The sequence below is a fragment of the Gymnodraco acuticeps genome, unplaced genomic scaffold, assembly GCF_902827175.1.
Source record: "Gymnodraco acuticeps unplaced genomic scaffold, fGymAcu1.1, whole genome shotgun sequence".
NCBI lineage: Eukaryota > Metazoa > Chordata > Actinopteri > Perciformes > Bathydraconidae > Gymnodraco > Gymnodraco acuticeps.
The window spans coordinates 1737176-1881354 of NW_022990583.1; the positions used below are offsets into that span (position 1 = coordinate 1737176).

The 144179-nt window shown below is 41.1% G+C and overlaps 4 protein-coding genes and 1 long non-coding RNA gene across 10 annotated transcripts in view; 2 read left to right on the forward strand and 3 right to left on the reverse strand.

Moving 5' to 3' along the window:
- Positions 1 to 6159: 6159 nt before the first annotated feature.
- On the reverse strand, positions 6160 to 16690 carry LOC117554075. 2 transcript variants are annotated; one of them, XM_034228310.1, is made up of 4 exons: positions 16567 to 16676; positions 9099 to 9407; positions 7299 to 8931; positions 6160 to 7121 (listed from the first exon to the last, which is right to left on the reverse strand). In XM_034228310.1, exons 2-4 carry the CDS (start codon positions 9224 to 9226, stop codon positions 6768 to 6770), a joined length of 2115 nt encoding a protein of 704 aa, XP_034084201.1. In that variant the 5' UTR covers positions 9227 to 9407; positions 16567 to 16676; the 3' UTR covers positions 6160 to 6767. The 2 variants fall into 2 exon arrangements, with proteins under 2 accessions (XP_034084201.1, XP_034084202.1); XM_034228311.1 differs by lacking the exon at positions 9099 to 9407 and having other exon boundaries at positions 16567 to 16690.
- LOC117554076 (rap guanine nucleotide exchange factor 5-like) lies at positions 16348 to 47967 on the forward strand. 3 transcript variants are annotated; one of them, XM_034228312.1, is made up of 18 exons: positions 16348 to 19602; positions 24925 to 25064; positions 25754 to 25854; positions 36055 to 36133; positions 36533 to 36677; positions 36763 to 36860; positions 39550 to 39580; positions 39801 to 39879; positions 40988 to 41137; positions 41716 to 41813; positions 42331 to 42453; positions 42902 to 43080; positions 43266 to 43356; positions 43446 to 43496; positions 43777 to 43864; positions 44019 to 44083; positions 44188 to 44242; positions 44631 to 47967. In XM_034228312.1, the coding sequence occupies exons 1-18, from the start codon at positions 19423 to 19425 to the stop codon at positions 44747 to 44749; spliced, it is 1872 nt and encodes a 623-aa protein (XP_034084203.1). In that variant the 5' UTR covers positions 16348 to 19422; the 3' UTR covers positions 44750 to 47967. The 3 variants fall into 3 exon arrangements, with proteins under 3 accessions (XP_034084203.1, XP_034084205.1, XP_034084206.1); XM_034228314.1 differs by lacking the exon at positions 16348 to 19602 and adding an exon at positions 22077 to 22106; XM_034228315.1 differs by lacking the exons at positions 16348 to 19602; positions 24925 to 25064; positions 25754 to 25854 and adding an exon at positions 33647 to 33691.
- Positions 31193 to 32108, reverse strand: LOC117554077. Its single transcript, XR_004570217.1, has 4 exons — positions 31862 to 32108; positions 31620 to 31684; positions 31455 to 31515; positions 31193 to 31241 (listed from the first exon to the last, which is right to left on the reverse strand). It is a non-coding gene; the product is annotated as an uncharacterized LOC117554077 (long non-coding RNA).
- Positions 47968 to 51879: 3912 nt separating the features above from the next.
- On the reverse strand, positions 51880 to 94822 carry LOC117554078 (dynein heavy chain 11, axonemal). Of its 3 annotated transcripts, none has more exons than XR_004570219.1 (83): positions 94448 to 94822; positions 94108 to 94251; positions 93774 to 93967; positions 93496 to 93685; positions 93298 to 93397; positions 92938 to 93149; positions 92524 to 92745; positions 92275 to 92442; positions 92049 to 92165; positions 91802 to 91939; positions 91590 to 91705; positions 91241 to 91436; positions 90872 to 90976; positions 90348 to 90743; positions 88876 to 89208; positions 88501 to 88755; positions 88243 to 88412; positions 87938 to 88160; positions 87690 to 87806; positions 87505 to 87591; positions 87261 to 87419; positions 86955 to 87038; positions 86667 to 86825; positions 86442 to 86564; positions 85907 to 86029; positions 85139 to 85363; positions 84967 to 85058; positions 84753 to 84879; positions 84505 to 84657; positions 84188 to 84421; positions 83168 to 83299; positions 82650 to 82810; positions 82369 to 82525; positions 82111 to 82256; positions 81613 to 81729; positions 81389 to 81527; positions 81121 to 81213; positions 80835 to 81029; positions 80670 to 80747; positions 80447 to 80579; positions 80193 to 80320; positions 79742 to 79890; positions 79119 to 79269; positions 78889 to 79020; positions 78196 to 78369; positions 77400 to 77604; positions 76956 to 77121; positions 76720 to 76822; positions 76084 to 76323; positions 75852 to 76001; positions 75532 to 75725; positions 74763 to 74925; positions 74210 to 74333; positions 73894 to 74036; positions 72757 to 72918; positions 70490 to 70723; positions 70183 to 70329; positions 69952 to 70065; positions 69720 to 69863; positions 68738 to 68920; positions 68517 to 68618; positions 68273 to 68407; positions 66841 to 67014; positions 66469 to 66704; positions 65729 to 65851; positions 62999 to 63203; positions 62693 to 62857; positions 62340 to 62480; positions 61632 to 61802; positions 61077 to 61199; positions 60591 to 60784; positions 60365 to 60513; positions 60158 to 60285; positions 59620 to 59847; positions 59332 to 59523; positions 58186 to 58314; positions 56759 to 57001; positions 56491 to 56673; positions 56292 to 56407; positions 55725 to 55837; positions 55486 to 55626; positions 54461 to 54838; positions 51880 to 52093 (listed from the first exon to the last, which is right to left on the reverse strand). XR_004570219.1 is itself a non-coding variant. In XM_034228316.1 (82 exons), exons 1-82 carry the CDS (start codon positions 94661 to 94663, stop codon positions 54591 to 54593), a joined length of 13386 nt encoding a protein of 4461 aa, XP_034084207.1. In that variant the 3' UTR covers positions 54393 to 54590. The 3 variants fall into 3 exon arrangements, 1 of the variants encoding a protein (XP_034084207.1); XR_004570218.1 differs by having other exon boundaries at positions 75840 to 76001; positions 94448 to 94663; XM_034228316.1 differs by lacking the exon at positions 51880 to 52093 and having other exon boundaries at positions 54393 to 54838; positions 75840 to 76001; positions 94448 to 94663.
- Positions 94823 to 142898: 48076 nt separating this feature from the next.
- Positions 142899 to 144179, forward strand: part of sp8b (sp8 transcription factor b) — a 5413-nt gene continuing 4132 nt past the window's right edge. The window contains exon 1 of the mRNA XM_034228177.1: positions 142899 to 143132. The gene's annotated coding sequence lies outside the window, so the exon portion shown is untranslated. The remainder of the gene's footprint in view (positions 143133 to 144179) is intronic.

The window sequence follows — 144179 nt, forward strand, 5'->3', positions numbered from 1 at the left end:
TGAAGTGAATTACCTACCCCACCTTTACCATTTCACAGCCAAGTAAAGTAGTAGCCATATGTAAATGTAGTGTACTTTTGTCACCAGTAGAGGTCAATGTGATATTAAATGGACTTCACCACCATGCCAATTACGGAAAGCTTTAGGGTTTTTTGCATTTATTCCGCATAAATAAAACATAATACACCCACAGTGTCTTACACCATATCGTAATCCTCAGATGTTCTATAAATAGTCATCACCATCATAAAGTAATTATGAAACTGATGCCTAGTATCATCCAGAGGAGGACATATGAGGACATGGGAGGGTGGGCAGAATAATGGAAACACAAGAGGGAAACCTTCCAGAATTGAAAGACATGTAAATCCAGTCCGCACTCCAGAGATTCTCATTTAGAGTGTGAAACATCACTATAATGTAAGCTCATCTTAATCAAATGTTCCGTATCCAGACACACATGTATCATTGAGCATCAATAACAGACAAAAGTATGCACAAGAAGGCAGTCAATGATTGGTACCCGCAATTTCTTCCACGATGATAAATCCCTATCCAATTGCAGGTCTAATTTGATCAACTAAATGTAGGTTTTAATGGTGCTATCACAATCGCTGTCAGTGGGTAGTTACCTTGGTAATGATCAGCAGCCATGAGTAGGCTGGTAAAGGCAACTTTCCAAGGAGAGCTGTTGTTGGAGTGGGAGGCTGTTTTACAGGAAACACCACTGAGTGAAAACCTGATGAACATCTATCTTGAAAAAAAAAAAAAAACTAAAGTAAAAAAAGGCAAGGCAATTTTATTTATATAGCACTTTTCAGCACGTGGCGATTCAAATTGCTTTACAGATTAAAAGCAAAATACATTTAAGAACAAATACAGCATAAATACATTATTAAAAAGGCATTTAAAAACAGCCATAATAAGCAAAGGTAATGAAATAAATGAAATAATAAACACAGCAGCAGGTCCAGAATACATGACTAAAAATGCGTACTGTAGTGTGAGTATGGGCAGCTCAATTAAAAGCAGCGGCAAATAGGTGCATTTTTTGTCGGGATTTAAAAATAGGTATTGTTTCGGCGGACGTGCATGATTTAGGCAGTTTGTTCCAAATTGTTGGGGCATAATAACTAAAAGCTGCTTTTCCATGTTTAGTGGTTATTCTCGGAACAGAGAGCAGACCCGACCCAGAATACATGAGACTCCTGGATGCTTCATAGTGATGGAGTAGGTCGTCTATATACCTCGGTCCTAAGCCATTTATTGATTTAAAAACTAGCAGTAGTATTTTAAAATCAATTATTTGGCAGACTGGAAGCCAGTGTAATGATCTCAGAACCGGAGTGATGTGATCCACTTTTCTAGTGTCAGAGAGTACTCGAGCAGCAGCGTTCTGAATCAGCTGCAGCTTTCTGATAGATTTTTTAGTGAGCCCTGTGAATACACTATTGCAGTAGTCGAGTCATCTGAAAATAAAAGCATGGACAAGTTTTTCTAAATCCTGTTGCGACATTAGTTTTTTAATCTTTGATATATTCTTCAGGTGGTAGTATGCAGACCTAATAACTGTTGTAATGTGACTGTTAAAATTCAGGTCTGAGTCCATCAATACATTCAGATGTCTTGCTTTGTGAGTTACTTTGTAGTCTGCCGACTGAAGCTCTGCGATTACTTTTAATCGGTCCTTCTTTGCTCCAAAAACAATGATCTCAGTTTTTTGTTTGTTCAGTTGGAGAAAGTTATGAGTCATCCAGTCAGTGATGTGCTTAATGTACTTGCTCAGTGTTCTAATCGGAGAGAGTAGTCTCCCGCTGTAATTTTAAAATAAATCTGGGTGTCGTCTGCATAGATGTGATAGCTTAGATCGCTCTTTTTAATAATTTCAGCCAGAGGTAGCATATAAATATTAAAAAGCAAAGGTCCTAAGATGGAGCCTTGAGGAACCCCGCATGACATATTTATCAGGGTTGATTTGTAATTGCCTATTGAGACAAAGTTTGTTCTGTCCTTCAAGTAGGAGCTAAACCAGTTTAGAGCTGTTGCTCGCACGCAAAACAGTTGTGTGATTAAAACAATGATTTATTTGAAGATTTTCAGTCTGGCTTTAGAACACATCATAGCACAGAGACAGCTCTGGTTAAAGTCACAAATGACATTCTAATAGCCTCTGACAAGGGACTTGTCTCTATTCTTGTTTTGCTCGATCTCAGTGCTGCATTTGATACTATCGATCATAATATCTTATTGCAAATACTAGAGCACTTAGTTGGTATACAGGGAACTGCTTTAGGCTGGTTTAGGTCCTATCTATCTGAACGCTCTCAGTTTGTACGTGTCAATGATGAATCTTCCACGCAAACCAAAGTTAGCCATGGAGTGCCACAGGGCTCAGTGCTCGGACCTATTTTGTTCACATTATATATGCTTCCGTTAGGCAATATTATAAGGAATCATTCTGTACATTTTCATTGTTATGCGGATGATACTCAACTATATTTATCAATCAAGCCTGATGAAATTAATCATCTAAATAAAATTCAAGACTTAAAAACGTGGATGACCTTAAACTTTTTGATGTTAAACACGACCAAAACTGAAGTTATTGTACTTGGCCCGAAGAATCTACGAAACAAATTATCTAAAGATATACTAACTATGGATGGCATTAATTTGGCCTCCAGTGAGACTGTAAGGAATCTTGGTGTTATATTTGATCAGGATTTATCCTTTAACGCCCACATAAAATCAATTTCAAGGACCGCCTACTTCCATCTACGTAACATTGCAAAAATCAGGCATATCTTGCCTCAAAACGATGCAGAGAAACTAGTCCATGCATTTGTTACTTCAAGGCTGGATTATTGTAACTCTTTATTATCAGGGTGTACCAAGAAGTCAGTCAAGTTGCTTCAGCTGATTCAAAATGCTGCAGCTCGTGTACTAACCAGAGTTAGGAAAAGGGACCACATTACTCCTGTTCTGGCTGCCTTACACTGGCTCCCTATAGAACACAGGATAGAATTTAAAATTCTTCTTCTCGCCTACAAAGCCCTTAATGGGCAGGCGCCATCTTACCTTAAAGAACTCATTATACCCTACTGTCCTACTAGGGCATTGCGTTCCAAGAATGCAGGGTTGTTGGTTGTTCTTAGAGTCTCTAAAAGTACAATGGGAGCCAGAGCCTTTTCTTATCAAGCTCCACATTTGTGGAATCAGTTTCCAGTTTGTGTTCGGGCGGCAGACACCCTATCCGTTTTTAAGAGTGCGCTTAAGACCTTCCTTTTTGATAAAGCTTATAGTTAGGGCTGATTAGATTCAGCCCCTAGTTTTGCTGATATGCTTAGTTTGTCGGGGGACATCTTACTTCTTCCTTCTCTCTGTCTATACCTGTATACTCTCATGTTCCGATTAACCCAGCTTCCCCACATTTCTTTCTTTTTGGTGTCTATATACGCTGGGATCCGGAGTCATGGATGATCCTGCGGTCCTGTGTCCTGGATCGCGAGCCCTGGATCTTGAGTCGTGGCTGTGGTCCTGGATCATAGGCCCTGGATGGATATCCTCGTGGATTCATCTTCCTATTATACACACATGCATTTCCAAACATTTGGACTACCTATGCTGCAAATGTATTATCTTTTCAATTTACACACGGCATCTATTGCACGTCTGTCCGTCCTGGGAGAGGGATCCCTCCTCTGTTGCTCTCCCTGAGGTTTCTCCCATTTTTCCCTTTAAACTGTGGGTTTTCTTCGGAAGTTTTTCCTTGTACGATGTGAGGGTCTAAGGACAGAGGGTGTCATATTGTCATACTGATATTTTGTACAAACTGTGAAGTCCACTGAGACAAATGTAACATTTGTGATATTGGGCTATATAAATAAACATTGATTGATTGATGATTGATTGCTGAAACTCCCACCCAGTTTTCAAGACGGTCTAGCAATATGTTGTGGTCAACAGTATCAAAGGCAGCTCTGAGATCTAATAATACTAACACTGATATTCTGCCACTGTCTGTGTTCAAATGGATGTAATTTAAGACCTTAACAAGTGAAGTCTCAGTGCTGTGGTTAGGTCTAAAGCCCGACTGAAACACATAAAAACCGTCAGTTAAAAACATGAAATTACTCAACTGTTGAAAAACTGCTTTTTCAATCAATTTGCTTACAAAGGGAAGGTTTGATATTGGCCTGTAATTATTCATTATGGTTTTGTCTAGGTTATGCTTTTTTAGGAGCGGTTTAATTATTCCAGTTTTCAGGGCCTGTGGAAATACACCTGATTGAAGAGACTTGTTTACTATGTGTAGTATACAGTGGGGCAAAAAAGTATTTAGTCAGCCACCAATTGTGCAAGTTCTCCCACTTAAAAAGATGAGAGAGGCCTGTAATTTTCATCCTAGGTACACTTCAACTATGAGAGACAGAATGGGGGGAAAGAATCCAGGAAATCACATTGTAGGATTTTTAATGAATTAATTGGTAAATTCCTCGGTAAAATAAGTATTTGGTCACCTACAAACAAACAAGATTTCTGGCTCTCACAGACCTGTAACTTTTTCTTTAAGAGCCTCCTCTGTCCTCCACTTGTTAACTGTATTAATGGCACCTGTTTGAACTCGTTATCAGTATAAAAGACACCTGTCCACAACCTCAAACAGTCACACTCCAAACTCAGAAAATAAAGACTGTCGTGCCTTTTTTATTTCCTGATTATAGAAACCGAGTTTCTCTTTATATAGGCTACTGTATTTCCAAGTGAACCTGGAGATTTGTTTTTCTCCACCTGCGTTCAGCTTTTCTGCACTCAGTTGTTGCTGTTCTCACAGTCATGGCTTTTCTCCATGGAGATATTTTCTTGCCAGATACTTCCTTTATTTTAATGGGAGCGATGGTATCCATGACATTTGTTATTTTAGAATTAAAATGATCAACTAGCTAATTTACTGAGAAGTTAGCATGGGCAAGTGAGGGAGTAAAAATCTGGGCAAACATTTCCTCTGCATTTTCAGTTAAGTGACGTCTAGTGGTTACCTCTTTCTTAACAATTGTATGGACGGTAATAGAGCTCTCAAAGAAAACACAAGAATGGTCGGAGAGCGCAACATCAGTCACCACAAGCTTAGAGATCCTTTGATACAATTAAGTCCAGGGTGTGCCCCTTATTGTGAGTCAGTCCAAAATTGTCGATAACACAAAACAGTTCTTTAGCCCCTCTTTCCTCAGGGTTGTCAACATGGATATTAAAATCGCCAACAATGATTAGACGGTCAAAGCAACTCGGTAAAATCATCAAAAAAGCTTGCACAGTATTTGGGTGGTCTGTAGATGTTTAGGAAAAGAGCTCGAAAGGAGCATTTCAACTGAAGGGCCACATATTCAAAAGAAGCAAAGTTTCCATACATAGTCTGCTTGCATTGAAATAAGTCATTAAACAAAATAGCTACTCCACCCCCTTTCTTATGTAGTCTTGCCTGACTCATAGAATTAAAGTTGGGAGGAGTTGATTCTATAAGAACAGCTGTGCTATCATAAAACTGTTGTACGCTTTCAAACAGTCTGTAGTTATGTTTTAACCAGTTGTTCTATATTCTCCTTGCAGGTGCAACTATGTGGCTTGTATCCTGGATTATATGTTTAAGTCATGGATGTTTAAAGTTCATATTTGGGTCAATATCACCATACGGTGCATTTGAGACTTCCCCATTTCCAAAAAAAAAGCTGAGATTTTCCATTGAACTTCATATTCATTGTATTAAGTATATGTTATGCTGTTAGAAATGGATGTTGGTCAAGCTCCCACACTTTTTATAAATTAACAGCAAGCAGACAATGTACATGCAAACAGCACAATGAATCCACCCTGTCATCGACACATTCAAAGTAGAGTAAATACATTGTAAACACATAGTGATTATAAAATGTACATTTTCAGAAAGCAATTTAGTCCCTTTCTCAACAATATATTTTAGTTAATGGAAAAAGTATTTGGATAATAATGAAATTATGGCAAACTATTTGTTTCTCTATAAAATCTGCGAGAGTTGCACTTTATTTTCTAAATAAAATCTAACAACAAAGTTATCTGGTTAAACTTTCAAACAATACTATTTGGCCCTCATTTGTTAGAAAGGAATCACACAAAAGGTTTTGGTAACTTTGGTAAAATATTTAGTTTATTTTCATAAAACATGAAAATGACAGGGTGGACAATGACATGACAGGGTGGACCTTGGGCATGACAGGGTGGACACATTGTGAAATGTCATTGAATGGCCTCATAAATGCAATACATCTAAAGGAAATGATGTAAAAGAAAATGTCAGAGGTCCTATCCCATGTAGGGGGAAATTACCAGTTGAACAGACTGGTTTTGATCCACTCTACCTGCATGCGGCCACTGAATAAAGAACATTAATGTGGCCTTCTTGTGTTAAATTCTGTACATCATTCTGCACAGTGAAAGTCAAACATTCAACTGTAGAACAAGAAAAAAACAATTTTTAAGTGGAGAACAGTTGATTTAAAAAAGAAAAAAAAGCATGTTACAGAGAGATCAATTAGACGCGTCTCCAAAACAGTCTCTCCCTTTCTGCAGAGACATGGCTCATTTCTGTAGTTGCTCTTCCACATACTTCCAAGCAGACGCTTCAATTTGTACTGAGCGCTTGTTCAGAGCCTGTGGTTCTGGTATTAGGCAAAGTATTTGCCAGTCATAGTACCAACATATGTCCTCCCGGGGACTTGGCCAATGGAACTTGTTTATGCCATTGCGGTGCATACACTTAACTTCACACTGTGCCCTTCTGCATCCATGATGAAACCTGGGTATGCTTCATTGTCGTAATTAACGACGCACCACTCTCCAATGTGCTTCACCTCAATCATTGCTGGTCTCCTAGGGTTATCTGGTGCCTTTCCACTTGCTGGGGACTCATCAGATGAAACAGGAACATCAGCTAGAGTGACCTCTTGAAGGTTAAAGCAGGGGCAGTCCAAAACACCTTCCTCCCTTTTACACAGGCATGAAATGTCTCGGTATTTCATCTGGCCGGGTGTCAGACTGATAGCTTGGTGGATTCTTAGAGTGCCTTTTACCGCAGCTATTGCAGGTACCTATAGTGAGAGGGGGGGAGGGAATCAAACATTAATACACTTTATTTAACCACAACACATGAAAGGATCAGATTTGACAAAGGTAGTCTGTAATCTGGACGGGAGAGGGGGGACAGGGACCTGAAACCGAGGGAGAAGGACTATGGGGTGAATTGGATAACGGACTATAGCTTTTACCTGAGCCTTTGATTCAATATCCCTCTCTGGGACGAAGAACAACTCAACAGATGTGTCCAGGCTTTTCAGCTTGTCATACAAGCTCTGGGCATCAGGGATGTCTCCTCCATGGGCCATAATTCGGTCTGCTGACCTCTTGAGGGCCCCACCAACACCGTCTGGTGCCCCCTTCCCATGACTAGCCTCAAAGAAATTCCACGTTATTTCTTTGAAGCCATACTTGTAGGGTTCAGTTGAGAGGTAGAAGAAATTTCCCTTTTGTCGATACTGTGTTGCAGGCCCGTCGCTGAAAAAATGAAGTATGCTGACTTGAGGGTGTCGTTCTCTCACTACCTTCAGAATTGGATCAAGGTGGGCCCAGATGGCCACAGGGTCGTGTCTTCTGGAGGGTGATATGGAGCAGAAAGTGTGCGGCGCTTGTCCACCAGCGGTGTAGAGCACTCCAGTGTGCAGATTGGCCTGCTGGTGTGAGCCTCCAAAATGCACAGATTGTATTTCTTGGCTGTACTTGCACGAGTAATTTTCGCTAAAATCTATATGCAAAAGGGACTCGTTGTGCTTCAGGCTCCTCCTGAGCTCCCTGTAGGCATTAAACTGCCATTTAATGTTGAAGACATGGCGTTTAAAATGGAGAAGCCTCTCCTGGAAATCTGTGTTAAGGTCGTGCTGCGTTGTTGTTATCTCCCTTTTCACTGTGATTGTTGACACCTTCTCATCCTTCGTGATCTTCTCTGTCATCCACTGAGATAAACGAATGTTCTCTTCCCCAGGAATTTTCAGCATCGGGTGACAAGTTAGGAGGCATTCACTGCACTCACCGTAAGCACAGACCTTGGCTTTCGGGTCGCACATGGTTGCTTCAGACATTTCCTCAATGTTTCTTGAGGACAGCAACCCTTGGCTCTGCAAGGCATTGGCCATGAATTGCAAGTTCTCATGTTTTTTGCAGAGACATGTGTCACGGTCAGAGGAAGAGGGGGTTACCACCCAAAAGGGTCTGAGACGGCAAAAGGATGTGTATGACACCTGGCCAATGTGCTCAGAGAGAAACTTCCTATGCAAGTTCTTCCTTGTATCGGTAAGCAACCTCCTCTGCATCTTTTTCTTCAGCAGTGTGACTGTTTGTTTGCGGCCGGTCGTCATTCGACTAACATCATCTCGTAGAAAAAACGATGTAACGTTCTTCCTCAACTCATTTCGACTGACGCACCTCCTCCCATGGTTGGTAAGATCCACAGGATACTTTGCTCTCTTGTTAGAGTAGCCAAAAGCAGTCTGTGCATGCTTTTGGAGCTTGTACTTCTTCTGAATGTTTCCACTGATCACTTTTGCTATCAACTGCTTATCTCTGTTTGGTTTTGCATTTTCATATTTTCTTTTAATATCTTCAATCAGGGATGTATGGAAAATAAGAGCTCTTTTGATGGGTGAATTCACTTTGTTACGTCCCAACAAATCATTGACTTTTGAACGTGGTGATTTAGACAAACTTCCTTTCTTGGACCTATGGAGCCTCTTCTTATATTTCTCAGTTTTAGTTTTCTCTTTTGCGAGCTGTGCCTCCAATATTTCAATCTGATCTTTCAGTTTCCTCTTCGACCTTCTTCGAGCACTTGCCCCTAGACGCTGTTGCCTGAAACACAAAATATTTGTATATTATTATATATGGATTTTTAGTAAGATTTTAATGAGTTAGTTTATCAATATGTTGTTTTATGGGGACATAAATAGTTGATAATTGTCCTTCAAATACATCTAAACTTTCTAATAAGTCATCAGCTAAACTTCCAATGATCTAACCTGGAAATCCCTGGCTCAGGCTGATTCTCAGGAGTTGCAGGGGAGTCTGGTGGTCTGGTGGTGTCTCTGACTGTAGCAAAGCACTGGCCCTGTCTCTGGCTCTGTCTCGACTTTTTGCCTCTCTCCATTTCTTTCTTTTTGCCCTCTTCGCTCTCTCACTAAGCTCATTGACACCCTTCTTCGTTCCAGTCTCTCTGTCTTTTTTCCATTTGTCCCTCTCTTTCTCAAGGTACTTTCTTCTTCTGTCCGGGTCAGCATCACGACGTTCCCGATATCTCCTCGCTATCTCATCTCCTTTTGAGCTCATTCCTTGAAAAAGACAATTCAAAATGTTCCCTTACACACTTTAATTGGCGGTCCAGGTAAACTCGACTTGCTTTATCAAACTAGGCTTGCTGATACCGAAATTGCCAAAAAAAGTCCATATTGTCCACTCCTACTATGTATAGCATGGACTGTTATAAAATGTGTGTAATAGCTATTATAATATTACACACATGTATTAGCATGTGGCATAAACTATGTGCATGTCCTTCCTATCACGAACCATGTCCACCCTGTCATGGAAGGCTTGCTGACAGGGTGGACAATGACAGGGTGGACATTTTTGGCTAATATTAGCATTTAATGAGCACATGGTGGACCTTCAGCTAGCAACAGGATTCAGTTAGCAAGGTGACTGTGTACTGTTTAACAAATATAGTTCGAATTTCTGAAATGTTTTTATATTAATTGAAATGTAACTATGACAGAGTGGACATGTTAAGCTTGACAACATCCAACTACACACATAATATTATTAAAATCACGAAATATAAGTGTACATACTTACTCTGCAACTAGCCAATGTCTCAGCCTCCACTGAAGAAAGACAAAATGGTGGTAGTGATGTCACTGAAAACTATAGGTTACTTACGTAACCCCAGTTCTCAGAGTAACATGAAGTGAGATGTCTCACTATGGGATGCGCCTCATCGCGGAGCAAACAGAAGCATCAATCTCATTACGCCAATCCTGATTGGCTGGAGATCTTGACGTCAGCGTCAGGGAAATCACCCCCTATAAGTAGCTTGCGCCACAACGCATGCGCCATTCAAAATAAGCACCTCTTCTCGCTTCACCATAGCAAGGAGGGCCGTCTGGTGAGACATCTCACTTCATGTTACTCTGAGAACTGGGGTTACGTAAGTAACCTATAGTTCTCATTCATAACACTCCGTTCGATGTCTCACTATGGGAAATTGTAGTTCCCGTATTGCCAGACGAGCTTATCTCGAAAATCACCAAACCAACCAGAACTTAACAGGTAGAGCTCTGACTCAACCAGGTGCCCAGCACTGCTTGAGTCACACTGGGAGCAGAACGTCCAGCCTGTTAGGAGGCAGACAAAAGTGAGCGGCGAGGACCAGCTCGCCGCTGCACCAATGTCTTTGATGGGAGACATCCTGGACAGAGTCCAGAATGCAGCCAGACTCTGAGTCGAAAGAGCTCGCGGACCCGAGGGTGCCTGCGAACTCTGACTCGTATGAGCCCCAAAGCAATTGCTTCCACAGATCAGTGGGAGAGCCGTTGCTTAGTAACAGGCTTGCCCTTATAAGGGTTAGCCCAGGACACAAGGGGTTGGTCATTATGACAAAGCACCCTTGATCTGTCCCTGTACGTGCGTGAAGCACGGGCTGGACACGGCAAATCCGGCCGCTGTTCCCCAGAGGAATACAGTGGCGGGGAGGATGCCTTAATGTCAAATGTGGTACCCGAACCGACCGCCTTAAGATAAAGGCAGGGTCAGGCTTCAACCACACTCTGTTTGCCCTGGGGCAAACTGAGTGCATGAAAACTGTACAGATAGTGCATGAGTGCCACTGGCTCGCTTGGCAGCTGCCAGGGTCAGCGTCATGTCACACTCTATTTAGATTGTACCACTCACGGGCCAGGCCCATAGAGCCAAGCGCTCTGGGTGTGGGTGAAAGATCGCCCCCCCCGCTTGGGACAGTATGTCCCTGCGTAGTGGGAGCTGCCATGGCTGCCCGCACAGCAGCTGATATATCTCCGCTAGCCAGTACATAGCTGGCCAGTGCGGAGCTATCAGGATAAGTGTGTGGCGTTGCTCTCTCACTCTGGCCAGAGTTGGGGGTATCAGAGCCAGGGGTGGGAACGCGTACAGAAGGCCCGGGGGCCAATTGTGCGCGAGTGCATCCACGCCTAACGGTGCATTTAGATCGCGCATCGAAAAGAACAGCTGACACTGAGCGTTGTCTTTCGATGCGAACAGATCCACCGCGGCTCTGCCGTAACGCACCCACAGCTGGCTCACAATCCTTGGATGTAGAGTCCAGTCTGCATAAAGTGGTATACCTCTGGACAGTAGATCTGCCCCGAGGTTCCTCACTCCCGGTACGTGCGTCGCTCTCAGAGAGAGGAGACGCCTACCGCTCCATAGGATAAGTTTGCGCGCCAGTGTGTGTAACTGGAGAGAACGCAAACCCCCATGGCGGTTAATATACGATATTGTGGTCGTATTATCTGTCCTCACGAGGACGTGATGTCCCCTGAGGAAAGGCAGAAAGCGTTTTAGGGTGAGAAACACCGCTAAAAGCTCCAGGTAATTTATCCAGAGACCCCTCACCGGGCGACCTTCATAAATACCTCCCCAACCTGTCAGACATGCGTCCGTGGTGACCACTTTCCGTGAAAGGACAGCACCCATAGGCACACCTCGTACTAGAAAAGTCGGGTGCAGCCAGTGGCGCAGTGCCATTACGCATTTCACAGTAACCATCACACTCCGCGCGCCATGGCGCGCGGAGTTTAGTTTTAGGGCGGCCACCCAGCGCTGAAACTCCCTCATGTGTAAGCGTCCCAGTCGTACGACCAGGATGGCTGACGCCATGAGCCCCAGCAATCGCAGGCATGATCTGAAGAGAACATGTTTGCGCAGCTGGAAAAGAGCGAGACAAGCTCTGAAAGCTTTCACTCTATCCGCTGACAAGCGAGCTGAAAAGGGCACCGAGTTCAGGTGTAAACCCAGGAAGAGTATAGTCTGCGCGGGGCACAACATGCTCTTCTCTGTGTTTATTATGAAACCCAGGTTGAGCAGGTGCTTTACGAGGACATTCGTCTGCGTAACAGCCTCCTGCTCCGACTGTGCGAGAAGCAGCCAGTCGTCCAGGTAGGTCGCCAGGCGAATACCCTGTTGTCTTAACAGGGATATCGCGGCTTCCGTACATCGTACAAACACCCTTGGACTGAGAGACAGACCGAAGGGGAGTACTCTGTATTCATAACAGATCCCCTGAAATGCGAATCTCAGATATTTCCTGTGTGGGTAATATACTGGGATGTGAAAATACGCATCTTTCAGGTCGACTGATGTGAACCAGTCGTCTTGTCGCACGAGCCGCAGAAGAGATGTGTGAGTGAGCATTCTGAACTTATATCTTCTTAGATATTTGTTCAGAGCCCTCAAATCAAGTATTGGCCGAATTCCGTTCCCTCCCCGTTTGGGAACGAGGAAGTACTTAGAATAGAAGCCGCCCTGACTCTGCTCGGCGGGTACAATAGATATAGCCCTCTTTTCTAGGAGAGAGAGAATCTCTTTCTCCAGAATATGGGCTGACTCTCCTCGGGCCTGCGAATGCAGAATGCCCGAGAAGCGAGGGGGGGTGACAGCGAATTGGAGTCTGTAGCCCCGTGTTACTGTCTTGAAAACCCAAGCAGATGATGTGAGCATCTTCCACTGCATGCTCCTTAGAGCCAGTGGAGATGTCACATCTCTTCCCCTCTGAGTCTCTATTTGTTGTGTTATGGGGCCCTCTAGTGTCTGAACACAGTGGTGCCCCCTTTCGACAATCCCCACCGACACTGCGCATGCGCATGACGGTGGTGCCTTAACAACCCCAGCCGGCACTGCGTATGCGCGTGGCGGTGGTGCTTTTAAAAACCCCAGCCGGCACTGCGCATGCGCGTGACGGTGGTGCCTTCACAGACCCGCCTGTAATCCGCCTTTTGAGAGATGCCGTAGCTGCTCTCAGAAGGGGAACAGTTGACGGGCTGTTTATTGTTTTTCTTTTCATTTTTCCGAGCTGCGCCCTTGGCTCGAAGCCTGGATGCGACAGCGAAAAATGATTTGTGACAGAAAAATCAATAAGTGTGTGACATGTGTTTATGCGGACTTGAGGATGGTGTTGAGGCATCTCTCGAGGCGGCGGGAACACATTTAGAGCTGGGGAACCGTAGACTTCCAGCTCTGTCACAGAGGGGAGAAGGAGGGGCTGTCGCGCCGCTTGCTTCTTCTTCCTCGACTGCTGGCCGAAATTCTGGGTTGGCTGAGCCTGGGCTGCAGCCGGAACCGGAGATTTTCTAGGCCAGCTCGCCCTCGTCCCCTGCCTGGGCTGGGGACTCGGGGCGGACTGCGACCTCTGCGCTTTCGGTATTTTTAACCGAGCAGGGTTCGCAGCTTGGACGAAGGGCTGCCGCTGCGAAGGCAGCGGCTGGGCCCTTCGAGGGAGGCAGAGGTGGAGGGCCTCGTCCTCCTTCTTTTTCGACTCGCATCTGCTTTGCATGGAGGCAAGAGCGGAGCCGAAAATCCCCTCGGGAACGATGGGCATGTCAAGCACATCCTCCTTTTCCCGGTCTGGGAGATTGGTGAGGTTGAGCCATCTAGCTCTTTCCTGCACCACCATGATCCCCATTGTTTTGCCCGTGGCCTGGACGGCGCAGCGTTGGACACGGAGACAAATGTCTGTGACCGCGGCCAACTCGTCCAGAACGGCCGGTCCAGGATTACTCGACATATCCTCACAGAGCTCCGCTTGGTATGCGGTTAGCAGTGAGGAAACGTTCAGAGCCCTGGCGGACAACGCTGCTGCTCTGTAGGACCGTTCCGTCATGGTTGACTGGAAACGATCCACCTTCGCTGGCAGCGTTGGGTTCCTGCCTGGTGACGGGCCCATCCTCGGTAGGAGGTGGGTTGCCACCAGCAGTTCCATCGGCGGTATGCGGAGCAGGCCGAGCCTCTCCATACCGTCGCAGTCTAGGGAGGAGGCACCCTGGATTGGGGCCTTGTTGGTAAAGGGTCGGTCCCTCCACGAGACCGACACCTCATCCAACATCTCCGGGAAGACCGGGAGGAGTTGCCTCCTTGTCCTCGTTGCTTGGGGAGAATGTTTCCCCTCGTAACGGGACCTGGCGGTCTCCTTGGCCCTTTCGGGCCACGGGATGTCTAGCCTGGACGCAGTGCGCTGACACGCGGCCTGCAGGTCACTGCTCAGACAGGGCGAAGCTGGTGTGCTATCGCCCGGGAGAGCAGCCATCGCTCCCGGCTTTGCCGTTTGAGCCGATGACATGAAGATATATTCTTCTTGCTCATCCGAATCAGACAGGAGGGACTCAGAGGCGTCCTCTTTGTCCCCCATGTAGTCTAATTCCAGGACATTCCCCGCGGGTGAGACCATGGTGAGGTCTCGCCGGGAGCTCCCGCCTGGTGAAGCGTGGGGCTCCGTTCCCGCGTCTCTTGCCGCCACCGGGTCCCGGCCCGACACGGCGTGGGATCCCGGTTCCGCAGCTGCCGCTGTTAGTGAGCCCCAGACCGACATAGTGAGGGGCTCAGTCTCTGCAGCAGACGCCCCCGTGTCTTGATTGCCAAACGGCGAATCAGTGGACATGAGGGAGTCCTGTTCCAACAAGCTAGCTTGTTGTGCTAGCCGTCGGTGGAGGCTCTTTCGGATGAAAAGGGCGCAATGCCCGCACGACCCGGGGTTGTCGTTAGCCTCCTGGGCGTGTTTCAGCCCGAGCAGACCTGGTGTGAGTTTGTGCCTGCTATCTTCAACCCGCAGCCGCATGACCGAGCCTTCGAGTCCCTGACTCCTCTGGTGTGAGGGGGAGAGGCGTCCATCTTGTTCGCCTCGTGGCGTGGAGAGGACCCGCTCGTAACAGGTACGTCGTTGAGAGAAAAAGTGTTACCAACCCGTCCTTAATCCGGAGAAAAAGGGGACGGTGTGGGTCCTTTGTTCTCAAAGAATATTGACTGGTGTGTCAATATACTTCTAATCCTTTTCTCCTCCGTGAGAGAGAAAAAGAAAAGCGTCCTCGCTACCGTGGTGTCGGTAGTAAGGGGAAGCTAGCTAGCAACGGGTGCGTAGCTAGCTTGAGAAAAATCAAAACCTTACCTTACTTTCCGGGGAAAGAACGGCGAGGTCGATTTTAATAACTGGCGTTAGTATTACCGTCTTCTTGCGAAGCAGAAGGAGTAGCCGGCGAGCGCCCGTCGACCGAAATGGTTATATTTGGGTTCAGTCTGTGGACCGTTAAGCTTGTCCGGCTACTATAGAGATGTGCTCTGAAGCGAGAAGAGGTGTTTGAATGGCGCATGCGTTGTGGCGCAAGCTACTTATAGGGGGTGATTTCCCTGACGCTGACGTCAAGATCTCCAGCCAATCAGGATTGGCGTAATGAGATTGATGCTTCTGTTTGCTCCGCGATGAGGCGCATCCCATAGTGAGACATCGAACGGAGTGTTATGAATGAGAACATCAGATGTTTTTCTATGGGGCAGTTTCCCCATAATGACAGGGTGGACAGGAAATGTCAAGGACACATGCAAAATGTTCAATATTATTATGAAAATAGAATATACATGATCAAAATGACTTGTTTTATCAAATAACTCGTTGTGGACAATAAAACCATATTTTTATTTTTTTTATTTAGTATCATTTAACCATGTATTACACACACTGTAGTTAGCAGAGCAGTGCGTGGGACATGCCAAAATCACGTACATCCAATTAAAAAATACGGTATAAAAGGAAGGAAACACATTTCAAGAGACTTATCATTGTACTGATATGTGTGTCAATGTTTGGCCATTTATAATAAGACCTCAGAGTTTCATTATTCTGCTACATTTTCATGATAACTTTCGTGATTCTGATGGGGACACCAAAGTTACTTTATAGTGATATTGACCCATTGGTTTAATATTAGTTTACTTTTCATTAATGAAGTATGACGCTGCGCTGTCAGTAGGCTACACTTGTCCCTGTTTGTGATTGGTCAAATGTAGCTAACCCCGCCCCTTTCACGTGAACGCGCTCTCAGCTGGAGAGAGAAACCCTGGCTTGATTTACCGAGTTGATAACCAGCGTCGTTGGACCGCTTTCTCGTTTGTTAGGGTTAGTTAAGATAACTCAAACATATCCAGGGTCTGTTGAACTGGCTTCGTAGTACAGGGCACAGGTGGCTGCATAGCATCGTTAATGAGAAAGACACAAACATTATACATTAGGCTATATTTTTATTTTACCAGGATGCAGCGTCAATGTCCAGGTGTGACGCATGCTACCACTGTCTGCTACTCTCTGCTAATGCTAACGCTAGCTTAGCATGGTTCTAATGAACTTACTAGTCAACTAGGCCTACATCAGTCACAGGGACAGGGATAACGATTTTCTCAAAAGCCAAGACTTACCAATTTTTTGCGTTCATATAACCGTCATTGTTCTTCATGGATCCTTGTTGGAAACGATAATCCGGCTGTTAAACAGTTAGGAGTATAATGTGTTTACCTGAGTGTCAAAGACGATAACCGGAAGTGACATTCGTTTTGATTTTTTTAAAATAATCGTTTGTAAACAAAGAAAACAATTTATGTTAAGTCTATGGTTGGCACAAGATGCATTGATGATACTGAGGTGATACATTTCCAAATGCATCAACAATTTACTGTTATGTAGATTTTGAATATACAAATATTCAGTGAATGGCAGAACATTACACCACGTGAAATAGGATAATTTGTTGGAATGCTAGTTTTTAGACTGCTTTAGTTTAATGCAGGCTATTCTGTCAATAAATGCATGTCCTTGCCTCATATAAAAATAGTCTAAATATATAGGAACCAGGTTAAAACCATATTGTATTTATTGTGTTGTAGATGAAATGTTCCTGATTTAAATTGGATAAGGAATTTGAATAATCTAAAAATGGCAGTTAGTGTGTTGTTGTGACTTTTTATAGTGCGTCTTCTTAAAGTAGGGATTATTAGTTACCTATAACTTTAAAAACACAGATGTTCCTGTAGGAGACAGCATGCTTTTATGTTTTAATACTCATGTGGTCCCTACAAATTAACTTCCAAGTCTGAAAGGAAGCTCATGTATCACTTTTCTGTTTTTGCCTAATTTAATTTGTGCTTTAGTAATGTATAAATCCAGAAAACAAGGATTCTAGTCATAATTCATACACATGTGGTGATTTCATTGTTTCTGGTGTTGAGTAACTTCTTTCATTTTTTGAGATTGTGCAGTTGTTTAATATATGTACGTGTCTGGGTGTTATTTTGTAAAGTGTGTACTGCAACAGGCTCAGTAGAGTTTCATCAGTGTTTCCCTCTATTGCCGTGCCACAGGCCTACAGTAACCATGTACCTCCCCATGGAAGTCCCTGGTTAAAGACGGCTGTGTTTGAGCGAGCTTGCTAAAAAGTCTGACTGTAGGCATTCTCACTTTGCAATTCATTTACTTGAGAAACTGGGTCAGTGGTAGCACATTAAAGCTAGAGTTGTCTTCCTGGCGTTGTCTCACTAAGGAACAGAGAAGGAAAGAAGATTGTTTTTTAGAAATTCAAGGCCAACAATTTCCTTTGCATAGTGAAAAGGTATAGAATATCCTTCTGCCTGTATACAGTAAGATATAGGACAGTGGCTAGGTCTACAAGCTACAAATGTTACAAAAGACAATGATGTGGTAAAATGAATTTCATTTCTCAATGAAGTCAGTTTTGTATAACCAATAAGCTGAGGATTATTCTAAGCCTATTTTATTAGGCTGTTGAAGTAGCAAAGGATGAAGAGGCTTTATCAGTGCATTTTGAATATAGAGACCCCAGCTGTAATGAATAATTGCCAAAAAAGAATTTAGGGATTTTATTATTTAACTGAAATTATGAATGCAAATAGTGCATATGAGGGCAATGGGCATTTTCCCAATCAGATAAGAGCAAAGTAGAATTATGGGTCTTAACCTCACATGAAAAAGACGCACCACCTAGAGATGTGGGACCTTTTCTCATTCTGCAGTTTGCTGTGTCAGCAGTTTAGACCAGCAGCACAATTGAAAGGCTTTAGAAGGACCCAGTCAAGCATCACACTGCTGTGCTGACAGAGGGGAAAAGATATAACGCTAACAGATAAAGTCTTCATAGGAAGGATTAATGTCCTTGCTTTACCTTCATCAATATGTGTAGGATCACGCTGGTGACAATCTTCATTTAATTAGCAAGTGTCTGACAAGTCGGTGATCTTTAATAAGAAGAGACGCTTTGTGCACAACGCAGATTAGATACAACAGTAAGGGGACAGCTCAACAAAGCTTTACTATAGCATCACTAGGAATAAAATAAAAACTCCATTGGTACCTTACCTTCAAGGCTAAATGTAGCTGTGTTATTCTGCTGAAATAGAGTTTCAATGAATTGGTTAGTTGATCAGCTAAAGGAAACAGCAGCTATTTGATTAGGGAATTAATCAATTTTTTAACATCAAGAATAATTTGGTTCCACCTTTTTAAATGTGACATTTAACTGTGGTGGGTTGACCTAATTAATAAATTAGTCTGGGTTCGTATTTCTGGAAGATATAAGCAGTGTAATACAATTGTTGTATTCGGGATTGTTAGAAACGTTATTTTGATCTCTCTGTTTGTACACACAAACTGAAAGATTGACATTAAAGTTGACTTTGACATGCCTTGATATTTGGGAGCCTTTAATGGACACTTTTTCTGACATTTTAAAGACTGAAAACAGAACAGTAATGTATTGTTTTAGTGCTTGTGCCTGAGTGACCTAAAACCTCCTCACACGTCATACGTCTCCACCCTAACAAGTGTTTGACCTTCCAATGTAATGTCCCTCCCTGCCCAATCCTGAATCTACACTCTCCCCTTTGCTTTCGTGAGATTGTGAAACTTCCTTTTTTGGGCAGTCCAGCTCACCAGATGTTTCCTGAGTCCACTGTGTTCATAACTCACTCCCCTCCCCAGCAGTGAAAAACAAGGGAAGGACAGAGAGAGGGGATCTGTCATTTAGTGAAGCCAAGCACAGAGAGATACCTGGATACCTTTTCTGCGTGTGCCTCTCAGCTACAGCGACCGGGATTGACTTTGGCTGCAATGACATTAGAACTCACCTGGACAGCATACACAGAAACATAAATACACACATTTTTTGGCTCTACACTCTACTATTTTTCAGAGTAGTTAGAGCTCAGAGACAGGAGCCCTACTGTTTTTTTCTCTGGTGTGCAGCCTGTAGTAGGTCGCCGGCGATGTCGTGGGACTGTGGCCTGAAGTACATGTTCTCCGCATCCCCTGCACTGCAGCCGGGGAGCATGTGTATCCTGCATGATAAGGAGGATCTGTCCCGACTGGAGATGGTCCAGAGACTGGCCAAGGATGGCTGCCGCTTCCTGCAGAACCACAGCAAGGGCCCGGAGAGGACAAGTGAGGTGAGATACACAACAATCCTGCTGCATTCAGAATGTACCTTTCTCATGTATAGCTATCTTTGGCTTTGTTACCGTGAGAAAAATCTGACAAACTGCTTATCTTCTTAGTCCTCTTCATGTCATTATTAACACTGAATTAGCATGCTTCATCCTTAAATATTCCGTGACATCATCCCTTTTTTACTTAGTGTGGTGTTTATGCTGCTGTTCTGTGAGCATCCCATTCCCAAGCATTGTTTCTCACACTCCCTGCAGTGTTCCATCCATCAAACCACTTTTAATTTGTTGTCTGTTTTTATTGGCCTCCATACATTCCTATAGTGTCTCTGCTTTCTCTGAAGATGTATGTTGTCATTAAGATTCTCTCCAGACTACAAAAATCCTTTATTCAAATGAATATACCAAAAAAAAGTCTACTGCAGACTACTGCAATAAACTGTATATAGAATACTTCATTACAGAATATTGCATAGTAGATTGTGTTCATATGCATACAATTGACTTACCAGATGCACTGTATCCATTCAATTCAACATTGGCTTGGCCTTTCACAGTTGCACTGTCATTACAGACACTTTACATACTTTCAGAGTGCAATTTGTCTCTATCAGTATGGCAGCATCCTTGAAAACGTAAGTTCAGGTACTGAATGTTCAGTTCAGCCTGCACAGTTTAAAAAAACATTACATCACCTGCCAGTTGGCTGCCTAGGACACTTGTGATTGGCTGACCTCAGGGTGGGCTCAGCTTCTCCCTTCCTGCCAGCTGTGTCTGTGTGCTGAACTGAGCAACAATGGCAGGAAAAGTTGACGCAAGTTGCCAGACCACCATGCCAAGACATTGTGTGGATTTAGGGTGGATTCCAGTACATTGGGTCTCTGACCTTTCCACAAGGCTAGATCTTCTTATCAATGTTCTTATTGCATATAGCAACCTTTTGTTTAGACTTATAGTAGACACTGCCAATCTGCATATGATCAAATGCTAGTGCTACATAATGCAACAATCTGATTTACCTTTTTTGTTTTAGAAACATGTATTGTGCCAAGTTTTTCATACTGTGAATACAAAGCAGTACACCAATGACATGTATGAGTCACTTATGTAATGTTAGTGGTAATGGCCAGATAAGCTGACTTTTAATACTTGACATCAAATAGAAATATTTAGATGATGTGAGAGTATATCCTGGTGTTTCTAGATTATAAAATGGTTTAAAGTAATCCAATGATGCTACAATGCATGTGACTCATATAAATATCTAAACCCAGACCTTAAAGAGCTTAGAAGTCAGTTAATCCCAGCTGGTGGAAAGAGGGATGCTTAATATACGGTAGACTGCACAACTGTTAAAATGTGTGAGAGATTCTGGGCGCAGGAACATCATGATTGTTACGCTATGTCCTTAAATATGAAAAAAGAACATGAACATTCATTATTAATTTTGCTGCAAAATCCCGTTGGGTTTAAATGTTAAAGATACCAGTTTTGACTTTAGGAATCACTTGTTCTTTTCTCATATTAAATTACCACTGTATTCAATTATTCAGGGGTAGTTACTGGAGTTGTGCGTGATCATCTGTTGCGCATTTTTCTTACACCCAACTAGTGCTGCATACCTGGACTCACATTCAGGTTCAGGTCCGGACTCAAGTCCAGAGGTTCAGGTTCAGGTCCGGATTTATAAGTCCGGACCTGAACCCATGGCTTGTGTCAAGTTGTGTGAGTAACTAAAACTTATTGTGAGCTAATTATCAATTGAAAATGAACTCATAATCAACTCAAATTCAAACTCATCAGGTTTATTGTGCTCCCTTCCAACTTGTGTCTACATTTCTCTACAAAGTACAAATGTAAAAAAAACACTTTTTGCCACTTAGTCTACAAATGACTTATGACAGCAACTACAGTGAACTACTACAAAGTTCAAACATTTATTTCATTTACCAAACTAAAGTAACCAAACAGTCCCTGAGCTGACTGAGCCTAAATCCCTAAAACGTTGCTGAAAGGTAGAGTTTAGAGTAGACTATACGCATTACACTGTCTGTTACACACCTACTATACAGTATAGGCTACACTGTAGTGACTGACTGTACAGTCAGTGTACTGTACTGTCTGTACACCATGTATTTTCTACAACTCTACATGTGTACATTATACAGTGTATACTACATACATAGTGATGTACATACATACTTTTAGAAATTAAAATCAATGTTGATATGGCGTAATTTTGAATTAAATACACTATTTAATTTAAATCAGTTTTATTCTGAAAAAAACCGGAAGGTCACACTATTAACTTAATACTTTTATTCTGAAAATTCTTCACTTCCGGTTAGCATTAGCATGTGGCGAAATGCTACGTTTTCAAACCGTGAATCGAAGGTGAAATGACATGTGATGTTGTACACTGAGCACACTGGGATTAGCACTCATTTATTGAGGCTGAATAACGTTTATCAGGGAATGTTTAAATAACCACAGACACCAGAATATACGTAAGTGCTAGTTTTTTTTGCGAGTCCAAGTACCGGTTCCCGACGTTCCGGTTTTAACCGAAACTTTTTACAATTCCAGTACCGGTTCGGCGTACCGGTACGCAGCACTACACCCAACATAACATTACTTTTCTTTGCTTTATCCATATGATTAGAACATATAGCTACTCTTCCATTCATGAAGCCTTAAAAAGCTTATGTTTGCATATTTTACATAACATGGACATACAATTGTTTACAATATTTTATCAAAGCTAAACACAGGAATTTCTGCTAATTATAATTGGAGATTGATTGATTGATTGATTGAAAAGTTTATTAACAGCTTGTATATTGGGTACAGTACAGTACAGCTCAAAACATACAATTGTTAAGGGGATGCAGACCAGAGAAAGACTTTCGTCTTGTTTACATCAGGGTCTCCCATTTCCAATTCATCATCATGATGATAATGAAGTGCATCTGCATCAAAGGCTCCTTTGAAAACAACGCTGATGTATGAATCTTTTGTCCTCCTCATATTCCCATTCTGTGTGATCCACGCTATTCCTTGAGTCGAATTTTGTACAAATCTGCGCCCTGTCTGAACTGATGCCTTCCAGTTCCCTTTAAGTGTTCCATACCATGCGTGCTAGACGTGCCGCAGCAGCATTGAGACGTGCAGACAGAAACTTTCCCTCCAGCCATCTGGAACCCTGAAAGAGACAAACCGTTTGGCGGGACATGACTTTGTGCAGAGGCCTGATAAGTAGTGTTTACTCTTCAGCTGACGGTGTCCATGTTGGGAAGACTTTGGTGGTGAATGTGAGTCGAGGTCACCTCCAGGCTAATGTGAGAACGCTGTAGCCTGGCACTTTATCTCATTATAAGCATCCACTCTAGAAGCCTGATTATGTTTTTTTGCTGGGACACTGGTAACCACAAAGCCTAGTTCCGACTGAGCAGTGGTCTGCAGCGGAGGCCTGATCAATAATTCATTGTCAGGAAAGGTTTGTTTGCTGTTTGACCCGTAAACAGTACACCGAGACACTGCTGTTAATTATAGGAAATAATTCAGCTTGCTTTGATGTCGCACTTAGTCAGACAAACACAGCGGCCTTTGATGAAGCTATAAGAACACACTGTGAACGTCACATCGCGATAAAGATAAAACCACCAATGTGTTTTCCAAAGAACCAGGAAGCTAATCAGCGAAGGCTTTCCTTTCTGGGAATGTTCTAGTTTTGTGATTTCCGTCATGCCCCTAACCTTACATCATACTGATCCTGTGTCAGCACATTACCGCCTTTGGCAAGGATACACAGGATACTCCTATCAGTGCATGAAAGTACTTTCACAAGTGCATCTCATATTAAGTTAACATAACATTAATTGAATTGAATTCATAAGTTGTCACATTAGCAGAGATTTAAACTCACATCATAAATCACAGCACTTAAAAAACTGCCGGCACATATTTACATAAATGGTTCTTCCTGAGGCTTTGAAAACCTCTCTTCTGTTTAAAGAGGCCACTGGGGGACTATAATATTAATGTTAAAAATTGGTCTACTCAGTGATGTACACAGTTAAGAAATTATAGTTGTTTGTGTGCATGTTTTGTCAATGCATTTGTCTGTCTATGTATTTATATATGCATGTCCACAGATCCCAGATAAGTGTTAATGTGCCGGGAAGTCATGCTTGGCTAAAGGGTCCTGTGTGCTTCTCTGCAAAAGTCAATTAGGGCAGAAAACTGCAACCACTTTCAGTCTGTCTGCCCGGCTAATTGCATGCACAGAGGCTTGTGTTGCATTGACTGATGGCCAAAGAGAGTGGGGGTGAAGGGGGGGGTTAGCTGAGGAAGGATGCATGTGCGTGCACCATACAGTGAACTCCTCATTAAGACCAATATCTCTGATCGAGACCCTCGACTGTCAAGCAGCTACAGTACCAGCCATCTCTATACTTCAAGGATGCTGCAAAAACAATCTTTCTAATTGTGTGCTTAAAGAAAGTTATATTTAAAGGAGTATGTTGAAATATTAGTTAAAGTCTAGGGTAACCAGTGTTGCATCAACATATCAAACAACCATTATGATTAGGGGACATTGTGTGACTAACAGAGAAAGAAAGTGACAGTGTGAAACAGAGGGTGGGAGACGGTTGGCAACATGATGATGATGAATTTATCATTTATTGCACAGCATGGTGGTTCAAGACCAACTGTTGAAACTCACCTCTTAAACTCAAACTATACTCGGATTAATGGATGAGTCGACTGACAGAAACATAATTGACAATCATTTTCATGGTCAAATCATATTTTTTCCTTATTCATCATTATTTTCTAAACTAAACATTTTTGGTTATTTTGACTTTTGGTTATATAAAACAACACGCTGAAAACATAACAGGCTATGTTATATGCTGTCCATTTTTGTACGTTTCCAAGACTCAGCAATAATTAATTAATTGAAAACATCTGCAGATGAATCAATAATGAAAACAATCGGTAGTTGCTGCCCTGCTCTACACCAGTGGTACCAGAGTTTAACCCTTTGACAGCTGGAAACAGATTGTCTCTGGACACCACCCATGATTTAATAGGCTTTTGGTATTTGTAATTAAAATGTGTGCGAGTCTTTTATGTAAATCCCTGAATGGGCTCCGCCGATAAGGATTGAATAATGATTTATGGAAATTCTCTTTCATTTACAGTGCAGGGCTTTGACAGAGTATTATGATGGAAATCAGTGGTGATTTGTGTGAGTGGGAGAAAAACAGGGGAATCTCCTTGGTGATAACACACTCCCTCACCTCTTCTCTCTCTGACCAGCCCCAGAGTGACGAGGCAGTCCGCGTGTGTCTGAGGGAGAGGGGCCGCGATGTGCTGGTTCTCCAGAGAATATCGTCAGAGCAGCCAACCCTCTCTGCATCGGCGAGGGGAGGGGGGAGAGAGGAGGCGAGGAACAGGAGGTAAGCCTCTCCAGTCCCCTCCCTCCCTCCCTCTCTCACTATCTGTTTCTCTCCCTCACCACTCTCCCTCTCATCAGTCTCTCTCTCCGTCTCTGTGGATCACACACTCACTCACACAGGCATGCTTACATCACAACTCCCAACACATAAATGACTATATTAAATCTGTATAAGTGAGCAGCATGGGACTGTGAGGCAGAGCTCCGCTGGCTGCCTCCCATTCAAAGTCATCCAGGAGCTTTTCCAGCCGTGAACACACCGGGATACCTCAGAGTGTTTGAAGGATCACACAGCACTGGACTCCGGGCTGTGGCAGCTGCAGGTGGATGGATGGATGGGTGAAAGGGGCACGCAGCAGTAACCACTGCAACATTGCCTGTGTGAGGGCACCGGGACTCGGCAAGGATGGGATCTCGGCCGCAGCCCCCGAACCTGCGGCAGGAGGAGGGCAGGCTGCTGCACGCTGCCCTGGTCGAGCAGGAGGAGGACGAGGAGGATGAGGAAGGTTCTGAGGAGAGCAGCAACGACAGCACCAGCCGGGCAGAGCCGCTGACAATGCCCACATTTGACGTCCCCTACTTCCGATACATAGACGATGAGGGGACGGAGGGAGAGGAGGAATGGAGCAGCAGCCGCTCTCTGTCTTCCATCGACGAGGACTCTTCCACTGACTCTGTTGTGTCTGACAGGTTCGTGGTGGTCTCAGGGACCCCAGAGAAGATCCTGGAGCACTTGCTGAATGACCTGACATTAGAAGAAGACCAGGGGACATCCCAGGGCAAAGAGTCAGGTGAGCATGCAAGTCCTTTTTCTCATTATTGTTGTCCTTACTGTGTTTAGTCACATTTCTTCTTGTTTTTTAGAGAGCAGAAAAAAAAAAAAAAAGGAGTGGTTCGACAACTTTTTGATTATACTGTATCATTGTTAAATGTATGCGTTTCCCCAGGTCCAATGATATTTCTGTTTGTTAGACATATCGAAGAGAAAAGACATGCATGACTTTCCGTTTCACGCTCTCCCCTCTTCATCCCTCTCTCTCGCAGAGGAGCTGGGACAGCAGCCCCCTCAGGGCAATAACACTGGGTTAATCATGTGCTATCAGTCCCAGAATGGCAAGTTTAAGCCATTTAAAAGCCTATAACAGAGATAAACGTTGCTCATATCCTTTGAGTAATGCCGAATCAGACTGAAATGCAGTCGAGCCTCACAGCGGCGACAAATGAACACATTTCCTCTCATCCCAGCAGGTACATGATAATGTGACTGTTGCCAAGGCAGAGGAGACTCAGCTGATTGAGCTGGAAAGATTGTCAGAGGAGAAATTATGATTGAGAGTCGCACCACAGTAGGACTAGCAGAGGAAAAAAAACACTAAAGGGAAGGGAGAAACATGTATGTTGGAGAAAAGGGGGAACGAGGAGGGAAGAAAAATATTTTTTATTGAAAATGGTCACTGATGATCTCTTACCGAGATTGAGGCAGCCTAACCCAGTACCAGAGATCATTACTCATTCTGATGAGGAAGTGAATGAAATTGATCTAAATGTCCTCTGGGGAGAAAGGCCTGCAGCTGGAGGACTGTGCATTTTAGATGCAAAGGAGATTTATGTTACAGTATATGTTGAATTGCATTTTTATCGCTATAATTCAGTCTTTTATACTGATATACAGTAGAGATGCAAAGACTTGCTCACTAATCAGTTATGCAATCGACAGAAAATCATTTTAACAAATTATTTTAGTTTTCATGCCAAAGAATTGCATAAAATGCAGTTTTCAGCCTCCTAAATATTGGGTTATCCTGCTTTTCTTTGTTTTATATCATATTAAAGTGGATATCTGTTGCTTTTGAACCGGCAGAACAAGACATTAAACGCATCACATTCCGCTTTCAGAAACTAGGATGGACTTGAAACTACTTTGTAGACCAGTCGATTCATTTAGAAAATAATGGTTAGAGTATTTGATGATGAAAGTAATTGTTATATGCAGCCTTAATATAAAGTAAGACATGCAAGTAAATGAGCGGGCAGGGCGGTAAGAACTCCCTTTTTTAATGTAGTACGCATCTTCACTGTAAGCTTTGTGTCCAGCAGGTAGTGTGTAGTTGATGAATCATTCACCATTAGCTCACATTGCAGAAAGTGTATTCAAATGAAGAATCCATGGGGAGCTGCTGACCAGGGCAGGAAGCTGAGCGATATCCCAGGGTCAAAGAGCAGGAGACCTGAGGAGGAGAAGGAATGAACTGAGTACTGAACAGCAATTGATCTGCACTCAGTGAGGTTTAATAGTCTGACTTCGTGCTGGCCTTGGCTCTTTCTCTCTCTCTCTCTCTGGTAATACTGAAGCTCTGTATGCTCTAGTGCTACTGCTACCTGTGCCCTTGGAGATTCAGCGCACCAGACCTAGATACCATGAGATCCTTGATTTAATCAAAAAGAGATTTATTTCAACATCTACAAAGCTATCGTGTTTGGGCATCTCCAGAGAGAGCATGCAGCAACATGACTGATGGCTGCAGCAGGTTATTGATGTTGTTTATGACTTACATGCTGTAAAGCACATTAGAAAGCCAATTTCAGCTCATCATGGTAGCACATGCTCAGCTTTGTACTCACCATTAACACACAATGCAGGCGAGGTTTCTGCAGGAGAAGGCACTTTTCTGGAAGCACCACAGGCATGTTTGAGGAGAAGCAAACCTCAGTAGGCTACACACTGTGTAGCCTATGTGGGCTAGCATTGTGGGTAGCATCCAGTGTTTCCTTCTTCTCTGTGCCCAACCTCTCAGTGAAGCTATTGATTCTTGCTGAGCACAGAATCTACACAGTGCCAGCTCTGAATAACATATTTGTGTGTTTAATGAGAGGATATGCCAGCTCTTTTACTGCTGCACCGTGCGCAGAGATGTTGATGCTTTATTTAATTGTTTTAGGGAAGAAAACATTGCATTAAATGAGCGGGTATAATATTAGCATTTCTAGATGCAGACTATCATTAAGATTTAAGGCTTTTACATCAATCGGATGTCTTCTGGTGCTGACTGGGCCATTAAGTGACACATTAACATGCTTATTTCAAAGGATGCGATGAAGAATTTTACGAGCACTTATTGTAATGCGAAAAAGATTGGCAGGTAGATTGACAGTTTGATTGATTTTACAGGAGATTGGCAAGCTAAATCAATGAGTCCATTTTGCAATTCTTTGGAAAATTATACTAAATGTATTTTTGCTTGAGTAGAAGCATGATTCTGTGTTATATATGAACTAGTACAGACTTCTAAACAGCAGTGAGGAATAGGATTCAGATGTCTCTACATCCCCAACTGATGCTAACTGAAACAAAAATGGAGAGATGTTTAGTGGTTACAAATCAGCCAAACAGACCATTACATGTTATTTATACTGCACAATTCATGCATAAATGTTTTGGGTCAACACATCTTCTGCCAAACTGTTTGGATTGAAAATACTCCTCGGGAAATCCCCTGATTTTTCTGCTGTGAGAATATGACTAGGATGTGAGATTAAATATTTATTCTGTTTTTCCAACTTCAAAAAACTTGCAGTGTTCAGCCTGGGGAGTGGTATGTAAAGTGTTTCAGTCTAGATAGCTTGAAGAAAATACACAAATGTGTGTGTGTGTGTTATGAGAGGGCTACAGGCGTCACTTCTTCCGTTGCCTGAGGAAGGCCACGGTCGTATCTCCTACAGTTCACTATCAGATAGAGTCTATCTGATGGACGGTTCGGCCACACGAGGCCGACATGGAAACGCAGAAAACGATAACGATAACAGGTCTCTAGTACCTCATTCACACCAACGCAACTCCGGTTCAAGCTCCGTGCTAGAGCTTTTCAGGTTCAGAACCGGTTCTTCGGTTTAGCGGAGGCTCTTTTCACACCGCCCAGAGTCCGACTGGTGCTGCGTCATTGCGTCATCGTTTGCGTCATGACGTAACCGTTTGCGTGCCTGCTTCATAAAGCCAAACCGCGCGGAAACCCCTCACAGCTGACACCGACAACAACAACAATGGCCGATTGTGCTCCAGCTTCCTCTGTACCTCTTCGGAAGACCAGATTCCCAGTAGGTAGCTGGTCTCTTCAGTGGACCACTGCTGTTTGTTAAGTTTCTCCATCGTTGTGTACAAGCTGGATAAAACGCGGGCTTCTTGTTGTTGTTCAGGAGTTGATCCCGCCCCTGCCCCCGCCCCCGCCTCGACGTAAGCGTGACGTATGTGGTGCTTTTGTTCTGGCCGGACAATTTTTTTGGTGCTTGAAATGAACCGGATTCCGGAGCTAAGAGGCTGCTCCGCTGCGGTGTGAAGAGGAAAACCCGGTGCTTTTCAAGCTCCAGCTCCGAACCGGCCCCGAAACACCGTTGGTGTGAATGAGGTATAGGTGGGTAGATCTGCAAACGAAACGCTCCGGGGGGGCAAACGGCTCTGTGTTTACGCCCATACAATAATTTCCTGATAACGTTGAAGCAAGCCCCGCTTCTCCCCACCTCTCCTGCTCAGAGATCCTATAGGCCCTGACTGCAGCACGCGGAATGGGGCGTGGTCAGATGTGGGCGGGGCTGGACGTCCGATGGGCGGGGTGTATGGATATCCTAATGAGACAAACAGCATCATCTGCTGGACAACTACAAGAAGTACAAATACAAATCTGCACTCGACTAAATATAATTTAAAAACTAAATATAAAAACGTCATACTAATTAAATGCATGAATGTATTTAAATATACCTTTTTATACCACATGTGCAATGTGGTATAAAAAGTCATATTTTCTATATTAGTGTATTTAAGTTCATTATTTAATATTTGTTTTAATTGATTATTCATTTAGTCAGTTCTGTGCATACTCATATCTAGTCCATATATTTCAAATGATACATTGCACTGCATTTCATAGAAAGATAGAAAAAGCATTTATTATTTACAACATTTATCATATAACAGAACAATCATTAAGATAACAGAACCGAAAAAGCAAATACAGTAAATATAAAAACCAAACCAAGTATATAAAAAAAAAATCTATACAACAGTGAAAGGCTTTGCTGATGCAAACATTCAACCTCGCTCTTCAAAACAGGCATGAACCTTAAGGTTTTCTTTATCAATGCACTGCTCAAAAAACATTAAATAGTCCGACTCAAATTTGAACCTGAACATAAATGGGTCCATCCTGTCTTCCCAGCTGTCTTCGTCCCGCAGGTTGCTGGCTTCACCAAGGTTATGGAGAGCTGCTTCTCTGTCCAGTGGGGCCATGGAAAGAATTTGTGGCAGGATGACTTTATCTCCCATTTTCTTTGCAGAGCACCACTGAGATGCCGCCATAGCACTACTTATAAAGGGGTGCTTCTCCTACAGGAAGAAGAGAAATAGTTTATGCATTGCTACTACACTGTACATTTACTAATCTTATAGTGCTGCTGCTGATTTGCAACAAGATGCTTTGAATGTGTAATTATGACGCACACAAACTTGCACATGCAACACTATCTAAATCAGTGGTACAAAATATTTTCAGCCATTTTCTACCAGTCGCTGCAAAAGAACAGAAGGAAGTGCTGTGAATTTCATGTAAGGTATAACAGATAGCATATCACATACTCCATCCTCCTCTTCAGAGCTGACAAGAATTTCTTCTGCAGCCGTCTTTGCCAGTGGGTCCTTTTTCTGGAAGACACCAGATAAAAGCAATTACTACTGCATGGTAAAACAGTTGTACTTGCATCATGACACATTGCCCCCTTGAATAAGAGGTGGAAGCAACAAACTGTATGGCTGTGGAGCACATCCATGGAGATTTTAAGTAGTAAATTACAGTCTACATACCCATCCAAAGTCGCTGCAGAATGCCATTTCCTTTACGACTTTACTTCTTTTGGGTGGGTAATCATGATTACTTACCCTGGGACTCTCTTCGCAGTCTTCCCTCTCCAGTCGTCTTTTGGTTGATCTTCTGCCTTCAAATCTATCAGTGACAACAAGTGATATGGGAATTGTTAACAAACATAACTGGTTTATTGTTGTTCAAGAGTAAAAAAAACATTACACACTAATTGCAAAACTGTAAAGAAAAGATTGATAAATTCATCAGATGAGCCATACCATGAGCACAAACACCCCACAGTTGTTGGAGGCCCGTTGTCTTGGTATGCCCTATTTCATGAAGAAGGTGAGATTATATACATTATATACACACACACACACACACACACACACACACACACACACACACACACACACACACACACACACACACACACACACACACACACACACACACACACACACACACACACACACACACACACACACACAGTGTAGGAATCCAGGAATCAAACTCAATTAGTGTGCATCATAATTACTAACTTGAATGTCGTTTGCACAGAATTCTCTCCAGGGTCCAGGTGACACAAGCAGAGCAACTTGTCTAATGGGGGTTAACACACAGCTGTTTAGACAAGGACATTCAAGAAAATTGAAAACTGGAACATATAACTGGTTTAATATTGTCAAACTGGTGGAACCACCAACTTTTGAACACTGCAGAACTGCAGAACCACCAACAGTGGAATAATGCCGAACAGGTTGGCCAAGAGCTTGATTTTAAGGAAACAAACAGAAAAGAAAGCTTATAAATGGGTGGTAACAGAACATTCCCATTTTAAATGTCTTATGCTCAGTTTCAGTCCAATCTTTTGTTCAATAACATGTCAATTTATGCTTGAGGTCATCTTTTAAATGTAAAACTGAACATAATTTCTGTGCTTAAAAACCTCAATGTTTCCATTTGGCTTTCATCACGGAAGCCTGTGCCATTTAGGGAATCTAAAAAAAAGATCTCCCTTTCTTGTGGCTTCATTATCTACAAAATAGTTAGCAAATAGAACACACAATTACAAAATTTGAGCTGAAATACTTATCTTAATTTTGAAATTACAGTAACAGTATAAGAAGATGTTATACTTTATTGATGAAATTAGTAATATTTTGTGTTTAGCTTGAAATACAGATAAGTAAATTCATATCACTAGGCGCTTTCACACCGCGGTACTTTTCCCACAAAGGTTCATGTGAACTTAGTTCATGTGAACTCTTTTATCGCGTTCACACCAAAAAGAGCCGGTACTAAAATTAGTTCATGTGAACCTTTTTACCCCCTCGAAAGTCCCTGCTAGAGAGCAGGGACTTTCGAACGGCTCTTTTGTGAGAAAAGAGCTACATTTATGATTGGCTGGAAGGATTGCAAACCACGCCCCGTAAAACTCCCAAAAAGTTTTGTGAAGCCGCCATTTTATTATCCTCGCATTAGCATTATTAGCATTAGCATTAACCCAGCGCAGAAACGCAGAGAGACTAACTTATGGCAACACAAAATAAAACATGGGAGTGGTGGAGATGAGGAGGTGTCGGCGTTCTGGCGATTTACTCGGAAGGCTTCAGTAGAAGCTGCTGGGAGTCCCAGCAGCTTCTACTGAAGCCAGTCCCTAACTCCGGGGACTTCCGGCCGGGGACTTTGGGCGGCAGTATACGCCGTGAAGTGGTTTGCGGCCTGCCAGTAAACCCAAAGCAGAAGAAGAACAAGTGACGTCAGCGGCTTCATTTGCCTAATCCACCCCCAGGGACTTTTTCCAGTGTGAACGCGATCTGTACTTAGTTCATGAGAACTAAAGAGTTCTCATGAACTAAGTTCACATGAACCTTTGTGGGAAAAGTACCGCAGTGTGAAAGCGCCTACTGACACATATTGTCCAATGCCCTGGGCGCCACACCAGAATCCACCGGAAATCGTCTGCTTTATCCTTGTGAGAGATGGTAAAATGAATAGTTTACATTCAGTGATTCTCATATGATTCCAGAAAATATAATAATGATAATACGCATAAGTAGGTACCGGGAGATGCTGTTCAGGATTCTGCAACATAGGTATAAACCAAGTGTGAACGACATAGCTGTTTGCCGAGAACACTTTGATGCCATGTAAGACAGTTGTTATTTCAGTCCAGAAAAGATTATAAACAGAAGGGGATACTATTGGAAAAGGTATGCAACTTCACTACCAGCTCCGGGCGCATTACCGCCATCTACTGATGTGTAATGTGGACTCACAAGGCGGGGTCGGACATCCAACCCCGCCTTTTATCCGACCCCGCCCCATTCCGCGGCGAGGACCTTCTCCACAGATCAGCTGCTGGGCTGTCAGAAGAGGGGGAGGAAAAGAGAGGCTCCGTTTTTTATTCTTATATTATTATATAGAGTCGTTGTTCATTTGTTTTAAAGCTCAATAAATAACAAAGAAGACCTTTGACCGGCACTTTTCTAATTTTGTCCGGAAGATTTAAACTTTAACGGACATGTTGACTGGCGAAAACAAATCTAAATGAAACTCTGCTGCACGGTCCCCTCGTCCCTTGGAAGAGGTGGAGAGGTGGGTGTTTTTCATCTGCTGGTGGACTACCGGAGAGATTTACAGCAGGAGCAAACGCTTGCCTCGGGGAGGGAGAAAAAGAGCCAGAGCGTCAACAGCGGAGAATAAACAGAATGGCAACCATGCGCGGGAAGTCTTCTTCACTGCTTCTGTGGCAGGACTACAGCGCCACTTACAGGTCTGGCATATGTACTACAGCGTCTCCAGCGCTTTCGAGCGGTCTCGTGTGAACGGACACGTTTCTGTTGCGTGTGGACGGAAGACTTTTTTGATAACAATCAGTGTGGGCCTCTCGGGTTAAAGTGTATCTGCTGAGATAACATTATAACGTTTACTAAAGTGGCTACAACGCCATTCTAATATTATGCCTCTTTCCACTGAAGATAGTGCTATCTAGTGTTCATACAATGATTGTGTCTTTGTGTAATATGTGTTTGCGTTCAAGCACAAATCAGTTTTTTGTTATACTAAGATATGCAATCTTTAGCTGAGCCGCTGTCAAATGCACTTGTTTAAAAGCTGAATTTAGATAAAAGATCTGCAAACTGCGCCAAATAAATTCAATGTAATTCATATTTAAAGGGACCTATTATGTAAAATCCACGTTTTCATGTCTTTTATACACAAACATGCGTCCCCTCTGTTTAAAGACATTCTGGAAGTTTCAGGAAAAAAGATTCTCTCTCTTTTTGTCCTGATCCATTTATATAAAAACCTGTATGAAAATGAGCTGATCAGATTTTGGCCACTTAGTGATGTCATAACGATTTTTTGGCTTGTGTAACCATTAGCCAATCACCAACCAAGGTAACACCCCCCAACCTTATCACCTGCATCTCCAGAGCACCAGTGTGTTCTTTTTAACCAAATATCTCTCAGAGGGGCGTGGGGAGTGGCTCCTTATTTTCATCTGAATATAACAGACAGAGAATCAGCACTTTTGAAACAGGACTGAAACAGAGGGGATTATGGGATGCTACAATGATCTGTTTGGTATTTGGAGCCAAACACTTCAGAGGCATGTTTTGTATATATCTGAGACCTATAATAAATTGATGAAAAACACTATAATAGGGGACCTTTAATGTAAGACACTGTCCTAGCATTCATAATTATTTGTTACAACTCAAATGTAATGTGTGGGTTGTGTGTGTGTGTGGTTGGATGGCTGATCTTTTGCATGTTGTTTTTCTGGCTTTTGTGTTAAGGTGGGTTACTGTATTCTTTATGGGAGCTACATATGTATGAGTGTGTAACCTCTCATAAGCATTGAGTGAAGCATCCACAGCTGCTCTGCGCGGATTAGCATAATAATGTCAGCGAGTCCTGTGGACCAGAACGTACACAAAGGCCCTGGGAAGCCAGTGTGAAATTAAAGGGGAGAATATACAATTCTGGATATGAGGCACACTTACACAAGGGTTGAGGGGACGTTGGTCTTAATAGGATTTGCAAAGCTGTTTTGCTTGTGGTCGGCATCATGTCTTGGACTTAGTCTTTGAATTTACGCCTTGACTTTGAGTGTTTTTGCAATTTATGAAATTCATTTTTACAGCTTCTTATAATGCCAACTTATTTCATTTTATTAAGAGATTCTGGGATTCTGTCTTTGTTTATCAAGGTTAAACAAATTAAGTGTTTTGATGATGTAAACTATGAATGCATTTCATGTTATTTAAGGGGAGCTGGTGGTCTACTTGGCCTGCTTTGATGTAATCCTTTTACAGAAACACTTGTGTAACCTTGAGAAGAAGCTCATAAGTGGTTGCTTGTAAACACATTAGGATAATGGTCAAGCAATATCGGATGCTTTTTTTTTTCTGGTTGCAAGATAGTCAGAAAGAAAACATACTGTACACTTCATTAGAGGTCGAAGAGAGTCAACTGGCACATTATTGGCTTATCTTTTCTGATACAGCTTGCAATGACGAATGTATGAGATTGAAGATAAGGCCAGTAAGGCTTGTTTGAACTTGTTGGCCAAAAAATGGAACAGAGGAATCCTTAGTGGTTTCAGCACATGCAATTATTTAAGACTGGCCACTTGAATAATGTGCCATTCAAAAGTCTCTCACATTATCCTCGCCTCTGAAATGGCTCTGCTTAGTGCTTGTTAACTGGTATTTGACTGCAAAAAGGGAGCTCTACTTCTAGTATTAGTGAAATGGAATAGGAATAACTGGTGCAAAGTCACTCAGCTCAATTAAAAGTACAGACATGTGCGAACATTAATCATACAGTTGTCAAGGTCACTGGTGTATTTGCCCACCAGCATCCTCTCACAAACCTAAAGAGGCTTTGTGTGTGTTGGATTTATTCAATATATATCTATAAATCAAGTTATATTATTAGAAAATAAGGCTGAATAAAAACATGAATATTGATGCAAAAATGATCATTCCCTTCGATATTGTGAATCATATCCCAATTACCATACAAGTCATATATTTGATATCACATATAATCGTATATATTTCTTTACAAAATGTTCATGAACCTGGAATTTTTTGTCAATTGTCAATAACGTGTTTCTCCTTACAGATACACTACTGGATGATTTTCTGCTGACCTACCCAGTGTTCATGTCAACCAGTGATTTATGTCAAGCTCTGCTGGGACAATATCCTTAAAAACACGCGCATTACAGAAACATTATTACAAATATCGACACATAATAACCCTCTTGTGTGAATGCTAAAGGCAGACGTAGGTGTTTGATACAAAAACACGACTGCTTTATTGAGTCAAAGCTACTCCACTACACTCAGCTGTGTTCACACTCCGCTGCCTGTCACACACACACACACACACACACACACACACACACACACACACACACACACACACACACACACACACACACACACACACACACACACACACACACACACACACACACACACACACACACACACACACACACACACACACACACACACACACACACACACACACACTGCATTTGACCAGCAAATAGATCTCACTCTCCATCTGTGCTGAAGCCTTAACTGAATCCCACCTATTGCACCAAGCGCCACAGAGGGAAGGAGGACAGGAAGGAGGCTGTGGAGAGGAAACAGAAAGTCCTTCACCTGGTGTCGCAGTGGATGGCCCTCTGCAGAGACTTCCTGAGGGACGACGAGCATGTCAAGCTGTTCATGAAGGTAGGAAATATAATGTTCAGAAAGGAAAAGGATGGAAACTGGGTGTGTTAATATTGGAGAAATGAAAATTGACATTTCCTTCCAGACTTTGTATCGTTACGTGTTGGATGATCTCTATGAGCATCCATCTCTGGACAAGGATGTGAGGGAACTGCAGAAACTGTACCAGCTGCACCGCACACAGTGAGTGACCTTATGATAACCTTCTTTCATATTTTAGGTCATGAGACACAGGGTGATTCCATACATACTAAGCAAAGATCATCGCATACTGTAGTAACTGTACAGTAGCACATTTGATAAAGGAATCGCAGAAAAAATTGCTTTTAAATGGGATAAATTAGACAGAATGAATAAAACAACAAGGGTAGAATGACCATAATATAATCAATGCAAAGGAGATGGAAAATAAGACCCACTTTATAATATAACAACAACATATATTAAAAAGATGAAATAGAATACATAGAGCGCATATCAAAAGTCTAAATGCAGTACTGATATGTGAATCATGCACCTATCAATAAACCTTCCAGCACCATCAAAAGAGCTCCTTTCTCTTCTACTGTGTTCTTATCTTTTCTTTGTTACATCAATGGCAGAGATTTGCATTTTTAAGACGAAATCTCAGAAAGTATTTTGCGGCATTTTCGCCTCAAGTGCGCTCTCTACCCTAAGGCTATAAATAAACACAACAGAACCTACTTTTCCCAACCCACACAGACTCACCATCGGTTGTGATAACATCGAATTAAGCATTTTGCATCTCAATGTATTCCCTATGCTGCAACCTCACTGTGTGTCTGATCTGTGTCAGGCACAACCCAAAGTCACAGTCCAGAAAAGTATCAGAAAAGTTATAACTATTTAAAAGCTAAAGTGAAGAGAGCTTTCCTGATATCTAAAGGTAGTGTGTCCTATAGTGTTGGGGCAAAATCACTTTGTGTAAGTAATCTATAAAATGGAAAAACTGATACATTTATTGATATCTGGTCTGGGTGTGTTAAAACTGTGGTTATGACTGTTGGAGGTCTGAAAAGAAGCAGAGCCACTCGCTGGTCTCTGAGTGCAAAGAAAGAGCTGCTTCTCTGCTTGGTGCCTTTATTTAGCCTCTCGTCAATGAATGCATTCAGAGGCTGGAGACTCATTTCAATGTTCTGGGTTGTTATGCACAGAAATATGAAGGTCACAGGGCTCTTTGTCATTAATCTCTAAAATTGAGGAAATACAGACATTTTGAGAATGAATGACATGCTCCTTGAAATGTGTCACTTGCAATGAAAAGAAGGATGTTCAACTACTCATTAACTGGACACCATTTTAGCTATACAACCCCAAATTCATATACATGTAAAATACCTACTGCACTGATCAAATGCGAACACAACTTAAAACATCCTCATCATTAACGTTATTTTTGTTCTGACAGCTGGCAAACCCTGGCCTCATGTCTCCTTGTATAAAAAGGATTACAATAAGTTCCCTGCGGCACAGTATAGATATTTTCAATACTGAAAAAAAAGGCTCAATATCGGCAAATACACTGAGTATAGGTTTTGCTTGCTATATCATGAGGAGAAAGAATTGTACGATCTAACCACACAACACATTTTGACACCAATTGTGTCATTGATCCCTCGGATTTAGTGTTTTTTAACCAGTACATACAATTGTACTCAAGCGTTTACACAACCACAAAATAATAAATCTGTGTCAAAGAGATAATAGCAATCACCACAAACGTGTAAGCTGAAGCCCTACAGTAGCTTATTACATCGACCCTTCTCTCAGTACAACAAAGCCACACACTTAGTCAGTGAATCTTAAACATGCATGTGTACTTGAATATTGATTCTGTTTTTCGTTTGTTAAAGTCAAGCTGTTTTTTTAATTAGAATTTAATAACAATAGACATCACATTTCTCTTTGACATGTTTCAGTGTAAACAACCCCCTGTCAGCAGACACATTGCCACACCCGTGTCCCCCTTCCCCTCCCTCAGCCACAGCCTCCAATCAGATCTCCTCCCTGGGGGATGCTCCGACCTTCCGCCCATTAGAACAGCACAGATAATCACCCTGACTCTGCGCCTACTTTATTCATGTTTATATGCAGGGGGATTCTCAACACCCACTCCTTTAAAGAAGGGACTTTGTGAGGGTTTTAGCAACTGACATAATCTACTATTTATGAGCTTTTGACAATCAGACTCACTCCGGGGGAGGGCTAGGATCTCTGCTTTGTGACAATCTGCTCCCAAGCGAAAAAGGTGTATTTTTTTATGGAAAGAAGATTCATTCAGCACTTTGATCGCAGAAACTTCTATCAGGCCTTTGTGTGAAGCTAAAATCACATTTCTGAAAGCTCAGGTTGTTCTCTCTCGTTCTGTGATGGTATATTTCACAGAGCTCACTTTTTTTTGAGTAGCAAAAGAGTCAATTTGATCACAAGCTCTGTTTTGACAATTCAGTGGGAATCAGGTTTTTCATTAGTGCAGGCCTGCTGCTAGCCGGAGAGGGGGGATCCCTCAGGGCAGGCTTTGTGCCAACATGCCTATTGTGATGCTGAGCCCAGTGAAAGCAGAGGGATGCTAATGGTTACGGGCCTATCCATCTTGCTAGTCGGGTCTGACTGATGACAATACTGTAAGGTGATTAAACGAAGGGATCACAAGGGAAGGTCTACAATCTACAAAGCAATCTAATCTCATGTTGACACTCATCTTGAATAATGGACTGAACACTGCAAATGAGTATATGTGTAGCTACATTCATTTTACCTTGATTAAAGACTGGTGAAGTGGTGTTGTTGTACTTCTATAAAACAGGACAAAAATAGTTATTTTACTGATTTATTTGTCTTTATTTTCCAGTACGGTGGATAACTATTCCCCTCAAAGAAAGGTGAGTGAAAATAACTCATGACACCTCTTTACGACACATTTAAGACTGAAATCATTGTATTAAAGAAAGCAGGCCGACCATTCATACTCGATAGGGTGTTGGAGCTATTGTCGTTCCATTTCCTGCTTTACACATTGTTTTATAGTTCTAGCTAAATGCCCGCAGTGTTCCCAGGCAATATGACTGCATGACTGCATCCACGGATTTCCTTTCTTTTTAGAGCAAAGCACTTTTCCACCAATCGAGCCTAAAAGAGAACAGGCTCCAGTCCAGAGGAACACAGAGGGAGAACAAGGAAGGTAAGTCGTAAAACACGGTGTTTCTTCACACATTCTTCCCAGCATACGTTGATTCCAAATCTGTCAAGACATTTAGACTGAACAGTAGAACAATAGATGCTTTCCAAGAAAGGGACAAGAAGTTTCTGAAATGAAATTCCTGACTGATGACTTGTGAGTTTCTTTTGTATTATCGTTGTAATTTGCTTATTTTAAATGCCAGGTTCACCCAAATAAAATAAAGAAACGGTCCCTTTTTAATACAATCTAGCCATGCAGACAGTTTGACTTTATCTGCTGATGAATTATCTTTCTTAGAGGTTTCTCTTTAAAAACATTTAAACTGCTTTCGACCAAAGAAATTGTCCCCACTGACCCTTTTCCTTCATCAAGATAAATCTATTGAGTATGCTTGGTCCATCCTAGTAATGCCAGCCCTCTCCAGTTGAGTGGTTACACTGGAGCAGTGGAGTCGGTGCTTTGCTAAAGGTCACCTTATCAATAAGAGGCAGCCCTGTTAGATCCTTTCCTTCCTGACGGCAGAAGGTGACTTAATTAATTGTAATTTCTTTCTTGCTGAAGGTGTCCTGCTAAATTGTTTAAAATATATATCTTTAAGATGTTTCTGCATTATAAGGAAGTCTTGTGTCATAATCTAGTTTCAAAATGTTATTATTTAGAAAACCTGATGCCATTTAGTATTACTGCAGCATCTGATTATGAGTTGATGCCTAAATATATAATGAAACTGTGATGGAATATTGGTTGCTTTGAGATGGATTTGATGTGTAACTATTGTGTTTCTGTTTCTTTTAGTGAACTGCCAGCCAGGAGTTTAGCCTTGTAAAGCTTTTACAGTCACACAATCAGAATCTCAGCTAACACAACATCTATAAACGCCTTAAATTTAAAACAAATTGCTCATACATAACTGTAACCCCAAGAGGAAATGCGTTACCAAAGAGGCCATGTGTAGCAAAAATACTGTGAACAACACTACATTTAAAAAGGACCATTAGCCTGATTTAGTAATGCTGAGTCCAAATCAACACAAATGACTCTTCCTCTTTGATGAATGCAGTATGCTTTTAGGTTTTACAGTCTTTCTGAAATGTTCTCTCTGTTACAGTGCTGTGTCACGTGTATATCACCATGGACTCGTTCCTGAGTATGAGGGCCCACGGCGGGGTGGTGGCCCAGGAGCTGCTTCAGGCCGTGGCAGAGAGGATGGACGTCCCACTCGGGGGACTGGTGCTGGTGGCTGTCACTTACAATGGGGGTAAATACTATTCTAACCAACCAGCATATTGCACAACACACACTTACTATGGCCATTACAATGCTTTATATACACTAACTTACACAACGGTGTCAATCTGATCAGGAAGGGAGAATTTGCATATGTCAACATTGTTTTCAATGTTTATACACATATAGTTTCCAGCAATAATTACCATCAGTGTACAATTCAGTACAAAATAGATACAATTAGGTCATTCTAAAAATCCTTGTTATTACATATCTTATTGGAGTTGACTATAAGTAAATGTTTCTTAAGACAAATTTGTGGTATTACAAAAGATTTTCAAAATAATTCATGCTTGAGTTTTTATTCCTATATTGAATCTAGAGATGTGAGATTGTAGTTAATCGAGCTGGCATTGATGTCTTCCCTATGACAACAGTTAAAAGAAATAATTCTTACAGTACAGTATCATAAGATCAGTTTCTGTTATCAGTGACTGAAGTGGCTGGCCCCCTCAGAGTGTATTCTGACACAGTGACTCTTATCTCTCGCCACTGCCTGACAGATTTTGAATGGTGTTCTGCTCTTTGTGATACGTCTGTCCCCTGCAGGGAGGCTCCTGCTGCAGCCTCAGGACAGAGTCTTCTCTGATTCACTACGGCCGGTGGGGAGGCTGCATGTGTGCAGGAAGGACCTGGGTGAAGTCCTGGTAAGAATGTCACTTTGAAGCAATGGAGACGAAACTCAGAGGGACACAGGGAGAGGCAAACACTGATGGTTTATTATGGAGTTACGGCCGGAGAATTTGACAAGACAGGTGCTGCCGCCACGAGGTGACACAGCGGTTGCCAAACCAGAAAAGAAGGGCCTCTAGATGTCCCTGAACATAAACTATCTCATTGCGGCTTGTTCTCGGTCATAAACTGGCAACAAAGATGCGCCCAAGCTGCCCCTCCTTAAGAGAGATGGCAGCAATACCCAAGGCCGTAGACCTATGCCATGGGGAAAGAGACTGTGAAAGGAGAAAACAATGAACTGTGTCAAAGGTTAAATACCTAAGCAAATGATTCCCCAAATACTATGACTTAGACATACTGTACAAAATCTGTGGAGCTAATTTATACACATTCATACATCAGCTCAGAAGCAGCAAATGACATAATGTGCAGAGGTTAGAAGCTTCAAGACTCCATTGCCTGATATTGTTGGATGTTTCCCCCCCTCAGAACCCGTTCACTGACAACTCAGAGCTCCAACAGAGGACGGCACGCATGCTCAGTTTAAACACGTGGGACGTGGCGGTCGCTCTCACCAACTTTGACTGGACCATCTTTGCCTCAATACACGAGGTTTGTCCCACAACTTGAATACTCGTGCCTGAATTGCTGCCTTTTAACCCATAACGACCCACCGTGACACAGGTATCACATGACATTTAAATGTTCTGGAAAGTTCCTTATACAGCTTTAACCTTTATTTTATCTCATGAAGTCCCTAAGTGACACACACTGAACAGTCTGGTGGGTCATGGGCCAGGTCATTTGATTTTGTGTTTCCATAACAACATGTCCAAGACTAACACATGTGACAGAACTAGCTACATTTCAAAAGCTTATTTTTTGTTGCTAAAGGTCTAATTCAATTCAATTGCTTACATAACATGTCCTTTATTACATTTAACCTGTTGTGGAAACATTTCTTGATCAAATTGATATGAAACAAAATGAGATAAATATCGCTGTGACACTGGTGTCTCAACCGTGGCTTGCTCTGCCTCATGATGTTGTTCCTTTACAGCAAGAACTGGTGTATTTCACCTTCAGTCGCCACAGCAGCAGCAGCCACACGGTGGCGCTGGAGCTGCTGCTGCAGCGCTGCAATGAGGTCCAGCTGTGGGTGATGACCGAGGTGCTGCTGTGCCCAACGCTCTGCAAACGGGTCCAACTCATCAAGAAGTTCATCAAGATCGCTGCTCAGTAAGTAGCTGTTCTCACATCCTTCTGCAAGACTTATTGATTGTGAGTCACACACACTGTTGGCCATTTCCCTTCTCTAAGCCTTGCATGGGGATGCTGCCCCCTCCTGTGGCAGATCAATGAACTGCATTGGCTTTGGTTGCTCTGCAGGACACTGAATTGTGTGCTCCATTGATCTTTTATAGCTGTAAAGCACAGAGGAACCTCAACTGTTTCTTCGCCATTATAATGGGCCTGACCACTGCAGCTGTTAGCCGCCTCAGTCAGACATGGGAGGTAAAGATGTGCCTTTTACTTCTTTTTTCATCTGTGCCAGCTTTTATGAGAAGAACGTCTGAACACAAATCATGTTATTTTCTCTACAGAAGATGCCTGGCAAATTCAAAAAGCTGTTTACAGAAATGGAGACAGTTACAGTAAGTGTAGTTTGTGGTACTCTGTGTGACACTACACTGTATACATCTATTTTGAAAGGAATAAACATTGATATTTATTCACTGCACTAGGGAATACAACCCTGTGCTTCAGTGTGTATGAGGTAAAACAAACAGATGTTTTTTCATTTCAGAACAGCAGGTGTTTTAGATGATCATTAGTCACTTGTGCTGCCATATCTCAGATAACAAAGCATGCATGCACAGGCACACTCACTCCTCCCCAGAGGATTACACTCATTCGTTTTGAAAATGTCTTCAGGATCCCTCGCTGAACCACAAGGCCTACAGGGACTCCTTCAAGAAGATGAAGGCTCCAAAGATCCCCTTCCCTCCTCTGCTACTGAAAGGTACGCTTATTATTCTGTCACATTATTACACACGCCTCTGAGAGGAGAGCTCTGTGAAGTATCTCCATCAGGCAGGTTTGACATGTAGAAACAAACAGACATTTCACATCAAATACCTGTTGATGAAAACTAACAAAAGACTTTCCTTTTTTAGATATTACGTTCATTCACGAAGGCAACAAGACGTTTCATGATAACCTGGTTAATTTTGAAAAGCTGGTGAGTTCACAAACCCTTCATAGCACTTCATGTTCCTGCAAAGAAAACATCAGGCAGTGCTGAATTTGTAATGTCTAACGGAGCGGTGTTTATCTTATTTCCAGCACATGATCGCAGAGACAGTACGACTCATCCGGCAGTGTCAGAAAGATCCCATGGGTCAGTATTCTCATCACTCATTCCTCATTTTAGGGTGTGAAATCTAACAATGTTTTTGACGTTTACTTTGTAACTATTACAAATCTATGTTGTAGATTCATTCTTTTAAAGGCAAATCTGTGGACAACATCTGTTAGCTTTGAAATAAACTGTCCTCATATAGTTCAAATCAAATAAATGTACCATGATGTTCACAATCATCACATTTTGATTTAAATATAATTTGGGCAGCATTTATGATCCACAACATGTCATAAGGGGAAATAAAAGTTGGTTCCAATGGCCCTTTCACAGAATTTGATGCAATTTGTTCCCAGGCCATCAATACTATGACATTATGTTTAAATGCGGCCCTGGCTTGGAGCTAAACCATTTCCTGTCCCTCCAGGTAACGGCATCACCCAGAAGAGCAGCACAGAAGTGCGAGCGTACATCGACGACCTGCATATCATCGACAATCAGCAGACTCTGTTTGAACTGTCTCACAGGCTGGAGCCCCGTGCTTAGAGAGCAGCTCTCACTGCACCCCCCACTGTGTCAGCCACACTGTCTGATTGCCAAGGAACGATTTATCGCCGTCTCATCTATCTCTCAGGACTCAGTCAGCAATCAGAGGCCGCTCAGTCAGGAGGGTGACACCACAGATGGGACTAAGCAGAAACAGAAGCATATTAGGTTAAATGCACACGTGTTTGCATTAGATCCATAAGTGTCAGTGATTCAAAACGCCTGAAAGCAGGTCCAGCTGCACAGCCAGCAGATCTACTTCAACCAAACTGCCTGGAAGACATCTGTAGGTCTTGATCCATGTGTCGAAACCAAACCTGCTGCTATTACTTTAGTTCTTACAGTCACAAGTTGGCCGAGCTGTTCTCAGAATGATACAACAGCTCCCCCTAGTGGAGAAGCAGCAGGCTGCAATAACAGCACGTTTGAAGATGGAAGTGCTTCCCAACTGCTAAAAAAAACACAGAACATGAAGGTGCTAACAAAAGGTGTTGAGTTTCACTTAAGGTCCACTTAGTAGCCTTTTAACCACATAAATCACATCAGTAGTGATTGAGATGCAGGTTCACTCATGACACTGGACATCTTTTTGTATTTTTCACCATTTAAAGATCTGGCAGCGACAGTTTGTTTTATCCGAGACAACCAAAGAGTATCTCAGTCCAATATTGTACACACACAGGATCCAGATGTTCTCTTTGCCAGATGCAGGACATGCATCAGTAATGAATCAGTACACTGTATGTACAACAAGCTGAATCAAGAGGACAGATTTAGGGAAAATGATTGTTAAATATTTAACATTTTCATATATTATTTTCATTATGTATTTTTACAGAATTCCCTTAACATATATTTTTTATCGTTGAATCAGAGTGTATGAGATGGGGCAACTCAGATGGTTTTAGAACATTGAATTAGATAATACAAAATGTATTTCTCTGATGTGGGAAAAGCTTTGTGTCCTGTCTGTGAGACATAATCACGTACAGTATGTTATTGCTAAATACCATTAAAACGCCTGTTTAAAGTGATGCTAATTGCATAAGGCTCTCCATTTAGATGAGCTGTGGACAATCAGTTATAAATGAAGCAGCAGATTCATACTGACACGTGTCCGTATTGGTCTTTAAAGTTCAGGTTAAAACACAACATAGTGCACATTGCAACCCAGACAGTGTTTGATTTGTTGAGGTGTTGAGATATCCGCTCTAGCTGTATGGTACAAAGAGATTAGCATTTGAAAAGCTCAGCAACAATCTTTAAGAAACATTAAAGACAAACCACAACACAAAGTTTTTTGTTTTCATCAAATGCTACAGAGCTGCAGCTTACAATATCTCATTTATCCTCAGTAGATGTAAGGTTGGAAATTGTAAGGGATAAATACGTTTCCTTGTGTTTCTGGGGTTAACTGTCAGTGAAGTAAAGAGCAATAGAGTGGTGCAGGGATGACGTATTTACCCGGAAATAAGCTGCGCATGGGTTCCCTTGACAAAAAAGCAATGGGATTTCTCCATAGGATTTTGGCCAACCCGGTCTCACAGTCTGCGTACAAATGACACGACTTTGCAAAGGCGTGCAATAAGTCCAATTTTGCGTGGATATGATACGCTGATATTGCACCTCAAACATTAAAACAAAGAGCACTGTGGCTTCAGGCTTGATCGCCGTTCCAATGACAGTTTTAATGTTTGCGGTGTAATAAACGACACAGCAGCTTATTGGGTTTGGTTAAATAAATGAAAGATATAGAAAATAAACGCATGTAATGTTCATAACAACGTAACGTGGGAGTATCGTATGCACGCAAAATCGGACTTCAGCGTATCTATTGCACGCCTTTACAAAAGTCGTGTCATTTGTACGCAGACTGAAGAGAGTGGGCTGGATTTTGGAAAATAGCTCGAAATAAGATCTGTGGAAAACGAACCTGTTAGATAAACGCACGTTTTATTCAGCCGGATAATATCCACATGTCCACCCTACTTTTATAATGTTCTAATCATAAATCTAATCGCCAGAAGCAAAATGCTAACGTTATGTTATAAACGAACTAGCCTACAGCCGAGTACAGCAGGGTCGCATGACTTCAACGTCACGCCAACTTAAGATCGATATTCAAAAATACAGACTCAAAATTGTACAAGTTGAAGCTTTTGTTTTAACAGTTTGCAAGAGCGCAGGTACTTGCTTTCAAGCAGACCAGAGCAAACAAACTTAGCGGGAGTGTTCGGTGTAATGATGACGTACAACGTCCTCGACAACTTCCATAGTCCTATTCAGCCACTTGTTAACAACCATCGTTTTTCAGACACGTACACTCTTCAAAAATCACCAGTGGGGTCACTGCTGATGTATTTAATGTCGGAGAACAAAACGTGATCCGTCTCTTAAATTTGTGTCAACCACAGACCTTATTTCCAGCTATTTTCCAAAATCCTATGGAGAAATCCCATTGATTCTGAGACGAGGGAACCGGAAGTGGTAAAATCATTGGGTAAAATGCTGACTCACTTCCGGGTTTTAGGACTCGTCACTGCACCTTCTATTATATGGCTCTGCACCACTCTATAGCAAAACAAATACTACAGCACCTTCTGGACAAAAACAGTAGAAAATAGAAGCCATTTGCTTATGTACAGTGTGTAGTAAAACTACTGTAAACATATACAATGTGTAGTAATACTACTGTCTACTCCTGTACAATGTGTAGTAATACTACTGTATACTCCTGTACATTGTGTAGTAAGACTACAGTATACACTTGTACAATGTGTAGTTTTAGAAGATACTGTACGCTATTTATTCTCTAGATCGGTCACCTGAAAATTCTCTTTCGTCCTGAAGTTAGGCCGTTTTAAGTAGGCGTTGTGAAGTGGCATTTTTTTAAATCTTGAAATAGTATTTTAATTGTTGGATTTTAAAGCCCACAGTTAAAATTGAGAGACAATTGGGTTAGCAGTATCTTACTTTGAATTTAATTTGTATCATCATTAGTTTGATTTTATTTGTACTGTATATATTTTGCAATTCTGGATACAGATATTTATTTATTTCAGAATTATTTATTTGTTCTATAGATATGACTTCAACTTCTTTGGTTTGATTTTGTGTTTTTTGTACGCACCGTTTAAAGGCTGGTCTGCGTGATATGGTAAGCCATGGAGGGACCACCATTGTGAACTGTGCATGCAATAAAATATTTTTCCTCATCATGACTGGTTATTTTTGAAAGATATATATCGACATGAATAAGGTGGTGACACTCAAACAGGCACAAAGCACTTTCTAACTCTTACTCTAGCAATGCTCTGATTAATACATACATAAAATGTAAAAAGTAAATGTCAGAAGTAAATCATAGCAAGGTCATGATACAAAGTGCATCTAGGAAACCACAAACAGCTGATTGTGTGATGACCCCATGAAAAGAAGGGTCATTACATATGCTATGTGCACAGATACACTGGCAGAAAGCGTTCATAAATACATAGGCATAGTTGTTAAGCGTGCCACAGATTATATTCAAATATTTCCTTCTCTTCAACGGTTCCTATATTTTATTCTTTAAACCTTAAATGAGTTCACCTGCACTCCACCTGAGTCTTCACTGCCTCTCTGTGGCTGCTGGAGTACTCTACACTTTGTGCACATATATGCACCATTCAAATATAACTTAAATATCTTAAAAAATATATACATTGGATATATAACACGGAACATTATAATACATAATGTTGTGCTTAATTAATTAATTGTGCTTAATGAATAAATGAATTAAGTTACAACAAACCCATCACTCATACTCAGAGGTGGAAGAAATACTACCTTGTAGTAAAAGTACCAGAGGGTAGGAATTCTCTGTTACAAGTAAAAGTCCTGCAATCAAAAATATTACTGAAGTACAAGTACAAAAGTATTAGCATCAAAATTAACTCAAAAGTACCAAAAGTAAAAGTACTCATTATGCAGATTCACCCATTTTCAGAATAATATTTTATGTTTTGACTATAATTATTGATGCAATAAAGTGTTATCAAAGCTGATAAAGGTGCAGCTAGTTTTAATGACTTTGTATACTGCAGGGTAGATTGTGAATGTACTCCAGGTGGAACCACAGTCTGATTTAAGGGTTGATATATTTCACATCATTAATCCAAATCTGTATAGGTATTAATCAAATGTACTGGAGCAAAAGTACACGATTTATGTCTGAATTGTAATGGGGTAAAAGTAGAAAGGAGCATAACATGGAAATACTCAAATAAACTACAAGTATCTCAAAATTGTACTTGAGTAAATGTACTTAGTTACTTCCTACCTCTTCTCATACTTTAGTGAAAGTGGAAAACATGATAGTTGATCAAAAGGGGCCCATAGCTCATCTTTACCATGGGGCCCCCTAGTGGGTTAATTATGCTCTGACCATTTAAAATATTATTAAGTGGGGACCACACTGTTTATAACAACCACTGATTTTGGTCATATTTGTAACTTTTTCATTATGTGGGTAAACATTTCCTGTACTGTCATTAAATAAGTTTCTCCAATTAGTGATTTTTAAAAATACTTCAAATGTTGGATCTTGGATCATTTCTTTTGGGCAATAAAACGGTACAAGGCGGAGGTGCGACCCCGATGCCCTCGCTGCCTTTAACCAGGTGTCCTACTTGGCCTTTAACATGACTATCTGTGGCTCGACCCCCGCTGCGCCGGGGGCCCGCACCCTGCCATTTCCTCCCAAACACTGCCAGCACTGTATCATTTCCCTGTCACCAAATGACTCGCTAGCTGCTGTGGCGTGCTAATGAGAGGAAGAGAGGGCAGATGAAGAGAAACTACAGGAAGACTGGTTCTTCATTTCCCCCCGAGCGATACAATGCACAGGATCCATCCTCCACTGACTGTCTGCAGCCACAGAGAAATTAAGAGCATCACAGCCGTTATTAGCGCTGGAGAAAGTCTCATTTGAGAAGATAGGGGTGCTGATTTATATCCAAAAAGAAACAAAAAAAAACGAATGGCTGTAATTTGTACATCATATGTCACATGTTTATCTTAGTAGATAAATATTGCACCTGCCCAGTGTCTTCCTGAGCAAATTTCCGCTAATATCATGGAGTCTCTGACATAGTGTTTACAAATGGTAGGAATAATGAATGTTGCAAAATGGAGTCGAAATGCTTGTTTTGTATAAATAAATGTAACATTATTGAATGTGTAGTTACACTGAATCTACTTTTTATGGTCGCACAAAATTCTCCCTCCTTCCAAATGTGTTTTTTCTCACTGCGTCCTATATGATCTTAACCTTGACCCTGGATCTCCCACAAGGTTTTACCATATCTCTGACATACACAGGACTTAAGACCATATGAATAATGCACATCTCCTTCAGTACGCATGCATAATCACGGTTAAACTTTAATCTTCTCCGTTTTCAATTACCCTCAATTAAATCAGTTTAAAAGAGATAACATTTGAGATAAGTCTTTCTTTAAACTCAGTTAAAGATTTGGTTCCTATTTGGTTGATCAGATGCTAACAGAGAGTGCAGACAGATAAAGGGTGGGTAATCTAATGTGTGGCTTTCTCATAGAAAGCTATCAGTGTCTTTGAATAGGTTCCTCCAACAGGCCCGGCTGAATGAATTACACTCGTCTGTTAGTATTCTGCCTCTGCCGTACAAAAGGTCAATGTCAAATGCACCTCATTTAAAAGTCAATAGCGACCATGCACATAATCTCCTGGGAATTCTGTCCGGGAACCCTCCAGACGGTATTGTGTATCATTCAGTTAGTAGAGGGCAGCCAGAGAGCTTTTTTAATCTTGACCTTCCAATAAAATATGCTCCCTATCCCGAATTACATGGTCTCAAATGGAGACATAAGCTCCCAACAAATCATGTGCAGACCGAGCCCCCTCAGGGGAGAGGTCTCACACAACAGGTTCACCACCGGCTCAACACGCATCGCCCTCTTTATTTCCACTATCTCACCATCTCTAACACACACGCTTTCATACACTACAATGTCAGGATTGTGTCATATAAACCAAATTGGATACAAGCAATATTAAAGCATGATTAAAAGTGTCTATTGCAGTAGTCATTATTAAAAAGAACATGACAAAAAGCAACATTAACACAATTCGGTCGCAATGGAGAAAAGCTTAAAGTTTAACTATTTATTATGCAAATCCACTTTTTCATGTCTTTTATACATAAACATGCATCCCCTCTGTGTAAAGAGATTCTGAAAGTTTCAGGAAAAAAGATTCTCTCTCTTTTTGTCCTGATCCATTTATATAAAAACTAGGGCTGTCAGTCGATTAAAATAGTTAATCGCGATTAATCGCAAATTAATCGCACATTTTTTATCTGTTCTAAGTGTACCTTAGAGGAATATTTTTCCAGTTTTTAATACTCTTATAAACATATGAGTGGACAAATATGCTTTATATGTGTGTTTATTATCATTTGAACAATGACAAATATTCTCATGAATATTAACCACAACAACCTCTGAACATTACAAATATTCGCCTCAATTCAACCTGGAACCTATCATACAATAGTGTGTGTGTGTGTGTGTGTGTGTGGGGGGGTGTGTGTGTGTGTGTGTGTGTGTGTGGAGACACTGATGGATCGTTGGAGCTATGTGCAACTCAAGGCATATGCTCGAACGGGAGCTGCCTGGACGCTGCAATCATGTTGCGCACTATCCCTGCTGAGTGTGCTGACTTTTCGTACAATGTCCCACTGTCTGGCTTCCTGCATAAAGTCAAGTGCTCGGCGAAATGTCGCTCCTCTGTTTTCATTGAAACAGCTCCTTATATCCGTTAGCGCAGCTTGCTAGCACCAGATGCTAACAACAGCAATACACGTAAGGTATGCCTCGCTCGCGCCACACATACACACACCCTCCCGGTCCTCCCAACAGCCAGTCGGTGCCTGCCGGTGAGCGTGGAAGTGTGGTCTGCCACAAGCGGGCAGCAGGAGCGGGGCTGTCAGCATCAGCTTGTAGAATGTATTTGAATGATGCTCTCTGAAACTACGGGGCGGCCGAGGACAACAAATACACATGCGTTAATCGCGTTAAAATAATAATAATAATTTTATTTTTGCGTTAACGCGTTAACTTGACAGCCCTAATAAAAACCTGTCCGAAAATGATCAGATTTTGGCCACTTTATGATGTCATAACAATGTTTTGGTTGTGTAACCATTAGCCAATCACCAACCAAGGTAACCCCCGCCCCCTGCATTGTAGAATTTGTGGGATTCTACAATGCAGGATCTGTTTGGTATTTCAGCCAAACACTTCAGAGACATGTTTGTATTAGGGCCGGGACTTTAACGCGTTAATTAAGATTAATTAATTACACAAAAATTAACGCGTTAAAAAAATTAACGCATTTTAATCGCACTTATTTTTGCACCGCGGAACGTTTCTCACTCGATGAGTTTCAGGTGTACCGATTATACTGGAGCACCAACTAACGTTCATGACTTCAGACAACAACAAACCACAGTGAACAACAGTGGGAAATGTTGTTTTAAAAAACGGACGGATAGAAGCGTCGATAAGAGCACGGTTGTGTGCAAATTATGCAAAAAGGAATTCGCATATCAAGCCTCAAGTATCACCTCAATGCAAAACATATAGCAGCTAGCGTGGACGTTAGCCTATTTTATCGCGTTCACACCAAAAAGAGCCGGTACTAAAATTAGTTCATGATAACCTTTTTACCCCCACGAAAGTCCCTGCTAGAGAGCAGGGACTTTCGTACGGCTCTCTTGTGAGAAAAGAGCTATATTTCTGATTGGCTTGGCGGATTGCAAACCACGCCCCGTAAAACTCCCAAAAAGTTTTGTGAAGCCGCCATTTTATTATTTTCGTATTAGCATTATTAGCATTAGCCCAGCGCAGAAACGCAGAGAGACTAACTTATGGCAACACAAAATAAAACATGGGAGCGGTGGAGATGAGGAGGTGTCGGCGTTCTGGCGATTTACTCGGAAGACTGCTGGGACTCCCAGCAGCTTCTACTGAAGCCAGTCCCCAACTCCGGGGACTTCCGGCCGGGGACTTTGGGCGGTGTCAGTACCAGATATGTTCGGGCTACCAGATATGTTCGGGTGTATTTCCGTCGCATCCGTCATCCGTCATATCCGTCATATACTCACCTCCCTCTGCTCCCAGCGCTCTGCTGCCACACACCGGCCGTCTGTGGAACTGCAGCTGGAGGAACTCGGGACAGCTTGTTATGTGTGGCGTGCTATGATGGGATCCCATGTACTTGTGCACATAAATAATGTTTCTAATTATTTACAATTAAAAAATATACATATTCTGCGTTACTTTAGCCAACACTTTTTTAAGGCCACTAGATTACATAATTACGAAATGTGTAGATGGAATACATATATTTCAGGTTGTTATGTTGTCATGTTTAATGTTTTATTTACCTTTTAGTATTTTTATATAGTATCTGAACTTTGGAGAGGAGTTGGGAGACACACGACACATCAAATCACATCTACAGATCAAGGCGAAGCGAATGGAAGTACTCCCATACTCTATATACTAGCGTGAAAATGTTTGTGAAAACGTGTGCAAAGTCTCCGAAAATCCTAAAAATAAGCTCATATTTTAATTCCCCATAAAAAAAACACATCATTCAGTAAAACCAAGGCCCCACTGATCATCTACTCTCTGAGACGATTCCAGGGATGTCTGGCTTGAGTTTCGACCACCAGGGAAAATGGACAAAAGTGCCCGAGATCAGCCTCTTAATTTACCCAGGGCCTAGTGCTTGGTTTTGGGCATGAAAATTCAGGAAACTCCCCTGAGTATTTTATTAAATATCTGAACTTTGGAGAGGAGTTGGGACACACACGACACATCAAATCACATCTACAGATCAAGACGAAGCTAGTGGAAGTACTCCTAGCGTGTGAAAATGTTTGTGAAAACGTGTGCAAAGTCTCCGAAAACGGAGCAGTGGCTGTGATGCTAGCTTTGCGGCTAGCGGTTAGTTGTTATTGTTTGAAGTTGTTGCTATGGAAACAACATGACGGAGAAAAAAATAATATCTTCTACATATAATAACGGACAAAGTAAAGAATGAAGTGTAGGCTATGCCTGTTTGAAGTTGTCGCTAAGGAAACAACATGACGGAGAAAAAGTATAATCTTCTACATATAATAACGGACAAAGTAAAGAATGAAGTGTCGGCTATGTTTAAATGTTCGGAATTTGACCGTGATGGCCCTCTTGAGTTGCCGTAAAATATGACGAATATGACGGATGACGGATGCGACGGAAATACACCCGAACATATCTGGTAGCCCGAACATATCTGGTACTGACAGCGGCAGTATACGCCGTGAAGTGGTTTGCGGCCTGCCAGTAAACCCAAAGCAGAAGAAGAAGAAGTGACGTCAGCGGCTTCATTTGCCTAATCCACCCCCAGGTTCAAAGAGTTCTCATGAACTAAGTTCTCATGAACCTTTGTGGGAAAAGTACTGCGGTGTGAATGCGCCTAATGGTATACTAAAATCCATGTGAAAAAAATTGCTTCTCACTGTTCTTAGGTCAAATATTTACATGTGATTAAAAATGCGATTAATTTCGATTAATTAATTACAAAACCTCTAATTAATTAGATTAATTTTTTTAATCGAGTCCCGGCCCTAGTTTGTATATATCTGAGACCTATAATATATTGATGAAAAACAGCATAATAGGGGACCTTTAAAAGAGACATCTTTCAAACTGTTTGCATAATACTGTCAGTAAGTATTCTAGTACCAAGCCCCCGCTTCACTTTAGTCTCACACGGACAGCAGCAGTGCCACCCCCGCTACGATCCACCTGGCAGGGGGCTGTTTGGTGCGCAGGTGGAGGGTCCAGACGTACGTGGCCCCCCGCTGCCTGGTGCGGTACACGGGACACTCGTAGGTGTTCCTCAGCTCCTGCTCCTCCGCAGGCACCGCTCTGACATACAGCACCGGCATGGCGGGGGTCAGATCCCTCAGAACCGCCTCGGAGATGATTCCAGACTGAGTGTCCCAACGCGCTCCTACGATACACAGGATGAATGTACATTATTTCAATTTCATATTCTGTTCTTGTCCATATTCTATTTACATGTATATAGACTTCTTGCACAATTTTTTTATTTTATTATATATGTTGCATTGTTGGAGGAGCTCAGGTCAGAAGAATTTCATTGCCAGTTTCACACTGTAGCGTCTGTGCATTTGACAATAAAACCTTTGAATCTTTTGAATGAAGAGGAGACGCACATTTGAATAAGAAATATGTTGCACAATATGATCAAATGTCCATGTAACAAATATATAATATCCTATTAACAGCAGGACGGATAGAATAAGGGTTGTCCATAGTGATCATGATATTTATAATTTACATTTTAAATATTGATACCATGTTTATAATACACATGATAATAACATGTTAATAATGTAGGGCATTTCTCACTATTTACATTGCTTTTTGATCTCACTCTGTCCCCCCCCCCCCCACATGGAGGAGTGATTAAATGTACCGAAAAAGAGACAAAACTCACTAGAAACACAGTTGAAGATGAATAACTGACATTATTGTTCATGTTCTTGTCGGGATTATATTGTTATCTACTGTATATGAAAATCTGATATTATGACAGCTCTACTTTTTGAGGTATGATTTGTTCTTATTTCTGACCTTCCATGAAGAGTCCGTGAACGTAGGCCCCCTCCCGTGGGGGGTGTCCAAAGTCGTCTTTCGTCTTCTTCGTTACATCCACAGTCAAAGTCATCTTGTCCAGGGGCCACTGATTCTTCCGAGCAATGCTCTGCAGCACAGCTGGGAAGAAAATTGTCTTCATGTTAATATCTCTGCTGCCTCTGAGTAACATGTCACCTAAATCATGTGTGCTGTTTGATTAGAGATTGTGATCTCACCGGTGAGGAAAGACTGAGGGTTGAAGAGACCGGAGAGCCAAACGACGGCAGGAAGAACCAAGTCCTGAGTCCAGCTGTCCAGCTCTCGACAGCTACACATCACATCATTAAACCTGTGAAGAATAGAGATTAAACAACATGGAATAAAACAGCTTGAAGTCTTTATAATGTGTCTGCAAGCGTCGTCCTAATATCAGGTTTGAAGACCGTTTTTTCAATGCTTTGACATATTTTTTGCTAAAATAAATGATAATGATACCTCAGCCACTGCACTCCACTGCACATATTTTATATTTTATTTCATTATATTCCAATGTAAATACTGCTTTATTTAATTTTACTCCTATATATATATATTTAAAAAAAAAAAAAAAAAATGTTATTATAGGGTTTTTACAATAATTCTCTATCTGTGTTTTTTTAATAGATTTTTTTACTTTTATGTATACACCACGACACCAAGTCAAATTCCTCGTACGTGTCATCCTACCTGGTAATAAACCCGTGTCTGATTCTGATATTCATGTTGATTAAAAAAATACAGTATTATGAGAAATGAGCAGTTACCATTGTGCCAGTGTTTTAGTGGAGGGGTAAGCCAGCCTGGCCCAGGACTCTGGAACGGAGTCGTTGAACAGAGCTGTCTGCAGAGTCTCCATGCTGGAGGAGATGGTGAGTTCTCCCTGTGGACAAAGTAATCCTCATTATTGCTTCAGGATCTGATACAAAAATGCATTTCTTTATTATATGTCACAGTAGACTGCACCTTGAGACCAAGATCCAGCTCATGAAGGGACTTCCTTATTTCTGCTAGCAGGAGATTCATGCGTTCACACTCCTGGAAGCACACTGAAATGTAGGGGCTTCTCTTTGTGGTCTTTGTGATGATCTCTGCCATGTCATACTCCTCAGGAAGCTTCTCAAGGATTTCTTCAATGACAGACTTGACCTGACAAATATAATATACATAGATAGGTTATTTATGAAGGCAGGTTATTGTATTCTCATGTGTTTTTATCGCGGCGCCTCCACACCTTCTCCTCGGTGCTCTGAGCAGACCCCTCCCCTCTGCAGGAGGCCTGGGGCTGCAGCTCCATTAGGGTCCTCAGGAGGTCGTCTGAGGTGACGCTGAGGCAGTCCAGCTCAGCGTTCGGATGGAGACCATACAGAGTGGGGTTCTCTGAGGGGAGGTGTTCGTCAATGTAACCGTGGTAACTACTGTAGTCCATGAAGGGAGGGGACAGGAACCCAGGGCAGAGAAAAAGCTCCCCTTCAAACTGTGAATGGAAGTTTGGAGAAGAAAAAGATAACACAGCATAAACAGTGACAATGGCATTTCACTTCAACTGGATTTATTACATTTGCAAAACAAAGCCTGAGTGTTTGGGAATACACTTTGACAGACAGCCACACAAACAGCAAAACACATTGAATGACATCAAATTGTCCAAATCACATTAAAAAAGCATCTGTAAGTTAAGGTAAACTGACTAACCATGGGAAAGAATCAAATCAACTCCAATTGAAGCCAATCAACTTGACTTCTGCTAAAGAATAAAGACCTCATAATGTTTATAGTCCAGTGTCATGCAGCAGCTGGAATATCATGTTGGCACAGAGAGGTAGCTCCACTAAAGCGAGATTGAAAATAACCAGCAATGCCAAAGAAGTGCAAAAGTGCAGTTTAAGTTTACATCCCAAGAGGGCACCCTTTACCTTAACAACACCAAGACATTCAAAACCGATTTGTAGAGTTTTACTTGTTGGCAGTGTAGAGTTATATTTGTATTTATTCATGTTAGCAAACTATGGATAAGCTTAAAAAGGGAATAATTTGGGTAAAACTGTGAGCTGGATTTGGGGCCTGTTGACATGTGTTTTTGAGGACAAAGGAAGATGGGGGAAGGTGAGAGCATGTCTTGAGTTGCATTCAACTTAGATCTAGCTACAGTGATTGGGGAAACCTAAGGTCTAAGGTGTTGGTGATATTTGGGGCTGCCAATCAATGATGTCCAAATGGGAGGATCTGATAACTCCTCCCATTGTCAAAGAGTATGAACACAGACACACACGCGGTGTTCACTCTCTTTCCTCTGGCTGGCTCACGTGCAGGTAAATTCGGGATCCCAAAGATTAACTGTATTGAATTTGTACTGTATTGATTGTATTGTATTGTCATATTACCATTAAAATAGATTATTGTTTACTCGGTAGCTCTGGATTTCTTCCTGTATTAACCAGCTTGATAGGGACGCGCAGAGATTTGAAAAGCGGATCAGTTTTCCCTTTAAATCTCTAACAGCAGTCACATTGGAAGTGACCAGACTTTACAAGGGGTTTTCGGACCTTGAAAACGTTACAACAAAACCAGGAGGAATGTACTTGTATTGTCTTAGTTTTGATAAAACAAAACCAAAAAAATAATAAATTGTCTTTGCAGGCGACATGAACGCTGTCTTACCATTTTTGGATGCATGAACTCTTGCAGATAGGTCTTACACAGTCTTCTGTCCCAGCCATCGGTAATGTGTCCTCCATACATGATCTCCCCAAAAAGATAACACAAGTCCTCCCAAGGCACCTGCATGGACTACAATAAACATAGTCTGACTCGTATGGAAATGCCAACATAAGATAAGCAGTATCATTTCAATAATTACAAGCGTATTATACAATAAAAGGCAATTCAAGTTAAATAAAGACTATTACTTCAACTAACAATAATATTTTAGTATCATCTGAAAAAGGGTTATTAACGTATTCCCGATTGCTTCATTCCTCTTTTGGAACTTCAAACAGTAACTATATGATGTCTTCCCAAATGAGCTCTTTTAATAGTGATAGCGCCAGGGGGAATGTAAGAAAATGATGTTTCTTTACACACTCTGATCTAATGTATGACAGAAGAGTCTCTTCCTCAGAGGGAGATTATGATCCGTGAGGGTGAAGGAGGAAGAAAAGAACCTGTGATTCATAACAAATTACAAAAGCTGGAGGTTCACAATCATTTGTACCTGTATTGTTTTGCAAATTGCTTCCTTCATCAGCTCTAATTGCAGTGATCACTTATGTAGCGTTGTGAACTGTCACATTGGCTGCATGTAATTACATTTAGGATAACGCTTCATTGCCCTCCTAATGAATTCTCTGTATACGCACATACAGGTTACTGTTTGGTTAACATAATGAAGGACATTCGTTTTTGGAGGGCAGAATACCTAGGAGACATAATTGGTTGTGACCGGAGTAATAGGAGTTCTAAGATAAATGCATTAGGAGTGCTGAGGGGTGCAGCACCCCAAGAATGGATTTTGTGTCTTCATGAAATAAAGCTAAATTATAGGTTTGGTGTTCATAGTCATAAGAGGAAGAAGTGTGAAAAAAGAGACTGAGCTTTTTTCACAGATAACACTGGAACAAAAGATTTAGTAATTGGATGCACTGTGCTGTAATTCAACATCCCTGTCTGACAATAAGGCCACTGCAAACACCATAATCATTATACATTTACTTAAGAAAGTAGTTGTGAAAAGCAAATTAAAAGTTTTACCAAAGGATACATAAAAAAAAGTGTTGAGTAATTATTAATAATAGGAGGTAAGAATACTTTAGTGTTGGCCTCTAAGTAGTTGTACAGGACGCTGGCGGAGATGGTGAGGTCTCCGGTGCTGAAAGGGTAGTTCTGGTTCCACCCCTGGGGACCAAATTTACGACGCTCCGTAACACAAGCGTGGAAGAAGCAGAGGGAGAAGAACATGGAGTTGAACTCCTGCTCTCTGGAACACATATCCAGGGTGTCCTAAGAAGAGAGAGGAAGAAAAACAGATTGGAGTGAACTCAAATCCTCATTTCTTTTAATCGAATGTAATGCATTGCTTTGAACGTTTCCACACACTTGATTGAAGTGGTTGAGGGCTGCATGCAAACTGGCATTCATGCCGGTGGGGGGCTCATTGGTGATCTTGATGGCGCTCTCCAGGATGCCTCTGGGGATCACGTGATGCTCGGGGCTCGATGCTGGTTCTCCGGTGATGAACACTCTGTAGTTCTGGTGGCTGTCCACCGCTGCTGTCTCCAGAAGAGCATCGAGAGAGGGCAGCCAGCGAGCCACCAGGTGCACATTCTGAAGAATTGGACATAATAGATCAGATAAATGTATGTTTAGTTATGCTCGTGGTTCATTTGTGTAATAGTCATGGTCAAATTGTCCTGCCATGGTCTGAATTAGTGTGAAATTCGTGGAGGACTCACTTGGCCGCAGCCTTCTCCCTTTTACAGGAGGCATTTAAGGAGCTGATTTAGCCAATTATGGTTTTTATTGAACCAAATTGAGTTTATTTCCTTGCTCAGGGGATGAGATAATATCATTAGGCGCATTACAGGCTTGCTGGAAGAGCTCTGCAGTTAGCTAGTTGCTGGATAATGGATCCTACCTGCAGAATGACCCAGTGTCCCAGTTTAGAGGCGCTCCCCAGAGCCCTCTCAGCCACCTCCTCCTGCCCCTGGCCCAGGGAGACGTTGTGCAGAGTGCCCTGCTCGATGGAGAATCCCAGCTTCAATCCTGCGCACAAAGGGGATTTAGGACAATAATCCCTACCAGGTGACAAGGATGTTTAAATAGCAAACAATGCGAAAAGTACCTAGTTTTTCCACATCTTTGAGGGGATTCACTCCAGGTGAGAGGATGAAGAACACCGGGGTGGAGGAGCTGCTTTCCTCATACAGCTTGTCAAACTCCAGCCTGGCAGCGTCCACGTATTTTGCTCCCATGCTTTCCTCCACAAAGGACCTGCCAGGAAACCATTTAGAGGGATTTAGTGATATACAACACCTATAAATACAATTGTTCTTTGGTCATTTACATACCTCAGTGTATAGGTGATCCTATCAGGGCGAAGGGCTCTGAAGATAATAAGCTTCTGGAGGGAACTTTTATTCTTCCAGTCATGGGGAAGTCTTTCCTTTTCAGGACAACTGGACTCAACGATCTTCCTCCAACGCTTCGGGGAGCTCTCCATGTCTTTGTCCAGTCCGACGAAGCCCTCCATTGTAGAAATTGTCTATATCCAGATAACAGATTTTAAAGATCTCTCTAATCAGACTATAAGATAAGATAAGGGACATTTTTGCGTTGCAGCATAAAAAAAAGGCATTGCACATAAGTAGAAATTAAGAGAGTAGAATTGAACAATTCTAAAATGTAAACATCTCAAAGAAGAAATAAAACAGCATTTAAAAGTAGAAAATATACAATGGTATGTAGTGATGAACTGATGGCTAACAAGAATAGAAAATGTGACCATTAAGCTGGTGACATCACATATAAAAGCATGTTATTGGCATTGACTGTACCTTAATGGCTCCCCAGGCATGTGGAGAGAGGAAGGACACGGGACTAACTTTGCACGCTTCCACATGGAAACGCAGTAGGAAGTCAAATTCCTGAGCATCAATCAGGCCCTGCTTGAGAGCCATCTGAGGGGAAGGAAGAGGAGCAGTTTGTAATGATCCATGTTGTATTGATTTCTTTTAAATCATTTCCACCGAAATAAAAAAAAAAAAAACTGCAAGAAAACTCTGGCAGGTGGGTGTTCCAACTCATAGAGGCTGAGAAATGGCTTCTATATGTGGAATAGCCACATGAAGGGCAGCCTTCAGAGCTGCACCATTTCTAAGATGATAACAGTTGGCGCAATGACAGATAATTGCATTATGCCATCAGAACCAACCCCCTGTCAGAACCCAGTGTCTGAACAGCAGCCGTGGAGCAAGGTGGGAGAGGTAATCAATAGCAGCGTATGGTCCTGCTGACTGCTTTTAATTGAAGTTAATGTGTGGGCAGAAAAGTACTTTGATTGATGGGAATGACAGGACGCCCCACCTTTGAGGCGGCCCTGAGTCCCTCACCTGGAAGGCAGTGTGTGACAAGAAGGTTAACTTGTCTCTCTCAAACAGGCCCTGGCTGGTGTACAGGAATACAGAATAGGTGATGGCCTCAGTCAGGGTGTGCACTCTGGTCCTCACATCCTCGTCCCATTCTGCACGCTCCATCGCTTTGTTAAACACCGAGTTAAAGGTCTGGAATACAACCAAAGAGATACAAGCATTTCATTCCACATAAGACTGTTAAACACCTGGACTTTTCAAAGAACATCCATAACATTCATCTGTTTGCAACTTACACATTATTTATCTAATATATCATATTGCAATTACTTGTATATAGACTCTCCTTGCACTATTTATATTCTATTTTATTCATATTTACTTGCACTATTTTACCTGTTGTATTGTGTTGCACTGTTGGAGGAGCCTGTGACCTAAGATTTTCATTGACATAACTACACTGTAGCTATGTACGTATGACCAATAAAAGCCTTGAATCTTTGTATTTAGACAGATTCTCACTTGGTAGGAGCTAAAGAAAAAGCTACCATTTTTGGCATAGAAGTATATATTTAAGCACATTTTACAGACAGGGCTATGCCTTAAATCTTAATCATCAAGAAAAATGAACACATTTAATGGAAACTTGGTCAGAAAGGACTGATCACTGTTTGAAAGCGCTTCAAAAACGATGCGTCCCCTGAGAGGATTCAGGGGTGAAGGTTTCACCTTGAGAGAAAACTGGTACATGGGGTTAATCTTGCTGAGGTCATTGATGATGAAGAAGAGGAGTGAGGCTCTCTCAGCTGCTGGGCGGTAAAGTTCTCGAGCCTCGTTGATCTTTGTCTCGTTCTCTCTGGCCTCCACCACCTGTGTGTTCCAATTGCACAACATGAGCTATTAGGCTCGCAGTCATGCTCCAAATCCCTCTCATTACACATGTTCCTAACTCACACCATTTGCGGCTCATGCAATAAAATGAGGAGCTTGCCGTTGTGTGACATTCAAAAACACTTGAGTGACAAAAAAACAACAGAACATGCACTTGGCTACCGTTGCAAAACTTGGTGTAATAACCTCACCTTGTACTGAATGTGAGCGGCCGTGCTTTTGGCGTTCTCGAGTTGCTCCACCAGAGAAATATCACCGAGGAAATTACCGTGGGCTGCAGAGAGGCGACTCAACAGGTCGTCCTCCAACCTCTTCAGTTCAATCTTAAAGTGGTTCTGCTGGCTGGTCAGCTCCATCTTAGGAATCGTACACAAAACAATTCAGACTTTTCCATTTGCCATTATGAACTGATGTTTTCAATGTAATCATATCATCGATAAAAGTCCTAACCACAGGTTTAGCAGTCTATATAGTTCATCAAATACCAATGGATTTACCTTTAAGGCCTCTAGGTCGGGCCTCTCGCGGGACACCACCTGTCCCAGCAGCTGCTCCTCCAGGCCCACAGGAGTCACTGTGAAGTTGATGAGGGTGGTCTGGGCCTGCAGCTCAGGGGGGAAATGGGGATTGGCCAACTTGGTGTGGAGGATGAGTTGAAAGTTGCTGTTGTTTTCACACTCCTTGCCGCCAATACGAATATACCTGGATAACAGAAGGGTACACTTACAAAATATATATAGCTGAAAGCCAATCAAAACGTAAGGAAAGGCTACGAGTGAAACATTCAATGATTAACAGAAAGTACATCTCATGATTTATTTCATGAAAGTTGAAGTACTTTAAAACGTGGAAAATGCAACTTTACTTTATTGTATACTACAAATGTGGATCTACAGAGTTAGCTTTTTTTGTCATATTCAAAATAAGCACCATATGAATTCATGTCTGACTTTTATTGCAGCATAAACAAGAAGTCCCAGAAGGAGGAAATCTAACAGCTACTGGTATTTTTACGACCAATCTCCATGACAATGAGCCAATTGATAAAAAGTTTCCGAAAAAGTTAGTCAATAGAATGACTAAAAACGACTAATCCAAAGGATAATAGTGATCTTTCATGTTTAGAGTTGTTGTTTACGGATCAAAGACCACTTTGCAGGAAACAGTTCTTTTTTCTCTTTAACTAGAAAAAAAAATGGAACAGCAAAAACGGCAGCAGAGTTATATTTGCCTTGGTTTGTTGTGTATTCCCAGCAGTAGACTTTAAGAAAGGGAAACATTAATGATGATGGGATCTAGTCTAGATGATTAGAAACATCACCAGTGCTTTCCTATAAAAGACAGTGCAGGGGATTTCAATTGAGATTAAATGATAATGACTGATGATTATGAACCAGTAGATTATTTGTACGGCGGCAGTGCAAACACTCCATTTTGTCTTGACTATCTTAGCCTATTGAACTCTCACTTTTCATGCATAACAACCTCAGCAGAGGAAAGAACTTCACTCCCGCTCCGAATGTCACTCACACTGTAGACAAATACTCATGAAGAATTAAGAAAGATTATCACCACAGCGGCCAATATTTATCTCTTCCTGCATTTCAATTAAATTAGCGATGGCTTGACGAACTTGGTGGCTTCTCATTTTTCTCTAATTACCCCTTGGATGTCAGGCAAGGCCCCAATTTTACAACACAGGTTCCTCATGGCCTGGGTCTGGTTCAACTCTATATCTTCACAAGCCAGAATTAATGTACTATTGATAGAACCATTACTCCACCAAATTAAAGTCCTTGCTGATGGATTGGCTTGTAGTCTTCCGTCAGCCATGAAAGGAATAATTAGTATTCATTACTTCACACTCTACAACATTCCAATTATTAATGAACTTCAGCTGTGGATCCCCACCAGATCCATCATGGCTGCCCGCGCAGGTTGTATTAATCATCGACAGAAACAAGTGTGCGGGTCATCTACAGGGGAAAAACTTATAATCAGATTTACTATGATGAATTGTTACGTCTGGACAGACAGGGTTTCAGAAGAAGTTCAACGACCATGTGCCAAGAGATTCAATATTCATGGTCATGCATAGATCAGAGCAAGAAAGATGTAAACATTTTTGAGGTGAGAGTCAAAGCAGAATGTCAATATGTGGTACTTTCTATTTATACTGCTGCTGTTTGTCCCTTTAAGAACATTTGCTGGGTTTTGTGCGTTATAGGGTAATTGGTAACCGTACAAAGGTAATTACAGAGCAGCTATTTTGGTGGCACCGTGAAGTGGATAAAGTGGGTAGCAGTACTCATGTTTGAAAATCAGGTTTGACAGCAGATAGATTTACCAAATATAGGCTGTTTCAAACAAGTGCTAGTATGGTTAGCATGTATAAAAGCTAAATCATTTAAGGATAGTAGCACTACTGATAATGTCTTGTTCATAATTAAATACAATACCCATATAAGACCTGACTACTTAAAATAAGTCAAAAATAATCCAGATGCATCTTAGTGGAGGTTAAATAGAATCAGTTATGTTCCTGTTTCTGAATAAATGCCGGCAAATCGACATTATGAATTGATTGAAGCTGAATTGAGTTTGCCATAATGATGGAGGACCCCTGAATTTAGTGTGTAGCAGGCCATCTTTTTGTAGGAGACAGGAGTCCTTATACATAACCATGACTGTCCTCAATTCAGCTTTTACACTTAGGCCCAGCTGTTTAATATTCATCACACCTAAAGAATATGAACACACAAATATACATCTATCACCCGTCTTGAGGGGCCAATCAATATGCTGGCCTCAGGGATTCAGAACACGTGCTGCAAATTCATTAATAATCTAAAGAGTGGGCAATAATAATGCGTTCAGTCATGTCTTACTGGTGTTTCAAAGCTCAGTGAGACTCAACCATCTGGCAAATCTGCTCCTATTGTCCAACACCACAGAGACATGGGGACGAGTTGTGGGCATATTGACTCGCGGATCAACAGGGATACAAATACTGCACATTGATTAAAACGTGTGTGCAACAGCCCCTTGGGTGGGGTAGATTAATGCATTATATACGTTTTATTTTAATCCATGAAGTACAACAATGTCATTTTTCAGTACTAACCTAACAAAACAAAGCTTTTACTATTGATGCTGGATTAATGCTTTATATACGCCTTTGTTTTAATCCATAAAGTACAAAGTAAATGTAATGTTTTAGTACTGACCTTCCTCTCTTAATAGTGTTTCTCCCCAGCAGAGGCTCCAGGACTGGGTCTACCTTCTCCGGCAGATTCTCTAACAGTACTGTTTCACCACAGGCAAGGGCTTGTTCAATCACATCTAGATACCTAGGGAGTAAGACAGGAAACGGAATAAAAGGGATGAAACAAAGATGGAAGGACATTCGTGTTTCTATGCTACCATATTTTAGCAGTCCATGTAGATTTTGTTAGACAGAGAGGGTTTAGCCTCCGTTAGAAAAATATCACTCGTCACCGGCTTGAGCTTCAATAATCAGGAACATGTATTTATCATCCTTGCAAGAGTGGAAGTAGTCATCACATACATAATTATTCCCAGAACAGTGTCCTTCACATGGTTTATATACAAGACAGGGTGTTATTCAGTCACAAGATGCATGTACACCGGTTCAAAGCAGTATACAATGTTTAGTTCAGATTAGCTAAAGCCCACGTAAGCAATAAACATGACAGTCATATACTTCCATAGAGGCTGAATCATCATGTTAATCGTTGTCACATAGCTATCAAATGCCTAAAACGTGTCCTGACGCTCTTCCAGGTTATCCTACATCCGGTTACGTACACAGCTACGTAGGGCCTTTGTTATCATGTGCTACTAATAAAATAAAACAGAAACAACAACAAACGTATACATTAAAAACGTGGAAAAACTGCAATTTTCTGGCGATATTAACTGCCATCAGATGACATCCTCTTCTCACCCCTTCTGTCCATGCTGCACCACCCTCAGCTCTGACCCTAGCCGGTTTCTGATCCACTTGACGCCCTGCTGCTGCGGGTCGATGATGAGCGGCCAACGCTCACTGGTGGTCAGGATGGAAGCGTTCTCGGTGGACATCCTATCGTTTGGCAGGCCCTGGTTATGCCAGGCAGCCACAGTGGCATCATCTGTAAGCATGAGGATTGGATCCAAGCCGTCTGTCAGGGGTACGGAGACCTGGAACAGAAAGCCAGCGATGATTTCACTCTAGTTGGAGCTTTGGCAGCAGTACACAGATTCTGCTGTGGATGTTTATGGAGAGAAAGATTTGACTCTCCAAACACAAAGTCTGTTGAATAAGCGTTAGCCTTACTTTCTGAGAATGGAGGAAAGGGATCCATGCGTTGTTTCGAAGCTCCACGCGATACTGTCTTGTGAAGTAACCCATGTAAGAGACGAAGGCTGAAGTGATGAGGACATCGCCACACAGAGTTCTCTGTTGCTTTTCGTACTCAACAATTGCCTGGGACCAGCGCTCCTTCTCTGACTGGAAGACAGAGGAATCTGGGTTTAATATCATATCATCACAGATAAAGGGACAATAAGACAAACTAGCCCATTTGGAGACAGAATGAACTGTAGAACTGAAGAAGAATCTCCACTGCAGGGAAATGTACTTCATTTATTACTGCATTTATTGCACAGATTAAGAAGATGGAAGCAGTAAAGCATACAACGGTAATTCTCTTAAAATAGCTTTGGAAGTTTGGCTGTAGACCCGCTCTGCATCAATTTAGCATTCATTTAAACCTTCAATACTGTGACTGTGACAGTACTACAACAATAAATCATGCATGGCATTTTCTTACAAGGGGCTGTGGATCTAGAATATGTCACATAATACATTTTCAGACAGTTAAAAATCACTATAATTTTACTCTAATGCCTTATGGATTGCCTGTAATATCACTCAGTCTGGGGTGAGACATTGTTAATTTCCAACAGCTGTTGAGGCTTTGAGGTAAGTTAACGATTAAATATAGACGGCCTGATTTATTAGTCTGAACACTATTGCTTCCAGGTCAATGCCATAAAGACTAAACATTTATCTTGATATGCTTAAAAGCCAAGCTGTTCCATGCAAACCGCATTTATTTTCTGGCATGAGGAAACGTACAAATGGCCATCTTTTATTTCATTTTAGCATCCATAAAGATAATAAATACTGTAACCTGAAAAAGGCACGCATAGAAATGCAAAACAGTTTAATAGAATATTCAACAGATAAGCAGCAATAACATTCATATATTCAGATTATACAACTTCCCCTTGATACTTTAAAAAAATAATAATTGAGAATTCATTAATATTACAAATAAAATCCATCCAGTCTTACAGTGACACAGTACACACACATTCTGTACATACTCTACTCTCTACTGCGTTGACTGAGAGCAGTGTTAGTGTAGCACTCTTGCCATCTCTCTCCCTTTCTGTTTGGAAAGCATTCAGACAGCCGGTTGCCCAGTTCAGCCATGCGTTGTCTGTGGTCCAGCCCTCTCTACCTGTCTCACAAGTCCCCAGTTTGCTGCTGGCGGAGCTGTTAAATCTCCCTCCGCCTGAAGTACTCACACAACCATCGGACTAGCTTGCCAGGAATGGATATAACAACTTTCTAGTCCAGATTACTGATGCAAGTCCATTACCAGCGCCTTTCCATGCATGCCTCCGGCTAATTGACAGTTTACTCTATGCCAGGTCTGCCCCAATGACACCAACACACTCCTCTATCTCTCCTTGTTTACCTCTAAGCCTTTGACCAGTCGGTTGGCCAGCTCTATGGTCTGGTTGGTGCGTTTCACCTCCTCCTGACAACTGAGTTTCTCAGCTGTAGCTGCTTCAACCTGAGTTGTGAGGCTCTGTAGGGTTGCATCAAGATCCTGAGAAACAAACCAAAGGAAGCCATGGAAATTAGACAGCATTACAAAAATCTAGCTTTTACAGTAGGATGTCTTAATTGAGTTTAATTATAACATTGAGTGCACTCACCGCCAATTTCTTTTGAACTGTTAACCTTTTGGCTGTAGCTGTGTCTAGTTCTGCATTAGCTTGTGATAATGCATGCCTCTTAGGAATGACCTCACAATAAATCTGCAAAAAAAGAGTCGTACTTTACAAAGGTTCTACAAGGATAAAAACACCTTTTTGCGGAATATAAACAAAATGTAACATTTATTGTAACTACAACTTATCTGAAGGCATTTCCTCACCTCGTAGTACCGGACAATGTTTAGAGCCCAGGCACAGAGACCGGCTGCAGCTGTAGATTTAGTCCGAACCAGATCAGGGTGGAACTGTGGATTTTTCAGATATTCCTTTTTTACCACAGTCAAACAGACCTCGGGGACGTGCTCCTTGTCATACGACGTCAGGGCCTGAAGGAAATCATCCACCTGACAGGCGTTAACAAAGATACACATTAATACCATCTCCAGTGTTTTGCGCTGGCAGCAGTCTATAATGAGATTCTGTAACAAAGATCTGACTTATTACTAAAACCAGAAAGTGAGACATACAAAAGATTTCACATATCAAATATGGTTTATAATTTGTTTGTGTTCTCCATTAAACTGCACACAAATGATATAATCTCTTTTGTAATAAGATCATTCTGAACACAGTTGCTATAGACTAATACTTGGCAGGGGTATTGGAGGAAGGCAGACTGCAGATCATCATAATGGAAAAGCATAGTGGTCGAACACTGAATGCATTTTATTTAAAAAACAACAACCTGTATCTTTATATGACTTTGTCTTCATCTTTTCCCACCTACAGCCACTTTTAAGGATCTACAGTAAGTGAAAATTAAATAATAAAAAAGGCATGTATCAGATGCACATGCATTTTCTACCAATGAAACATTTCAGATAACCAAATACATAAAAGATCTACTGGGTCTAAAATGACAATATAACTGCTTTTGGTAAGAAAAAACATCTCATATTCATGCATAATCCTACAGGCTTTTAAAAACCAAATAATCATTGTTATAGCCACACTTGCATTAATAGCAGCTAGAGGTTGCGAGTGGGGCCGACACACTTGCTCCCCTACTGAGCGAGCATATTCATAAAGCCATTGAGCTGTAATGTGTGCATTGGAGAGCCGGGCAGGGCCAGGGTCAAGGCCCACACACAAATTAGATTGGCATTAATCAGGCAGATGTGATTGACATGATGACAGCTTAACCTTGCCCATGAAGGCCCGCGCCGCCTTCCAGCTCCGATCCTTTGGCACCCGACCGCGGGGAGCGAGCAGCACCATCACAGCTGCTGCCACGTTGATCACTGCTGCTGGGGGGTTTGGGAAGGCCTTCAGCTCAGTAAGATTCACCTACAAAATCATCACACACAATATATTGTCTTTAGGATGAGTGAAGATTTGAAAGGGTCTTAGTTTTTTTGTTGATAAAATGAAGCACCTTGTTGAGGGTGTCCAGTGCTTCTGTTGCAGCTGCTAAAGATGGCTCTGCCTTGGCTAAGTCACTTTCACAGTCCTTCTGTTTGACTAAGACTTCTGCCTTTATGACAGCAACCTGTGAAAAAGCAACCATCATGAAGAGCATCAGAAAATGAACATGTAGGGAATGGTATGGTAGGGAGAGTGTCGTGCCTAAGGTGAATAAAAACCAATGATGGATATGATTTCAAACCTTTTGTGCCTCGATATCTGCAGCCTCTCTCTTGCTGCTAACCTTCTCAGTCTGAAGTCCGATCTTTGTGATGAGAGCCTCGATGTTCTGGTTTTTACAGGTCAGCTCCGCTTCTTGGGATGCGAGTTTAGCTTTAAGATCATCGACCTAAAACACAGAAAAGGGCTTGTGTAATATCCTTAATGTCAAGGCAAAACCCCCACTGTGGGAATAAAATATCTAATAATAGTACTATTCCAAATGTTACGTTACCTTCTACCTGAAACCCACCATTTGACTCCCTACAGTTTATAATAAAGACATTTACCTGAGCGGCCGTGGTTTGGAGCTTTTGAAGGCCGCTGTCAAGTCGGTTCATCTTGTGCTGGAGCTGAGCTCGGCTCTTCTCCAGAAGGTTTCTGTACAGAGTGATTTGCTGGAGAAAGCTCTTGGGGGTGGTGTAATTGTACCTCTTCTCATTGCGCTGGTATTTTTCACTTGCCTGGTTGACACTGGTGTGAACGTAGGCCATGAAAAGACTGATGGATTCCTGGACGGCAGGCTGTAAAAATAAGCAGACAGGGGGGGCGAGGGGAGAACAGGGTGAGCTGAATTGAGTGGAGTTTAACACCCCCAACCTGGTGGGGAGTGAAATATTATCTTCATAAATGTTGAATTCATCTCCAAGTTTTGCCATCTTACTTGGCCGGCCCTGACTTACTCAATCTGAAATGTAGGTGCAGCTAGCAGGAATGATTAGGCTTTGAAACCACTGTGAAAATAATGTGTTTAGACCACTGACATGCAGCTTGTAAAACATGCGCAACGTTTACATTATCTCTGATATTCTACAACTTTCTAAACACCGTCTACAGCGGCTGTTGGACTACATTTCAACTAGGTATTCATCATGTGGTGCTCAATGACACAAAGCCTCTATTAATCATACAGTTAGCGATCAATTAAAGCAAAAACAAATGAGCAGACAATGCAGGGATCAAACCTAACCATAACTCACAAAAAGCCATTGTTAATGATCATGGAGCCAGTAGGGGGGAAAAAAATCATTATTAATTAAGATCTGACATAATGCTTTTTGACAAAGCATGCTAGGTTCAGTTGAGATACGAAAGAAGTTCTCATTGATTAGTAGCCTGTAGCTATTAGTGGGTTGTGATTTCTAACTTTAAATAAATGATCATTTCTTGTTTCCCAGCCTCTGTAGGAAGATAAACAATCATTAAAGACTTAAATATACATTAATATGACATATTGTTTTGTTTCAACTTTTCAAAATGTATTATATATTAATGCACATGAACTAAAACTAACACAAACTCCTTTCTGCAGACAAAAGAAGATTATTAATTATACAAGTCCCCCTTTGATTATAAATTGTTATAAGTATAACTTTACTACGGCTGCCACAAACAAATATATATTTGTATTAACTTCTTAATGAATTGCTATAACATGTCAGAGAATGGGGAAACTTGCGCAAGGTAATTTTGTTATATACCTTGTTTTTAATGACCAAAAATACAAATAAACAGATTATGTTCAGTTGACAATAATTTAAATATATGCAGTATATATATATATACACAAAAAATGTAAGCAAAAATACATTTACTATCTCTTTCCTTTAAAATACCTAAAAAAACTATCTATAATGGTAAAAGCTATCAAATAATTTAAAAAAGCAGATGTATTAACTCTGGATCAACAAAAAGATGAATAATTGTAGCTTTAAGAACTACCCTCATTAGTACTCATCTACTACAGCTGCTACAACTATAACTCAAACTTAGTACTGTAGCTGCATTTAATACTATTGCTTATGTACAAGTGCTCGAATAATACCACAACTTCTCAGGCAGTACAGCTTGGAGCCTCCACACACAGACAGATGTACACACACTAGTCTGGCACATGTTCACATATGAGATGACACTTCCTGGTTGTGACAGCTGTGCCTCCTTAGAGGGTCGTTATGGGACTAATCACTCTTCTCTCATTAACATAAATGATCGTGGGTTGTGATCGTTCCACTGCTATGATGGAAAACAATGATATGCCTGCACTCACTGTGAGTCTCCAGGCATGTGTTTGGCAATTTGTCAGTACCTCAGCAGAGAGTTAATGATGAGGGATCTATGGAAAAGTTAATCCAGCTGCACTGTAGTAATTAGAAGGTGTTCATTAAAGTCTAACTCGGTCTGCAAAAAAAGGGGTACACGGCTACGTAAGCATTGTTTTGAGAACGTAATATTTGCCTTCTTTTTCTTGATTAACAATATGTGTCTTGGAATTGGAGAAACGTTTTTCTGCAAAACAAATCTGCTTGTTTTTCTGAATTAACGAGATCTTGCGAAAAGCTCTCTCTATATGGAGTAGGGTTTCGCCTGTAAATCATCAATATAATAATATTTTGTATTTGCAACAATGTAAGATATATATATATTACAAGTTAGTTTACAAGTAGAATCAAAGAAGGGAAAGCAGGGAGCCACTAAATAATAATTGCATTCAGACTTTGAATATTACAATGATAGATATGGTGAGATAAAGAACTTGAGAACTCAAAGGCCTGACCTCAATGCCTTCGATCTCTTGGATGAATCTGTAGCTGACGGACTGCAGCGCTTCTGAGGTCCAAGGGTGGAACCAGTCAATGGTGGTGCATTGGACGAGAGCAGGGAATCGACGGGCCCTTACACGGAGGGCACTGCCCACAGGAGACAAACACAGCACCACCTACAAGGAAACAGTAAGCAAGGAGACAGAGTCAACCACACAGATCTCCACAAGGTGAATGACAAGATATACAGCCAAGTAGGAAAATCAACACAGTTCATAGACATCACAGAAGCATCCAAAAAGGAAACCCATCACTGGCAGCCTTCTGTCCCCCCACTTTGGTTGCCTTGGCATGCGGACAGGCAGCCACATTCCCAGTTGGCTGGAGCAGACGGTGACGCTACCAGAGGCCCTGGCGCAGAGACTGGCTGTGTGTTCTGAGACCGTCAAACATATTTAATAACACTACACAGCAGCTGTGCTTTTAATTTTGTAGCTTCAACACGCTAGAGTATGTGCAAGATTTGTATTGATTTCCTGTGGTTAATGTCAGCTGTGAAGGCACATTCAAGTGCTATCAAAATCATCTAGCACAACATTGATCTGATTTGATTTTGGTCATTTAATATGTCTTGCACTTCAGCTAACAGGATCTGAATTATTATTGCTGGGGAACAGAAACAGCCAACAGCCTAGCTGAAGCTACAGTCAATAAGGAGTATTCAGAGATGTTTCCCCACAAAAAATATTGTACATACAAAATACCCATTTCTTCAAATACAAAGTGAATTGATAAAGGTGCTTCTACAGGCTTTATTAGTAAAAAGTTGTTTCAGTCGTGTGGAAATTAACCGCGTTCTACCGCTTTTTGTCTCAGAAACACTTCAAAGTCCTTGTTGGGCAGAATTGAATAACGATAACTGTAGAGAAAAAAATGAATATTGCTTCTCGTCTTTGTCATTTTAGGGACAGAACTTTGCAAGTACAACATTTCAACAAAATGATGTTGACAGTAAACTGCTCACAGATGCGTTGAGGAACACCGATGACATACAATCGAACAAATGATCATGACAAAATCGGCTTAAGAACAATTAGAAAGTTAGAATCACTCGTTAATAGCCATTTCTTTAGAAGAAAAATGTGAAAGACCGTGAGCTGGAGTCGAACTCGGTCAGTGAAGAATCTCCAGCAGTTCTCCCTGCTGTCCAGCAGTCCGAGGGCTCGGACCTCAGCTCTCACCGCCGACACGATGCCTTCAATCTCCTCCTCACTGAAGAGCTCAGGAATCTCCCCTGGAAGGAAAGACACAGTCATAGTCTGACAAGGTGAGCTGATCGATATTTACTCTTCATACAATGTATACATTCAGAATGATTTCAAATACTTTTGAAGTTTGATAGTGGATAATTGATCTGAATCAGTGCTCTCACAGCTAAAACCCAGTATGATGGAGTTTAGGTCTGACCTGAAGCCAGTAAGTCATTAATGATGACCAGGAAGCGTTCATCAGGGATCTGTGCGTCAGTCAGCAGCAGAGCCACGCGCTGGTTCTTCACTCCAGTCTTCAGGAACAAGCCTGCCAGATCCGTCTAAATGAAACAACACATGCCATGAAATAAACATGCTGTTCAAACTGATGAGGAGTCCACTAGAGAATTTCTACCCAACGATAATCAATGACATAACAAGTCCCATGATAGCGCCTGGATTTTTTTTAAGGGGCTATTCAATGATTCTATTGACAAACTTGCAATGTGATATTGAAACATTTACTATTGGCTTTAAATAGTATCTGACAATTATTTCCTGTGTCAGTGAGAGATAAATAAAACTAAATCACATCAATGTCCCCCAAGCAGCCAGAAGGACAATTATTTAAGGATATTTGTAAATAATCCTTGATTTAAGTGACTTCTAAATGATTGTAACTACGATTTAAAGGGCATCAATGTTCATAAAAATATCGTTTAGAGTGAAACTTAGTTTGGCTGCACCTTATTAACCACATCAACATTTACCTTGAGGTCCTGGATGCTATAACCCTTAGTCAGAGTGATTTGGAAGACTTCCACAGAGGAAATGTAGGCAGCCAGACGAGTCAGGCTCTGCTTACCGCTGCCCCCGACCCCGACCAGTAAGCCGTGACCCCTCGGAGACTCCAGGATACGACTGATGCGACAGCTGGTAACAACACAATCTTTGTTACGCCATCAAACAACTCTTTCCAATCAAATACTATACATCTATTCCGACTGTTGTGTAATCTTCATATCAGCTGCACAGATTAGATCAAATAAAATGGAGCTTTATTAATCCCTGTGGGGGAATTCAGGAGTGTAAGCAGCAACAGTGAGTGAGAGCCAAAGTACAGCACCGATTAACATAAGGTTAATACAATTAAAGATAACATCGAAATGATATACAGGTAAGTAGCTGTTAAAACAAGAAATTAATTAAATGAACATATATATATTTGAGTCCGGAATGTTAAATATATTGACATGGATGTGTGCAGGTCAAAGTTATTGTGCAATGTAGATGCTTCTAACATAAGCCAATCATTCATATTAACTTAGCTTTCTGCATAAAAGTGCCATCTTTATTTTCCATAAAATATTATTTCCTTACTACTTTTACGTTTTTTAAAAAGCTTCATCTTTTGCTAATTTGTGTTTAGTGTCTTAGGTTTAATTTTTGGTGCAAAACAGTTCAGGAACGTTGTCAAAGAAAAACAATGAATGAAGTCTTCATGACGATGACAATAAGATGCGAAACAGCTACACGTACACATGTTCCATGGCGTCTTCAAACAGCACCAGATCCATGGCTGCGTTGAGCTCGTTGTAGCTCTCCAGGGCATCTGTGAGGACGGACCTGAGCGCAGTCCAGTCTGCAACAGGAGCATACGAGGCTTCATTGCCCTTTTGGGCAAAGTGGCAATAGAGGAGGGGCTGCTGTGTCACCTTTTTGTCCTCCAGCCCCTGGAAGAGAACAAGCATAATAAATCATTGAAATCTCTTGCTTTGTGTTGATATCTGAAGGTGAGGAAGAGCAATTTAAATGGTTTACACCCTTTAACAGAATCTGTATTGCACCTCAAAGCATACATGCACAGTCTCCATCTGGAGCTTCCGGAAGAGCTGCAGGTCCTTGTCATCTACCAGTCTGTCGGAGTACACTCTGCAGGACTCGTGGAGCCACAGCAGTGCCAGGTCAGTGCTCTCTCCCACACTGTCAGGCCTAGCCAGTAGGATGCCCTGAGGAACACAAATAATCCTATGAATGTTCATGTTTTCATTATAAAGTGTAATTGCAGTATTTGCTCACTGTCTTTACTACCTGGAAGACATTCGACAAGTCTCGTAGATTAAATGTGTAGTGGAATTTGATGGCTGTGGGAAGAAAGCTGTGGACCATCTTGTGATGAAGAGAGATGGCAGCCTGGACGACACTTGCTGCGCTCCTCTGAACCAGCGGACTGAAGTGCTCCTGCTTGAGATGGCCACACAGGATCTGACTGAAGATTGACGTCTGAGCCTCAGACGAAGGGAAGTTCACCGCCAGCACTGAGAAATGTCTCTGTAGAGAAAAGGCACAAACCAAACTTCAGAAAATGTCAAAATAAATGTTGAAATTTTTTACGTGTTTTGTTTATGCTCCAAAATACACGGATATAAAAATAATCCTAGTCCCTGCAAATATTCTGCAAATCATGATTCACTATAAAAACCAATTGACTCCTGATTCTTCTGGATATGAATGAATCAACGTTGCCACCGTCAAATAAATATATAAAAACACTATTTACTAAGATTTATTTTCACACATTTAAATGTACACTTACAAAAACTATCCTGTATCAAAACATAGATAGTTCATAAGACTGCATTTCAAAAAAGATATGCTGGAGCAATATGCTTGTTTTAATTCAAATCAAAAACTGAGATGCTAGGACATTGTGAATGGAAAACATACTTGTAGTCTGGGGTTGATAGTGAAGCTCCCAGCCGTTGGATTCATACAGGCAACATACTGGGTATTGTGGATTTCCTTTAGGCTCAGCTTCTGTCGGTCATACCTACAGAGATCAAAGGAAATACATTCTTTATTTAATCAGTGAACAGACCACAATTTTGCTAAATAGTTCATGTGGTGGCATAAGACTCAAACACACAACAACAACTAGTAGTGAGCATGTGGGGTCTTCTCACCAGTGGCCATAATCCAGATGCTGACGTATGAGTGTGTGAGGTTGCACTGTTCCGTAACTGTCGACAGCTGGCATGTTGATATCATCGATGAAGTAGACCATCCTTCTGTTGCCTGCAGGGGAGTAGCTTCGTCCTGCTCTTTTCTCTAACTGTCGCTCAAGAATCTCTACAAGAGAAAACAAACAACAACAAAATATCAACAAAACTACACACATACAAGAAACACAAAAGCTAGAATATTCTTACACTAGTCAAACCAACTTTGGAATTGTGCAGATGCCATATGACTCAGGCGAGGATTACAATAACAATGGTTGTTATGTTTTTCTCCCCCCCCCCCCCCCCCCCCCGCTCTTTCTGAATCTGAGCATTACCAGCAGATGGTGCTACAGTTTACTTGATATACGAGTCACTACAAAAGAACAGAACCCCCCCCTCTCTCACCCTGCAGCATGAGGGAGGTAGTGTGGTAGTTGAAGGGTACTTTTGTACTCATGTAACTCTCTGGCAGACAGTCAAACTTGTTCTTGACAAGTGCAGTCTTTCCCACTCCCGCATTCCCCACCAGCATCACTGGCTGTCTCCTCTCCAGCAACAAGTCCATGAAGTAGCGAAGACGCACAGTCTCTGCTGTGTGTACCAGAACAGCCTGCAATCATAGAAACAGCAGGAAGACACAAAGCAGAAACATACATAGTTATTATGGCTTTCTTTGAGTGTGATTTATTGACAGACATGTGTTCAGTGAATTGTATGTGATTTATAATTTCTTGTATTTCCCCAGTACACCACAACTATTCTGTCATAATAGCATCATTTGCTCAGAACAAAACCCCACTAATTATGGCTCAGCAAGAGCCTTTGGAGCATTCACAGCTGTACGCAGGAGCATACAGAAAGACAATAGAGCGTGGGTGATAGCTCAAGCCTTGTTGCTCATGCCTTCACCCCCACACAGTCTGGTATGGGGTGTAGTAGATGGTAATCAGACACAGTGGAAAGCCCATCATCCATTCTAGCACCCCTACCATAACCTCCTGATTGGACTTTACCCTCTCTTATTATGTTCACTCAGGCATACAAACATTTTTAATATCGCTGTATTGTTCATTTCTGGTTAATTTTCTTTAAGAAGGTTGCTCGTGATCATGTTTGTGATTATTTGTCAAACTGCTTTGAAAAGTCTGCATCTCAAAGAGTTACACTCCCCCGCATTTTCGGTAGCTAATATTTTTTGTACCTGTAATGGAGTGCACGTTTCCATTTCAAACGGCGGCACAGTGTCACTCCAGGGCAGGAAGCGTTTTGTTTGAGGGTCAAGGTAGTAGTCAAACACGCTCCCTTGTGCTGGAAGCTTCACTGTCTTCATTTCTTTGGTCCACCACTGACTGAACAGTACCCGGTAATCATAGAGCTGGACAAATCATAGAACATATCATATCATGCAATAATATATATCATTTAAATGAACAACCCTTCAATTAGTCACAATCATTGACAGGTACAATAAGCTTATCATATTCTTGATCACTTGACAGTTTGACATGTCTGTCAGCAAAAGGGCCCGTGTGGCCCCTCACCCTATATTTATACCTTCCAGAAGTACAAAGACAACTCGAGGAGTAAGTAGAGCCAACTATTACAAAGATAATTAACAAACTATCCAATAAACTTGTATAACAGTCCTAGATATATGCCCAGATCCACATTTTCAATGAAAAACGCACAATGTCCTTTAGTGAAAACAGTTTTGAGCACCAAAGGAATTAAGAACAAACAGAGAGTGTATCATTGCCTTGTCAGAATGTACACATCAACAGTATGCTTACATTAATATGCTATTTATGTTGATAAGGAATTATAGTTGGCGGTTTTTTGTTTTGTTGTTAATCCAAACTCAATTTCATCCACTTGAATCAAACCAAAGTAATACCTGATCTTGATACAGAGCCCCCCCAAAAGCCCAGATGCAGGCAAAGGTGAAGTAGGTCTCATAGAGCTCCCGTGGAGAGTCAGATGGAATATTTTCTGGTGTTAGAAGGCAGTCGAGCAAAGCGCAGAGTGTCTGAACAAGGGGAAACAATAATGATTTCATTGTGATGTGTTGACTGTTCAAGCATAGAATAGGAGAAACATTACATGAACATGCTTGTGTTTGCGTACCTGCACCATAGAGCTTTCTGGGATGGGAGTGATGGTCTTGAAGGAGTTTCTCATCTGTTCTAGACAACGAGGAACGTATTTCTCAAACAGGATGGTGAGATGGGCCCTTTCTGTCTGCCGTTCGCGTTGGTCAATCCAGCTAGCAACGTACCTGAGGAAGACGGAGTCATTATATATTGCTGTATTGATCTGATCAGGATCCGAAACAGTGTCTTTGTCTTTGGAAACAATGCAGACTGTTCCTATTCAGTGTTTCGTAACTTTATCTACAATAAGTATTTCACTATAATTTGTATTTAACCCACCTGATCATTAGGATTTGCATTTCTGCCTCCAAGTAACCTATTTACTTATCCAAAACCAACATGTAAAGCTACATACATGCAATTTATTTGACCCTAATCATGATCTTTTCTTAAACTAAACCAAGTGCAGGAGCTTGCGCAGAACAACTGATCACCTGGGTTGTTGGACGTTCATAGGAAAACTCAAACTGTTATATGAGGATACATTGAAAACGTAATAACACTCAATAACATCACTTAAGTGAAACAAGCTCAAGCATTGAATTGAAAACGTTAATGATGCTTTGATCATATGTGAATACAAACTGTGTCACTCACGGGTTCCAGCCCAGGTCCTGCTGGTTGACGTAGAGGATTCCTGCTCTGGACACGGTAGCAGGAGTGGCCGTCCGCAGGTGGCTGATTTCAAACACCAGTCTCATGGATGAAGTGAGTGGGACACGTTCATTACTGGCCAGCGTGAGGACCTGAAAGACGTTAGAAAGCATAACAGTTTACAAAAGTCATAACATTTGAAAGGTCAACATGACGGACAATAGTCTGCCGAAAACACCTTCATATTTCATCATATTGGACAGACTTGCTTTAGAATATTTCAAAGGTACAAGATCACTCGGACATGATTCATTGCTCTGGAAAAAGATTTCCAAGTACTCACACTCCAGGAAGTGATTGCTGAAGGAGGGGGAAAGAAACATCTTTTTCTATCTATGCCACCTTGGCTGCTATGTGTTGCACACTAGTGTATGGGTGAACAGGAGGGAGGTACCTTGTTGTCATCCATCACCGTGTTGAGTGATTCAATCCACATCGGATCAATGTCTCCATCCAACACAATCCACTTAGGTCCGGTGTGGGAGATGTTTGCTTGCTCTCGCATCAGTGATGAAAGCAAACCTAACACAGGGATTCAAAATCACAATTAACAACAAATATATCAAGGTACTGATTACATGTGGTATGAGTTAGCACTTGTCCTGCATTTTAAATGTTCTTATTTCTAAGTAAACCGTCTCCGTTTACCATCTTTCCACTCTCGAGTTGCGTGATGGATGAAGCCAAACAATTCATCTCTGTCCACTGCCTTCGGATTGAGGTCATTCCACACAGGCTTTCTTTTCAAGTTGACATAAGTTTTATGGAGGACTCTCAATATCTGGTGAAGGGATAAACAAAACCTTACATTTGATGTACCTTACCGAAACAAACGGAGCATTTACTTTTAAAAAAGGCAATACAAACTTACTTGGCTTTTTCCAGTCCCTGTATTTCCAACAACAAAGACTGAATGACGCACTGCCATGAGTTCCTCCAACTGCACCACCTGATGAAGAAATGTTGGAAAATAGATTATTTGTAGCTTTTTGTCAAGCATTGTATTCAGTGTATCATGTATATGTCATGTCCTAACCTTAAGGATGAATGTCTCCTCCGGTTGGAGTCGGAGCTCCAGCGTTGTCTTCCTGACGGCCGTTTCAAACTCACAGTCTCTCTCTCTCTCCACCTCCAGGCCTGGGAACAGATCTCCAAGCAGTCCCAAGAAGATAGTCACATCCTCAGTGACGATTTTAGGCATGTTGAAGTCTCTCAGCGCTCGCATCAGCACCTGGTAAATAAAGTGAAATTGTGGATTATAGTATGAGACGATGAGGCTTCCTCTTCTTGTGGCTGTAAGATGCCAAACACATGCAAGTCACCTGATCCTCTGGTCTACTCTTGTCTCTTCTTCTCAGGGCCCCGGCAACAACCAGAACAGACTTGACAGCACGCAAGCCCCAATCATAGTGGTCCTAACAAACAAAGAAGAATAGACAATTAATTACTTTCCATACATCATTCTTTTGAAAGATAAAGGTGTATTGAATGGTTTCATGAATCACTGTGCTCCGGGGTTGGCTGAAAAACGTTATTATGGATGCTCCGTTTTCAAATCCAACATTTTGAATTATAAAATATTTCTCCTACCTGCTTGGAGAGGAGCTCTTTGCAGAGACTATACAACGTGATGAACTTCCTGGCTAAAAGCTTAGCATCTCGGAAGCCCTCTGCCACCAGCATTATCTCACAAATGAGCTCAGTGTCCGGCACCACCATGGCACAGGGTCTACGGCAGGACACAGGAAATGCAGACCATGAACTTCCTGCCGAATCAAGGCACATTATAAAAGAAGCTGCGGTTTCCCTCTCACCTGAAAAGAGCCTTGAGGTTCTCGGGTAGCTCCGTCCTGCCTGCATAGCCAGGGTTCATAGTGATGAATATCCCCACAGAGGGCTTTAACACAATGTCTTGGTCCAGGAACAGGAACCTGTGAGGTTGCATGGAGGGTTATATATATATTTAAAATGTATGATTTTAAAATGATGTAATCATATTATTGCAATTTGGACAAGTCCAATGGATTTATAGACCCCCAAAACATATGTTTATACCAACAAAATACTTCATAAATGATGAAGGAGTTAGGGTATTTTAAGAAATTTCGGCAATCTTGAAAAATACACATTTCTAGTAGTCAGATTTTGGTAGACTTTTAGTATGTTATTAAGTACACCTGATAATACAATAATCCGTTGAGAAACCTTTTGTTGCAATTTTTCTGAGGTCAAACCATATTTGCAGCTGACTATTAACACAGTTTTCAGTCTTACAGCATGAAGTCTTGATGTATTCAGCCTTCACTTGTTACCTTTTCTTTTTAGTGCGAATGGCGTCCTGTATAGTTTTGACCTGCACTGCCACGACGGACAAAACATCCACAGCGATACGGTTGAACTCATCGAAGCAACCCCATGCTCCGGTCTGGGCAAGACCTTTGTAGATATTTCCAATTGACTGAACATGTAAAAGAAAAAAATACATTTAGCATTCATGTGTAAACAGATAATCAAGACATACACTGAGCAAAGAGAATAACTTTGAATTGTCCTCTGACTGAATGTCCAACCTTGTAGTCCATCTGTTCAGAACAGTTGAAGATGTAAACCATGACGCCCATGGCTCTGCCAAGATCCTTCGTTGTCTCAGTCTTCCCTGTTCCTGCGGGGCCAGCTGGGGCCCCACTCATGGTCAGGTGGAGTGACTGAGTTAGAGTGATGTAGCACCTAAACATGCCCACGGGACCAGCATTCACAGAGACACAAATGTTGTGTTTAGCCACGCTGAATGTAGAAAATGTAATGAAATGATACTTGCATAGACTGAAAGGTGATGAAACGGCAGAGTTACCGGTCTGTGAGGGGGGTGATGACGAGACGCGATGTATTTCCAAGATACTCGTACGAGTAAGGGGACTGGGCGTCACAGATGTTAACGAAGCACTGATGCTGCTGCTCATACCAGCAGTGCCGCAGCTGGGAAAGCCATGGAAAGGCCTGAGAGGAGGTGACCTGAGAACAGATTCAGCTGCTGGTAATAATATCACAAGAGATACGGGCAGCAGGGAGTCAAATGATCATAACTATTTCAAATATTGTCATGTTTTAGTTTAGACCTAAAGTTTACAGCATTTTGTATCCCTTGGGTAAAATTCCTCTCTTGTTTATCTCGGTCAATACACAGTGAAAAGGTTCTAATCTATGCTTTTCATTGGATTTTCCATAGAGAATCAAATAAATTAAAAAAACACTGATATTATCTTTTCCACACCAATATGATGAGAATTTCTTTATATTACTAGAATGCAATGTTACATGTATCCGACTTAAAGGAGATGATCTTTATGAGGTGATTTAAATTGTTCAAACCTTTTGGGCAATGAGGCTGGCAACAATGTCTCTTGCATGGACATCAATAGTGCATAAGGTCATGATCTTCTGTCTGTCGCCTGAGCTCAGCTCCCCCAGCAGCATGCTGATCAACATGTTGAGTTGAGAAATCTGGAGAAAGAAAAACACGAGTGCCAATTTGAATTCACATGAGATTAATTTGGCAACAAACGTCAGGTTTCACTTGTATTTGAAGGCATTCAAAGTCATTATATCTTAAACCCATGCAGAACAACATGCACTTTAGGTGTATTAATGCAGACCCTGAGGGCATTTTGAAAGAAACAGACAATCAGAAGTAGTCTTTTGTTCTTGTATTGACTAAAACATCACTGCATGTCCTGTATTTGTCACTAGTCTTGTATGACAGCAGATCCAATCAGTGCGGTGCCGTGCGTTGAAGGGAGAGAGATTATTCAAACAGCAACCAAGGACAAGCTAACCTTAAATAGTGCTGATGAATCTGACAAGAGTGATCATACAACTATGAGCATACGCCACAACAGGGCCCTACAAGCAGGCTGATTTCATTATAATGGCACTATGGAAAATGTCTGCATTATCTTTAGCAGTTGCCATTTCACTTACAACAGACACAGAAACCAGTCAGATCGTACATTATCTAATCTTTACATTGTAATAAATATACATAGATTTATAAATAATGTGTATAGAAATAAAAACTAATCAAGAGTTTAACCTTTTCTTATTTACATGGGTTGCCTGCTCTACCAAGTGCGCTACCATGCTGCCCAAATATTACATTTTATATTGAATATTCTTCTAATAACTAGGTGAGTATAAATGAGCATAACACCTTTCACATTTATGTCGTCTTTAAACACTCTGCAGTTTGGCCCAAATATGAAGTATATCATATATTAAATTAAGCAAATATTTACAAAAATGTTTCTTATTTTGGATCAGTCAGATTTCTTATCAACTAAGCTGCATTTCATTGAAATCTTTATTAGTGTGTGAATGCATCATGCAGTGTACCTGTTTCTTGTTGTAATCTTTGAGAGCAGACTCAAACCCTTCCTCTAGTCTTTTGAACACCAGCTCCATATCATTGCTCCACCAGATCTGGGATCCGGTGAGAGCCACTTGGGCCGGGAAGTCGAGAATCCACTGCTCTCTGGGTCTGTCCTCGTACGCAGACACAGCCTCGGACAGGTGCCCGCGGACACATTCCCTCATCGACTCCTCCAGAGAAGAGAGCCATGCCTCCACCTGAAGTATTCGTTTCATTCGTTAGGTTGTCTTGTGAAATATCGTAACAAATACAGATTTTCTGATAGTCAATGTAATCTTACCGGCCCGTTACAGCAACATTCAGTCTGGAATGGGACATATTCTCTCTCTTTGCTGTACATGCCCACTGCACGTTTAGGATTATCCAGATGTTCATTTTTAGCAAACTCAAGATTTGCCATGTTGTCGAATAATTTTGAGAGGTGGACAGTTACCTGCGAAATACACTGTCATTATTTTGTTCATGACAGAAAAAGTAGTTAAAGTGTGTTACATGAACTAAATAAAGGGAAATGCTACATGTATGCACCTCTCTGGGGCGACTCCCTTTAGAGAGGATGTCCAACAAATCTGCAGATGAAATAAAGTAGAATCGGGGAAATGCGAGTCTCTTCGTCTCCAAGTACTCAGCGAGGGCTTTTTCACACAATGACAACCTGTTCAAAGACAGAGTATGGAAATAGTGAGCACAATACCTCAAACTGTGAGCAGTATAATTCAAATGGAATTAAATGAAAATGAACCTTCTTTGCAGATCCTCTAACTTCTCAAATAGATGAGATTTGTTGGTGGCTTCGATGACGTTTTTAGTCTTAGCACTGTCCAACATTAACTCCTGAAAGAACCATCATCACCATGATTACAATAATAGTATTTGAATAACTACATGACTGAGGAGTAAACATAAGTGCAGACCTGAAATTCTGCATCTAAAACTTGAAATCTGTGTGCATCTGCAGGCAGCTGCTGGCAGATGTCGTCACAGCTCTTGAAGATGCTTTCCAGGTAGGCCCACGTTCTTTGGACCTCCATCCAGACCATCAGCACAGAGTCCGCCACAGTCAGCTGTTTCTGCAGCTCCACTACCTGGAACAGGAAGTGATGCACATGCTTGCTCTGAAAGATGCCCTGGAGCTGAACCTAGAGGATGAAGACACGCAGACATGGTTATAGTCTTTCAAAAGGATTTGATCCAATGCAAAACTCAAATACACTTAACTACCACCCAATCTATGGCCAGAGAAAGTAATATCTTAATAACCTAAACCTCATAACATGTGTCAGTTTAATTTCAATGCATATTCAAGCTCATCAGCATGCCATGCCATTAAAATGGGGGAGGGAAACAGTCTGTTTACACAAAGATCTAGGCACTAAAGTGGCAAGACTTCTAATTGCTGGCTATAACCCCCAATGCATCTGGTGGACATGTACAAAGACCGCCGCAGTGCAACAATGCCCTGTGTCCTCCCGCAGCTATAAATCTAAAGACTCAATAGGGACCCCTCTTCTCTCAGCTGTGCTGTTAGACAGTCAGACAGGGCGGCCCCTTTCTGCACCCTCATCTCTATTCAGCCCTTAACTATCAGTGCTCCTCTCAGACAACTGATCTTGAGAGCTTCACAGCCATTGTGCATTCCATGAAATTAGATCACACATAAAATCAGCAGCTTAGATATTCACCTGATGATCCTCGAGAGTTTCAATGAGTTCCTCGTCACATTTCAGCAGCGACACAGAGGTTTGGTAATGATCTTCATATGAAAGCTCCATCGATGCCCACGTTTTACTTATTTCTGTCACAATCTGAAATCAAGTATAAGTATATAGTATAATGGTTATATGTTTGAACCTGCATTTACTTTTGGTTAAATTATAAATTATACATTTGGTGTAGGGGTAATTTAGACACCAAATGTAATAACAAAAACATATATTTGTATGTCTTATATGACTTTAGATGAAGTGTGCCTTGAGTAATTATACAAATTCTCTTTTTTGTTCTGCTAAATAAACCATTCTTTAACTTTTTGGATAATCTAAGAACATACTCCCAATGCTGAAAAGTTGATGTTTTGCATTCCATGGTTTTTGCAGTTCAGCTAGGGACCATGTGTATAAAAAGTTAGCTCCTCGCTGATGTCGTCACTTTTTTCCACATGCAAAATCCCAATTTATTTGTAAGTGTTTGACCCCATATATTTAACTGCAGAACAACCTTCTCTATGGCCATCTCTTTGACTGCCTTATCCACAGTGTTGCGAACTTCGTCTTCCAACAAATGGAGCTGCAGAGCCAAGAGGTCTCCCAGAGTGGTGCTGTCCGTCACAGTGAAGTCCATCTATTATAAAATAATTAATGTCATGATGCAAAGTGTCAATTTGTTATCATGCAAGCAAAACAATGCTCTATAGCAGGACCACTGATGTGTGTGTTAATGCACCTGTGTTATTCTAATTAGCTGCACCCAGTGGCGCTCTCGTATTGCCAGGTCCTGTAGCTGACTCACGGCCCGCAGTGACGTCAACAGGTTCTTTACATAAAGGTCTAACCCGGAATACACATCCCAAATGCGAGCCTCTTTGTCAAGATTCCGTATGTCCTACACAAACAGAAGGCAGGTAAACATAATTAGTTATTAGAAGGCATCTGTTACAAATAGCAACGGTGCATAACAGCAAGGCAGCAGGAGAGATATGCTGGTGTGATGCAGCACTGTTGGTGACCTCACCTTGGCAAACCTCCTCAATTCGCCATCCATCTGGTCCACGTTTATCTGCCTCCATTTGGTCATTGTCCAGTTTTCAACACTGCTCTGTATAGATAAAGACGCATGCAGAGGGGTCAATGGGCTGAGGGGACTTAATGGGGACATTTAGAGGCGACAGGGTATTCAAAGGATCAATGACGGCTCCTAAGAGGACACGTTATTGAGTTTTTGGGTCATTGAAGTTTGGGGGGGATGAGGCCTTCAGCTGGATTTCCCTTCACTCCAGAATAGAGACTTTAAATATACAGTATATATTAAGCAACTCACCTGCACAAACACAACAATGTCCCATAATTCTTTGAGGACCGTGATCTCTCGCCTACAGGACTTGATGTCTCTGTAGTCAGGAATAGTAACATCGAAGAGATTCATGGACTCCTGCAACTCTGCCACCTCCTTCTCCATGTCTCGAACGGCTTTTTCAGACTAGAAAACAACACATGGTAATTGTTATCCAAAGTGTATAGTATAATACAATATTATTATAATCAAGTCAAGGTTGAACTCCTACCTTCTCCAGACTGATGTAGGGTCGCACAGCATTGTATCTGAATGGCGCTGTTGCTCTGAACATCTCCCTGAATTTGCTTTGTTTCACCTGAAAAATAAGAAGTATTACTTTATTTGTTTTAGCTAAAATATATATAAAATCAAAAGCTTCTAACAGCTTAAAGCTGTATATAAACGCGACTTCACCTCAAACGTCATGCATCGTTTCCGTATCACCATCACTTCTGCATTCTGCATGGGAGCCACCTCATGCCTCACTTTTAAGGCCAATTTTTTTGCCCCACTCCATTTCTCAGGAAGTTCCTATTGAGAGAGTTATTTAGATTTTCAAAGATCAAAATGAAAATAATTTGTGAATAAATTATAATTAAGTATCACATATGTTCTTGAAGGTAGCATGCAAATAGGAACCAATAAACCATTCAATGTCTTACTTCTAGCTGAGAATGGACCTGGTCTGGTATGATCACTCCATACTGCTCCAGCAGGATCACTGTGTCTCTAAAAGGCTCAAACATCTTGTCTGTGGCTGCTTGTCTGTCTCTGACGGCCAACAGATGACTCATCACTTCCACCAGGCCACGGTGGTTTCCAGTAGCCACAGGCTGGCCTAGCCCTTCAACAGTGGCTCGGACAAACTTCTGCAGCTCATCGAGACTGAGAGGGAAAACATGTACAGTAAGTATAAGTGATGTTACAGTTTAGTATGCATCTAAAGCCATGCATAAACTAAATGTACCTGTTAGTGACATAGGTCAAGAGGTGTTCTTTAAAAAGCCAGCTCCACTTCTTCACAGTGTTAAGGAGGCTCACTTTAAAGAACTTAATATCCACCCGAAACCATCCATTGAACACTTTGAAGTCTTCAAGTTTGGAAATGTCAGCATAAAGATCCTCATAATAATCGATCTGTAAAATGAAGACCACAAAACAGCTAACAATTAACTCACCAGCCATGTATGGGAAATATGAATCAGGATTTAAAAGAGCATTTCACCTGTTCTTTGAAGTTATCAATTGTGGGCGGGCTCTCAGGGAGGCCATCAGCGCCATGAGCTTCCATCTCTTCGGCTGTCAGGACACGCCCATACAGCAGAAACTGGCCGAGGAACTCAGCCCTGTCATCTTGCCACAGATGGGTGTAGCAGTCAAACTTTCTCTGGTCATTTATTGCTTCCTTGAGGACGTTTTCCACTCGCTCCATTATTTCTTGCCTCAGGTCCAACAAATCCAGCATGTCATCCATTAGATCCTGTAAGAGTTATATTACATGACACATAACATAAGGGTAATGTACTGTTTGAAGAAGAAGACACTATAATGAGTTAAGAGGCAGTGGTAGATTTTAAAATCCCAGTCTACCGCAGATTACCTGGTAGCTCTCCGTGCTATGATGAGCAGCTATTCTGTTGATATTCACTGAAGTCTTGAATATGTCTCCAACCAGTCCTTCTATCAGCTCATACAGGCCGTCCCCTGCATCTTGCTCCAATGAGGGGAGGAAAACCATTCCTGAGCTACTGAGCATCAACTGAGACTCAAACAGAGGTGTCGGGCTCGGCCACGATTCCATGTTGTTCGCAAAGAACTGCAGAGAGTGGCTGATGAAGCTGAAGAGCCCCTCCACCACCATCTCATCCACATGCTCCAGGTAGGACTGCCATGCTTCTGACTCAGGGTCAGCGTGGAAATGGACCTTATTATCCTGATGAAAATGTAGGATATTTGAAATGGAAAGCACAGAAAATTGAATTATTTGACTCTGAACTGTATCCGTGGGGATTGCCCACAGTATTGAGTATGTAAGTCGCTTTGGATAAAAGCGTCTAACAAGTGACATGTAATGTAATCCGTTTAGATTTTTAGGAATAGATCAAATTGACAGCTTGAGTGGTTTTATTACATTTCCTAATAAATACAGCTTGGCATGTTGGGACATTTAAAAATATATAAAATACAATTATATGTTAAGTCTAATATGTCAAACTTAACTGATTAAACTAGAAAGGGTATCAATGAACTACAGTAAGTACTATTAATTGTAAAGTAGAGATAACGGTTATGTTAGATATATGTTATTTACCGTATCCGTTTTGTTTTATCATAAGAAAACTAAATCCAAGCCCATAACAAGCACAAATTCCCAAATGAAATGTAAAAAAGCAAGGTTTTAAAATGCCAGTGAACTGTAATGCTATTGTGATTTGAGCTGATGAATAGGCCTGTCGCGATAAGCAATTAATTGACTTATCGTACGATAAATAAAAAGGATAGAGGGTGTCGTTTTTCTCATACTGATATTCTGAACAATCTGTGCTGTTGTATTTGCTGTAAAGTGTCTCTACTGTAGGCTATTTTTATTATATGTACAGCACTTTGGCTCGACCAAAAATCGTTTATAAAAGTGCTATATAAATAAAACTTGATTTGATCCCGATAACTTTTCTGACCTCGATAAATTGCCGTTTACATGCCTGTTTGTTTACATAAGGGTGTGACCAGCATTTTAGCCAGGCGCGCTGTGGCTGCCGCCCAGGCGCGCCGTGAGGGGCAGGGCTCACACACAGCCCATGACACAGCCAGGTCAGGACACTCCGCGCGTATATATATATATATATATATATATATATATATAAAAAAACTTATTTTATTTTTTATTGTCCAACAACATTAATTATCGTGACAGGCCTTCTGATGAAGATACATATCTCTAAGACATGTTAAAATGTTCTGGAATTACATCAATAACTTCACGTTGTTTGGTGATTACCTACAGTGCAACACAAGTATTCACATAACATCTATAGTGTACAAGAGTGAATACTTTAGTTCATGCAAACACACCTGTACCAGCTTGTGGATAGAGTCTCCATCTTTCTTCATGGAGCTGTACTTCCTGTTGACACGGTCTCCCCTGTCCTCCAGCTGTATGAGCGAGCCTTTCTTGTTATCCTTTCTGCAAAACATGGCCTGTTTGCTCCATCCCTTCATCATGGACTGGATGGCTTCGCAGTTTTCCTTGGCTCTACTGACTCGACCCACCAGGTTGTGGGCCAGGTCTTTGGTGGTGCTGATGAAGCTCCAGCAGTCCGGATCCTTCCATGTCAGCTCACTCTCTGCCCTGGTCAACTGCACGTCTATGGACTCTAGCTCCGCTCTGACGAGAGGAAGTTCCACCTCCAGCACCGTCTGCTTTAGCTTATTGTACCATTGTACCAACAGCTGCAGACTGCTCACATACTGGAAGGGTGGAGAAACAATATATTCTGATGTGCAGACAATGTACAAGATAAACAAGATACATAGTGCTTATTGTTTAACTCAAACAGGTGTGCATAAGTGTATGTGAGCACATATTTTTTCCTTACCTTTGTGAACATGTCACGCTTCTCAAAAACTGCCATTGCAGCTGCGGGGATCGTGATCTCACAGAGAGTCTGAATATACTTCACATCTTTCAAGACTTCAGTCAGCTAAGGAGAGAAAATAAACTAATGTATAGACATCATCACAGCAGGGTGGAGGTCAAATGTTTTGTCTCAACTAATAGAAACCCTTGGAGAATAAAACAACAGAAATTAAATAACTGTAAAATAAAACATGGATGTCAGGATGGATATGTGTTTTCACTTACCAGGAGTACATCTTCAGTTTTACGGTCATTTAGATAATGATTTAGCATTGGGGGGCGGCTGCACAATGGGCACTCTACTTTGCAGGGACATAACATCAATTACCTTAGGATTGAAGTTGAGTGAGATCAGGTCAGATGAGGCATTTCTGGAGATAAGGTGTTGATTGAGGTTCATCAGGCATGCCTCTTCCAAACCGTTACGCCAGTCAGAGTAAATGTCCTCCTCATATTTGTCCAGAAGGCTCAACATCTCCATGTACATGTGGTACTCCTTTGCCAATTCTCCACCTCTTGCAGGCCTGGAAATATTGCATAATTGTGAGACAATCGCAATTTTTAGGCCCAGCACGATTGTCTATTCCTGTTTGTTACAGTAGTATCTCTGTCTTAGTATCTCTTTCTGACTGTTTGTATCTAATTCATTGATTCACTGAAATAGTGTGTTTACTTACATGTCAAACAGTAATCTGATTTTTTCCCATGATGTCTGAATGCGTGTTCTGAGCATTTTCGCCCACTTCAGTGCTCCAGATGTGTGTGCCATGTTCTTACCCAGACCACTCTCCATCTGTAAACAAAGACCAAATGGAACAAAGTTGTTGCATGTACAATACCGGTTGTGCCTTGAATACATATTGCTAATATTGATTTTTTTTTTCAGTACCTTATTGAGCTTGGATTTAAAATGGCATTTACATCTCTCCAGCTCTTCTCTGAAAAGCTGCTGCAGAATAAGGTAGTTGGGACTGAATATCTGTCGGATTTGTCTTCTCTCCAGGAAGGGTCCAACAATAGTTAGCAGCTAAAGGATGAAAAACAAAGAGATTGGTTTCCCGCTTGAAAGCTCCGTTCCTCAATATTCACTTTATCAATATTGTATCATTATCATACTTTAATCTAGTTTAGCTTACTTTAAATCCTGACTCCAGTCCTGAGCAATCCTTAAAGGCCAAGCAAATAAGGCTGGCAAGGCGGCATTCAAAGTCCACAATCATCAGTTTCAAATCCTTATGCTCGTTTTCAAAATCCTTGAGTGGATCAAAGTTGAACAGTATTAGGAGATTGACACAAATGTAAAACCATGCATTATATATACATAAAATGGCTGTTCATGGACATCTCAATAAGCAATTTCACCTGAGAGCTTAAGTCATAAGGGCTGTTTTCACTGTGCTTCAGCACTTGGCAGTGGTTACTGAATTCTTTGTACATCTGAGCAGCATTCTCACTGTAGATTTTGCCATTAAGTCCACCAAACTCTAGTTTTTCCATCCTCTGAAAGTCCAGCATGATTTCAAACAAGTCCTGCAAAGATAACATTTTGTAATAGGAAACAAAACCACAAAATAATAAAACCTCAAAGTGGCAAAACAAATATGATCTCACCTCCAGCTGTAGCATACGATTAAAGAACTGGTTGAAACGTGCAAGAATCATGGCGGATGGGAAATCCCAGGGTGCATGTTTCACATAGTGGGCCAACCTCTCCCTCTGGGTTTGGTAACTGTCTTTAAAACATCTAAAGACTTTTATCACTCTCTTTACCATAGATAGACTTTCCTCTGGATCCTCTCTGAGAAGCAGATCTGCAGAGAGGTATGTAGAAGCCTGAGGAGGAAAGATTTATATAATTCTGTGAATTTGATCGTACAGTAAGCCAAGATAAAGCTAAACTAACAACATCACAGCATAATTGACAGGTTTTCATGCTCTGTGTCCAATCATATTAACAACAATTTCACATGTATGTGATAATTGGTGTCATTCATAACTAGGGGTGTTTCAAATGAGGATTCCTACCTGCTCAATGAACAGATTGCACAGCTCCTGCAGCAGCACCACAATGCGTGCCGGTCTTTGATAAGATTGGCAGTTGGTCCAGATTAGGAACAATGTGTGGAAAAGTACAGGGGTGAATTTTTCCAAGTTAGGAAATCCTTCCTTTTCCAGTGGAATCAGTTGTGCGTGTAGCGGCTGTAGATAAAGGTCAATGTCCTTCGCTTCTTGAAGTGCTTTGGATTGAGAAAAACAAGGTTTTAAAATAAAACCACCTTATCAGAGATAATAGGTTTTGAGTGATCGCATTATGCTGTGAATCAGATATTTGACAAGGTGCAAACTACAACATGTAGTTGGCTTTAAAAAGAGAACTAATCTTACCGTCAACTACACTTCCAATTAGAGTCTTGATTGCGGGATAATAACTGCTATCCATCATCTCTAATATCTCTGCCATCTTCTGAACAACTGGACTCTGAAGCTACAATGGAAAGTACCAAACATGTTAAACACATCATGGAATGTCAGGAGATGAAAATCAAGTAAATCATTGTTTTTAGTAAAGGGGAGGGAGCATACCTGATCACAAACATTCTGTATATTGGCCTTTCTTGAAGCCCAAAACTTCAGCTCTGCATCGGGCCCTGGGTTGCTGCCTGTTATGAGGAGGTCTGATGAATCTTCCTTTAAAATCTTCTGGATAATATTGCTCCAGTTGATGACCTGGCTCTCTATGGCATGAGCCAGTGCCCTGTCATAGTTATTATACCTGTGTGTGAAAACACATGTTGAGTGTTTGTTAATAATAACAGTAATTGTAATCCAGATACAAAATCAAAATGGATGTATTTTCTTACATTTTGAAGTTGCTGAATGCATTTTCCACCCAATCTGTCGCAGCTGGGATAGGGAGGACACTTTTCCCTAAAACCTGTCCCTGGACCACTGATGTCTTACTGCACATATTCTCAACATGTCGAATGATGTCCTCAGACAACAAAGTTGGCCACGTGTGATGGTTTTTGTTGTTTGACAACAGTGGAACACATACCTTGAGAAAAGACACATAATGAATACTCTCACCCAGCTCTCATAAAGGCAAGCTAGAAATATGCATAACAAAAACTGAGAGCAGATACAACAGAATGCTTTTTTATGAGATGGGTGTATGATGGAGGGTTTAACAATCACCTGCTCCACTGTGCTTGACAGCTGCAGCAGTGGTGATGGAGACTGGAGGCCAAAGAGCAGCAGTTCCCTGCAGTTATCAGAGGTGATGAGGGCCACTCTCTTCTTGAGAATATAGATGTGCCTGTTTTGAGCACCAGCTGGGACCTGCATTCGAAAAATGATCACGTGATTGTACTACAAATTGACACTTTCAAGCAGGTAAATCAAATCGGTCAATCAATGGATTTTCCACGGTCTGTCCTAAGCTTAGCTAGCTTGCAACTTTGCAAGTCAATTGTAAACAGTCTTCGTTATCTACGACACTAGCTTAGCTTTATTGGATATTCTGTAACAACCTTACCCCATTAGAAGCAACCAGACCTCCTTTTTTGGAAGAAGAGAAATACATTACAGACTTCTTTTCGAAGAAGTCTTTCAGCACGGTTTGGAACTCTTCGTTGACCGCACTCTTGTCCCATGTTTGGCGGTGCAGCTGCAGCAGGCTACACACTTTAGCCTCGACAAACTTTACTCTGTCGTCTTCAAGAAAACCAGGCACACTTTCGTCGTCTGACATGACTGCTCTACGACAACGACATGCGGGGCCTTTGTTACTTCCTTCAACAAAAAGGAAAACAACTCAAGACACCTTCACCTAAATTAGCTTTTGACTTCGTTTTTAAGAAGTTTTAAATATGAACGCATGTCTGCAAAAAAGACTGGCACGAGCTAAACAGTCCGGTGGGCGGGTCAGCATTCCGTTACTAAGCAACAACAGCCACTGTCCTCAATCACTGCCAGGAGCTAAATAACACTTTCTCCTTTATGAAAGTCAGTGTGTAAATATAATTTACGACCGGCTTACGTGTTTTGTATTTTACTACAATGGTAGCATTTTATATTATTTAGTTGACCAAAAATATACACCGTTTTTCTTTTATTAGAGTTAAATCAACAAAACATGTGTGTCGTCCTAAAGCTGAAAAGGAGGCAATAAATAATTTGCAAGTGTGTTTTTCCACGGCTTTGTGATTGTATGTTAAATAGTCGGATCTAGAAAGGCTTGGTAAGGCTTCTTAACAGTACTGTAGGTAAGTACATTTACTTAAGTACTGTTTAGTAGTACAATTTTGAGGGATTTGTGCTTTACTTGAGTATTTCAAATGTGTGCCACTTTGTACTTCTACTCAACTACAATTCAGAGGTTAATCTTGTGCTTTTACTTCACTACATGTATTTAATATCTTTAGTGCCTTTGCAGATTTTGATTAATAATGTGAAATATAATCAACACTAAATTAAGACTTTAGTTCCATCTGGAGTAAATTCTCAAGCTACCCTGCACAGTGGCGGTTCTAGACCAATTTGACTGGGGGGGCCAGGCTGGGGCCAGTTATTTTCAGAGGGGGGCACAATAAATGCAGGACGACAAAGACGGTATGAAGTAATTGCGCATAAGAAACAGTGGCGGCGCCACAGATTTTCTTTTGGGGGTGCTGTGGGGTAGCTTGACGTTTCATAGAGGTTGCTCAAACATGTAGGGTTTCCCATTAAGGTACCGGGCGCTTCAGTGAAATGTTCTACTGCAACACTCCCCACACACACATACACATACACAGTACACCCGCGACTGTTACAATGAAGGCTCGATAATCAGCTCACGGCATATACTGTAGGTGTAAGCAGGGGCGAAGTGCTGTTTTTACAAGTGGGGGGTGGACCTAACATACTGTAGGGGAGTCCGGGGGCATGCTTCCCTGGGAAGATTTTATTTTTATATTGAAGTCAAAAGCATCAATCTGGTGCACTTTGAGAGCAACATTAAGAGATCTATGGATACATCTCTCAACACCCATATGAAACAGAACTGTAAGCAGATTTACTTTTTCTTTATGGATATTTTACAAATCACTCCCCTTTTAAACCCCTTGAGAGAGTCCTTTAGCTCACCTGAGCTGAGATTATCTGAGACTCTCAGTCTGACAGGAGAGAGTTCTCCCTCCACCTTGTTGTTGAAAAAGCTCCTTATATCCGTTAGCGTAGCTAGCTAGCACCAGATGCTAACCACAACGACGATCTCCGGTACCGGCAGTGCTGGAATTGGGCCGGTACTCACCGGTACGCAGTACCGGCACTTCTGGTTCTGACCCATGGAGTACCGGCACTTCTTGCTCAGTACCGGCATGCTGGCGGTACTCAACACTCTCCCGCCGTTCTTATTATACATCCATATATATATATATACAGCCGCCCGGTACTCAGTAGATGCGTCATGAGGTGCCGAACGGACATTCTCATCGCTCTAACCGCTGGAGTTTCACAGCGGCTGTCAGCTGTTTACTCCTGTCATTCAAACAGAACGTGCTGGAGAGGGGGCGGGGCTTATCTTCTCCATGTAAATACTGTGGTGGAAACGACTATGTCAAAATTAACCTATTTGACCGTGATTTAATAGTAATACACGTTTCAAAATAATAATAATAATAATGCCGAAGTAACAACATACTGAAAACTGTTAGTAAAACCATGTTTTAATGCTTTACAATTTACATAGCTAGATGCACGTGTGTTGTGTTTATGCAGTGCAACTCCCACCCAGTGGGTGGCTATGTAGAGTGATAGAACAGAGCAGGCACGCCCCCGAGAGAAGGAAAGCAAGTCACGTCACAAATTAGCATTTCTAAAATGTTAGCGTGGATTAATAAAAGTGCAAAAAGACAGCGGTTGTCGCCGGAAGAAACTTCAAATACAGAGAATGCTGTGCCTGTGTTGGAAATTGTGTCTGATGGGGAGCTTTCTTTGGTTGATCCTCCTGCTCCAAGTTCTAGTGCATTAGCATTAGCACTAGCTCCGCCGCCTCCTCCAGAGCCTCTAACGTTAGCTGCTGCTGGCGCAACTGCCACCACCAACACCGGGCAAAGCGATGCACCTGACTGCTGGACAACGGACCAGGTGCAATATTTTTGCAAGACCAATGCATGGCTCCTTCTTAAAGATAAGAAGCTAGGATGTCGGATATGCAGAGATGTCAAATCTTTGGGAATACACACTGGACAAGGACTGAAACTGTCAACTGAATGGGGTGAGTGTGCAGTGTCTCATTTCGGTGTTGACAAGGGCAAACAACAAGCTAGCCTGAGAAAAAAAAATCAAAGAACATAAAGAATCACAAGCCCATGTAAAAGCTGCTGACATCCTTACATCTGCTTCACGTGAAACTATTCAACATCAAGTGCAGTCTATGCATAAATCTGAATTAGACACCACTATCAGAGTTTTTCGAACGGCATATAACATTGGCAAACATAGCCGGCCATTCACAGACATGCCAATTGATTTGAATGTACAGAAACTGATACGGGCTGAACGTGGGCAGGGTTTTGCACTCCAATAAAACCTGTGGCGAAATCATCGACCACATAGCTCATGAGCTAAAGAAAAAAATGGCAAAAGACATTACAGAAAAGCAAAGAAAACTCTGTGTTTTGGTCGATGAATCTACCACTATTAGTGGTAAAACGGTGCTTGTTGTGTGTCTACGCTCAGCATTAGCTGATGCTGAGCCCGAAACGTTTTTTTGGGAGCTGATCGAGTTGGATGGAACAACGGCTGATGACATCACAAAGGCGTTAATGGAGTGTCTTGGAAGAGATTTTAACGAGGACTTTTTAGGTCAGTGTTTTGTTTCTTTTGCATGTGATGGGGCTTCAGTCATGCTAGGGAAGAGAACAGGCGTTGCTACCCAGTTGTGTAGTAAATTCCGAAGCCTGTTTGTGTGGCACTGCTCCAATCATCGTCTAGAGCTGGCAGTTGGGGATGTGGTCAAGGAGGTCTCAGGGCTCAATCATTTCCAGATCTTTTTTGACAAACTCTATTCCTTGTTCCATGCCTCCCCCAAAAATCAGAGGCAGTTAGCGCAGTGTGCGCAAGCAGTCGGACAGCGTCTCCTGGTGATAGGGCGTGTTTTGTCCATCCGCTGGGTGGCTTCAAGTGAAAGGAGCGTCAGAGCAGTCTGGGAAAACTACCGAGTGCTTCATGATCACTTCACAAATGCTGCAAACGACACGAGCAGGGATTCCAGAGACAGAGCAAAGTACAAGGGCCTGGATGATGTGCTCACATCTGCAACGTTTGTCAGCAATCTGGGACTGATGTACGATGCGCTCACAGAGCTCAGCGACCTCTCTCGGCAACTCCAAAAAAGAGAGATGACACTGCCTACAGCAGTAACTCTTAACCTCTTAACTCGAGAAATACGAGTTTTTGAATCCATGGTCACCATGCCTGGCCCACACATGACTACAGTTCATACAGCTCTAGCTGAGAAGTCCTTCAAGGGTGTTGCCCTGCGTGAGAATGGCAGGCTTGTACAGATTCATGCAGGTCAGTTTTTCCGCAGTATGGTAGATAATCTGAGACACAGAATGACTTCCACAACCTCCTCTCATGTCAGCACAAGAGAAATCCCATTACATGGCCGGGAGGCCCGGGACAATCAGCTAATCCAGGACATGAAAGTTATCCATCCTGGAAGTTGGCCTGAAGAGGAGTTAGACGTACAGTATGGGGACGTAGAGGTGCTACGTTTGTGCGAAGTGCTGAAAGTGGACAGAAGAGAGACTGTTCAGGGCTTTCGCGAATACAAGGAAACCAGGGCATCCCGTACACCTGCTGCCATGGAGCCTCTACTGAAAGCAGTCCGAACCATCGCTGTCTCCACTAGTGAGTGTGAGCGGGCATTCAGCTGCATGAACGATATCCTTACTGCAAAAAGGAATGCTCTCTCTGTCAGCTGACTGTCCAGCCTGGTTTTCATTAAATGTAATGGACCATCACTAGGACAGTTCAATCCGGAACAGTATGTGAGGTCCTGGCTGGCAAAGGGAAGGAGAAGTGCTGATGAAAGAGCCTGTCCAGCTTCAGCCCCTGATACTGATGTCCCCAAGGCCTTCTGGAGCCTTTTCTAACAATGTGAAGTATATTGCAAAGCAGCTCACCCAGTGAGAAGACTTTTGGCATAATGTGCCGATTTGTACAGATCCTGGAGATAGAAGGACTTCAGACCAACCAGGGAGTTATCTGATCAGCTTGGTGTTCAATGTAACTCTTTACCATGGCTCAGACTTTGTTACTTGCAGTTACAGTTTCTCATTTTAGATTGTGCAAATTTTGCATTTGTTTTTACATGTTCTTTGTTCATGCTCTTTATCATTTTTCTGAGTTGGAAAGTTAGATTGCATCATAGTTTACTTTATACATATTTGTATTCTTCAGTGGTGAAGTATATTGCAAAGCAGCTCAGCCATGTGAGAAGACTTTTGGCACTTTTTCGTTTTTCGTTTTCTGAGTTGGAAAGTTAGATTGCATTCAAAATGTACAGAAATACTTAATTTTGTTAAAGCTTTTTATAAAAAATGCTTCTGACCAGAGCTTTGTTTCCTTGTCATTAATGTTGAACACCACCAGAGGGGCTCTCACCTGAAAGGTCTCTGCTTCATGTGTCTTCAGCAGAAGATCTAGACTTTGATTGCTATATTTTCAGTTAATATTGACCTTACTGAGCTTTAGCCATATCCGCTGCCTATCATAAAAAATGTTAAGTACAGTGAACCTTTCTAAAATATACAGTAGTAAAGAGACAAACCCACCAGCATTATAGTAGCCAAATTCTTGTTTGTGGGCTGTATATATAAAATTGACTTGAAAAAGTTGCTGATTTTAGAGTACTGGCACCTTTTTCATTCCAATTCAAGCACTGGGTACCGGTGTGCGCTCTCTCGCTCGCGCACGCACACAAAATGGCTCGTGCCACACACACACAGAGCAGAGCTTGAATGAAACACAGAGACCCAGAAGTAGGCTTCTTGTGCTGTACTGTAGCATATTATTTTCAAATCAATCATTTTTCAAATTATGAATTTCACACATACGAATAAAAAAGACATACATTTATTGGGGGTGCTTAGGGGGTGCTATGGCTATCCTAGGGGGAGCTGCAGCACCCCCTATAGCGCCCCCCTGGTGCCGCCTATGATAAGAAAACTATACAACACAGTTATTGGTATTTGTTTTAGTGCACATATTTATTTCAGATACTTATAGTTACAGTTTTTACGCTTTAATGGGTCCGTCTAGAATAACAAATAGCGTTAGATCCACCTATTCCGTCAGCCAAGAAATCGTTTAATCATAAACTTCTTTTTTTTCATTTTTTTTCAGGGGGGGCCACATACAAACTAGCTGGACCTTTACCAGCTTTGATAACACTTTAATGATCAATAATTATAATCAAAACATATAATATATATTATTCTGAAATGGACCAAATAAGTACTTTTACTTTTGGTACTTTACGTATATTTTGATGCTAATACTTTTGTAATTTTATTTTACTTACAGTAAGTAACATTTGCAATGCAGGACTTTATTTGTCACAGAGTATTCCTACACTCTTAAGTACAAGATCTGAGTACTTCTCCCACCTCTTCTCTTAAACGTTATGAAAGTCATGAACATTACAACTTAAGACCGGCTTACATATTGTGTATTCTACTACAACTATACCATTTTAAATTATTTAGTTGACCAAAATGTAAAGGATGTTAATTTTCTTAGGGTTTAACCAAAAAAATAACATTTGTGTCAGCCCAAAGTTGAAAATATAATTTACAATATAATTCTCAAGTATGTATTTTCACGGCTTTGTGACTGTATGTTAAATAGTTTGATTTGATCAGCCTTGGTAAGTAATCTAAGACATTTATGCAGCCTTTTTTAACTTTAGTGTTTAAGGTTTGACTAATATGACATGTCTGAATAAAGTGTAGGCTACTTTTAGTAAAGATCAAAGAATAGTTGAGCTCAGAATCGAAATAATGCATCAAAGGAAAAATTATGTTTATACTATTGAAAAGAGACATTAAACTACAGGTCTATTTGAAGGTTATGCTCAATTGCATGTGCATTTGATGATACAATAGTATAGGCTATGGTTTCAGTATGTCAAACATTGCTGGTTTCAACAGGTGAAAATCTGTGCCCCATTATGACACATTTGCCCCCTTTGTAACAGGACTGGACGTGAAGGGGCCCTTGTAATGGAGCCTCAGACTGCAGTAAAATGTATGTGATATATGTGTTTGTGGATAGTTTGTCGGTTGTCTTAGCAGCAGAGCACTGTACCCAGCAACTGCCATTTACAAGGCCCTTTACTACACCTAATTTCAGAGCAGCCTAGGGGTCTGACTGTCTTATTCTTTAAAAAATAAATGCTTCTTTGGAGTAGCTTGAAGATTTATAGCTGACTGTTAATTGTATCGTTTGGTGAATGCTTAAAGTTAAGTATTTACCAATAGTATTTCAACACATCAGAGGAAGAGGACATGAGGCAGAAGTTGGCTAAAGTATTGTAACTGTTTGTACAAATTCTGGAAAATTCACTTTTTTCCTATCCGTTTCACATTAGGAAAATGATCCTCAGGAAAAAAAAGGAAAGGAGAGTAAAAAAATATCCTCAGGTTTGCAGGTGGCACTACCGTTATGGACCTCATCACTAACAATGACAAGACCACCTACGGTGAGGAGATTGCCTGACTGTTGCTATGGTGCTAATAACAAGTTGGAGGCGATGCATTCAAGCAGTTAAAATGAAGATGGCTCCTGATGTAATTCACACGCTCATTTTACTTTGAAAATCAGCACAGATGTTAACATGGTTGTCAACACGAGTCATTCAATTTGCTGAAGACCAAAGAGACCAGCCGGAAATAGAGTGAGATCATTACACAACCATCATCATATGGAAAGAGAGAGAAACGTCAACATTTATAATAAGAACCATAGCTATCTTTTTACCTATGTTTCTTCATCATAATTTTTCATCCCTCTCAACAAACAATAAAGCTAACTAAATACACTTTCTGCCAGCTGATTCAGATCCAGCTAGACGGCACCTACCAAGCAACATAAAACTATTTCTTAGAAACAACCTGGCACTATACCTGCCGCCTCGACCATTTTCCTGCCAAGGCTTGTTTCACTGCTGAGCTAGCTTCCTACAGTAATATCCCTATCCACTGCTTGTCTACCACAAGAATGAATGTGGTGCAATCTGACTGTAAATATTCAGTTCACAAATCAGCTGCATTAATTGTCATTTGAATAAAAATGGTTGTTCTATTGCAACATATGTGTTGACTTAATCTGTTAATTAATAATACTGCAGTGTAGACACTTGAGAAGTTGAAATTGTGGATGTAATGGTCTGTACTTTAATTAAACATGTTGCACTTTGTCTTTTGGCCTTCAAAATTGCACATAGGTGCATTTGTAATACCAAGCAGCTCATCAATGACTGGCACTGTCAACAGACCTTTCTTGATGATGCTGTATTGATTGCCAAACTGAATCACAAAACAACACTCCATCATGACAGGCCAGTCAATCTAACAAGCAGCAGCAAGCACGCAAATATGTGGAGTCTGAAATCGTTTTGTTTCTGAGCCAAGCTATATCTGTATGCTGAAATCAGAGGTGAACTGTAAAAACATACAATTAGAGACTAAGTGATCTTCCCCCGTGATGTTTTTAATTATAAGAGAGGTAAGGATGATACGTTTTCTTATTTATTTAATATTGCTAATTATGTCTAACTCAATTAAATGAATCCCAATGGAAAACTTGGTGACAGAACAGTGATTTCCCATGTGTTAACAATACAGTGACAACAATAAAGAATTTACAATTCCGAGTTTGCAGATATATTGAAGGTATGTGAATACAACCTGTTGTTCCGTACATAAAGTAAACATGTATTATAGATTACATTTCGACTTTATCGTTATTGCACAGAGTTCTGGGACAACAAATTCAGTTAGCATTTAACCAGACTTTATTATTGACAACAGCCACATGCTATGTGTGCATATTACATCTGACCCAGGATGTCAGAAGGTCCAAACCCCAAGGTTGCCCCCTACAGGACCAGGGTAATAACTTCTGAGAAAAATATGAGTTTTATTTATAAAGCATACAAAATCCCAGATTCATTTCAATGGGCTTCACAATATGAACATCTCACAACACTGTGGTCTTAAGCTCTTAGATGCTGTTTTAGCAGATAAAAAAGAGGGCAACACATATTTGGTTCCCAAATGTTTTGTTCATTTTTTCTTGTCTGAAAAGTGTAAAAAAAGACTTCAGGGAAGATGTGTATACATGGTAAATGAATCGGATTTTGACTTAGAAAACCATGGATAATGTGAGCTAATAAAGTTGGTTATGCTTCTCTGGAAGTGCGCGCCGTCACCGTCAGAGGAGTCCTGTAGAGGGCACTGGCTTTTCTCTTTTGGCACACTTTCATGTAGGTCCAAGGGACTCGGAGATCCAGCTAGGAAATGAGACAGTTTGTCAATTTGAACCTAGATCTGAAAAGATAGAAAGAGAGATAGATAGATATTATTTCGACAAAACCATCCGTAGGCTTTTGTGTTATTGTTATTATATAAATAGTATTATCATTATTAGTAGTGGTATAAATACATATTATCATTGTTGTATTTAATATAATTATTATTTTAGACCTAATATTAAAACATTGCAAGCAGGTGATTGACAAAAAGTTCATAAATCAATTTGTAAGCCATATTTAAAAACACAGAAAGAGAGCAGGGGAGCGCGCAGCGTGCGTATTGTTTGGCGACCTCCCGTCCATACAATAATTGATCTCATTGACTAAAAAATAATATATTGTCAGTCATTCTGTCATAAGTCATTGCCTCGCCTGTCTCCAGAAATACACACACGGTAGGCTGAGCTTTTTTGGCTGTGTTGGTGGCAAATAATAGCATACATGTGGGAAGGTTTGCTCTTTAGTGAATAAACGCCCCTGTAATGAAATGTTAAAAAACAGAACTGCTGTGCGCTCAACCTGGCAATGAGATCTCTGTTGGCATATCACACGAAATCCGTCCAGATAGTGCTAAAGCTCTTGGGGTGTTATGTAAGCCCCAGGTTGAACAAATTTGTTAGCCCACACCCGAGGGTATCTGGTGATGGATATGTGGTCCTGGGGGAGCGGTGAAGCCTCAGTTCAACAGCCGGCCGCTTATCTTGAAAGGCTTGTTTTAAGTGCTCCTCTGCTGGGAAACAAAAGCTTTAAGGGCACCCATTACCCTACAATTGTTGTACAATCCCCATTGTTTAGTTAGTTCACACACACATAGGCTACGTATTATATGTGGTGATTTAGGCTTAAATGTTAGCCTTAAATGGCTTATGGATGGAATAATGGTAGATTATAAAATCATTCAAAGCGAAATAAATCCCAAAAAGTAGACCTCTGTTGGTGGTTTGAGACATTAAAAAAGTGTAATTGTTTTCTAGTTTCTCTGTGCTAAAGTGCATTTAAAATAAACACCATGGCATTAAATAGAACATAATGCCATTTTATTTATTTTGTGTGTGCATGCCTGTGCTCTTGCATGGCATGCACACACAAGTATGCATGTATGAGGCAGGGTGGGGTGAGTGTGTTGTGGAGGAAGCTGGGTCCAGGAGGTTACGTAGAACTCCCCTGAGGACGGCCAGGCCACTTGTGTCTGAGGGGCTGGTTTATCCCACTTAATCAGCATCCTGAGAGACTGGCACTGCCCCCATGGCCATAATGCCTGGGTTCACTGTGGGCTCCTCAAAATGAAGAGAAGCCCCACCAGACAATGCTGCTGTCAATCAGCCTTAACCTGATCTGGGCCCTTTATTCCCCATATAGTGTACTTGTGTAATCATTCACTCCATAAATGCAAATTATCTCATCAATGTTTTGACTAACAGAGGGCGAGGATACATAGAGAGCGTTTTTGCATATAAAATACTTGGATTTCTCACAGTACAGTTTCCCTTCCTGGAGATTGCATGATAGACTATACAGAAGGGCAAATCGTGGATGTCCTCTGTGCAATGTTAATCACACAAACACTTCTGAAATGAGTATTGAAATATAGCTTTTTTGTGACCAACAAACCAATCCAGATTTAATAAAATGTATTTACATGTATCATGTCAAGTAAACATGGCATATTATGCTTGTCCCTTTGGGAAAAATAATTCTTCTTAGGTTGATCACCATAGGCAGATGGTGCTGGAAAAAACTAACAAGATAATGAAGACACAGAAAAACGTTTCCTGCAATTTGCAGTAGCTCTTCCGCTTCGTTTAGACCATAATTTGTACTTGTTTGGATGACACACAGTCAGTGGTTTGGGGTTTGTGGCGGTAATGTCCCAGGGGCTTCTGTCAGTCCGGCACCATTATAAATGACAGAGCTGAGTGAGCCTCCTTGGCTGTTTCTCAACACGCTGGCTTCCTTGGGGCCTTGTGTAGCATTTGCAGAGCGTATGCCCTTTTGATTTCCTAATCCCAGCACGAGCAGAGGAATGCTGGCTGTCTATGAGATATTCCACTCACAAGCAGTGATTTATGTTCTTGTGGTGCAAGGGCTCAATGGTTACAGGATCACAGGTGTAGGGAGCCTCAGTAAAAACTTTTAATATGCACACCTCGTGGTCTGAGGCAGGGCCCGGCACAAGGATTAGTACCATTCAGTGGGGGGATGGGTCAATAAATGTTTAAAATTCATCTGAGGCCTTACAGTCTTATTAACATCCATGTATGTTTTTTCCAGCATATGCACACTGTCATTGTCAGTTTAAATGTAACAAATATAAAGAAAATTCCTTGACTTTAAATTTAAAATGTTTGTCATGTTCGGTAAAACGCACTGTTCTTACATTGTTCGTCATTTGAATTACCAAAGAAAAACAATATATTGAGCACATACAAAAAAATCAACCAGCAAAGGCATTGGCAGCAGTTACACTGGCTGTTAATTACTGCATTGTTGACTGTGTAGTAAATGCCCACTTTAGAGTGAAGAGGTCGACCTTTGCTCATGTCACAGTAAAAGTCTCTGCATAAAATCAAGAGTGCAAACATTCAAAGCTCAAGTGTTTGTCCTCTGGAGCCAGCACATTATCTTCTTGATATTTTAATTAAAGCTTTTAAGAGATCATCGTTTTATTATGCAGAGTAAATTGTAATCAAGGGTCTGTTTTTAACTTACTATTCCCTAATGTTAGCAAAATAATGGGTGGAATGGTTTACTCCCTGCTGGCTTTGCTGACAGACTAATGACTGTGTGAATCTATAGCAGTTGTCCAGATATGCTACATTACAATCATATGGGTCTTTTAGACTTTTGGCAGGTGTCAATAAACTCCAATCTCCATAGGCTCAGGCAGCTATCATTCGTCTATCACTAATGTAGCATTTTTTTTAATAAGGTTATAACGCTGACAAGAAAAAGCAGATGTAGGTTGTAATTAAATGTGATGACACTAATTATGCCGTGCCTTCCCGTCCAAAAAAACTTTCCATTCAGAGATTTATTTGGGTTATTCCTGCCAGTGAGCCAGATTTTGCCATGACATGTCACAGACAACTTCATGTGCACTAACAACCTTCCTGCATGATTTAATAACAGTGATCTGTGTTAATCACCCACCATCCCTTTTCCGCGTTTCAAACTTTGCCAGAGGGGTTGCTGCAAACTGCACCAACTCACCTGACTACAACAATCTTGTCTTCTAATGGCCGCATTAGAGCCGACCAATCCCCCCCCCCCCTCTCCCTCTCTCTTTGGCTTGTTATCTAGGCGCAGAGGTCAGGAAGGCCTTTCAGTCGTGTTGCCGAGTGTGTGCCTGAAATGGAATGACCTTTTCAACTCTCTTTACGATTCACTCCTTTAGTCTTCATAATATGTTGGATAATACTTTGACTCACATTGAAGGAACTGAGTATTCAAGGGTGTCCTCTATATTACTGCTACTGTTACAGACTGGTACTATATAAATAATTATTGAATTTAAATATACCCCTTGTAGCCTTTATTTTCATGTACCACTCTCAATTTATTGACCATTTGTCTCTGCAATTTCAGAGTAAATCAATCCTTTATAATATCTTTTTTGGTAAAATAAAATCCAAACACATAAATAACATAGTTGCTCTCAATATCTTACATATAACATTGAAAATCATGTTCATGACTATAAATATGTTTGTTAGTGAATTTACAGACAATATGACATCAATGCATTTTTCTTACCTTGATAGATCATTGCAAAGGTCTTAAACTAATATAAGAAGGTTGCATGATTTTTACCCTTTCATGTCCAATAGTTATATTGTAACAACTGAGAGGTGTTTATTTGGTATTTCGCCTTGCTGCTATACCACCAGCATCTGCGTTTCTGTAGCACTGTTAGAATTTCACCTTTTTCCTTTGACAAAAAAAATAAATAATGCTATATACCTCCCGAAGGTTACATAGTAGATTCATTTAGTTCTTACTGTGCAATCCTCCCTTCTCCATCTCCCTCCTTCCCATCCTCCTCCTCCTCTTCTTTCTTTCCCATGTCCATTAGACCTTGCAGACTAATCGAGCAGCACCAATTGCTCCCGTGGTGAGATCATTAAGTAAATTATTTTAAGATCAAACGGTCAGCAGCCACAATGAAGTCCTGTGTAATGGTAAAAGCCTCAGAAGCTGCCACCCACCCCTCTCTCAAATTAAAGCCCAGTGGGGAGAGCTCTGCACCTCTCAGGTGGATGCCCCCACCATTAGGCCTTTTAGCTGCAGGCTAAGGTAGGACCCACTAATTGGTCCTTTCAACAAAACTAACCCACTGACAGGATCTGACTTGTATGCAGTTTAGAGTAAAACATGTTTCCTGGGCAAAGACAGGCAGTTTAAACCCACTGTAATAGTCCACCTATGGAGAGAGTTAAAATGTACAACACATGAGTGAATGAATATAGAGGGATTCATAAAGGTGGAAAGATTTTGTAAGACTTGTTTTATTTGACAAGTGCTGTTCTTAGAACATGCATTGACTTGCCCGATTTCTCTCTGACCTGAGCTGATAATACAATTGTTATGAACACATTTGATCAAATCTGATATTATACAAGCCACTGTGGAAATAGAACATCTGCTTTATATGTTTGATACATTTACCAATATTTTGTCAAGTAAGCTTTATCTTCCATAATTAACCTAAGTGACAAAACTCAATTATTAAAAGTGGAAAAATTGAAACTACAAAATAAACTACACTTAAATAGTAATACTGTATGTGCTGGCCAACTGCCATCTTGTGGATGGCCATGTAGAGTTGAGATTGACACCTTACGGCAGTGCTTAGCATCAATGCACAAATACATCTAAATGTATTACTTTTCAAAAGCTATCTCCCATATTTGTCACAGATCCCTTCTCCTATTCAAAAAATAAATCCACACACTCAGTGTTTTTAAATTGTGAAGATGTGAAATGTCTTACCCTTCTGTTTATCTTATTAACATTGAAAACACTTGTGTTTGATTACAATGATTCTGGTCTCTGTTTCTTCGGTTAAACCTGAAGCAAGCTTGCCTTTCATCTGTGGACCGCACACAAAGGAAAAATACAAATATAAATAAAACTGGAAGTTGAACAGATGCAAGGCTTCAGAAATGTGTTTGCTATTAAGTGCATGAAGGTTTGTGGGTATAATACACTAGCACACACTCAGTATAGAAGCCATTAGACAGGTATTACTCATAAAGTGCTGTCCCTGGATGTATACGTTGACATCGTCCCTTTTAATAGGTCAAAGTTAAACTCGGATAAACAAAACATAAGAGCATGTACTGTTTTGCTCATATATAGAGGGACACATTCATAATACATTAAACAGAAATTCATACACCGATGTTGGCCTTCACATGTGACATTTGTTTCCAATGTCTTGCTACAGTCTTAAGGGACATAATGCACAACAAAAACATTAAAAAAACAAAGCACCGGCAACACAGCTTCCAGTTGTTTCTTTTCCTCAGCTGAGGAAGTGTTGAACTTACAGTACCTTATGGTGTAGAGACAGGAACCAATGCAGCAAAGTGACTGTGAGAGTGATTTATCCTCCTCTGGCATGAAGCGTCAGTGTCATCAATCACATGGTTTTAATTAGTGATGGCTCCCCTTTGTGGCTGAGAAATGTGCATGTAATTCAATTTAGGACTCGCTGCTGCCTCAAGAACCCCACACAAAGATTTGTCAATCCACTGTAAGTTCAGACACACTTGAAACAGTGATGGAGCTGACCACACTGAACTGCAAGGAATACCTTACAGCAACAACAACAAAAAGAGACACCTTTTGTCTTTTTTTAATCAACATTTCAATCAAGATATGTCTGTTCTAATTATGTTGTACTGTGAGATAGTATATTCATCTCCAAAGGAACTACTGTCATCTCATGTTCCATACAACCAAACAAAACCAAAAATGATAAGCAATGTTCTCAAAGAATAAGAAACTATTTTGATTTGAAAGTTTAAATCAAGAAAATACAGCAATATTAGTCTTTGTCTTGAATTTTCCTGATTAAAAAACCAAAACAATCATTAACATGTTTCATTTTCAAGTGTCAATCGACAAGGGACAGATATGAGTTATGAATAATTTAAGAGAGGTAAGTCCGTTATATGAGAAAACTATATTCATTAGGTGCACAATGTGAATGCTGTCACTATTACTTTGTTTTCCCTTGAAGTAATTCATTCAAATGGCAATAAAGTAAGACAAAAACTGCACCTCTAGCTCTTGACACACAGAAGCCTCTTATCCCTCATTTAAATGTTGGTTTCTTCTGATTTCCTCTTCAATGGGAAACTTTACTGATACCAGCAGCAAAGGCCCGAACCTTAAATAAAAACAATGACAGCTTTGAAAGTTAAGGTGGCCATTGAGATGCAAAATTATCAATAGCAGTTATTTAGTTCTTTAAAGACACTTGAAAGTCTCTTATCTGACACATGGTAATGCGAGTCACTGTAGTGATGTTTATTTCACAGCAGTCACTCACTTTATTGTGAAATGAAAGACTGTTTTTGCATCTGAAATATTTTCTTATTGTGAAATTGACCCTTAACCTCATCACAATCAAAAAGACAATATTGTTGTTGTCATTGTGTTGTTGACATTATTTGGGCTACATTTAAAGAAAAGCACAAAAGGTTTGGTTTCAGAAAAAGCAACAGATTTTACATTTTTTCTATACAATTGACAATAAAAATCAATTGTTCGTGACATATAAATAAGCCTGGGTACATTTCGATTCTAGAAAATGCATTAAAATATACTCAAGGCATCGACAGAGACTTCATGCCAGGAGGAAACACACAAACAGCCACCTCATTACTGATGCTCAAGTGTTAGAAAATCACTGGTCTTCACCCTTCATATGACAGCCTAATTTGTTCCTTTATCAAAATATACTCTGCACTCTCTGACGATCTGCTGAATGTGTTCAATGTTATATTCGAGATATTTAGACAGTGGAACATGTGTGGCATGAGTTTCTTTGACAGTAATACATTTTCCGTGTATGTGTTTTCATGTGAAACACAATATAGTACAATAAAATGTTAATGATACAAAGTTGTGTTCATACTCTGCTCTCCTTTTAGTTAAAAATGTTTCTGCAGGCTAGCTGATCTATTCATGACACTGAATTCCCTGCCAGCATTATCAAATCTGAATATCAACTTATACCAATGTTTCAAATTCATTGATTCATTGATTCAACAATGTGATTGTGCTGCAAAACAAATGGTCAGGTTTAAGGCTGATCTGTTTTCGGGATATATCAGCTCCCTTACACCATCTTCCCCAATCAATTGGCATCGTTGATGCCGGTGTTCTGTTCAACTTTAGAGGTGCTGATTATATTCTCCCATTTCCCTCTCTCGTTCCCCCTAAAGCACCAAATCAACATCCCAATTCCACATGAACATGCTGTTCACAATCAAGCTGTCATTTGGTCTATGAAATGTTGGCAACGCCATTAGCTGATGTGTCGAGAGGAGAAATTCCAGACCGTCTGTGTGGTTGTTTTGAGGGAAATGTTGGTTTCACCTCCTGCTGATTGACTAATCAGCCACACCATGCCAACATCACTCCGTCCTGAAGCCCATAGACACTGGGGTCTGATTAGGTGGGAAGACTGGGGAATTGAAAAATACATAAATATTTAGCATGCCTTGATGCTCTACAAACACCAGATAGACTGTGTTTGAAATGATAAACTGGCCTTTTTAAGTTCAAACTGTTTCCAATCCGTAGCAGTCGGTCCTGAAACATAAATTACAATGTATTCTTACTAATTTTTTTATATATTATATTGTATATTATATTGATGCTCTATATTTGTCTAGTGTTGATATTAATACATGTACATGGCTCTATGAAACATAATGTACTTATATGATTCTGTTTTCTTCAAGTTTGTATCTTCTTGGTCAAATGCACTTATTGTAAGTCGCTTTGGATAAAAGCGTCAGCTAAATTAAATGTAATGTAATGTTTTTCTAAACTACATCATGTCTATACATCATGTCTATATATCATGTCTGTCTATCTGTCTATCTATCTATCTATCTATCTATCTATCTATCTATCTATCTATCTATCTATCTATCTATCTATCTATCTATCTATCTATCTCTCCAAAATGTAAGTTTTTTGGCTCAAGCAGCAGTGACTGGTGCTGTTTTAAAAAAAGATTGTTGTCAAATTGAACTGCAGCAAAACACATCACAAGTATTGGCTTGTGTTTCCATGTGCTGAACAGGTCTGACAAAAAATAACAAAACATTGCTGACCCCAGGTGCACGCTATCTGGGTCCACAACAGGTTAAAACACCACTGTGCCACAGCTGCAGGCTATTCTCATGCTACATGCATATTTTAACCCATCATGTATTGTGAAATTACCACATTGTGTTCTTTGAAGTTAGTCAATGCGCCTATAAGTCATTCTGTGTGAGCAGTTGGGTCAGGTACATCCAAACATACACACTCTGCCTTCAGGAAAGCTAGTTCAGGGGCAATGTCCAGAGGCTATGTGAGACAAGTACTTCCTATATCCTGTGGTTGATGGCGATGGGCCTCACCTGGGCTATAATCTGGGAGGACTGATCACAAAGAACCAGAGTGAAGTGAATTCCGCCTGTCCTACTTCAAACGCAGCAGGACAGTAAATCAGACGGGTAGACGACACTAGGCGGCTCACTCAGGTCTGCTTCTCTCCCCAGGGGCACAGGAAACAAGTATGCCAACAATGTCACCTGACAACACTGTAGAGCCACTTCAGCACAAAAACATTTAACAGGAGTAAGGTGCCTATGCAGAAACATCACATTTTCACTCAAAAGCCACAAATTAGAAAAACTGAACATCTGCGTGAGAAAGAAAATTAAGATTTCTTTAGACAAAATAACGAGATTTTACTATATATTTACTGCAAATTATAGTTGATACATTCACATTGGAAAGTTGTAAGCAGGGGTAATTTCAGTTGAGAGATTTATTAAATGTTCTTTCTTTGCAGACACGTTGTGCTTTGAATATTATTTACATAAGGTAATACAATTCCTAATAAAAAATGATTCTGTAATCAATCTGTTTTAACTTGGTCATCATTCAACATGTTTTACTATGGCTGATTTAAAGTTAAATTAATGTTAGCAAAGGCCCATTTGTTTGGTTTTTGGAAATGACATATCGTAAGAAAGCTGACATATATGTATGTATATATATGTATGTCATATATTCCCAGTAAGTATGACTTTATAAAATAATGTTGGCGATAGAATTTCTTTTTTACTTGATCCAAATCTGTATTTATGTGAAATATGAAGGCGATGCATTTAATGTTACATATCTACAAAACAATGCATTTTACAATATTTTACACTATCAAAATCCCATTTACGACAGCTTTGGATGTATGGATGAATTACATTTTGGAATTACAGGAAGAGTTATGCACTGTAACTCTTCCTGTAACTGATATACTTGCACTAAGTATATCAGTCGGATGTCTAACTATTAGGAAATCCCATCTGAGTATAGGGTGTCAGGGAAAAATGAATCAGAGCAACACCAAGGTCAGTGTGATATTTCAAGGCTTCTACTTTACATGGCCGCATAGCAAATGAAGGCCTTCAATCAATTCAGATTGGGTGGATGGACTGTAGGTGCACCAACACACAGCACAGAGTAATGACAAAGGAATAAATCCATCAAATAAAAAAAAGATCTACAAAACTTTCAGGGTCAACACAATATTGTTTCTACAAAGCCAGTTTAATACTGTGTGGACTATTTGTTTATTAGAGCAATTAGTAAATGCTTTTGTTTTAAAAAAAGCTTAATTTTAAAACAGGGTTAGGATGGATGGACTAAAATGTTTAAAACATTTAAAAGAAAGTTTAATAATACTTATCTGAGCTACTGGTGCTACTGTGTATGTGACTTCCCTTTATTTTCCCACTGGGTGCCTCACCCTAAAATGTTTTCCCTGTTAATAAATGCATTTTTTCTTGCATATGCCTGAGGACAAGGATACACATCTGACTAATAATGCCATAAGTCACTACCTTGTCAATACTGCAAAATGTTAACTGCTATACAAACTCTGTCTGTCTGCTCTTTTCTTTATTTAACCTATTTGCGTTTATACTGAGGGGATTTTACAAATGATATATACTAAGACCCCTGATGCTTCATATATTTGCTGCCAAAAATATTAATAATATAGGGGTTGATCCATCTCCCAGGAACCATTTATCTAAAGTTTGTGCTATCTAAATATGAGCCAATGCACCAGTGCTTTAACAATCAATACATTATCTTATGTGCAAAGTTTCAACGTCCAGAGTTTTTTTTCCCCGAGAGTGGGGAACAAATTAAAAGCCTGGCCAGTCAGTAAAAGACCAATTCATAAAGGTGAAAAAGTGAGGCTGCGCCTGTGACGGGGAGGACCAGTGAAAAATCTCTGCTGACCCTCTCATCCCTCCGCTCATCTATCTCTCACTACTGTCCACTGATAGATTTCCCTTCGCTGATTTATGGGAGAAAGAAAATGTCACAGTGGAATGGGCTTTTGATAAAATTGTTCGAGAGATTCTGGGCAATAAATCCTGATCTTTACATCCAGGTTGCTAGCTACTTTCACATTCTTGTGCCATCAATAAGATCCGCCAAACATGACAACAAATCAATAACTTTACAATATTGCGGGCAGTTTGGGAAAACAGTAACATTTATATTTAACAGAAAAGAGCAAGTCACTCTTTTACACTCGACGAACTAGAGATAAAAGGAGCTTGACTGTAACTTAGGCTGAAAATAAGTCACACTGTGTTTGGAGAGAAATCGTTGTCCTTTACAATAGCTTTTGAGAAAATGTCTGACTAAACCAGTTTCCTAACCAGAAATACTATGTATAGTATTTTTCTGCATCTTTCCAAAATGTGTGCACAGATCTGCTAACAACTGACAATGTGTTAAAATCCCATTTACCAAAAAATATTCAATAAAAAGATAAATCATTTGTATTTTGCCACATAACCCCCATTGAGTAATGAAAAAAATGGTAATTCTGCTATCATCAATCAAAGAGACTTTATATTGTAATGGTCCCCAAAGATGAGCTTATGTTCCCTGTGTAGCAAACCAGCACAATGTAATAGTACTAACAAGGTGCAGGATCTGAAGTCCAACATCACTCATGATGGAGTGTTTCTGACAGGAACTCTTCAGTCAGCCGAGTGGCGCCAGGAAGGATGAGTGATTCAGCAAACCTGCCTGGTGTTGTCTCGCTGCTCTCTCAATCTTTACGATGTAGCTAAGAGGAAAACAATGAGCCTGTTGCTCAGTACAGGTGTTTCTCAGAGGAGATGACTTGTAAAAACAGGTATATCTCTACTGAAACGAACATTGACTCACATAAAAGGCTTCTGCTGCTGCAATAACTCACAACAGAGTTTTGGCTGTCTGCCCAGGGACGCTGAAATCATAGCAGTGTTTAATTTGCACAAATATCCTCATAGGAGGGAACATAAAAAAGTCCCTGTGTGTCTGAAGGCATCCTACAATGTTTGTGGAAATGTAAACCATTGTTGACCGGGAGATAAACATCAGGACTGTAAACTCAGATTGACAAAGAGACAAACAGTGAGCCACTTAAAAGAACATATTTCAAAAGGACCTTTGCACTCTGAATAAAGGGCAACAAATACTGGAACATGAACTAAAGTCGCTCTTAAGACAGGGTTGTCATAAGAGATGAGAGAGGAGGAAGCCGAGAGACAAATATATAGCGGGGGAGCTATCTGGCTGACTTTGTCTTTCAGATTAAAGCCAGAGCAACAAGCAGCAACAAAGACATTTCTGACAGGATGAGGAAATGAAATGTTTACAGTAAGGGGGCTGATAAGTGAGGCCACAAGAGAGGCTCGAGAGCACTTGTTCGGACTGTCACTTTTTGCTAGAGATGAGAAGCGGTCATTCTTAAAACAGGTGTCATTACAGGGCAGTGAAAAATGGCAAGTTCTGCACTTCCCCATTTAATTTACCCCATCTGTATGTCAACCAACCCCCTACAATTTCAATTGAATGCAGCACTCAGATCAGCAATTTGTTTTGTCTTTGCAATGAAATTGAAATACTTTCCCACAGCATGCGATTGACTTTCCCCACTACAAAAAGATTGAAATTACATTTGCGTTGCCATAGAAATATTTGATGTATATTCCATTTGAACTGGAGCCACATGCTATATTGCATCAATCCTGCAAAAACTCAAAACCTGAGAGGCTGAGCATCTGAATTATTTACATCGGTTGTCACAGACTGGCGTGATTTCAAAGAACATGGCCCATTATCCTGCCCTTGTTTGCAGGGAGTGATGAGACATTCCAGATAGGCTGCTTTTCCTGATTCCTGCAGGGAGAAAAACACCATGTTAATTTAATGCGTCCTGACCCAAGGCGATACACCAGCACGGAAAAAGACGCTTGTCCTCATCTTTGTAATCACATCGGCAGGAGCATAGGGCACACGTCCCCCGTGCCTCATTTCAGGGCTAGTCTTTCATTTCATAGCCCATCTCTCCATATCAAACAACACAAATGGCTCAATTTGCATGACAGGATTTGTAACATGGCGAATCAGGTGTCAGACTCGATTAAACATTACACCGGCACACTATCATAATCAGCCGTCTAATGAGTGTGGAAGCTGGTGTGAGAGGCTTGGATGGATCAGGCAGAGGGGCTTCTCCACGCTGCCCAGCGGGGGGTGAGTAGCTCAGGGATTAAATCTGAGGTGCGGTCCCTCTGGCTCTGACAGAGGGGCTCCTCTGGGTGGCAAGGCATGAGCCCTCTGATGCTGACGACACACACACACACCCACGCACGCACGCACGCACGCACGCACGCACGCACGCACGCACGCACATACACACACACACACACACACACACACACACACACACACACACACCCACACACACACACACACACACACACACACACACACACACACACACACACACACACACACACACACACACACACACACACACCACACACACACACACACACACACACACAGGACTGGAGGGGAGAGCTGAAACATACAGACAGCCAAGAAGCAGCATCTGAGGACTGCTTACTCCTGTGTGTCCTCAGCTTTGAATACTAATGTGTGGGGCCATTACAGAGGATAGGAGCCCCGGCAGAGTGACCCCAGCCCTAGATCACATCGGGCTATCACCGAAATGAGGCAACGGCATCATTAAGATGCAACGAGACTCTGGACCAGACATCATTCGAGTGAGGGGGAGCTTTGACAATGCTTTCTGAAGGTGTTTTTTATCCTTTCCAGTATACATTTACATACAAATGGTCAGGCTCATTACCCTGGACTGTTTTTGAATGATTACTTAAATAGAAAAACACAAACCAAAACAAAATTACTTTATAAGAGTGAAAAAATCAAATACCGATTTTATAGTATGCATTGAAATCTTGGAAGAAGCATGAGTGTTAATTAAACTGACAATACTGGCTGTGCTTTTTTTCAAAGTAAACATGAAATCACAAGAGGTGTTTATGTCACTTAGACTCTACAGAGACGACCCACCCTCCCCACTCTTGTGTACAGTTTGCCCCTCCTATTATGCAGCCTGTATTGTTATCTTCTGAATATACACTGAAGCTAATTCTACTGTTGGCCGTGTTGATGTGTAGCTTTTGGTCCCTGGTCCACAGACACTTCCCTATTGCCACCATCCTACCACCCTCAGCATCAAGGTCCCCCTCCCCCGTACTCCTTCCCCCACCCTCTGCCCTGCTCCCCATTTGGGGTGACCCGGGTGCTGTTCTGTGGGTTCCTCACACCCCAGAAGCTGTCAGTGGCCCCCTTCCTTCCCATGAGCGGAACACACAATAGAGAAAGGGCTCCGGCTGAGAGGTTCAGTAGCCATTAACCCCTACCAGCTGTTCCTGCCGAGGGTATTCTGTGCCACAATACGTGCCCCCGAGGGGGCCCTCACGTCCACTAATCTAGCCATTGTTGGCCAGGAATGCTGACAGAAGAAAAGAAATTTTTCTTGTGTCCATGCAAGCGTGTGTATCCATGTGTGAGAGCCGAGAAACGTAGGGCTAATTTCTATAGTTGCCTGTGAAGAAGGGAGACCATGAAGAATACCCTATTTAGCTGCTTGACAAAATTATTTTCCTTAAAAATGGAAAAACAATGGCAAGTGTTTTGAAGTGGACTCCTTTGCACAGTCCAAGTCTCTAAATTTAACTGTAAACAAATTATATTAACGTCTTCTGTGCAAAGTAAAAGTTTAAATAACTTTATGAGACTTAGATTATTTTGTTATCTGTGATTTATTTAAAAGGCTTGGTCGGACAAACATTCTGAAACCACGATCAGTTCCAAAGCCATTTCTAAATGGATTACATTTTGGGAAAATTATTCCATTTTGGTACTTTGCTCTCAGAATATATTAACAATTAGTCCATTTCAATTAACATGGAAATTAAAACGGCATTTTCCAGTCAATTTAACCATGATGCAGCCATTAAGGGCTTCTGGTGTGCTGAGCATGTTTGTTAGTGGGCTCCAGTCTATAAATGAGACAAAAAGAGAGGGAAAGAGAGCGAGCTGCGTATCAGGAAGGCTGTTTTGATATTCCATTAGAAGCAGGTTTTTTTGATTATATTCTTAATTTTTTTTAACTACAAAATAAAAATCCACACAAATCATCAATTTAAAAATCAAAAATTGTAGAATTTGATGCTAAACTCTGTCTGTATTGTCAAATAGAATTGTAACAACCATTTTATCTATTCCGTGACATAGTGGTAATTTGGTTTGGATTAAATGATATGGAAATATCACCATTTTAAAACATTTTCTAGAATTTCTTAATCTGGAGCAGCTCTCTAAACTCCCAAACAAAGACGGTTATATCTGTTTTTCTCTTCCCACCGAGTAAAGTCAACAGATGTGATATCAACAGTGCTGACAGCAGCAGGAAGCGAGGATCTGTCAGCGGGATGAAACATTTGCATGAAGGAAGTAAACACAGCAGCACCTAAAGATTGGGGGAGGTCCACTCTAATGTAAACTGTTAGGTGAGTTTTTAAAGAGGAAAGGTGTTTTTCTGTCCTACAGCCTGTGCTGTGTTGTGACAGGCGGGGGATCTGCATCAGTCAATTATATGTCCCAACAGACTTTTGTGCTAATGAGCCGGTCCAGCCATCGGCAGACTTCCCCTGTCGTCCAGAAAAGATCACTTTCATTGCTTGCAGAACTAATTCAGGGCACAAAAGTGGGAGCTTCACCATTGCAGCCTCTTTTACGGCTCCTTTTGTGGAAGCTTTAGAAGTGCGCTGAAGAGAGGGCCTAGCGCTCAGGCCTCTTCATCTCCAGTCCATTGCCTGTCATTAACATACATATCCATATGAAAAGTGGGGTAAGGCCGGAACAGCTGTCCAGTTAAGAGGCAGTGATTCCCTCTCCCAAACGCTGACAGAAGCCTTTAGCCTTCCTTGGGCAATAATAAACCGAACCATTTAAACAGTCTTTCAGGGAGGGAGAAAGAGATTGGGCCATAATGCTACATTCACAGGAATCGGTGGCCCTCATTGGCTCGCAACAGTCACTTGTAGATTCACAAAAGTTAAGGGACAAACCAGGGGAAGAATCACACAACCGGATAAATAATGTAAATATAATAAGATGACTATAGCACTAGGAAAAGACACACATCAACTTCTACATTATGAAAATTATAAAAAGATTAAACTATAATAGGAGTGAACTTTACAAACATTTAAAGTGGTTCAAATGGATTAGAAACAGTTATCTTTAAGCACAAACAGCGGGGTTATTTACGTTAGCTCAGGATGTGACCTCTAAGTGTCGTCAAAGGTTAGACATTGTAATAAAAATGGTACATTTGTTTACTCTGAGAGCTGTGTGTTGAGGGCTTTTCACCCTGAGCGAAATGATTTGGTCTGAGGGGACTTGAGGAGTGTATGGGGATAGAACTGAGCAATCCTCTTGTTTAAACTTGGGTGGTGGGCATGAAGACAGAGGTTAAGTGACTTGCCCCAGGTCACATGGGAAGTCGTTTACTTAGGGTGGATTTTCTCATCTAAACCCTCATCCACTTAGGCCAAAAGGGTTTCTATCAAAATTCTGTTAAAAAGATCTTCTTACTGTGGTCTTCTTACTTTGGTCCATATATGTGCTGTTTATCAATGTGGGTTTTCTTTGTTAGTCAATGTTTTACTGCATAAAATATATCAAGTTTACCAATTCATTCTTTTGAATAATTGTAGGGATTATATGTGCTTTCATTTGCACCAGTTTGGGATCACTTGGATTTTATTTACATATGGTAAAAGCTGGTATTGGACGGTTGAAATTAAAAATTAAAAAACAGGAAGAGATTACTGAACATTTACTGCATGTGTGCACCTGAGAGTATTTAAGTGCTTTAAATATGTTTAATTTGCATTTTCTGCTGATCAAGATTACCATTACTGAATTGTGATGATGGAGAAGATTGATTTGTGGCAGTTGTCCCGGTTTTTGACCATGTGCCTTCTTTATACATTGTATATCTTTCTCTCAATTTGGTAAACAGATTAGTGTTATTTGTCCATATGTCGGTCAAAATCTACACAAAAGGAAAATGTGTAACAATAAAACAAAGTAAATGATGACAAACTGTTTTCGAAAAGAAAACAATTAAAACAGTTTTTTCTCTTAGGCCTTGGATATATAATGGTAGTAATAGTAATAGTGGTAATATTCCAATTATGGCCAATAAACATTTGTACTATTTAGGTTTTAAGTGACAAGATGTTTGCCGATTATAAAAAGGAAATTGAATAATGTATATATTTGTTTTCACCCGCCTCCTGACGTTATGCTAAACCTTAGTTCAGGGATCTTTTTGAATTTTGTCTCCTTCCACTGAGTGGTTTTCTATGCTTGAGATGGCTCGTTCTCTAGAAAAGGAGGTAGAGGGAGAAGCCAGAATCCGGATCTAATGAATAAGAAAAGCCTTTGGTTAAAAGGGGACTGGTTTGTCTCTTCATGGGTCGCTTTTTATTCAGCTTTAGAAAGACGAGGAGTCCTGATTGATAAATCCCCTCCCTTACCCCCCTGGCGCCTGTGACCCCAGAGTCATCAAGTACAATGCACGGCACCTTAAGTTTCTAAATCTGTGATTGAAAAATAGAAGGAGCGAATTTGTGTCCATTGAGGGAGCTTTGACATGCTTTTACAGAGATGATTATTCCGAGTCTGCATGCCCAGCGGGCTACCAGCAGTTAGCTGCATGCAGGATTTATTTACCATCTGATCCTCCTACCCCCCACCTCCTGCGTATCAGCAGCATCCAAAAACTACTATAATGGCACTTGTTGCAAGCGCTTAAATCCAGCGGAAGTATTTTTTTTCATACATAACCAGCCAACACCTTAGGCCCGTACCTATCCCACCCCTCCTCTGGTATAGCCTTTATTTATCACGGTTTTGCTGTTTGTTGTCTCTGTAAAGTTCCACAACTCATTAAAAAAGGAAAAGGGGGTGGGGAGCAGAAGAGAGGGACAGAGTAAGGAGAAGCAAAGCCAGGGCTGTTGTGAGGGAGCAGGGGGTAAAGGGGAGGGATTAGGATGACTTCTTGAACACATTTTCTTCCTTTTGCTGCAATTAAACAAAGTAGGCCTGTGATTAGTGCAGCGCAGGGAGCAGAGAAAAAGACACCCTTGAATCCCAATGGAGGGACCTGACTGAGCATTATTGCCTGACAATGCCTGAGTTTATTGCTGAAACCTGCTTACCCTCCTGCATGGCAAACCATGGGAACTCCAGTCAGGTGGAAACTTTTTCTCCTTTTCTTTTCCCGCTCCTTGTTTGTCTCCCCCTCTGACCACGGAAGCCCTCCAGGAGCTCACAGTGTGGTTGAAACCACACAACTCCCCCCTGGTAACTGAGATGTTTAGGATAAGCTCTGCCTGGTTTTTGTGCATGAGCTCACACTTGTCTGCTGTTGTTCGAACACAGTTAATGATGAGCTTCCTCTGTTTTTTCCACACCCCTTCCCTCTCTCCTGTCCTCCTCCTCCACCTCTCTCTCTCTCTCTCCGCTCCTTTTCTCCTTTCTTATTTGAAGCTAAGCGGCTGTTTAAGTGGAGTGCCTCCTCCCTCTGGCTCTTGGGAATGCTCTCAAGGGGCCCTTGCCTGGCACTGTGTGCATGACACATAATGAAAACAATTTTACGCTGCAGAGGGAAGTATGAGGCAATTACGGATGTGACAGCCACCTGCAGACTCACCCCCCTACAGTCTCCCAACCACTGCACCATTGCCACAACCGCCGCACAGTGTCACCACACTAGGAACACAACCCGGCCCCCCTCCCCACCACCACCCATCCCTCACAAACACACACTCCACCAGCCCACAGCTTCATGAATATGTGATGGCTTGATGATGTTGTGAATGGCTGGGGCAGGTGAGGAGGGGTGAGAAAGAACGGGGCTGTAATAAGTTGCCCAGCTGGAGGTGGTGTTGTGGCCCTGTCTCCCTGTGGCAGTCCATAGAGGCATCTCTCCACAAGCCCTGACCCTGGGATCGGCCTCCTGAGGGGAGCCAAGAGATGACGTGACAGGGGCGTGCAAAGCGCCCCCCCAAATCTCTTGTTGGCCAATTTTACACATGAAGCCAGGCCCAAAAGCCCAAGTGGCAGGCCTAACAGAGCCCTGATTTAATTTGATAACCTGCTTAGTGAATGTGAATTAAATGAGTATTTCACATACAAATTATCTCCTTTGACCAATAAGAATTACTCTTTTGGTTAGCAAAACACAGATGTCTCTGAACCTCTTGGGCATTTCTGATTCACTTTGTTTCCTACATCCAGATAAATCTGGTCTAGTTAGTCTTGATCCTCTCAAGAATAGTCAGGAGGGATATGATACCCAGAGAAAATACTTCACATTGTCTGTCCCCAGGGTCACACCTTTAAAATCAAAGATTATGATGTGTGACTGTTTAAGTCTCGAATCTGTCAGGTTTCTGTCCCACAGTTCTTGTTCTAAAGCCCCCAGCTATAAGCAAAGCCCCACTGACCTGAAGATTATTCAGAGTGAGGCTAAAGGGTGTATTTTATGCCTGCCAGTCCCTGAGAGCAGCCTCCTGATAGCTTGATGTGTCCTTAATGGCCCCGCTGAACAGCAGAGACAGCGGGTGATGAGTGAATCCTCAGCAACAACTGACACATTAGAGACCAGCTGATAAAAGCTACTGGGTAGGTAGGTACACACACACACACACACACACACACACACACCACACACACACACACACACACACACACACACACACACACACACACACACACACCACACACACACACACACACACACACACACACACAAAATGAATGTCCTACATGACACGAGGCACAAGGGTATAAACAAAGACACTAGCCGGAGATGTGAGCATGAAGCGCATCACGAGCACTGATCAAATGAAACATAGGAGGGCACACGGTGAAAAATGGCCCACTGAAAGTTGATATTATGCAATGGTTTCTGTAACCATCAATCCAATAAGGCCATGAGGACTATATTCTCTCAGTGCTCGGAAGAAGTGTAATATAATAGATGAGAAGATCAAGGTGAAACAGGAATGAATAAGTGAAAACAGCATATCTAAGCATGAAAAATATCACAGAAGACACTGCAGACGGTAAACTGAGGAGCTAAGAGATGAGACATAGTAAATTAATCTTCCGGCAATATCTCGCAGAAGAGAAAAGTGCACCAGTCTTTATTTCTTATAACAACTCAAGACAAATGACCGCAGCCGGTACATTAGTTCTGATAAGGGACATGCAAGAAAGACAATGGCTTTCAATTCCTGATTTAATCAACGCCTGGCATGATGTACTTCTGAAAATAACAAAGTAGATTAATCAGGAATCAAGACATAGAGGGGGTGCAAGGGCAAGTGTCTGATTTCTCTGCATGAAATATATACAGTATAATAAAGGGCCTGCCAGCAGAGCCTGCCACAGTGAAGCACCTGTGAGATTGAAGCTATGGACACAACATTAGCAAAATACCAGACTACACTGAATTAATGAGGTGAAAGCTCCTACATCCAGGCTGATCTGGGGAGTCTTAATTTATTTTCCCTTTCCAACTCATCCTTTATAAAAATGACAGTGTCTTCTTATCGATTGTACACTCAGAGATCAATCAGCTTTGCCCTGACTCAGAGAAAATGTACAGCCCCCTCCCCAACCTCCACATTCAGTGAGCTTTGGTCTGCTAAGATGGCAGGAGGGGTTATACGACCCCCCCAGCCTTTCTCTCACTCACACCCACATATACACACACACACACACACACACACACACACACACACACACACACACACACACACACACACACACACACACACACACACACACACACACACACCACACACCACACACACACACACAACACACACACACACACACACACACACACACACACACACACACACACACACACACTCACACACTCACACACTTAACCCATCCTCTGTCAGTGTAAAAGCCTGACTGCAGTTAAAATAAGCTAATCTACAAAAGAGAGAAGACTGCTTCCTTATTCAGACTGATTTGAGTCCTCCATCTCACCCCTGCCCCCCTTGCCTGTATTACACTCCCTCACCTCAGGCAAAGACATGAGCACAAAAGAACTGAGGATGAGAGCTGTTTATATACGAGAGCGACTACACGCTGAGAGCTGCCACAGCAGAATATGACTGGGCTAAAATAGAAAACTGTCATAGTCACAAAAGTGACAGTTTTCTCTTTTCAATGATTGACTATAATACCTCAAAGTCCAGTAAGTGTAGAATCAATCTGGGATATAAATGAGAAACTGTTTGGGTTTACAGTGCTTTAATCTTGTTGGCCCAGATTAAGAGAAACAAATGTTCTCCTAAAGGATGCTTTCCCATGTTTTCCAAAATGAGGACAAGGCCAGAGAGCAGTGCTCCTTCTGATCTGAGCAGGGATGGCATGGCTGAGCATTATCCGTGCCTGGCAGTGGCACTCGGACGACCAGCTGTACGGAGATGGCCATGCTGTCGTACTGCCCCTCAGATGGAGCAAACTGTGCCAGCGAGAGTCAATAGTACCTGGCATTGGGCACACACAGCCATTAGCCGAGGCCATTACCTTGCACTTGGGCCTGGAGGGTTAATCCAGGGTTAATTCTATTGGCCTGTTTGGCAGACTGGATGTGAGCAGACTGACAGCACTTCAGCACATTCAATGCAGCTTTACTAAATCTGCCAGGGGACGGAGGCACTTTCTCATCATCATGCTTCTCAGGCAGTAATGAATGAAAATGGAATTTTGTAGCTGACAACTAGATGGATGACAGACATGGTGATTGAAGCGGAACACAAAATTAATTTCTATGTATCCGGGAAACTATCAAGGTTCTGATTGTGGCAGTGACCTGGCAATGTTTAGTAAACCTTCAGACATTGCATGGTTAGGAATAAGTGTGTTGGTATAAAATAAAAATTGCAAGAGTAAATTCTTAGCATTAGGGACCTTGGGGGAAATTCAGTTTATCGTCAGACATCATTATTAGCTCCACAGCTTTTGTGCCCAAAACTGCCAAGAATATTCATATCTAAACGGCCACATCCAAAGCTTTATAAAGCCGAAGCAGTAGGTGAATGTTAATGATTGATAGTGTGACCAAATATTTTTATATTTAACAAGACGCTCAAATGGACAAGGTTATTATAGGCTTATTACTGTCATACATGGACAGGGTATAACTAAAACAGTCCATCATTATGGAAGTGCTTTCTACTACTAAAAAAAAAAAACAGCGCTCAACAACATCATATCAAATAAATGACACTTTATTCCCTGAAACCAGAAAGTTCATTTACAAAGGACTAGCTGTTGCAATCACAGCTCTAATGTAGTAGTGAGGAGGAAAAAAGGGTAATTGGTTTGGTAAAGATTGTTTTCCATCGCACCATAAAGCACTACACAATAGAAAAGGTCGTCAATTAAGCAATCATGAATACCAAGTACCATAGCTGATGAAAATAGGCCAGTGGTTTAAATAGATTTGCAAGCAATTTACCTTTTCACAATGTTGGCAATCTGATGCAATTTGCTTGCAATTTTGTCTGCTTTCAGTAGCACTCTGAGCTGACACTACACGGTGCAAATGGCAAAGAGGACCACATAGAAAATGTAAAACTATCTTGGCCACATCAAGGTATCAGAATGGCGCTTCATCAGGAAAATTACAACAATTAGCATAAGTGCTGCAAAATCAACACTTTAAATGTCAGCGCCAAAGGTTGGGCCACAGATGAGCAAGGGTGCGCAATGTCCTCTAGGATGGACTTGCCTTGGAACGCAAAGCAATCACCCATCATCTCTTGCCAGTGATGGCCCCACAATTGCTGTGACATTCTCTCAGGCCTGTCATTCTTGGTCACAGACTGGTTTTCCTCTCTGCCTTGATTTGCCCGCAGCAGAATTGTGACAGCCTTTGCGTCTACTTCAGAGACTAATTTGTTTTCCTCTAACTTTTTCCCTCATCAGCTTCCCTCTGCTCAGTAGGCAACGTTTATGTATCTCAGAATCAGGACTGAGTTTAGATATTTTTCTATTTTGATTCATGTGGGTTCACTGATTTCTTGCATGAAAGGATGTGAAATAAAGAAGTGTTTGGAGAAAATAAAGTGGATCCAGAATGACCTCATACCGCATTTTCTTTGCTAAACATTGCTGGAACTTCGAGTGCTAAAAGCTTTTATTAATTGTTGTATTGCTTGGAATTCCATTTTCTTTTTTAACTGTTATCAAAATATATATATGTTGCATTTAGTTTATTTAAAAGAAAAACAGCATTATGAATCAATTTTGGGAATGTGAATTTCTCACTAACAAATCACATTTATATATTCTAAATTTAGCTATACTGTCTATGTTAAGATGTTTGACCCACTAAATTAAAACAAATCTATTTTACATTGTGCATGTATTAAATCTCTACAATCCGATGTAGCCAACAGATAGAACAAGGTTCATATTGTGTTAGTCAATCAACAGATTGTCTCAACAATGACGGGGAAGTGCGTTGTTTAAGAGAATATGTGATGACACCTGAAAGAACAAGAGTAACTAATACTCCTCTCAACATGACAAGTCTCTCCCGTCAGCTTTCAAATTAAACATCTGATTTCTAAGTTGGCAAGGCCAGGACATCTCTCAGTTGCGGTTAAGTGTCTGAGATAACAACTCAACATTATCTTTTGTGTCTCATCTGCTGCCCTCAAGCACCACTCAAGCAGAACTTTTGGCTTTAGCTAGCAGCTCCTCCCCTCGTTTGCAGGCTTTCCAGTTGAACTTGTCAGAGATTGCCAGAGGGGACAGATGTGTATCCTGTCTGACTCTGTCATGACAGAGCAAGAGCCCGACTGAGACGTCTGGAGAGAGGTAGATTTACTGTGAGCCGTTTGAAGAGTGTACAGAATAGGTTGCATGCTAGTCTTCCTCTCTCTCATGCATTTATCTGTATAATCGTAAATATTATTTACATGTAACAAAAAGACAAGAGTAATTATCTATAACTTAATATCTGGAGGCAAGTGTTCTTGTTTAACGTGAAGTAAGGTGTTAATATTGATTTAGAGTAAATCAAGATGTGATTTATTTAACACTACTTTTAAAATTGGGTTGATGCTTTCAAATGTATTGTTTTTAGTTGGTTTTGGAAAATCCTTTTAATGCATTTTAACTGGATATTTTGACTTTCTTGTTTTCCTAACAGTTCTCTCTCAGTCTTTCTTTGTGGTTTGTATTGATTGTTTTCAAAATGTTTTAAAGCTGCTGTGATGGCTAGGGCTTTCTTGAAAAATATAGTTAAATGTTAAGACTTTTGAAACTCGTTAAATAAATAAACCATGAACCATAAATAAAGAATCTCAAATAATTTGATGAATGAAACAGTGGAAAGAAAAAAAAGTATTGGCCCTTGCTGCCATTTCTTCATCGGCAAACAGACTATTGATTAGCTGCTGAAATGAATTACCTGACAGATATTGTGATGACTGGTACTGGGTTTGACCTATAAATGGCACCATATTGTGTAAACAGTTGGTAATAAATGAATGAAACTGATATAGTTTAAAAGAAGAGACATTTTCAGTATTCTTCTACAAAATAACAAGGAATTTAAGTAAGTTGCTAAATCCTAAAATATGTATGGTATTAAGGCAACAAGTCACAAAGTGTGAATGAAAACACCATCACTTGTGAGTGTCTCTTTGATGCCCCTGTGTTTGTTAATTTGTCCATATAGATTTCAGCTCATTCCATCCCTCTAATGCCGCATTTTGTCAATAGCTGGTCACAGTGTTGTCTGTTCCTCACTGCGGTGTATTTCATATTTACCAGCGTCTGAGCCTTATTAAAGCAAGATGAATTAGCCCGGTTGCTATAGATTTTCTTTCAGCATAGAGTGAAAGAGAGCAAAGTGAAAAAGAAAGATAAAGGCAGGGAGGAGGGAGGCAGAGGAAGAAAGTTTGTGTGCTCAGATGATCAGCATGCGGGGGCCCCGGCTCGGGAGCGGCCCCCAGCGTTGGAGGAGTTGTGAGCTCGCTGATGATGGGGTTGCACAGATGGGCTCGAGCCTGGCTCCCAGCTCGCTCCTTTGTACGGACCCTGCTCTCTAATTACAGCTGATGAGTGTGTGTGTGTGTGTGTGTGTGTGTGTGTGTGGTGTGTGTGTGTGTGTGTGTGTGTGTGTGTGTGTGTGTGTGTGTGTGTGTGTGTGTGTGTGTGTGCGAGGGAGAGTAAGGAGGGGGAGGGGAAGGGGAACTGAGGGTAGGGGGAAGGGGGGGTGCACACAAGCAGGTGACAGTACGAGAAGAGGAACCTGTGGCAGATCCTCGGCACCATCAGGCACAACGTAGCCGCAGCCTGACAGCTAATTAGAAACGACACGGATTTCTCCCAATGTAACAGATGTTGCCTAATCAGTCCAGCTCGGGAGAACCCTGCGCCAGCAACATTTCATGCACAATTTAACCATCTAAAAGGGATGAAATACTTAATGCATTGTAAGGCCAGCACAGCTGTTTCTCTATTCAGAAAATGTCCCAGTCAAAAATATGCATGTTTTATGTAACTCTAGCCGAGTGTTTATAATGCTATAATAGCTGAGAAAAAATTGCTGCCACACATCTGCCAAAGATTTCAGCTTTACTGGTTACCATAACATAGCAAAATACCAAATGCAGATTTTACTTTTTCTGATAATCTCTCCCACGCAAAAAAAAAGAAATCAACAATTTCCATTTTAAATACATTTATAAAGATTTTTGGTGGATAAAGGGAACATTTTTATCAGTAGCATTTATATATATTTAAAAAATACAACGTCTTTGAATATGTATTTTAAACCTCGTTTGTATTTTAGTGGCAGTAAAAAATGTAAGCTCAGACATAAATACAGGCAATTCTTTTTCCTGCAAACAGCTAAATGATATTCGTATGCAGACCATTTAAACCACAGGTAATATAGGTCACACATCTCTATGCCAAAGGGAAGCATCTTTGATTGTGATGGTAAATATGTTCTATTTGCCTCACTATCAGATAAATGTAAATGTGTGTCCTCACTGTTCCTTTCACATCCAACATTCTCCCTCCAGATCTTTTTCTTCCTATCTGCCCCAGTATTGGCTGTATCTCCTCAACTCTGCATTTTTATCTGATGCACTGGATGACAGGTAATCTAGCTGAAAGTTCCAACAATTGCACACAAAGAAAAAAAAGGCCACGGCTGATGAAATCTGAGCAGTTATCACACTAACCATTACCTGTCAAGCCCTCCGCTTCAATCTAAGGGTGCATCAATTTTCTGAAGAGGAAATCAAGGGCGAGGAAGAAAAGCAGTCCAGATAAACAGTGACAAAGGCCTCTTTTCTGCTGCTTTTATTTATGATGGGATGTTGCTGTGCGGGGACCAGGGCAAGGGCTTTATCAGACCAACTGATACATCTTTGATAGCCAGGGAGTCTTCACCCTTGATGAAGTGTTGCACTTGCCAAAGAAGATTTCGAACCCAAATGACTTTCCCTCAAAAACCTGTGGAGATAGGGGAGTCCCTGAGCGGCCACACGCGGATGAGTGAAGTGACAGAGTGAACAAACAAAGACACAAGTGTGAGTGTGTGTGTATATTCTTGTCTGTAGAGGACATATAAAGCTTGTGTTTTTTGTATGTGTGAAGGAGAACAAAATGGGGCACTGACGCTTAATGTAGGTTCTAACGTATTCTTTATTTAAAAAAGGACCAAACTGCATATTTCCTCCTTTTGATTTAAAAAAGAAAAAGAAAATTGTATTTGAAGAATCGTTTCTCCTTGTCATAACACAGATGTGAACAGAAATAAAAACGGTTTAATCAACTAGACATACTTACTATTGATAAAGATGTTGAGCTGATAAGGTGATATTAAAAAAAATGGCGGTTAGGTGTTTATTTAAATAAAATCCAAGTCAAGGATATAAATTGGTATTAGGTGCAAAAATTACGTAAAATCAGCACAAGTATAAAAATACATAAACCGCAGAGACAACCGTAAAATAATAATAATAATAATTTCAGGATGCTACTTCCCTTATTCTCCTACCCCAATTGTTAACTTCTACCCAACAGTCAGTCCAAGCTAATATAAATGACCCCCCTTATTCACTCTTTTTCTTGTCTTTGGATCTGCAGCTTTTCTCTATGAGAGAAACACTATCAGGGAAAACCTGTAGCACTTTCTTCAATTTGCATATTTTCTATAAGCGCCTGCTCCTGTTTAGTGGATGTGTTAAATCTATAGGCTCACAACATCCTGTGTATCTATACAAACTCAACCTGAGCTGTAGTCTCACATTGGTGATGTGTAAATAAGGAAGGTTCAAGATTTCACTTTAGAAAAACAGATCACAATGTTGATTCGATTACAGTTAAATATGAAAATGCAAATAATGGAACAGATTAAATGCTCTACATCTCTCTAAACCATTCTCATAAATAATCCAGGATTATTGTCAAGAAATACAGCTCGATGAATATAACAACTGCATTTTGTAAGACCATAGGCCATCATAGCTGCTTTTTCTTTAGCACCGCTGTTAGGTTTTATGGTGGGATGTTAAGGAAGGAGGTGGGACTCTAAGCCAACTGTCCTAATGTTGTGATCGCTGTGTGTGTGTGTGTGTGTGTGTGTGTGGTGTGTGTGTGTGTGTGTGTGTGTGTGTGTGTGTGTGTGTGTGTGTGTGTGTGTGTGTGTGTGTGTGTGTGTGTGTGTGTGTGTGTGAGAGCACATACAGGACGTACAGTCTAAGGGCTCCCATGCTGACAGTTAACTGAGTAGACAGAGAGGAACCATAATTAGATTCATCTACTGGTATTGACTGACGCGACAAGACTCCGGTCTGATCAATACCCACACTCAACATATTGTTCCAAATACCAATAACTTTGAATATCCGTCTTAACTGCATTAGTTAAAGTCAAATAATTAAATGTGCCCTTTTAAACATGGATGATCCTAACCGTCAAAGATTTATAAATAGACCTTAGTTTGGTTTGCATAAAAAAAGAGATTCTCATATCGGAAAAAAAATGTTTCTTTTTTATTTACTGTAATGCACATTTAACTTAAAAAATTACATTACATGTATTCACGTGCAACTAGCAGTTACTTTTAAAGTAACAATTGGTGATTATATGCAGTTGTTGAGTACCTCTTGAAGTGGTGTGGTCCTGTGTACTTGATGCTGGATATTTAAAAAATATCTAAATCACTATCTTAAAGCAAAAAAAAATAAGAAGATTGACAAGCAGAAGCTCCTTTTTCTTTGTTGCAACACCTAATTTCACAGAGAGAATAAAGAAGATCTTAATCACGTGTTTGCTCTGCTTTATCAGTATGTACATGATATAGTGTTGTTGCATGAATGACTTTGGCTCACCACATCCCGCCCCCCGAAAGCTTTTCCCTGTGAATATCCCACCCTCGAACAGAGAATCCATTATTGACAATACTAAACACTCTCCTACCCCCTTAGTATTTTTTTTCTATTCAGGATCACTGATAGCTTTTTGTTTGCCATAACTGCCTCACTTATTTTTCCACCGGCATAGTCCTGCATTGAATGACTGCCTGGTAGCAATGCAGATTGCCCCGCAGTGTAGAAAGCGTAATAGCCACCATCTTTTAGCCTTTAACAATGCTGTTAAAATCAGCTCGATGGTGACATCTTAGCAGCTGTCAAGGACATCAATACATATTTTTGTGCAAGTCGAGGCGGAACTCAAGCTAAGACACGTGATAATTGGTACCAATTAACAGTAACGATTGGACTTAAAAGCTGTATGTTGGACATGTTGCTATTTTATTCTCTGTGATTATTTGTGCCTTAACTAATGACTGAGATGTGCACGGCCTCATGAACATAACAAACCTTATTCTGTTTCACAGGATCTCTCGCTTTCCTGCACATTGATTAAGTCACTCTTACTTCTAACTATCAAACCACAAACATTTAAAAAAACACTTATACGCCATAAAGTAAATATACTGTCTGATCCATGACAGATTGTCAGGTGTAATTATGAGCCTGTTTGCGATAAACTAAAGGTTGAACGATTAGCAAGAAGAAAATATATATGAACTAGTTAGTGGCTCAAAGAAAAGAGGAGTGAATGTGGCCACCGCTAAGAAACTTGGAGCTTGATGGCTTGCGAGTTGTGACAGGTAATTACTCACACTGACGACCGCTGAGAACAAGAGAGACGCTCATATTTGATAAATGATTCACGTGTATTTTAATTTCTTCTGTCCTTTGACCTTCGGGGCAGGCTAATGTCTTTTGGGTCACCCCCTGCACACTCACAGACAGACACTGTCTCTTTAGTTCCCTCTCTGAAACACACACACTCGCTGGGAGAGAGGGCTACAGGAGTCACAGTTAATGGGATTACCCCAGCAGTCCTGAGCCATCGCTAACCTCACCTCCAGGTCCCACTGTGGCAATCAGAGGCATCAGCATCCTTAACGCATCATAGAGAGTGCTTGTGATACCACGCTGTGGGGACCTCTGCTCTCTAACCTCTTAACACAGCAGCACTTTAACTGAAATGACCTCTGCTGCTTTATAGAGCTACCCCCAGAGGAGACCTAAACGCAGCATCCACCAGGTCACAGTATAAGACACCATTAACCCGAAACCTCTAGGCTGGACTCTGTTTAAAATCTCTCCTCCGGCAATCACAGCAGCATCAACACCTTGTAGGTTGACCCTGTCACACGGCAGTCCAGATACTTGATCTTTAATGTGAGGGTCACATCTCTAATGGATCTGTACTCGTGCGTCGTGATATGTGTAGCTGACAATAAAAAAGACATGCTAATTTTTATGCTGCTTTGATACTGAAAACACAGGAACGGGTACACATTCCTTCCCATCCACACTCCCAACACGATTACTTAGAAATGAAGCGGAAAATGGAAGCGATTTATTAACGAGACATTAGAGGCACTTTTAATAACCTTCCCATCCTGCTCAGCAGGGAGCTGCGGATTACACCACACAGGTTTCGGTGACACCAGAAAGGAAGTCCCCCGCCGGGTGTGTGAAGAGCGCAAAGGGACACAATACCCAGCCTGGGGTTCTCACATCCCGCTCTGGGCCCTCACCCCAGGGGGAAGGACAATGGGTTAAAAAGGCATGAATGTCCTGCCTATCCAGGATATAATGTAGGTGGCTGCCACTGGGTCTGAATGGCCTGACAGAGCAGCGGAGGGAGAGGCACAAAGAGCCCGTAATAAAAGAGATTCCTCGGGTCAGTAAAGCATTGCATTCACTTTGGCCTCCACAGCTCACAGCCTCTTCTCTCACATTCACCTTTATTCTAAACCGCAACAACTATTGGATATATTATAAACAGCAAAGCTATCTGTGAAGTGCAAGTGTTGCTCCATTGTATATAAATAAATCTAAAAGTAAAATAAGTACTTTCTGCCATCATTTATAACTTATATAATTAATAAATAAAAAAGGAAAGAAATAATATCCTGTTGTTGCCGTTACTTTTTTATTGTTGCTATTATAAAAGCAATAGTAGAAGTAGTGCTCGTACAAATTGTACATGATATTCAAGAGGAAATGCAAGGTGTTCATTGGAGCTTGTTTGAGTGCACTTAAAAAAAAAAAGGATCCAGTTTAAAAGGGAAAGCGTCACTCCCACTAAAAGTAGAGGAAGGATTAGAGAAATTCCACAGTTTCAGGTGACATACGTTCGTGCAAAAGTGTGAGAAATCAACGGCTAGATTATTTCCTTTTAAATGTCTGTGTGCACACAATTTGTCTAAGCTAAGCATTGGCAATTTGCTCAGGTCAACCTAAAATACTTCTCTTACCATGCCCATGCTTATTTTATGCAGCCAAAAAAGGGGAAAAAACCTTTCCCTAATATATGCAAGTGTCTCCATTGACTGCGTGCAGTGAACAATGATTAAAATGCGTAACCATTGTCCAATTCACTGGCTTGGACAATCAGATAATGCAAGGAGACAAGGGATGATGCCCACACAGACACATGCCTTTACTGCACCCTTAATCTAATTAAAGCAAATAAACTTATAACTGATCTTCTCGGTGACAAAACACTGCTGAGGAAGCTAATTTGCTTCCTTGTTGTGGCTCCAGAAACAGATAATACTGTTTTATTACACAAAAGGTCACCAGGGAAATTAACTTCTGGGCCAGCATATAAAAGAAAAGGCCCAGCACTCAGAATAACAAGTACATACTGATTACATTCAATCATGAGAGTCCCAGTTGGATAGGACGCTGACCTTTCTGCCTGTCTTGTCAGGAAATAAGATATGTAAACGCAGGACGGGCCACTTCCACGGGACGGTCTCTGTATTGCATTGTAGAAACAATCTAACGAGGCAGCCACTCCAAGGCCGATTGCACAAGTTATCCGTTTGAAAGAAGTTTAATTTTAACAGTTGAATAGAAATTCATGGCTTTTTTCAGACTCAAAGAGCACTAAATTGGATTAAGAGCACATCACTGAATTCTCAACGAACAAAAAGTTTCAGTTTCTTTGTCTCCTATTTAATACAGCCAAAGTCTCAGGGTATTATTAGTCACCCTCCATTAAACTTATAAGACAATTCAAGTTTTTCTCCTCGGATGACTTGATTTACCATAAATCGACCACCTAGCAATCATTTCATGATTATCTTACTTCATTTGAGGTATTATTTATTTCAGACCCTCCAACAAACACCATGCTGGATGTTTCTTTTATTGTACACTTTCATTTCATTTCGTCCCTCTCCTGCTGGTGCAGTTAGTCACTGTCTAGCTCTTTCCCCATGATTGATGTTTACAGGTCAGAGCAATACTCTTAACTCATTAGTTAGAAAGGGAAAGATGGGAGCACTTGCTGGAGTGAGATATTGCCGAGGAACAGAGGGAGCTATTTCAATGTGGAGACAGAGAAACTTAGCGTCAGTGTGATAATAGCCCCTGAACTATTGCATGTTTCAATCAATGGAGACAGAAGTAAATAAAAACCAGAGGGGAAGATTCACCGGCATCGATCCCAGCTCAACACAGACCTTGCTGACAATCTATGGTCTGGGCCAGTAATGCTCCCAGTCATCCACAAAATCAATGAAACTCATCCTTTCAATAGCATCCAATTATTAGCACAAAGTAAAGGCAGCCTTCCACGATAAATCAGAAAACTTCATTGAAAAGCAACGAGGACAAGATAAATTCTAATTGGAATGTGAATAAGAGATACTGAAAACAATCATATCAAAACGGTCTCCTAGACGTTCATCTCTGAGGATTCTAACTTGGTTTAAAGTTGGCAACACATTAACATAAATAAAGACTGTACTTAAAGACTTAGGCTATGGTATAAATGTGAAAACATTTAAAGTAATTCATTTTATTTGAGAAGGTCCCTTATGTCACTACATGTTGCCAAATAAGGTAACCCAATGGGAATAGAGCCTATGGCCCATTGATGAAAGTGCACTAGGTATCTGAGGAACAAGCACCATAAACTGTTTGGATCTCTTGGAAGTCAGACTCAGAAACGCACCTGGATCATATTCAGTGATGTATCCATAATAAAGCAGAACTTTCCAAGTGCTTGATATGGTGGTATCTAGTCATATATGAATAAACCTTAGCCCAGTTTTTTATTAATCTGGTCAATTGAATCTCAATTGTGGTGCTAGTAGCAAATTATATATTTTTAAAAAAAAAGGTAGTCTCTTGTCTTTTTAGACACAATGTCCCTATTTAACAGGATAATGCACAGAACACTGACTTCTGTGTTATCTTGATTCACAGGGACACTGTTTTATGAAAGATATGTTTCTTTACATTTTAAACTGTAATGTTAGGAATATTTTTTGAACGCTGAGAGATACAAATGGAATTCAATTCACCTCAATCATGTTCTTATGATTTCCAAAATCTCACAAATGGTGAATTCAAAACGTGGAGATCAATTCCAAACTTTCTGCATGGGAAGACACTGCTAGTGGTTAGTGATACAATGTTTTTGTCTTTTTGTAATTTGGGTGAACAACCTTAATAATCCATCCCTGCATGTTGTGAAACTGCAATGTGTGATCAAATAATCTATGTTTTCTATGTCATTTGCACCAAATCTTTTAATATTTGTATACATTTATATCACTAAGTAATCATCATGGCCAGCTGTATTTGAACCTCCCAGGACAGTCTGGGGTTTTTTCCACAGTTACTCACAGTGTGGTTTACATTAGATGAGGGAATAGCCAATGTTCCCCTCTGCTGGCCCCCATGTAATAACCATTAATTTCCCATCATAGTTTGTGTTAATTAAAAAAGCTACAGGTTTAATTGCCGTTAAATGTAATGATGTTAGATCTCATGTTCACGTGTTCAGCTCCACCCATCACCAGCTCGTTACTCAGACTTGCTGTATTTAATCAGATAGAGAAGGAAGACTTGTCTCTAATTATCTGCTCCGCTTCATCATTTAATCTTACTATAACAGCTCTTCGCATGTACTGTGGACTTGGCTTATAAATATATCTAACCTGACATAAAGTGTACATGTTCTTTATTGTGTATTTGTTCAGAACCACTGTTTATTTCTTGAATGTATTCAATAATCAGGATGAGGGCAAAATATAGTGGAAAATGCAGCATTGAATTAGTTTAGCATACATAAAAACATGATTTGTGTGTTAACACTTTTTGGGAGCAGACAGGACGGTATCATGTAAAATGAGTGTGTGCTCACTTGGATTAGGAGCTGAATTCACACCAAAAGAGCAGTACGCCTTAATGGATCCCATCACTTCCAACATTTTATGCCAGTGCATGTATCACTCACATTCTCAATTGTATCAGTAAACAACATCATCATCAGATTACCAAACAACGCAAAGTCACTTTAGCTAAATCAGCCATACAGTTTTTGTGGTTTTGATTCTTACCCACTCTCATAGACTAATACAGGTATTATAAAACAAAGATCTGCCTTTCTTCCAAAATGGTGTCCGAGTGCAATGCTCTGAATTTTTATTTAGTCGGTGCTGCAATTTTAGCTTATGTGCAATTGTAAACTAACGGGACAGTACCAGCAAGTGTGGGAGGATCATGGGTATTACTGCGCTAAATTATGAGCCTTTTCCTAATGTCATAAATCTGCTCTGTTCAATAACGTAGCACCTGGTAACTGTGCACACAAGTACATCAACTGTCATTCATCCAAAAACACTTTTGGGTGATGTCACCATTCATAACAGAAGGATATCAAAGAGCTGTCCATCATGTGTTTCTTAAACACTAAAACTATTTATTACAGTGGAATTATTACACTTGCTTCACATTCCTATATGAAGGGATAAATAATGCATAGAAATAGTCAAACACCACGTCCAAATCTGGGGTTAAATGCATGTTAACGTGCATTTCTTGTAGTTGCTTGTGCACACGACTAAATATGACAGCTCTGCAGCATTTGAAGATGTCATAAACAGACGTCTAGACTTACAACCATCGCCAGTCCCCTTGAGAATCTCATTTTAAGAGCTTCTTTCACCGCTGTGTTGTTTGAGGTGCTTGGAGAGCACACTTGCTTGCAGTATGGAGGGGAAGAAAATCTGATTAAACAATTAGTGTCAATTAGCCCCGACCAAATCATTCCGCAAACAATTGGTCTCTAGTGCCCGGCTTAATTACAGGCGACTTTCAGCTCCTTATCGTGAGCCATGTCGCCCGTGATTCATGTCCGACTCACGCCTGTCCCTCAAGCACCATCAATTATCCACCAGTAAACAAATTCACCAGGCAAAAAAAAAAAAAACACAGCTCTAGGTCCCAGGCCTGATTAGCATAACTCTATGTATGCTGCTCAGCTGCTGTGAAACTACAAGTGATCAAAGCAGTGATGTGATGAGATGGACATTATGCTGATAAAGGATAAGAAGAGATGAGAGAAAAACAGTCCGATTTGTGTCAAAAATCACAAACATTTTCGAAGTGCCCGAGTTTCCCATTGAACTAAGCCTTCAGGCAGATACTTGATTGAAAACTGGCACATTAATTAAAATCTCTCATGCTATGTTTAAATGATTCCCCTAACTTAAGCGATTAATGCAATGCCATATTCTGTGTTATATCAGGAGGCATTAAAAAGTTTCGATCATGCAAACACAAAGGTGTACAGGCACAATCACGTCTCAAAATGTGAGGTCAGATTTCTTGATTTCAACACACACACACACACACACACACACACACACACACACACACACACACACACACACACACACACACACACACACTGAACATACACAATGCACAGAATGTGTGAAGGGGAGCGACAGCAGGCTCGATGACATGTTAAATTACCCTGTTGATGTATAGCTTAATGAACCCCTTGTGTTGATCACGCTCCACATTAATCAACAGCCATGAACAGATTCCCTTATTTTCTCAATGCTGCCTTGATAAACTGCAATTTCATTTAACCTTGGACAGCAACTTTAATAGCTTCCACAGGACAACTGTCAATACTTCCCTGGGTATACAGTGATTAAATTGCAAGGCGAGAAGTGTGTCCCTGCTTCCTCCTCATGCTCATCTCGAGACTCCCTCTCTTCACCCCCTCCTCACCACACCTCAACCCCCCCTCCCCCCCCATCACTTCAAATCACAATTTGTACTTTCACACTTCACAGAGACCACACTTAAAAAACAAAGTCGAAACAGACATTTTTGGTCTCCGCCGTGCAATCACCGGCATAATCTGTTGCTGTGTGTTGTGGCTTTTTTGTTACACATACATGCATTTTTCATTGTAGCAACTCAATTTTATATTATATACAGTAAAGCCATTTATTTTATCAGAAGAATATGCTGTTGGTTATTTGGTGCGTCTGATTTGACTAACACCCATTGAGATATTTTCAGTTGTAGCTTTGTGTCAATGTGTTGTTCAGACAATAGACATACCCTATTACTCAATGGCTACAGCAACCATGTGCTCAAAACCTTCACAGGATGAATGAAATCCATTTTAAATTATTATTTGGAAGACGTGAGGTAAGCTGTCTGGCAAGCTAATATTTCCATCACATTTATTTCTAAATGTTGTTGCTGCCCGTGAGCTCGATGGACAGGATAAAACAAGATGGTGACAGGCAGTGACCTAAGCCCTGTCATAATGATTTTCTGTGATATCCTCCACCCTTGTCAATTTAGCATAAATTATCAGCCATGAAAGGCCTGCTGGCTGATTAAAACCAATTGTCTGGGTAGAGAAGGACAAGGCAACCTCTTTATTATATGATAAACTAAGTTAATGGAAGAAGACAATCTCCCCTCTGGGAAATCGGACTGACTCTTAATTAAAGCATTGTGTTTTCTCTGCTGGATTGAAGGGCCTTTAGTCAAACATGCTCTTGAGTAAAACTTTTAGGATGATTTGATAAATAAACTGAAGCAACATGTCAGGAGTGGGGAACAAATGTATATTCCGGTGTGAATATCTGACAAAAGAGGAAGATGATTTCATATTCACAAATAATCAACGACAATCAGATGATACTCACAGTCAACAAATACACTGTGTATTACCTGATTTGTTTATGAAAAACACACACCTGACACTTGGTAATCACACTTGATCTCAGAACACAGTATCACCTTTAGAGAACATGTTTCATTATCACATCCACAGCTACTCAAGAAGTTGAGTGTCACATGTCAAGCAGAAGCAAATCAGTTTGTTTGTGCAGCTTCATCTCCGCTCAGCCAACAATGCAGGTTTGTCTTACTCTTGTGCTCCTCGGATGACATAACAGCAAAGCAAACATTTATCCGTCCTGCGCCTCTCGTATGCTTCCTCCACCCACACTTGAGAGGTGACAGGCATACAGCCGGACTTTCATTATTATCCAACACAGCAAGAATGCCTCCAGGAGGATAATTACTGAAACTTGAAGAGCCTGGGCTAATCCTAAGTACTTCACTTTGTATGACTGCCTCACCCGCCTGTCTCTTAGACTGCCGCTCACACTGACAAAGTGCAATGTTGGGCTCAATGAAAGTCAATAAGAAGACCTCGTGGCTTGCAGATGTGTAGCAGTCAAGCCAAATGGGGCCAAAACACACTGTTATCTCCGTTTATCATAAAAAGCCAGATTTGAAACTCTATTATCTCAGCCTGGGAAATAAAGATCATATATTCACAGAGGCTATCCTACAAATGCCCAAATGATTATTCAACTCTATCTTGAAAATAAGAATATATTTCCTTTTGGTGAGAGAAGAGGTGGATTGTCGAGTGCTTACAGGAGGCAGCCATATAACCTGAAGTCCTGGGCATAGAAAGCCAACGCTCTGCCGCCAGGCGTGCTCTGACTGACAGGTGCTGAGGCTGATCATTAGCACCCTATCTTGACATATTTGCATGACAAGACCCATCATATGACACCCACTGCAAATCTAAGGATATTCGTTATCGAACATACAATTATCTTAATAAAAGGGGGAAATTATGCCCATCTAAATTACCATTTACATGGTTTCCATGTAAACCAACAATGTGACTGCTAACAAAGAAGCCTGCACCGGGGGTTGTTAAATATAACAAGCAACTTTAAATTAAAACTTTCAAGCTGCCTGAAGAGCCAGTCACGCTCATTTTATGATTGTATGTTATGTGAATATAATAAATATATATTTTTGACCTACAGGAAGTAATGGACAGCTTGTTGTTTTGATTTTTTGCTTCCGACTGCCACAACTTGAAAGGCAGAAGAAAGTTTTTTGGCGGCTCTCTCCATTCATCCCAAGAGGAACCAGATGCTCCCATCCTGCCAGACAAAGCCAGGAACAGCTGCCTGATCGATACCCGACAAAGGCTCAGAGGTTAGAGCAGTCAAAAGATTGTTAACTAGCCATTTTATTTGCCAGACATTTATATCATTGTTTATGGTTCAGTGCACCCCTTCAGTACAGGCCATGCTGCACACCTGTGCTTGGAACACTTTCAGGGCCTCTTCACCCACTGTTCATGACCCTTTCAGGAGAAACGGCCCTCCGTCTCTAAGTTAGATATGGATGGTTATTGATGTTTGTTTACAATTTTTTCTGCTGTATTCAAATCATTAATATTCATGTCACGGTATTTTTGCGTCATTGTCGGCAGCTCATTTAAGAGATAAAGGTGACCCTGAAAATAGCTGACTTGCTATGAAGGTTTCAGAAAAAGCTTTAATATGTGTATGCTTTAGGCTGACAAGTGTGAGTGTGCATTGAGGGCAGTTGAGGATGGTATTGGCCTGTATTTGCACATTCCTGCATATGCATGTGTGTTTATGTTTGTGTGAATATGAGTGTTGCTGTACCAGGCATCCCAACCGGCAACACATGGCTTTGCTGCCTCCACTCTGGCTCGTGTTGAGAGTGTCCATGCAGGCTGGCAGAGAGGGGAGACCCTCTCTGTGGCTCACCCAGGCGGAGAGGGGCTTCCTGCACATCTTTTGTCACACCATTTGGGCCCTTGTGTCTGTGGCCGCCCGCTTCGGACCCACTTGGCAGCTCACAGTGCAGACGGACATCTGCTCTTTCCAACCTCCTGGTGAACAGAGAAAACAACAACCAACAGACCCTGCTATCTTACTCTCTGCATACTTTACTCATATACTGTCTGTTAGGACAGTATAACAATGTTTTGATCGAGCAAGTCAGATCCATCCATATCTTTTAATATAATACCAGTGTACTAAATGTACCTACTAATATTAGCATATATGTTTCTTAATAGTTGCGAGTGATTTTAAAAAATACACCCTTTTAAACGTTGAATTAGGCTACTGTTTGTAATAAGTATGACTATATGCACCCTGAGCACCATCGTTCTTTTAATTGGTGGTGATTCACTCGTGATTACCTCCCGTTTTTTTTCTCCAGAAAATCTGTTTGAAAAAGATGGCCTTTAGATTACCGAGTTGCTTTGTAAATCATCACATTAAAGTATATTTTTGCATCTCGGGTTGACTCCTTTCTCCGGGGCTCTAAGCGGAGTGATTCTGCAGCACGCAATATTGAACACACTTTGTTCGTGCTCAGCGGCCCAGAATAACTCGGTCATTATGGTGGCGAAAGGGACAGGTTTTGAGTTTGATTTCATGATGGTAATATAGCCCATGTGTGTAGGAGTAGAAAGCCTTCAATGGGGACATCTGTTCAATGCGTCTTACAGTTACAGCCGTGCGATAAGAACAACCTGTGCACACCAAATGAACTAGGACCGACCCCAATGCTGCTGAACGCAACAGGCAACAAAAGATTTTTTTGTTTTGTTGGATATGCTCTTAGAATAAATTAGACAATCCCATGTTAAAGTGCACTAGGATTAAATATATCTTGTACCTCTGTAGCTTCAGCAGCAGGACGTTTCCTGTCGAGCAGTTATCACACTGACCTCTGACATCAGTCTTGCTGGTATGATCGCTTAGTAATTTGTCACCGGAGGCCAACATGTCCCCTGTAGCTAGAGCCAATACCCTGCTCTCCAAATGCGTAAAATCCCTATTGCGCATAATATTGTGTATCACCATCCCCTCTAGGAGGAAGAGGAAAGGGGAAAACCAGTTTGATCTTTCACAGGTGTTTAATTATCGCATGCTTACTCGATTGATATGCACAAATAATACGTGCATATATATAAACCTGTTTGAATGCATACGGAGGAAACCGGAGTCGGTGGTTATTTTTCCAAGTTATTCTTAATTTAAGTGCCAGTGTAACATGTATCTGGCATGGTGCACAGTCACACCGGCAGCAGGAGATGTTGTGTTTTACTCTGCTGAGAGCAAACGTCGAGGGTCAATCAATGCGCTGCGGAGCGGAGGAGCACGGTATGTAGGTTTTATTCTCGTCATTACTTTGTCACATTTCATTCACATTTAAACGCTGTTACATAATGTTCACAGCTTACTATCATTCTCGATATGTTTTGTGATTGGTTAGGTTTAAAGGAAATAAAATAATGAATGCAGAAAACAGATCGAAGCAAGTTCCACCTTATCTCCAACGTCAATACGCTAAGTGAATGTGTGTGTTTATGCTTTTCCGTTTATCTTAAAATCTGTCCTTGCTTTCATATAAATGTAAAGCCTATCGTTGATTTTATTTTCCCCTTTAATCATTTACAAGCGAACACACGTTAAAAAAACACCTTTAAAATATATTTAATAAGTGATTAAAATCAATGTCCGAAATGTGTAAAATGTATCTTTGTAGCCTATATTGTTAAATTTTAGCAACTTGATTTTACATGTGCATGGTGTAAGATTATTCATTTAAAATACTGCATGCAAAATGTTGCTGAATCTGTTCTTGAAATGTGCAACATTATGAATAATTTCGGCTGTTTCAGTTTTAGCTCCTTCATGTTTTACACCTGAAGGTAAAGCAGAGCAAATTAATCCAAAAATGCTGTTGTCCAATCCTAGAAACACAAGAATTAATCAGATAGTCCATCTATCACGCTGTGTAATAAAGGAAGCGACATGGGTTAGGCAGATGATGTGATGAATAATCCCTGGTCGTTTTAATTAACTTTTCCCTGTCCTGTAATGACCAAGCTGGTCAACAGACCCGGTCAATAAGCATGTTAATATCAAACAAATAAAACTGCGGATGATTAAAAACCTCCTGCGTTATTAAATTTGAAATTCAAATGAAATGTATGCTCCCTGCGCACTGCATGCTAATAGCGCCCACAGAGAGTCCCAGGGTTCAACACACGTTTTGCCTACAAGTCCTTATTATGTAACAGGAGCGTTCTCCGTAGATTTAACTAAATGTCAGTGGGCAAAGTGATAAACCAATTCAATATAACAAGTTTATCATTTTATTTTCACTCTGACACAGAGTGCAATCACTTAGTCTAACAAATAATC

What these genes read in the sequence shown, in the direction of transcription:
- LOC117554075 (XM_034228310.1), bottom strand. Translation starts at nt 9,226, where the DNA reads ATGGAGAGAGGCAAAAAGTCGAGACAGAGCCAGAGACAGGGCCAGTGC. An exon ending in CCTGAGCCAGGGATTTCCAG is followed by an intron (nt 8,932 to 9,098) that starts GTTAGATCATTG and finishes TTTGTGTTTCAG; the next exon opens with GCAACAGCGTCTAGGGGCAA. An exon ending in ATATTGAATCAAAGGCTCAG is followed by an intron (nt 7,122 to 7,298) that starts GTAAAAGCTATA and finishes CTCTCACTATAG; the next exon opens with GTACCTGCAATAGCTGCGGT.
- LOC117554078 (XM_034228316.1), bottom strand. Translation starts at nt 94,663, where the DNA reads ATGTCAGACGACGAAAGTGTGCCTGGTTTTCTTGAAGACGACAGAGTA. An exon ending in CGCGGGCCTTCATGGGCAAG is followed by an intron (nt 68,921 to 69,719) that starts GTTAAGCTGTCA and finishes AACGCCTGTCAG; the next exon opens with GTGGATGATTTCCTTCAGGC. An exon ending in GTGCAGCATGGACAGAAGGG is followed by an intron (nt 65,852 to 66,468) that starts GTGAGAAGAGGA and finishes CTTACTCCCTAG; the next exon opens with GTATCTAGATGTGATTGAAC.
- LOC117554076 (XM_034228312.1), top strand. Translation starts at nt 19,423, where the DNA reads ATGTCGTGGGACTGTGGCCTGAAGTACATGTTCTCCGCATCCCCTGCA. An exon ending in ATGTCAAGCTGTTCATGAAG is followed by an intron (nt 36,678 to 36,762) that starts GTAGGAAATATA and finishes ATTTCCTTCCAG; the next exon opens with ACTTTGTATCGTTACGTGTT. An exon ending in GTGTCAGAAAGATCCCATGG is followed by an intron (nt 44,243 to 44,630) that starts GTCAGTATTCTC and finishes CTGTCCCTCCAG; the next exon opens with GTAACGGCATCACCCAGAAG.